This window comes from Prosopis cineraria, unplaced genomic scaffold, assembly GCF_029017545.1.
Source record: "Prosopis cineraria cultivar Desert tree isolate PC_DT_omini unplaced genomic scaffold, ASM2901754v1 PC5, whole genome shotgun sequence".
NCBI lineage: Eukaryota > Viridiplantae > Streptophyta > Magnoliopsida > Fabales > Fabaceae > Prosopis > Prosopis cineraria.
In genome coordinates, this window is record NW_026555336.1 from 36,474,635 (window position 1) to 36,617,190 (window position 142,556).

Sequence of the window (142,556 nt, forward strand, 5' to 3'; positions counted from 1 at the left end):
TGCATGCAAGACAGGTGTGTGAAAACCTGAAACTCCTGTTTTTCCCCCCTCCCTTCCCTCCCCACCAAAAATGCAAAATAATAATAATAATCCTTCCAGTCGTTACATTGGGCACCTTTTAAACGCACAGTTTAGTCCGCTTTATAAATTAAAAGCTAATGGAATAGTTTTATTTTACATTAAAATTTATAAACTATTCTTAAAAAAAATAAGTGAGAGTGAGAGAAAATAACCTCATATAATTTTTTTTTATTTTTTATTTTTTTAAAGAATTTATTTTTTATACTTTTATTATATTAATTAATATTGATGATGTTATTAAAAATAATTTATAAATAAAATTGAAGGGAGTATATTATTATATCATATAACACTTTATTTAAAATACCAAAGCACTGAGGGCAATTCGGTAAATTTGGGTACAACAAAAACGAACCCTAACAAATTCAATTCTCCGCCATCCCGGATCTTTCGTGACCCTGTTTCAGACAATTTTTCTTCCCCCAGACCCAAAAGTCGCTTCTATCCATTTTTTCCTCTCCAAACAGGAACATTTTTTTATTATTAATTTTCTAAATTAATTTTATTTTGCCATATTGGCCTCTCAATGTCCCTCTTTCTTGACCAAAACTCATCGCTCTGGTTTTACGCCGGTTGGCACCTGAAACCGCTCTTCTCTCCCATTATAACCCAACACCTGCTCTCTCTGTCTGTCTCTCTCTCTCTCTCCCTCTAAGTTTCCTCTTTCGTCTTCTCTTCCCCTAGATTCTCTCTCCATGACTTTCAACGATCATATTCATAGTACATTAATAGCTCTCAACTCAGCCTGCATGCATCTTGCTTCTGGAAACTTATCTTCCATATAAATTTACTCTTCCCGCTAAATGTGTACTCGTCCCGCTCCTTTAATCCCCAAGACATAAGAAACTGTCCTGTGTCCTAGCTAGCCAGCGACCCAGTCAGTCAGCCAGCTTCGCCATTCTCGTATCTCTTCCTTTGAAAATACTGTTCTGTTTATTTTCTTTCCTTGAGATACACCCAAACAGTGGACTGGATCACTGGCTCTTGGTAACGCTCAAGTCCGCTGGTGATTTCAGTTTCGAGCTTTTATTGTGTACATGTACAGAATACGGCTTATCTGTCTTGCTTATTTTGTTTGTTTCTCGAGATTATCTGTTTTTAAAACGGGGCGATCTGTGTGTGCTGCTCAGATTGAGAACTGCGAGGTCGCTGAAGGCTCCAGTGAAAGTTCAAAGCAAACAATGGCTCGGGCTACTAACTGGCTATCGTTTTCGTTGTCGCCGATGGAAATGCTGAGGTCTACCAACTCGCAGTACCTTCAATATGACGGCGCTTCTGCTGCTCCTCACTACTTCATCGATAACTTCTATGCCAATGGTAACGCCATCTGTGAACGACTCTGATATGTTACTGGCATTCAGTTCTATCTTCGTCGATTATTGGTTTCTCTGGTGTAGCGCGCTTTTCTGTGACTATGAGTACGATATGGTCTTGGTTTTGTTGGGGTCAGTATATTTCTCTCGCCGAGAGTAATGAACAACAAAATCTCTTCACCTCACGTGAGAGAAATCTCTGAAACTTTCTGGTTTCTATTCTTCTGTTTGTTTTGATTAGAGAACTGTGATTTCTACTCGGTAATAGGACATTTCATTCCTTGTATTTGTTTGTCCCGGTTTCCAAAGTTCTAATGATGACCTCAATCGTGGCTGACTACTCTGAACCAGAGGTCGCAGTGGGTGCAGTTCGGTGATGGAATGATGCTTCATTTCTGGTCCCGAATAGGGATGGATAAATCCAGTTACCGAACGGGACTAAACTAACTAATCGCTGCTCCATTTTCTTGTAAATCAAACGTTAATGAGCTGAGTTCAAAGTATGTTATCATGGTTCTTCAGAAACTTGTTTTAACAGGTTGTGTTTTCGATGTTGGGCAGGGTGGTCGAACCCCAAGCCCCAGGTGCTGTACAGCCAAGTAGAGCTAGACGAAGGCAAAGAAAGTCAAGCTGCACAGAACATGGTTGAATCATCATTTCACCCAGGTTTCATGGAACCCCAGAATCATGACCAGCCAGTGCCGAAACTCGAGGATTTTCTGGGCGATTCTTCCTCGTCTATCATGCGTTACTCTGATAGCCAAACGGATACTCAAGATTCGTCGACCCTTACCCATATTTACGACCAGGGCTCGACCTACTTCAGTGACCAGCAAGATCTGAAGGCGATCGCCGGGTTCCAAGCTTTCTCCACCAACTCGGGCTCCGAAGTGGATGACTCGGCATCCATCGGCAAAACTCAGGCCGCCTCCGGCGAGTTTGCGGCTCACTCGTTAGAGTCATCCAGGCACGAGCTGGCTTTCTCAAGCGGCACCACCACTGGCACCTTGTCCCTCGGCGTCACCACCCCACGATGTGCCGATCAGAAAACCATTGTTCCTGTGGATTCCGATAGCTCCAAGAAGATAGCCGATACTTTTGGCCAAAGAACTTCGATTTACAGAGGTGTCACCAGGTATAGTACTATTCCATTTCAAGAGTGCTGTGTTTTTCTGGTAAATTTCTGTTCTTTTTTTAGTACCGGTTATTTTTCTCGCTTGGGAGACCTTTTTCTTTTCCCACAAAAGCCCTTTTGGCGTGTTGGGGAATAACTGGTTCTCGCAAGTTGGTTTTTCTGATTTCTCTCCTTTGTATCTCAATACTTAGACTACGGTAACACTTTAAAGCGGGCAAAAGTCATAAATGGAGACTGCATTTTAGAAAATTTAATTTCTTTCTCTGTGATTCAGACACCGATGGACTGGTAGATATGAAGCGCATCTATGGGATAACAGCTGTAGGAGAGAAGGTCAGGCGAGAAAAGGGCGTCAAGGTGCAATACTTTCTGGACTCTCTCTCCCCCCCCCCCTTCCCCCTTGCTAATAATAATAAATTAACAGGGAAAAGAAATTAGAATGAGGGACTCTCAGAGTCTGAGACACTGAAAAGAGGCTTGCATGCATTGAATTGAAATGAAAGGGTATATTAAATTAAAATGGGTCGGCGATTGTAATAGCAGGACACCTGGGTTTTCTTTCTCCATCAGTCTTTTATGATTGACACTGATGGTATATACATGTACTATATTGATGGTGGTACTTATTCATTGTCCTGCAATTTCATTCAAGTGATTGATTTGATCGGATGTGCCGCCATTTTGCCTATATGCGGGTTGGCTTTCTTTGTCTTTTAGGCTACCTCTCTGTTTTCTGTTCAACTCATCTCGCTCACATCAGATGCACAGACACTTTAGAGGTAAAACACTGTTTGGGGGTGATAGATATCTCTTCAGAGTTGGGCCTTTAACTTTTGCCTTTGCTTTGCTTTCTCGTTCATCGGCCAGCAAAGGCTGGGTTTGACCACACCACCCAACATTGAATAGTGTACTTACAAGGATGGTGTGTTCACTGTTGCGTGAAAACTTGTTGACAGTAGTGCCTCTGTCCTCTCCCTCTGTTTCTGCAACATGCTCACGGGATTTCTTAGACCTTGTATGCCACTGGCTAACGAAACATACAAAAGTATTGCAAATCACTTTATTTTTTTAATATTAAGAAATAAATAAATCAATAAATTAACCAGTGAGAAAAGCGTTATGTATTGGACTATCGGCAATTCGGCGCTTCTTTTTTCCGCCGATTTTATGCGGATGTGACATGTCTTTGACTATGATCGTGTAGGAGTAGGATTATATTAATTGTTACTTTAATCACTTAATAAGTCATCAAGCCTCGCCTCCAAATTCCAAGAGTTAATTAGTGTTCTGCGCGAATAAAAGAGCGTGGAGTACACGGATGTTGCGGTTGTACAGTGGTATACGCTTCCTGTAGCTGAAAAAGGTGGAAAATTGAGAACGAAAAAAAGCGAAGGGTAAAGAAAGTTACTTGTGCGCATGCACCATTAGCGTTTGCATGCATCTCACTTTTCTTTTTTATCCATTTGTTGTTTTTAGATTTCTAAAGTAAATTTTTGGCAGAAAATTTTGACCATTCCTTGATCTCATATCTATATTCTTCTTTGGCTTTTCCTTTACATGTAACGTGGCTGGGTGCATTTCTGGCTGTCACTCGTCTTTTTGACTCTTTCTACAGTCTATTTGGGTAAGAAATGTTTGCAGTCATTTTCATTCCTGGTTACTTTTAAATCTATTTCAGTTTTTGAATTTTATTTATTTATTTATTTATGGCGTTTCAGGTGGTTACGACAAAGAAGACAAGGCCGCAAGAGCTTATGATTTGGCAGCTCTAAAGTACTGGGGCCCCACTGCCACCACCAACTTCCCTGTATGAATCTTCCAATAATCTATCTTGGTTTTTGATAGCTATCCAAGTGCATAAAATTACGTAGCTTTGCAATAGTAGGCTCCACGAAAAAGTTGAGATCCATATATACATTACTTGATCTGGAGATAACTATATGCATGACGATGTTCATTTTAGCGCGTCACGGTGTTGGTTTTTCATCTATGGAATAAGAGTTGATATTTTGCATGGACTGCGATGAGACATTGAAGTTTCTATTGCTTAGCAAATTTATCTCTATATTTCTAGGCTTCCAATTATGCAAAGGAAATGGAGGAGATGAAGCATGTAACAAAGCAGGAATTTATCGCGTCGCTGCGAAGGTTTACCTGAGTTAGCCCATTAAATTGTTTGTACTATGTTCTGTAATGCAGAAAGTTAAATTTGCCGGTTCGCATTCGTGCAGGAAAAGTAGCGGATTTTCCCGGGGAGCTTCTATATATAGGGGCGTAACAAGGTTTGGAATTTACATTTGGAACAGTATGATGATAATTTTTTTTTTCCTAGTTTTTTCTTTAGAGTTTTTCATTCCCTTTGCAGCTAAGGTGTGGCAAATGATTAAATCATATCTGTACTTTTTGATCCTGTAGGCATCACCAACAAGGTAGATGGCAAGCAAGAATTGGCCGTGTGGCAGGGAACAAGGATCTGTACCTTGGAACATTCGGTAAATTTTCAGCTATCAACTTCTTCCTGCGCTTTATAGTAACAAAATAACATTGTGATGGTTGATTGGATCTTGAGTAAGTCTCTAGTTTGAAATTATTATTCCTAATCTTACGCTTAGACAGGAGATGAACAAATGATGTTGAAGCACTGATCTATGCTCGGTTTAAGATTTTCTATGATGTCTAGAGTAAATATTGTATTCTGAGTCATCTCGTGCTTGTTGATGACAGCCACTGAAGAAGAAGCAGCTGAGGCGTATGATATCGCGGCCATTAAGTTCAGGGGTGCGAACGCTGTGACCAACTTTGAGATGAGTAGGTATGACGTTGAAGCCATCATGAACAGTTCTCTTCCAATTGGTGGGGCAGCGAAACGCTTGAAGCTTTCGCTTGAATCCGAGCAGAAAGCAACTCTGAACAATAATAGCCAGCAAATCCAAAGTAACAGCATCAACTTCTCACCAATTCAGGCTGTCCCCTCCGTCCCTTGTGGAATTCCATTTGATCCTGCTGCTGCGTACTATCATCACAACCTCTTGAACCATTTTCGTCCTTCCAATGCCGGCGCCGCAGAATCTGCTGTATCTAATCCTTCTGCAACTCCATTTCCTGCCATGCCTGCACCTTCTGAGTTCTTCATATGGCCTCCTCATCAGTCATATTGACTTGTGATGGAGGGGGGGTTATCTATGCTTTCTGTTGACAAAAGCAAAAGCTATAGCAAGTCTCTGGCACAATTCAGCTGACCCGCCTCTGAGCTCTCTGACACCATTTAATTCATCTTTTTACTGGGAAGAAAGGAAGTTTAGGAGGTTTTTGTGTTTCCCCTTGGAAGGCTAGAGTCTTAGTTACTGTCGGAAGCTGGATTATGTATTGTAAAGTAACTTCGCCAAGACGGAAAATTTAGTCGTGTAGTGTTGCACAGGTACTTCTGAATGCTTAACTTGCTGGTGCTGTAGTATGAATATGAACTTTCCGTTATTCCCAATTCCTATAATATTTTTATATATTAATATAGCAATTGCAGTCTTTATTTATCTCCGGATGAAATATCATCTATGCCTAGATATTCGGTTTGGGGTGGATTAAGCTTAAGCATGACCCAAATATCAAACACTATCGTTGAGATGTTACTGGACTGAGCCTTGGCCTGTTATTGTTCCTTATCTGCTTTCCTTGTGCCCAGCAGTTCATGATTCATTTTCATAGTGCAGTATTTTTAGGTTCGGTTAAAGAGATAGCAAGAGCTTGTTTGAAGTTGCGCTCCTCGGTTAAACAAATAAAACAAGCGAAGAACGAGAGAAAGAAATGCTTGTTAAATGCACGCGATTTACGCATTGCGTTTCGGCCCGAGAGGCCTCAATGCAGTAAACTAAATATACTGCTGCCTGCTTCTTTTTGGGTTACCTGGGAGAGGCCTGAGCCTAGTACATTAAACAAATTAACGACAGTATTACAAGAGGTGGACATGTCCTTCGATCATCTGCTTTCTACGGTGGACAATGTTCTTTAGAGCTGATGCATCCCAAATCTGGAGACTTGGTATGTGGTAAAACTGCTATATATTCGAGCTGAAGCGTCACCCCAGTTTGTTGCCGCCTCAACAGATGCTTGAATTCAACTTGCCAGACTCGGCAACTGCATCTTAGAGTTGTTCACAAAATTATTTTTGCACTCTTGGTAAAAAGACACTGTGCGACGTTGCATTGACCAGAAAGAAAAATTGTACAGCTTCGATCCCCTTACGAGGGGAAACTACGAGCATAATAAACACAAGAAGAAACATTGGACGTTTCACTCCATGATTAGTTGCCTGTGTCGATTGAGATCATTCAAATAATTGGAGCAAGTATAATCTTCAAGATCACAGGCATCCAACATGAGGGATCTTGGGGCCATGGATTTTTGTGGCTTCACTTCCACAGGTCCTTCCTCCCCCTTCAGCATCTGCACCACCTGTAATAATTTTCCAAACCTTCTTGTCAGCTTTTTGTATAGATACAATTTCCTCAGAAACTTTAAAGGCAATAGATTTAGTATCAATTACCCGATTCATGAAGGGACGCTTGGAAGCTGAGTGGTGTACACACATGGCAGCTGTGACCATGGCACACTCCATTTCTGTAGGATCATAATCATTCTCCAATCTAGGGTCTGCCAATTCCTTCATGTTTTTCGCGTCCAGTAGTGCCTTTGCCTTCAACAGACCAATGATACACAAGTTTAATACAATCTTATTACCTCAATTTTGTTTGAATTTCAAGCGATGGAGTCTTACCCAAATCACAAGACTTTGCCTACTGTCAGAATCAACAGCCTGACGACCTGTAATGATCTCAAGTAACAAAACCCCATATGCGAACACATCGGTCTTCTCATCCACAACTCCATGCATAAAATACTCTGGAGCTAGATACCTGTATGCATACTTACTTCCATCGCATTAGAAAAGGAATCCATGCATGGTTAAAAAGAAGAGCCAAGGGAAGCTGGAATTATAGTACCAACCCAAATGTGCCTTCTATGGGGAAAACTACATGGTGGTCCCACTTTTCTGGGAGCCACTTTGCCAATCCAAAATCTGAAATCTGCAGTTCATAACACGGGTAACAATGTTGAATGAATATTTGAAAGAAGTGGACAACTTATAAATTTATAATAGAGTCAAAGCGCATTTTTTTCCTCATATTTTTCTTTTCGAGGAGTGCTGGATATTTCATATTAATAAATAGAGTATTTCCTCCTAAATTATTTTCTAGAGGAGCAAAAGTTTCCCTCCATTAATAATTTATTAACTTTATTATTTTTTATTGATATGGCATGTTCTTTAGTGCTAATTTATTATTAAATTATTTTTTTAAGAGTGTTAAGCACTTTGAAATTTATTTCCTTGGAGAAGAGTTGGATGCCTTAAAGTAATAAGTGAGGTATTTTTTTTAACTATTTTTTAAATAAGCAAAAATTCCTTTCTGTTAATGAATCACTAACAAATGGAAACTTTTTATTATTTAAAAAAATAATTTAGGAAAAAAAATACTTTACTGAATAGTATAGGGTGTCTAGTACTCATCAAAAGAGAGTACATGAAAAAAATGGACTTTAACCCATCCATAATACAATATGAAAGCAGAGGCACCTCGGGTTCGAAGTTCTCGTTGAGCAATATGTTAGAAGCTTTGATGTCTCTGTGAATAATTCGCCTAGGGCATTCATGATGAAGATATTTCAGTCCCTCTGCTACTCCAATGGCTACTTGGAACCTCAACTTCCACTCCAGCTTTTTGGAACCTGAAACGAACGTCGATGAGAACCAAGAATATATATGTATAGTGAAAAGAGGGGTTTTGTACGTAAAGAATGAGTAGGAGAAGAGGGAAGCACCGAAGAGGAGTGAGGATAGGCTGCCATGAGCAGCATAGTGAAGGACGAAGAAGAGGCCCTTGTCAATTCCGAAGCCAATCAATTGGCAAGCATTTGGATGGTTGATGTGGGCGATGATTCCGAGCTCCGTCAAGAAATCACCAGTGTGATCTCCGTCATCCTTTTCCTCATTCACAAGCTTCTTCACTGCTACAATTTGGCCATCGGGTAAGCGTCCTTTGTACACTTCCGCATGCCCACCTTTCCCTATCAAGTTCTCTGTCCAAACTATCTTGTAAGAACGCTTTTGCATGATGCATCACGTACACGAGATTTATCGTATCACTTATATATAAGTATATATATATATTGGCACATGAATGAAGCAAGTATTGTAGCCCTACTTCCATGACGGCCTTGAAAAGCACTAGAACTTGTTAAACCCATTCACGTACGGCAGAGATTAAAGTAGGAGGGGAAGAGCTGGCTCGCAAATATGAGGGGCTTCATTTTGAAGCATATATTTGATTAAATATATAAAACCTTGGTTCTTTTTTTTATTAATTTGCGTTATCCTTTGAAGGATGTGGTATCGTACAGATTTTTGTGGTACATAAAAGCAAGGTAAATAAGAAATAAAATAAAAATAATTTTATAGACAAGAAATAAATGTCATGTTTTATGTTAAAAATAATGAAAAATGTAACTTGATGAGATCTCCAACTTCGTTTTTGGCCATGTGGGATCTATATTTAGTTGCCATTTTCCTCATGCATGCACGGCACTATTAAATATTAATTTTGCCCATCAATTTCATTGACGAGCAGCTTATTCCAATAGAATGTGGAAATTAAATTCACAATTCAAATTTAATTTTTGTAAATTTTTTCATTCATAAGTTTTAAATAATAAATTTATTTTTAAGAAAAGAAAATTAGATTTTGATTCTTGGTCAATTTTCCTGTAAAAATAAAATAACATTATATTTTTTCCAGTAAAAGTAACATTATATTAACATTGAAAATAATAGTAATAATAAATGTTATAGTTAAAAACAATTTTTTTTTTAAAATATAACTTTTAGTTTTTAACTTTCTTTTTATTATCCATTTTGTTCCGGAATTTAATTTTTAATAACTTAATCGCTGAGAAAAATTAGAAAGATTGAATTGTTATGAATAAAAAATTCGAAACACTGATTTATTGCAGTCAAGAATAAACAAGAAGTTCATACCGGGAGTGAAATCGTCCGTTGCAGCAGCAAGCTCGGAGTAATGGAAGCTCTTCCAAGAAGATTTGGTAGCTAAAGAAACCAGATCTATGGCGTCTTCTGCGCTCCTGATGCGCGCCAATTTTTTCAGGCTCTTCCGAGATATCATATACGTCGACGCGAACAACGGTATCGCCGACAGCCTTTTCACCGAGTTTATCCTCAACGCGTCCATCACTCCCTTCCACTGCGGCAATTGCCCCTCCCTTCCCGCCGGCGGCCTTTCCGCCCCCGCCCCCATCGTCTTCTCCGCCGAGCACGTGCTACATCCGATGCTCTCGGTGCTCCGATCTGATTCCCCCGTTATCTCCAGCACGCCTCTCGGAGATTCCTCCTCCTCGCATGTCTCTCCTCTCCCTGCCTTCCCTCTTGATTCCATTCTCTCTCTCTCTCGGTCGCTTAGTCACTCTCTTCCCACTCCGATGAAGGAAACAGGAAGAGATTATCGCAATGTTTCTCTTTTCATTTGAAATTTTCTGGTTTGTTTTTCACAACGACTCCTTTAATTCTTTTGCACTGCGGAATCTAAAACAATATATAAAGAACAAACATGAGAAACCATCAGAAACTAAGAACCATTTCCAATCTAAATCTATGGATTTATATACTTAGTTCAATCTGTGAACTTTGCCACGGGACACACGCACACAAATATCATATACTTAGTTCTTCAGAACTATCCAATGACAGACTTTAGGATTGTGCATTTTTATTTTACATAAACAAGTGAACATGAGAGGAAGTAAGATGAATTTCCAGATCAAAAAGAGGGGAAACAGGGGGTAGGAGAGATATGAAAAATGTTGACATTTCATTATGGATTGTGCATATTCCTGTAATGTACCTAAATGAACAAAACAGAGCAACTGAAATCATTCTTGTTGTTGGTTCTAAAACAGAGTCACTCAGAAAATTAAGGGAAAAAAAAGTAGGGAGATTGAAGCAGGGGGAAAAAAAAAAACTAACCATAAAAAGTCATAAGTGGTTTCCTGAATTCCTGGGAACTTAAAAGAAGTGGTGCCCAGACCTGCAATTTTAAAGAAGGATCACCGATCACCAATATGATAATTGAATGATGCCTTCTCTGAAATTGGTGATGGTCTGAGAGAGACAGCCAGACAGACAGAGAGAGTCAGAGGAGAGGACCCGGAATGGATAAGGAACGAGAAGGCTTTAAAAATAGGATCATACTTGAGCGGTGGTTATTCTTGGGACAAGGCCAAAGCCAGGACCTCCCCTAACTTCTTCCAGATTCTCGCTATATTTATACACTTCCTTCTTCCTTTCTGACTTCTCCTTTTTTTTAACTTTACCGCTTTTATTTATTTATTTATTTTCTGTTTGTTGTTTTTGCCGCAACTAACGCACAAAGCATACCAAGCCACATTCATGTTTTGGTTTAGTGTTTTGGAGGGGCTGAAACTACGTAAACTAGATTTGTTTTGCCCACATGTTGCTGGAAGTTTAAATTATAATTATAAACCTTTATTATTTATTAACAGTTAAACGTACATGTTACTTGAATTTGGGAAATACAATTATGGAATGGAAAATTCAGGATACCTGCTTCAACAAGCCTGCGTGGTGGGACGCCGTGTTAGCGAACAATGAACTCATGCAACAGGAGACCCGAGGATGATGGCGAGAGATCAAAAGAGGATTTGTTTTAATCAATAGGAGCAAAGGGACAAAGAAGATAAGCAGGTAATTAATTCCATTAATTAATTAATTAATTAATTAACCAATAGTACTGTGATTTTTATCATGAAAATGGTGTATACAAATTCAAACGCATACCGTTGCCTGGGCTTCTGTTGTTTGTGTCGATGGCTAAGCATCATATAGTACCCTGGGAAGCTGGGCACCTTCCACGTGTTTGATATATCGTTTCACTGAAGATGTTTATTATAAACAAGCAGATATAAGCTGGGTGTGTTTATTAAGTGTTCAGGAGAGCAGAAAGCTTGAGTTTTACCCATCTCAAGCTTTTTTCTTGTAGTTAACTCCTCATGTTAGGTCTTTGTTTCTCTTTACTGAATATATTTGTGAAGTTTAAAGAATGTATACAGCGGAAAGAATCAAGGATGCTTGAAATAAACGTAATAGCAGTATGCTATATAATATTCCATCTTTCAAATTATAAGACACACAAAATCACATATATCAATAAAATTTATTAAATAAACTTTACAATATTACCTTTTTAAGATAAAAATATAAACTTTTCTCTATTTAATATTTTATTTATAAAAGAATGTTCAAGAAAATGAATATATGAAAAGAATAATATTAAAAAATATCATTAGTAAAACTTTATTTTTATTCAAGTGTCTTATATTTTAAAACGTTGAGTCTCTGCTAAAAGTATTTTATAGTTTGAGACCAAAGGGGTAATATATTGCTCGAGAATTTAGAGGAAGAACAGGCAAGGGGCTCGTTAGCATTGACTCGCTGCAGGAAATAAAGAAGGGTTTGAAGAGAATAAGCAAAGCCGTGATCTTATTATTTTAATGCATGTATCTGCTGTGCAAGAGATTCTTGGCTTAAAATGCATCTAACAAAGTTGTCTTTCTCTCTGTGCAAGAGATTCTTTGCTTGACAGTGCATCAAAACAAGAGATTTTGACAGTAGTAGATGAAGGGGCCATTGAAGATGTTGGCCAACGTATCTGGTAATTTAGGAGGCTGTTTGGTTTTAGGTGATTCAACAGTACGTAGTTGGATATGTGTTTGTGTGGTTGGAGACTTGAAGTGAAGTGATTGAGGTCCCCACTGTGAAACACCACCCGCAAACATCGCGCCAAATATCAAACAATCAAAGCCTCAGTTTTGAACCTAAACCAGAAGGCAATGGTCTGATAGACTATTACTTACCTATCAATCCTATACCAACCAATGTATTTGCTTGTGGTCCTAGCCATATTTATATATATAACGTAGTAATGTCTCGAGCATTACATGTGGGGCTGCTATTCTGACAAGACAAACTCAATTCATACTACATTTATTCATATTAAAATTATCAATTGGAGTTAATTCTTAAAAAGATCATAACCTAAATGAACTGTCCTTTTTAATGTTAAATACATTTTATATAGCCTGGCTCTAGTCCTCATGATTAAAAGGTTGGCCTTAGGATCGTGGTTTTACTTTCCAATTTAAAAATAAAAATACATATTTAAAATTTAAAAAAATCATTTAAAATTTTTTAAAAAATATTACTCATGACATCAAGTTTAAAAACAAAAATTTAAGTTAATCTACTCAATAAGAAATTTAAGTCTAATGAAAAATAAAAATATTATAAAATTAATCTCGATAACAATTAGACTTTGTTAGCATTATCAACTAAGCCTTAATGGATAAGGGACTGAGGAAAAGGAGGGTGGCTAGCTATGTACTTGGTTAGTTGGTCAATCAATGAATGAGGTAGAAGGAATGAGAATGACCGAATGAGACTAGGGTTTACCTTTAGTGTATCATTGTATGTAGGGCTATTCATGATACCTAGTTGCCCGACATGTTTGACCCAACTTGGTGAATTTTGGCCTTGCCCAACCTAAAAAAATGAGCCCGGCATGATTTGGGTAGGGCTAGGCCAGGCAGAGGATAAGGTATGTTGCCCTGTCCAAGATTTATATATGTTATATAATATACTTTATATTTTTAGTTTAAGTCTTAAAATATGCAATTCGTATTTCATTTTTTTCTCAATAAAATATATTCTTGATTCATATTTTAAGTTAGAGATTTGTGTATTTATTATGTAGATATAAGATGTTGACACACCCCTAACAATAGCATTCCATCTCGTCCAAATTTATTTTCCAACTAACCACTGTGTGTATATTCACTTTTTAAATTATTAAGTTGCATTTATAAATTTTTTCATTCATAAATGTTTATATTAAGTGCTATGGCTAAGTCCTCAGTTGTTTCTTGTTTTGTTTAACTTCTTGTTACTTCTTCTATTTTCAATTGAAGCTTGTTATTATTGTTTGTTATTTGATAATAGATTTCTATCTTTTACAATGTGGATTCATGAAGTATGAATGTTATTTTGGATTGAATCATTAAATATATTTTCTTTTTAAAATGATGCCTATTAGGGTTGATTTAATGAAGTTTTTCTTACAAATGTTGGGTAGGGGACTATCACTTGGGCAGAGTAACTTGAAGGTGCTTAGTCCAAAAAGTTAGGGCTTTTAGTAGGTAGAGTTCCGTAGCAAGTTGCAAACCTTTGCGCTCGGCATTAGGTAGGGGCCTTGCCCTGCCTACATGTGTGTAGCTCTAACTAGATGTAGTATTTAATTTTTTATATTAAAATATAAAAATATAAAAGAATTTAAAAGGGTCGACTTTTTATTGTCAGGTTTAAAATGGCCAGCTCTTTTATGTTTGAATTATCATTTTATACCTTAAATCAGCGACTCAACCTTAAATATTTTCGAGCTTAAAAATGTCGGCTTGTGACAACTCTAATTGAAATCAAGTTTTAAAATACCTGAATATATAAAAAAGCTCATATAACTAAATCCGACTCTAAAACTTTAGACTTTTGAACTCATTTGAGCTTCCTAAATATCCAAATTATTAAATTTTATTTTATTTTATTTTTTAGCCAATTTCAACTTTTATCTTATTTTGTTAATTATAAAATAGAATTCAGGCATTTGGTTAAACTCATTTGAATTCCGGCCTAACCTGAATTTTTTCTAACTTATTCAGGTGGCCTAGGGCAAAGAAAAATTCCTAAACTCTCAAGCCCGAATTACTTACCTTAAGATTTTTTGAGTTTATTTGGGTTTGATTTGAATTATCGCATCTAATTATAAATGAGTTTAGTTTTAATGTGGGACCAAAAATTTCTAAATTTTAACCAAGAACCAATGGTTAGTAAATGATTGGATACGGGTATTTTACAATTTGATACTGATATTTCAAAATTTGATATGACACTACTATTTCCAGTAAAGGACCAAATATCATAAAGTAACTTAATATTGGTACTCCAAAATTTGGCATTAATACTCTCAAATATAATAATAAGATAAGATTTGAAAATTTGACAGTAATAAAACTTTGGAATATTATCGTCAAATCTTGAAATATCAGTGTCAAATTATTTAAAAATCTTTAATCTTTTACTGGAATTTCAAAACTTTGTGACCCTGATTTAAAACAATATTTTCCCTACTATATTCTTTCGTTTGCTTTGTAAGGGCCAAGCTGAGTGTCACATGCCTTGTCTCGCCTTCTCTCCTTAACCCTATCAAATTCACAACCCATGAAAAGGCTTTTAAAAACATATGCAAGCAAGGATGTAAAGTCGTTGCAGTGAACCAAACCCCTTAACATCAATTTTTGGAAGACACGTGTGTGTTCAACTTAATAGGAAAAATTTTAAATAAGAATAAGTGATATGACTTAATTATTAATGGGTCTCAAAAAATTTTAAAACTTTAGTTTAATTTAGGATGATAAAAATGAAAATAATTTCGACTATAAAAAGAATAAAGTACCTTTCACTTGTTATGCAAAATTACTAGTTGTTAATTTTATTATTTCACTTGCTAATATATTAATATAAGTTATAAATTACATGAGTTAACGTGTTAATAATTATATAAAACCTGACATCAGTTATACATTGAAGTATTGGTTGTTAAATTGTTAAATTTATTTATTAATTTACTAACATCAGTTGTAAATTATTGACAAGTTTTATAATTTAATAAAATCAATTGTAGATTACCAACAAGTCTTGTAATTTACAATTGATATTAATAAATTAACAAGTAAAGTTAGTAAATTAACAACTAATGTTACTACTTGTTTGACAACCGGATGCAATTTATAAGCAATATTAGTAAATTAACAAGTGAAGTACAAAAAAATTAACAATAGTGATTCTGTATGACAAGTGAAGGGCATTTTGATTTTTTTATAATTGAAGTTATTTTTACTTTTATCCCCTTAAATTAAATTAAAATTTTAAAATTTTTTAAGACTCACTAATAATTAAGTTATATTTTTGGTCCCTATTTGAAATTTCCCCGACTTAATACTCATGACAGCTTTAAGGTACATTGCGAATTAGTGAATTCAAGATTTATATTTATATATTTAAAAAATACCCAAAAACATAATTAAATACAATTTTTGCAATGTGCACGTTTATTTTATGTGAGCATAAAAAAAACTCAATCAAGACTATTTCATTCTTCCAGTGCATTTCTCTGCGTATGTGAGAGAGAGAGAGATAGGGACAGAGGAGGAAGAGATATTGAGGATGTGAAACTGATAAATGTGGGTTTGGTTTGATCCCAGATAGAAGAGAAAAATCTTTCAACAAAACCAACATTGAGAGATAATGCAAAATGTGCAAGCTGATCAACTGCTCTACGCTTCCTTAAGAAAGATCCCAGCAGGGTCATGTGTGTATGCATGTTTTTTTTTTTTTTTAAATAATCTATGAGTACTTTTTAATTGAAAGTAATTTTGTTTGAAATATTATCGTGCATTAAATGTAGGCTTCTTGCACTAGACCTAACCTGTCATATATGTTTATATAACCTTACGTAGGATATAATTAAAAAGAAGAAAGAGAAAAAAAGTTTATTATTATTGTTTTTTTTTTTTGCCAAAGGTGTCCCCACATATGGCAATCCTTCAATAAATTCAACCATACTTTAAGGGGCTAATACTTTTCCATACAAACATTTAAAAATTAAACCCTGAAATGTTATTTAATGAGCTCAAATTGCTGCCATCTATGGTACAACTATGTGGTCAATAGTTTATTATTAAACCGCTGCCATTGGGGCCTTGTCATAGCATTGAGGTCCAGTTTCATCATTTTGGGCACTCTTTGAGCTAGCGGGCCGTGTATACTTGTTCTATTGGGTTCTTTTATTTTGATGATGTGTGTATATTATATATATATATATATATATATACGTGTACATATATCTATATATTACCAGAAGTTTCTTTTTATGATTAAGGGACTATTTGGTCGCAAAATCATAGAATGGAAAAGAAAACACGAAAAATATTTATAAATCGAGTACCAATGTTGCGTAGCACTTTTTTACACTGAAAAAAATGAATGCTGGCTCATTCTATGTGCCAGACATTTAGAATTGGTACCAACTATATTAAAGGGATCAAATTAGTGACGAGTGAAAAATAGTTCTCTTCTCTAGAGCCATGACAATGGGAAGCAATATCAATTAATAATTCACCATGTTCTTTCGTCTCCACCCAAGATATAAGCAATGATTTTGGTCTCCATGCAACACTCAATCACTTGTCTCTTGAGAATGATAAAGTTCTTATAAGGTGGATCTTGTCTGAACCAAATTATGTAAACTTTATACCGGTGACTCAATCAACTTTAATGGACCTGTTACTTGTAAAGATCTAATTTGTGACGATCAAAAAAACTTGTTTAAGGATTTTTCTAAATACTTTGACTATTAACTCATTGTTACCTTTAAACTTTTGAGTACTCTTGAGGGGATCAACTCATATTGAAAGCATGGCTTCACTAAAGTCAATATTTACTTTGACTCTCTTAAAATTCTCTTACTCATTAAGAGCAATCTCATCACAAACCATTTTTCATTGATATAGTTAATAGAATCAAAGATTTTGTGATGAGAAGTTGAACGGTTACTTTTGAGTATATATTTATAAACGCTAATAAATATATGAATTAGCTTGCTCGTTAAGTTTTTAATAATAATTCTAATACTATGATTTTTAACATCTAACTACATAAATTATATGATTTCAGGCACAAGACATGACCTCATTCTTCCTTACATGGTTTCTATGGTTTTCTATTTAAAAAAAATGTCCACTGTGTGATTTTGGCCAAAAAGGGAAAAAAATCACTATATTAACCTTGCAGTTAAAAAATGTATTAAAGTAACCCAACTGTCATAAAATTACAAAGAAGTCGTGTATTGAAAGTTGTTTCACTGATTCTGATATCTAAGGAGTTACATGTTTCCTTGAGTTACATGAAGATAAGTTATAATACTTTGCAAAAGATTTTAGAGTCTATAAGCTTCAGAGTGACCAGCACGGCAGCACCATAATGTCATTTTATAATAAAAACTAATATCATTATATAATATTTTAAACCAAATTAATTATAATAAAAATGTTTTGATTTAATATGTTTTAATGTTTTATGTGTTGTGAAAATAGAAATAAAAAGGAAGAGAGATGAGAAAAGCCAGAAAAATAGAATAAGAGAATGAAAAAATTGGAAGCTTTCTTGGAATATAATAGGATATTTTTTTTATTTATAGGTATAAATATATCAATTAAATTTAAAAAATATATAAGACAATAATAATTAAAGAATATTATGATAATAAAAAGATATTACATAATTTAAAAGTTATGATAAAATAATGAATGTTCACATAACATTCTAATATTATTATATTATATTAATTTTTTTGTGGATATTTTGGGTTAATCTTAAACATTTAAACAGTTATTGTATACTCCCTCCGTTTTAATTGATAACATACTTTTAGAGAAATTTATACATAATAATAAAACATTAAATATAGTTTATAACTTTATTTTTTTAAAATAAAAATATAATTTTTTAAAAATATTTTTAATTTAATATATTACTTATAAAAAAATTAAAAAATAATATATGAGAAGGATAATTTAAAAAAATGTTTTTAATAAAACTTTATTTTTATTAATTTATTTTATATTTTGAAAAAATAATTTTTTTAAAAAAATATTTTGTAAATTGAGATTATGGAACGTTTGACATTTGTATCCTTGTTCCCTTCAAACCGCTCATGCCACAAGTCGTCATGAGCTCGGAAAGAGAAACAATTTCAAAGGCTAAGAATGGAGAATTTGGGCTGAACAAGCACAAAGAACAGGATGCTTCATACACATCGATCTGGAATAGAGAAGAAAACACCAGAGTTGAGACGACAGAGTTGTGATTTGTTATACTCGCACCGGTCGGGTCGTCTTTCTGATTTGATGTGATAATGGCCTTACTGGGCGACGATGGCCGCGGATACGAGCTCGCGCGCAAACTCGAGTCTTGTGGGGTGTGGCGGACTTGGCTCGGCGACTCCACCTACGCTAACTTCGTTCAGTTCCTAGCTTCCCCTTCCACCTGGGATTCCTTCATCAGACCCGACGACTCCAAATCTAGGTCTCATATTCAACTCCAACTCCGGGTCCGTGCCCTTCTGTTCGACAAAGCCACTGCTTCCCTCTTCTTCCGTTCCGCCAATTCCTCTTCATCTTCCCAATCTTTCTCTGTTTCAGACCTTAATCCTGCTTGTAAGTCTCTCTCTGGAGTAAAAAGTATTTATTTTTGGTGATTGGTGTTTAAATCGTGCCCTTCGACGCTGCACATTCTTGCAGATTTGCAGTTGCACGGTGATGACGTCTACTTCACTCTGGAAAATTCATTGCAAGATGGGGTTCAGCAGCGAGAAGGAGGAGCTTCATCTAAGGTTGTCACTGTGGCTTCTTGTCTAAATTGTGATTTTATTCTCTGTCCTCATTAGGAAATCAGGTCAATGGAGGTTCGTGTTATGCGCAGTGTAGAAATTTGCCATGTTATCAACTATGATCAATACTGTAGGTATTGCAATTGAATAACGTAAGCATATAATTCCGTTTCAATGTCTAGAGGCTTCCCCAATTAGTATTCTGGTTGAATGAACTTGTATATTAATTAGTTCCAATCATGTGATTCACGGGCCCAGGTGCTACTTTCAGAAAATGTCTGATAACAATTAGAACACAATGCAAGGTGATAGTTTATTTTGCTATTTCAATTAGCTTAACTAAACAAAGCTTTGTGCAACGTATTAGATTATGCAGGCTTATACATTGGGAAGAGAATAAAGTTATTTTGCGATTTGATAGAGGAAAGTATTGTAGCAACTAGCAACGTTGCTTCCATGAATTAGCTTAACCCTGCTTCTAATCTATCCTTTTATTTTAGTGCATTTTTAGATAATAAGCAAGATTGGTCGGAGTTATATGTTATGATGAGAAACCAAAGTACAATCGTACATTCTATTATATTACATGATCCTATTCCTCATCCGACATGAGTGCTTGTTTTTGCAGAATCAATCGAAATCAGGTTCTGCAACTGGATCCAGGTATGTTGATTCTGAGCTTGATAGCATGTCCCAGAGATACAGGAACGAGGAACTGCCTGAAACCTGGTATAACCAGTTCATTGAGAAGTATAAGGCTAACAAGCCATATAGGTTGATCTTAGGGGATAGGGAATCACAGAGACGCTCAGCAGAGGAGATGGCCTCTTATCTTGTATGTGCTAACAATCATAAGAAAATGCGTGCAGCATTTAAGGAAGATCAACATATGGGCTTTGTGAATTCAAGCATGGAGCATGCATCTAACATGCTGCCAAATGGTGGCAATTCTGTTGCCGATGACTCATCCTTTTTTCCAGAAATAACTTTTGCATTGAATTGTGTACCTGACAATGCACTGCCATCTATTATCAGGATGGAAAATAACCAGAAAGTCAGGGTAATTAGTGTTCTAGATACGTTACCTCCTATTACAACTAGGAGTCCTGTTATGATTGAGAGGTTGGGTATTAGGCCAGAGTACCTAAACATGGAACATGGAGGAAGCTTGTACCGTGGGAAAATTGGACCTGAGGGAAACAGGAAACTTTTTGGTCATGAGCAAGCTTCAAAAATGTCTCAAAAGGTTGTAGCACGCATGTTGACTGGTTTAGGGTTTGAGGCTGCAATGGAAGGTCCTATAGAAGTCTTCTCTCAATTAATGAGCGGTCGCATCAGTAAGTTAGGCAAAACTTTGAAAGTGCTTACTGATAATTACAGAAAACAGTGCACAGCCGTTGAACTTATAAAGATGTTGCTTAAAACAGCTGGTTATAGGTGAGTTACTATTATTGTTTATGAAGACAGGAATATTTTCTGCATTGTCTTAAGGTTTCTGAGATTAAGTTTTTTATCCCAAGTTTTCTTCCACATTTTCTTTATTGGATATGCCAATCTACGTTATCCAACATTGCTGTTGGAACTTAATCATGAAAAAAATGTGGACTGCAATTTAATAGTGCATATTTGTATGTTTAGATCATTCTTTTCATGAACATATTCCAAATGCAATTGGCGCATGACCAAAACATTTTTTGCGAGTAAGATGGTTCTAGTATTCTTTTAAAATATGTTATATAAGAAAAAATGAGTAAATTATTGTTGTTGAAGAAGTAGAGGAGCATATGACAAACTATTACTCTGAATACTTTTCCACGGAAAATTGTAGGATTTACCCCACCCTTGAGAAAAATAAAGTTCTAAAGAGGATAAAATTTCTAAGAGGGTATCCTTATGTCCTCTCTACGGAGTGTGATTGTTGTAAGCACTTTTTTTACGAATTTTTGCCCCAGTGGTCTTAAATGAAGATAGGATGAGTATGTCATGATTTTAACATTTTCTCCTCCTTGTTGTTAGTAATTTGGAGCCATTGGTGGATCTCGTGAAGGCTGGCTCCAAGAATATGCTACAACAAAGTCTACCACAAAATCATGGCGTTCAGTCACAAGTGCAGCCACAGCAGCAGAGTGCTCTTCGGATACCTCAGCAAGTACTTGCATCTGCATCTTTGTGCAATTTTTTGTTGTTAATGTTCTTGTTTTGAAGCATGGACAGAAATGTGGACACATGCATGGAGAGCACATGCTGTTCGAGGATGGTTTAACTAGTGCCCTCTTTAAAACATAACTACCCTGTGCCAGCATGTTTTTGATAAATAGTTTGCTAGGATTACTAGCATCCATTCAAAAAATGATTTGCCTCAAGTTGCAGGTGTGATCAATAATTTATCTAGTGAGCGGCAGCCCTAACTTTGTGTATGACACAGACAGCACGTAATACCCCCCTTTCTTGTTTTGACCAAAACGTAATACCCTTTCCCTGAGTTACTAAATTTTGGTATATCCTGTTAAGAAAAATGCAAAACATTTGAAATCCACCATTTTTTGCATCTTTTGAAGGAGAATTTATGCTGATTTGAATTGGGTTTCTGGAAACTTCTGGACCTCCGTCCTTTTTACTTAATTGTGCACTTAACGCAGATTGCACCAATGCATTACCATATATCTCTAGACATTTATCATAATATTCTTCTCTACAAGCACCTATCACTCATCATTTATGTACAGATGCCGAGACAGATGCAGGCGCAGGTACAGCAGATTATTCATTCGAATAATGTGGCTTTCCAGCAGCAGCAGCAGCAGCAAAACCAGCAGCAGCTAGAGAGAATGCGGAGGCGCCAAGCACCTACTGCCCGACCTGTTGGGGATATGGATAAGGACAGGCCACTGGTTCAAGTTAAGCTTGAGGCCCCATCAGACTTACCGATGGATGGTAATGCCTACAATGCCATTAATTCCAGGCATCCTCAAATGCAGCTCAGGCAGCAGCAACTGGCTGCACTGTCAAATTTCCATTCCCAATCTAGCAATCAGTTCAGACAAATGGGTTCCCCGCAGATTCCCGCAATGCAGTCACCGTAAGAAAACTTGTGTAGATGTGCTCAAAGATTTCTTCCATTTGGATAATATTTGACTCATGTTAATGCTAAGACTTATGTTGCTGTACCATTTGCTTGTAGGAACATGACCATAGTTAGAGCTCCACCAGTGAAGGTGGAAGCCTTCCAGGAGTTAATGGGAGGGGATTCTTCTTCAAAGCATGATTCAGAGGAAAGCAGACTGACTTCACCCAGTGGCAAATAGCTTGCATTATATTTAGTTGATCTATGTGACCAAATCCGTGGAGGCCCTCAAGTTGGGTTTTCTTTCCTGCTTATGTTTTCGGCCTGGCTTACTATAGCTTTTGCATCAGTTCATTTTGATTTTGTATATCATCCCGCAATGTATTAGTCAGTATGTTGAGATTTTGTTACTTCAGGTATTTCTCCTGTAACATCTACAAATTCTCTATCAGGTTGCCCTGTAATTATTTCAACTTGAGTGTAATACTGCTTTTCTTCGCTGTTGCCCTACATTTTCGCTTCACGTATGCCATGTAATTATTAATTTTTCAAGATAACGGCCGGAGAGTCATCGCTGTTGGCCAAGGCTATACGACCACCTATCATTAAAAATTTGTAAGCATGCACATCTATTATGACACGTGATGCATGTGAATCATGGATAAGATATGTATGATACCGTTTTAAGAGACGAAGTTGTGTGTACGCACATCTGCTACGAATTCTTGATGAAAGCATGAGCCATGCTCCCATAATAGTTGGAGGAGTGAGATGACGAATCTAGTATTTTAATACAGTGTTCATGTATAAAAATAAAACATGAATACTTAAAAAAAATGTAAATTGTTCATGCATGAAATGGGTCATATCAATGGTCATGCTAATATTGCACCAATGACGACTGGATCTTGGCATCAACCATGGTTCATATTGCTAGTGAAGGTGGCATTTAGTAATGTTACCTGCTTGTTTATCATATAACTAGACAGAAATTAATCATTTGTATTGAGTAGATACAAGTAACCCTCATGAATGTAACATAAATATGTATTTTTGCAATAATTTTGATAAACAGTACTGGTGAAAATAAATAAAAGAGACAATAGTAATACTATTGACCTTTTTTCAGTTTCAAGGTCAGAGTCTCAAGACCAATACTCTAATCCTTCTAACTATCTAAAAATTGAGTTTGGCTGCGTATATGAATAATAAGAATTCATTTAGATCACCAGCTTCTACACTAGTACATAAATTCACCCTAAGTTCACTTTGTGAGCTATTATACAATAGAAATGTTGATCTTATGTACTAACTTTAGAAAAATTAAATCTATTATAAAACTATATAATTCTAAATTAAATAGAATCTGGCTTAAAACTTGCAATGTCTATATCATACCATTAAACTTCCAAGTTGAGATAACACCTATAGAACTAGGTAATGCTATTACATCATCAGAGTCCAAAATAATAACAACAAAAATAAACCTTTCTTATGTTTGGTTTCTAAGTTGCAAGGTCATTTAAGAACCCTACCATCCTTATATTGTCATCAAGTTTAAGTTTGATAAGACCTCACTATATTGTCCAGTAACCGCCCAAATTTCATTTTTATAATCCCTCTTTCTAGCCACTCAATGTACCACTCTCGTATACAAGTCACCTTGCCTAACTTTTATGTACTGAAATTAATGTTTAAATTTATCTCAATTCCTTACCAATTACATGAAAATCATCTTTATATACCTCAAACCACCTTCAATTTAGCAAAACAACAGAACAATTATGGGCCCACACGCACCATAAACAAATTCATAATAATAGTTTATGTATGGCTTCTATATCCATGACTAACACAGAAATTAAATCAGGAAAAGAAACATCTAAAGGAAAAATAGCACCACAAAAGAGCAAAACAGAATTTGCACAACATATGTGTGCAACCGTTTTCCACCACAATTTTGACGCAAGAAGAATCAGAAGTTGATTTGGTTAAAAGCTTATATGACCATTCTGCAGAAGATGAAATCCTTCAAATTCCCAAATCAATTTGCAACATGACAGACAAGTTGACATGGTCTGCTGGAAATCATGGAACCTATACTGTCAAAGAAGGTTTTGAGTTATTCCACAAGAACCAAATGAACCTCTCTGTTCCAACACCAAGGATTTGGGATTTATTTTGTTTTTTTTTTTTTTGAAAATCAAATTACCTTTTAAGCAACTACTTTTAAATTTGGAAATTGATTCACTCTGCCATTCCAACAGGTGATATTCTTTTGTCAAACACAATCTCAACATCACATCTTTATATGTATTCGGATGTTAGGAAAAGGAATCACTTGACCATCTTTTTGGCTCATGCCCTTGCCCTTCACAAGTAATCCAGGAATTTCAAGGTGTTCAAACTTATTCATTTCAGGTTTACCAATGGTCTCTTCCATTGAACCGTGTTTCCAGCAACAAGGCCTCGAAAAATTATGCCGAACATGTTGCACTCCATACTCCTCAACGACAAGCACCATCTTAACGGACAACTTCCATGAAAAAAAAAAAAAACTGGTAAATTTTTCCTTGCATCCATTTCCTATAAGGGTGAACTGAAAGTTATCAGATGAAACTATTCAAAAAGTATTGATCCCCATCTATTTGTTCCTGAATGCTTACAGTTAATGTTGTGGTGGACCATGATCAACCACATTCAGATGTTTGTATCAATATTTATCACAAAAGGCACTATCTCTGCAACCTTCCCTAAACTCCCCAGTCTTTTGGTGTTATTGCTTATGATGTTTCAAAGCTTTCTCAACAGAATTTCTATCCCCACCCGCACACCAACTTTTAGTTTTATAGAACTGTTACTCTGTAACGTATCCTTTTTTTCTTGATTAATATATTGTTCCTCTTATGAAGAAAGAAAAACAAAGTTTATAATCAAACTCTCAGCTCCATACAATATTTAAACACTCAAATTCCTTCACTTCCTTGCCAACATCGAAAAGAAGAAAAATGCACAGACTTGCAAAATCCTCATAAAGCCTAAATCAAATATCCAATCGTTGGAATGTTAAAGAAAAGTGAGACAGTAGAATTTTCTAATACATACCTAAGGAGTTATTTTTCATGCCATGAAAAAAGAAGAAAAGAGAAATCATGGAATGGTCTTCATCTCCACCTCTGGTGGTTCGGTTCGATTTTTCCAGCGTTGGCAATGGGAGAGGCAATGAATTCTAGTTATTAAAAGGGAATGGGATAAGTTAATGGGATATATTTACGTTAACAGACCCAAAAGTTATTAGTTTATTCAAAATTTATTTCAATTGATGATTTAATTAAAGGATATACATTTACACACATAAATTAGCTAATTAAATTTTTTCTCGCCTATAATTATTTTTTTTATTTCCTTAATTACATAGCTTATTTAAGATGAATGTCTCATACAAGATCCAAATACAATAATAATTCCCAGCGTCTTGCATGTGCGTGCTGACTGCTGAATGATTTGCGGAGTTTTGCAAACCTAAGCACGCTGCTTCCCAAATTGAAATGATTTCGATCCCATTATATCCCAGCAGATTCACTAACCTCTGGGTGTTTTGCATGCCTTATCAATGTAGAATCTTGCTTGTCCAAGCTCTTAATCTTACTACTTTCAATTCATTCTTTAATTAATTATTGATGCTGTTCTTCTATCTTGTTCCTCCAACACTGCAAAACTAATTTTAACTTCTAAATCCATTGATATGAACCGACATTGCCCTGCCAACGGAAATCAGAGTGGCGTCATGGGCCTCCTCCATCCATGCAGCCGTCTTTCTCAATTCTCTGACACACTATCTTCTTATCCCTCCCAAACTTGATCCTCGTGGAATCATATTTCTTCATTTATAAAGCTCCAATTACATTTAGACTCCCATAACATAGCTAGATGCGGCGAGCTTGACTGTAGCAAATTATAAAAATGGGAAGCAAAACTTGAAAATAGAGGAGAGAGAAAATACTAAATCTTAACTTAAAATATATTCAAGACTCATGTATCTATGTTCTACTTTATTTTATATATATATATAGTCAAATTTTATTTAATGTGCACATTTTGTCATCAATTCAAATACACTCATTTGGATATACCTTGACAATCCTCCTTAAATGTAAGTCAATAAAATTTCTTATTTTTTATCTTGATATTAATGATGTTAGTAGGAAGGAATAATTTATAAAACTGATAAAGATATTTAATTATATTCTAACATATTTCAATGTAATTCTGCCGTTCATACAGTTTACCAGATTCATAGTACGGGAATGTGTTTTGAATTTGATCACTTTGTAAACCGTACTTTTTTACGGTAATTATAAACCAAAAAAACAAAATCGTGCCGCTTTGGCCGGGAAGAAGACGTGTCAAATCCATACAATGAACTAGTCAATACAATATTGATTTAATTATCAGCTCTTATTCTCGCTTCCCACATATTAAATGATTCACCAATAGCAATGGTACTATTCCCTTTAAAGTGTTTTTTAAAAATTTATTTTATTTTAAATATAAAGAATGACAATAATTTTTTTAAATAGTTAGATAATTTTTTTTAAAAAATAAAATAAATTATTAAATATATATTTTTTCTATCACCATCATAATATTAATTATAATATTATTAGAAATAAAATTAAAAAAATATTATACTTTTATATAAGTTTAACTAAATAATGAAATTTTATTGATATATAAAATTTAATTTAAAATATTTTATACACAGAGACAAAAGGAGTATATTAATGCAACTTAATCAGTTCCATCTTCACGCCGTTTACAAACAAGTCCTTCGTCTCTTTTACCTTTTCCCTGAAGATCCTTCCCTCTTCTTCCACCATAACCAGCCTCACCGACTCAGCCACATAGTCTCTCCTAAACCATCCGTCTCTCTCATCCCCCGGTATCCAATATCCCATGTTCTCCTCCTCCAACACTCTCGCGTTCAATACTTGATCTGCCAAAAAACATCAGAAGCACTAGCGGCTTCTCGTTCTGAATCTCCTCCACCACCGACGTCCAACTAGAATGGGTCAAGAAACCACCCACCGACTCGTGGCCCAATATCTTCAGCTGCGGAGCCCAACCGGTGCACACCACGCCACGACCTCGCACCCGATCCTCGAACCCTTCTGGCGGCAGCAAAACCTAAGGGTCGTTTGGCAGACATTGAGTCCTCAGGATCCAGAAAAATGGAAGCTCCGACTTCTCTAAACCTAGAGCTATCTCCCTCACTTCTTCTTGGCTCGGCTTCGCTTCGCACCCGAATGCCAAGTACACCACCGTGCCTCTGCTCTGCTTGTCCAGCCATTCTCTCATCCACTGCCACGTATGGTTTTCGTTACCGTCATCGCAGGCCGTGCTGGGAAGTTGGCCAACGAGTAGAACTGGTTTCTGGTAAAGGTTCTTGAGGAGTTGAATCCATTCGTATTCAAATTCGGAGCAACCTCTGATCATTACTATGTCGGAGTTTTGGGCAGACTCACCGATCCGGTATACATCTGAAGCGTCCGTGTTCTGGAAGGAGGAACTGTGAGAGAATATCCTCATGACCTCTTAGTGACGATACGCTACGATGGTGGGAAATGGGACCCTTGGCGGAGGAACAGTGAAGCCTTCGGGGCTTTTCCTGATAGGGGGTCGGAACTCATCAAATCGAAAGGAGGTCCCAGGAAACCCAAACCGGGGACGGAAATATGGAGAAGAAAGCAGACTTGATGCCCAGTTTGGAAGCAATGGATCCCACCCAGTAGGGAGCGAAGTCGTGAAAGATCCAATCCGAAGAGGAAGATTCAAAAAACTGGCTCATGGGTTGTCGAAGGCCGTCGTAGGATTTTTTGAGAAACGGCACGACGTCGTACGGGATATTGGTGGTCGCCTCGGCATGATCAGGAAGGCCATGGACTTTGGGTAAGGGAAGGCTGACGAATTTGATAAGAGGAGCCAAGTGAGGAGGTAGTTTTAGGAGGCGATCGATGTTTCTTTGAGTAGACAGGGAGCTCACAAAGTGACCCTTCTCAGCTATGAGCTTTGCGAGCTTCAGGTTGGGGATGAGATGACCAATGGCCAGCCATGGGAACATGACTACGTGAAGCTTGTCTTCTCCTGCTATGGCTAAACCAGGCCAGCTTGTCACTATTTACAAGACAATTCCATATATATGTATATATGGGAGGGATATTCGTCATGTATACCGAATTATTTAATGGAAATAATGTTTTTTTTATTATTTCCATTAAATAATTCTTTTTATATGTATGCATGTATGTATACATTGGAGGGATATACTTCAAAACATATGTTTCCATTAAATGGGAGATAATTCATATAAGTGGGAGAAAATCATATAATAAAAAAGAAATCACATTATTTCCATTAAATAATTCGCTTTATATGGATGTATTCTTTTTTATATAAATTGACTTGTTTTTGGCCAAAAAAGACATGTTACTTAAATTTATATAAAAAAAATTCATACATATAAAAATAACTATTTAATGGAAATAATAAAAAAGAAGTCTCACATTATTTCCATTAAATAATTCGGCATACATACATTTGTGTGGACCGTAGCTCCTGGGACAGTGCCATTGCCCCTTAATGCACATAAATGATCTTAATATTAAAGAACTAGTTTTAATCCCCCGATAAGTCACATATATTTGCCAACTGTCTCCACATAATAAGATTTTTAGATCCATCACTGGCTGGATGTGTCTGAAAAAGGAGGGAATCGGTATCAACGGTGAAGCCGAGGGCCTTTAGATGTTTGGGGCATTTTATTTTTTCATATGTTATCAATAAAATATTTTTATGATTTATTATTTAAATGAATTATTTTATTTTTATATTAAGTTTCATAAAATTAATTCACTATTAATGTTTTTATTTTCTCTTGAAAATTTATAAATACATTCAAATTTAAGTACAAAAAGTTCATATTGTTTTCATATTAACAATTCAATGCCACACAGTGAATAATAACTCAAAAGGGAAAATTTAGTACCACCGATAATTGAGTTGAATAAATTTATTCATGGACATATGTGCTTATAAAATTTAGGTAATTTGCCCGCCCTCGAGATGCTGTAGGTAATAAATACATTTGAGAGATAATTTTGCAGCATGTGCGGGGCATTAACGAGATATGGAAATTTGAGAGCAAGTGTTAAAGGGACCATTGGGATCACAGTCTAATGAAGCAGACAAAATTTAATTTTTTTGATAAAATATTGACAGAAAAATTCAAAATTCAAATTAAATTAAATTTCTTCCTAGCCATCACTGAAGTTATTGGTATCATTAAGGCTTTAACTTATGACAGGAAATTAATCTACTTACCAGGAATGATGTGAGTTACTCCCCGTTTAGATTAGGGATAGTTTGTTATTTTTAGCTTCAAAATTAATTGCACATAAAGCCTTTAGGTTTGCACAGCAATTTCATAATTTATTGAGCCTTACAAGAAATTATTTGTCTTCCGTGAGCCTTCTATGTCATTTTCCTTACTTTGAAATGGTTTCTTTTAAAAAGCACACCTTATAATTAATTGATTATGTTATTTTATTTGGACTGTATTGTGCCTTCTAACTTGATTGTTAGAGACATTGGTCAAGCTTCCAACCAAGGATGAATTCAGAAATCATTATATGAGGAACCATAATTAAAATTTTATCTAACTGCAGAGTGCTAACATTGATTTCTACATGTTTTGTAAATGAAAATTATACATATTATAAAAAAAAAATTGAAGTATGGGGCCACAGTCCCCTCATGCCCCACTAAATTCTGATTGTTTCCAAATCTGAGACCTAATTTTAATTTTCCATTTGGCGCGTTTAAGAGTTGGTCTAGAATGTCCAATTAGCTGATTCTGTAAACTAATCATTACACGATCTATCTATCTATCTAGAGCTCCAAATTAAATCTTATGAGATATATAAAAAGATGTTGTGACTTGACTTAATTTTGTGCAAGTATATATAATAAAAATTCCATTACTTAAAGATACGTATATTTGGTCCCGAAATATTTCAAGTAATTCAACGAATCTTCTCGAAATAGAATATCAGAGAGAAGTGTTTGATTTTTTTTTTTAAAATATTCTTACCCGTAAAATTCCATCCGGTATCCTTCATGTCAATAAGGTATTCGCCTTGCTATTCGTTTTTATATTTATATTTTTATAATTATATAATTGATAATTTCATGTATCAAATAAAGCATAATTGAGTGGAGAGCTTGTAGTTCAAATAGCATCCCGTTATCCCTGAAAGGATGAGCTTGTAGGATATATCCTCATTTTGTGTGTGCGTGTGTGTGGGGAGATATATTTTTAGTAATCATATATCAATAAGTGATTTTGATAAATAAAATTTAAACAGAACTAACATTTTTATAATCAATTACAAAAAAGTTTGTGTACCGTTTCGGTCACTTTCAAAAATCCAAATGATCTATACTATGTTTGGTAGGCTGAATATGTGCTGGGCTCGGCCTGAAGGTATTTTGCCCATCTCGAAGGACTGTCTAAATGTTTTTGGGCTTGCCCAAAGCTCGGGTCAGGCAAGATTTGGGACTAGTTTTCCCAACCATGCTCCCCAGCCTAGCGGAAGGTGAATTGTCTTTTTTTTTTAATGATTTTATATCTAAATGACGTCGTTTTAACTATAGGAGGGAGGGTCAAGTTTGATGAGGGAACCAAACCTAGTCACATACGCTCAGTTTAGTCACTCACTCCATTCCTTGCCTTTGCTTCGCCTTTGCCTTCACCGTCCTCAACCCTTCAATCTTCATCTTCGAATTCCCTTCTTTGTGTTCGCATTCATGTCTGCTAGTTCTGAAACAAAGTTTGCTGTCTTCATCTTCGAGGTCACGTGCTTGTGTTTCGTGTCCTTGTTTTCTCTTCACCGCTACTCTCAAGATGTTCGACTTCACCTGTGCTGTTTTTATTTTTTTTTATTTTGTTGATTTTTTTGCTGATTTCATGACTTCAACGAACTTAGATGCCATGTCTGCTATTCGAGTTCAAGTCTGTTATGATGTATTTGATTATGATTTGGACTTGTACCCGCCCAAGGTTGTTGCAATTTTTGATCTGGCTCTAATGAATATGGTTAGTATAATCAATCCCTTGATCGAGAAGCAATAAGCACATTCAAACTCGAATTTTTAATCTAAAAATCTCGACTTGAATGAGAAATTTGAATCCATCTACTGAGTTTGGTTTATAGTTATTTTAAATGATTTCCAGCTTTGATGAATTTGACTACCAACTGCATAAATTACTCTATTTTTATTTTTTAATTTTGTTTTGCCAACAATCTTGTAATTGTTGTATTAATTTTATGTTTAGGAGTTTGAAATGAAGGTCTCATTAGGCGAAAAAATTTACTTATATTAAAAATTTATTATTGTTTTTATTGTAATTAATTGTTATAATTTTAGATCTCTTTCATTCATTCTAGAAAAAATCATTTTAAGGGCTAAACTAAGGCATTTTTTGGGCATAGATGGGTATCAGATTCAACCATTGTATGAAAAATTGGACTGAACTGGCTGGGTCAACCCATGAACCAATGACCCGACCTCTCCACCGATTCAATTTTCATCCTAACCCAGTCAACGAGTGACCCAATATGACCTGGCCAACTCGATAGGTTAGTTAGGTCAACTAGGTCACCTATTTTGCCCTTCAAAATCTCCAACATATTACTTGGGGTTTCTTTAAAAAAGGAAAAATTAAAAAAGTAAAAAAGCAAAAAGGCTTCACTAATTTTGTTTTTGAATTCTAAAATCAATCAATCGAACCCTATCCCACCAGCTCTAAACACTTATCCTTAGCCCTAGTTTAAATCGAATCCCACTTGTCGGTCATCTACCATCATCACTGCTCATTCTATCGTTGTCTCTCTCCTAGGCTCCTGATTTTCCTAGTTCAAACTCTGTCTCTCTCACCATGTAACAGTGCAGAACTCACCGTGATCATGAAGCAGAACTCATTGTAACATTGCTATCCTCAATTTCTCTCAACAAATCTCCTCGTCATCTAGTCATTAGTTTTTTGATTGCTATGCCTCTTCCTTCTTTGCATTTTTAATTCAGAATAAGTGATTTCTACATTATTTGTTGTTATTAATTTGTCTATTGTTGCTTAATATTTTTTATTATTATTTTTTATTATTGTTAGACTTTTGAGTGGTTATATTTATATAATTATTATTGTATTGGTATCTTGTATTTGAGATTAACCTTGAATTTAGTTGAATATTTTTATAATTAATATCTTTTTATTTAAATTGTATTATTTTAATTATGATCATTTTAACCACCAGTTCAACCCTTGTTGAAACGCTAACCCATGATTTAGTGCCGCTCGACTTGAAGCCCAAAGGGGCTTTAGGTTTGGGCAACCGGTAGCTATCTTGCCCATGTACAACCTTAAATTGTTTGGATTTGGATCCTCCAGATGATTTAAATCCATTCACTTAATGAATCTCCCCATTACAATCATTGATTATATTATTCGGTGGGCAAGTAATATAGCTTTTTAAATTGAGTACAACTTTAAATGCTAAGGATGCATTTAAATTATTTAATACTAGGTACATTTGCAATCTTGTTGAGAATTATGTCAAAACATGCATAAGTTGAAATGTCTATTTTTTTTTATTAACATATTACTAAAACTTGTACTGATTCTTCCAATGTTAACAAGAACTATTAAACGAGCTCTTTCAACTTTGAAAATTATAAAAAACAAGGCTTTACTATAGAATGGAAGATAGATTTTTCACTCATTTAATAATAGTTTATTTTGAAATGAAAATTGTTGAAAAGTCTTCTGCAAGTATTATATTAAAGATTTTTATGTCATAAATGATAAGCAAAACTTGAAAGGTGAAAGGTTGTTTATTTTAGTGTTTGGTTATATATTTGTAAGATTGATTATGAATTTGTGAAATATTTACGTTTTCCACACACACACACACAATTTTTCTTCCTCGTCATATATGCTTTGTAATTCCTGCTTTCCTTAGCTTTTCATCAAATGAAGTTCAGTCTAGTGATTGATCAGTTAGGCTGTGCAGCGTTGAGAAGAGGATCGCTTAAGAATAGTCCAAACGGATTTTTTTTTTTTGGCCAAAAACCATATGGAACTTAACTAGTTAATTATATGGAATAAAAGTGTGTATTTGGATACATGTAAATTTAAATTTCGATTTGATTTTGTATCAAATCATTCACTCAAATATATAAAAGTCATTGAATACATAACATCTTTTTATTAGCTGAAATGCAACTATACATATTGTATTTGTGTGCTACTGTTGTTACTTACCTGCATGTTTTTCTTTGTTGCTCTTTACTTTCTTTTCTAATGTTGTTGGCCCAACTTGTTTTAGTTATCTTGGTAGCTTGAGCTTTTTTATGTACTTGTTTTATTTTCTTCTTAATGAAACTTTATTTTTTTATATAAAAAAATGCAATTATACATGGAAGTATAGAACAATTACAATGGAAATGAGAATCAAAGTGAACGGAGCTTCATCTATTCCCTAGTCATTATCATTATTAATGAAAGGGTTAAAAGGTAAATTTGTCTTGAAAGTTTTTCATCGGGTGTAACTAATATCTTAACTTTTGACTGGCATAAAATTATCTCAAAAGTTTAAAAATAATGCAATTTTGCAAAATAGTAACGTTTGATTAATATTGATTGTTAATTAGCTGATAATTCTATTTAGGGTTAAGGCCTAAAATACATTACATAGTTTAACAAACTCAGTGCAAGTAAGTCACAGCATGAACCAATCTTAGTTGGCAATATCACATGAAATATACACATAAATACTCAAAAGTAAAGGAGGCCTACTAATATAATCTTAATCACATGCCTTAGGTTGTTTTTCTTTGTCTTGTCCTCTTAAACTAGTTCTTATAATATTGAAGATAATGAGGTAAATATAACCACTCAGTAATTAAGATCTACTAACTCATACTAATACATGTCAATCAATTTAAATGCAAATGACAAAAATAATCAATTCCAAATCATATAACATGTTTAAAAGCATAATTCAAATTCTCATTTGTAATGCACATGCTCATGAGACAATGATTTAGTAATACATTTTCATATTAAAAAAAAGACTTAATACATGAATTGTTTCACTAAGGTCACAAAACATACAACTATGTGCCTTTTTTTATCACTATATGCATGATTACACTTCTCTTATATTCTCCTTATTATTCTAACATGAAATCATGGGTTACAACACATTGGGTCATCTATAAACTGAAACTACCCTAGCCAAAATACATGTGAGAGGTTAACCAATCAAGGTTTCTTAACACACTAGTGAGTCACATTTTTTTCCATTTCTCACACTATAAAGTGTCAACCTCTCTAGACTAGTTTTCTCATTGAACAAGTAGATAATTAGTTAGGTTCAAGTCCCTCATTGAATAAGTGAGATAGTCTCTCGTTGAACAAATGAGACAATATAAATAATAAATTCAGGCTAACCATCGAGCCCTGATGGAATCCTTACCACATGAATTTAATTTTTTACTCCTTTTCCTAAGTGAACTTCTGCCTCTCATAATCATGCAATGCATAGATATGGAATAACTCACAGCATGCAAGTGTTCACTACCCAAGTATATACCACATGATCATTGTACCCATCTCATACATGAAAATCACATAATACACATAATCATATCATTGAACTCCTCAACTACATATTTTGTTGAACTCTACATTATTGAACTTTATAAATTCTATTTCATTAAACCATTCACATATCAAGTCATTGAACTTCACTTAGCACATAATCATTAAACTCCCTACTAAATCATGTTATTAAACTCCAAAAACATCATATTATAGCACTCCATTACCAATGATTCATAGAATTTTGCATATAACAAGTCATTGAACTTTGCAAAAATCACTATAGTGGATCGTTAAGTAATTCACGCCACACTTACATTTTCATTCAATTTCACACATTTAAATTATTAAATATTAATCAATAAATCAATTAATATATAAAAATATAAAAATGAATTATCCCGATTACCTCTAACTTTTAAGAAGTTATAGATTCATTCTTCAAATACTCACTTCCAAAGTTTCCACGAAGCTTGAATGGGGCTAATATGATCACTCTACAATTAATCACAAGATACTTCATCAATAGTTCTTTTTGAATAATTTTTACTATTAACCCACACTTCACTTTTAAGATTTAATCTCTTTCCATACAAAGGTATCCATAGAAATTTTTAACTTACCTAATTCACATTAACTTTATTAAACTCGTCAGTGGAGTATACTTGTTGGAAGGCGATCAATGTTTCTTGAGGTAGAAACGAAGCTCACACAGTGACCTTTTTTTAGCTATGAGCTTTACAAGCTCAAGGGTGGGGATGACACGGCCAAAGGCCAACTGCGGAAACATGACTATGTGAAGATCGTCGCTCTTATCAGGGCATCAATAGTGTCCAATTTGTGACTAAGTTATACCTAATCGGCCAAAGAATTAGAGGGAGCATATGGATCACAAACATTTTGGAAAAGTCGAACACCGTCAGCAAAATTTAAAAACAAGGAGGAAAAGTCATACGATAATGATAAAAAGGAGTATTAATGTGAGTAATTAAATTTATAAAGAAAATCTTTGTATCCCGTAAAACTAACCCATTATCAATTAAACTTTACTTGATTTTAATATAGGATGACTCATAATAATGCACCTCATTTAAAAACAAGGTATTAAAAATTAAATCGATCATTGAAATAATTAAGATACTGGTTTACAAGTTAGCGATCTAATTAGAGTCAAATCGATCATAACTAAAATAATATAATTTAAATAAAAAGACATTAATTATCAAAATATTTATCCATATTTAAGACTAATGTCTCATTCAAGATACAATCACAATAATAATTCTAACAATAATAAAATATTCTAATTCAAAAAAAAAGTTTATAACTACTAAAACAAGATTTGAAAAAAAATACAAGGTTCAAAATTTCACTATTAAAAAGTTTTCTGCACTAGTAATAGTGAGCACAAGGAAGACCAAAGAAATCATCCAAATTCCAAAGCTTCTCTTATTCTCCATTATTTTCACTTCCACACCCCCCCCCCACTCACATAAAAGCTTTACCCCCGCCACACTCCATTTCCACTCTCTTAATGCGTTTACACTAGTGTAAACACTATCTTCTCCCTTCACCTTCCTTGTGAATCCCACTCCATGCTACTACCATAATCAAAAGCTACTAGCTTTAGCCGCAACTATGGTGAGACGAGCGACGGCAAGGTGGAGTTTAGCTTCAAAAGATGCCCATGGCGAGAAGAGATAGGTGAGCATTACTAGTCTTAGCAAAAATGAAAAATCTTCACAATGTAGCTAAGACAATCAAACTCCCACTTTGAGCAAAGACATTTGTTTGTCCAATCTTTTTACTAATGGACAAGCAGATGGCTCACTTTGGTAGGCCAATAACCCACCTTATCCCTTGAAAACAGTTTATACCCACCTTCTTGACCAAAACAGTTAATTGTGATGGATTCTGCGCTGATGATGAATGATTTGCTATTGATTAGGATTTATTGTGCATGATTAGGGAGATATGATTTTTTTGTTTTTTGTTTACTCTTTAAAATTCTACAATCATGAGCCATTATTATGTTGTCCTAGGCTCTTACCAAAGAAGAGGTTCACATAAGTCATAACTCACTAGCTAATTTCTTCCATTCTCTCTAGTTCTTGCTATCATATTCTACATCACTTCCTCAAACATCTCGCTCATATTCCATATATCCCTTAAAAAAAAAAAATAACTTTTCAGTCTGTTTATAACAAATTCATCCCATTTACGTCAAAGAAGGATCAATGTTCCGAGTAAGTGCATTCATTGACTAAAGGAAAGAGTCAGAAGCATTTCATATTAAATAGAAATCTGTAATACACATAAAGGTTAGCTCTAGCACAGCAGCCAGATAACATAAATGAAAGTGCAAAAGCAAGCGAAGATAATGTTTATCAAATATCTCCAATGAGGCGGAACTGCAAATAAAGGAATGAATGGAAGAAATTTGAGAATTCAAGTAGTCACTTGCCTCTCAATCCTTTGCAGGTTCATCTTAGTTTGAGTGGCTGCTGCAGTAACACTTGGCTGCGAACAGGCACATAATATTGTCACAACAACAACACCAACAACAAGCTTTATCCTATCAGATAGAGTAGACTACATAAATTGTATGATGCCAATGTCCTCTATCACTAACCAACCAAATAAAGTACAGCAATTTTCCATCTATACAAAATAATATGCATGGCAAAAATCAGGTGTTCCATTTATCCATATAACTTTAGCCAAATCACCAAGAAGGAAGGAAGATCATTGGAAAGCCTCCTTTCCTTTATTCCATTATGGTGCAAAAATGCACAAAGAATCACTAAATCAAATCCTGTCTAATCCCTGAGTTAGTTGACATTGAGTATGTCTCAGGATGTAACCAGCAACCATTCTTCATCATAAGGCTTAGCAGTTTTGAGCATTGATTAATATAACCCTTCTTACGTAACCCATCAATTAGAACTTTCCAAACAACTTCATCATAATTATACTGAAGGTGGAGCAAACTACAAAACACTGCCTCAGCCTTCTCTTCGTTTCCTTGTTCAAATAGCCCACAGATGAGACGCTTATAGGACTCTAGATATGCTAAATGACCACACTCAATCATAGAATCTAGCAAGTTCTCTGCTTCCCCATACATTTCTAACCTGCAACAACCACTTAGAAGAGTATTATGAATAATTTCAGTGGGAGAGATCCCACTTTCTCTCATATGATTCAATAACATGAGGGCTACAGCCAAGCACTCCACTTTGCAAAGTCCTTGAATAAGCTTGCTGTAAGTGTTTTCATTAGGTACACAACCACATCCCACCATTTTCTCAAAAAGCACAGATGTGATGTCAAAGTCAATTGTTTTCCATAAATCATCGCTCTCAACTAAGAAAGCATTAAAGCTTGAACCAAATGCCACAGTGTTGGCGCCTTCCTTGGTATCCTTCTCATTTATTAGAAGCTTCAAAAGATAAAAATATGTTCGACGAGAAGGCTCACAACCAGCATCAGACATGCACTTGAGAACATCAAATGCACTATCTAGTAGTCCCATGCATCCATATGCAGCAATTAATAAATTGTAAATAAAATAGTCAGGCATTATGCCTTCTTTTTTCATCTTAAGCACCACATCTTCAGCCTCTTTTATTCTTCCTTGGCTGCAATATGCCTTGATATATGCAGTATATGTGAACACATCAGGCTGGCATCCTGATGAAATCATTTGGCTCAAAATTCTATCAGCATTATCAAAGTCACCCTCCTTCAACATTTCCTCAATCAACATAGTGTACGTGTAAACAGTGGGCTGCAGATCAAACTTTACCATGTTATCTGCCAGACACAATATTTCTTCTGAAGTTCTCCTTTTGCGCAAACCATTTATGAGTGCATTGTAAGTGATTGAGTTTGGCTGACATTGCTGAACAAGCATCCTTTCAAACAACAAATGGGCATCATCAATGTTTCCAACCTTGCAGTAACCATCAATCAAAGCAGTATAAATTACTTGATTTGCTTTGACATCTTCATCCAGAGACTCAAAGATTTGACGAGCTTCTTCAACTCTTCCTATTTTGCAGAGACTATCAATAAAAGAACCGAATGTCCACTGATCGGGCCTGAAGCCATCTTTTATCATCAATTTATACAACCGAGAAGCACTGTCTACTACACCTGCCTTACATAGCCCATGAATCAATGAGTTATACGTAATAGCATCTGGGGACAGCTTCCTCTTAAACATTTTATTAAGCAGTGCCATTGCCCTGTCCATGTTTTTGTTCATAATAAATCCACAAATCAGTTCATTATATGTACGAGTATCTGGACTACAGTCATTTGATTCCATCCTGCTCAAGATACCCATTGCATCCTCCATCATCCCAAGTTTGCAATACCCATCGATTAAAGCATTAAATGTGACAATACTGGGCGCCAAACCTTTTTCCAACATCTTGTTCAAGAAATTCATGGCCTCTTCAAGCTTTCCTTCCTTACAGAAGTAATTGATTAACACAGTGTAAGTATGAACATTAGGCTTAATACCTCTTTCTGCCATGTCTTCAAAAAGCTTTAAAGCTTGCATTTCTTTACCTAATCCACACAAAGCATCTATGAGAATAGTGTATGTTTGAACTGTAGGAGCACAACCATCCTCCTTCATTTGTGAGAAAAGCTTGAAAGCCTCATCAATTTGACCAGCTTCACAAAGGCCGTGAATAAGATTACTGTACGCAACTTCATTCCGTCTACATCCCATTTGAGGCATAAGCTGAAAGACTCTATAAGCTTTATCTACTGCTTTGTTTCTACAATGGCCCAATATCAAGGAAGTGTAGGTGAATGTATCCGGACAGAAACCAGCACGCAGTAACTTGGCCAAATAAAGTTTCGCCGCAGTGATATTCCCCAACTTGCAATATGCATTTAGCATTGTATTTAACGTAATTGCATTCGGATAAATTTTATCTTCAAACATGTCTTTAAACAAAATTTTCATTTCATCAAGCATAACAAACTGCGATAAGCATATTAGAAGCCTATTATAGGAAGTAAGCGAAAGCTTGAATGAAAATTCTCCGCCGTCATTCGTATTCAATCTTCGTGATAAATCCAAAACTTGCCTTACATCATCAACGGAAGCACATGATTTAATCATCGAATTCCGAATATTCTCAGCAGCACGAAGTAACCCATGGCGGACAAGAGTTATAAGCAAAGATGAATAAGAGTGAAAATTGTGCTTGTACCCGGGTTTATTCTCGATCCATCTGAAGAAGACCAACGCAACATGTGGATTGAGGTTGAGGTTAACGACGGAAGAAACATGGGATGGAGTTATAAACGGGACTAACTTTTGAAAGGAGGAATCTCTTTCCCAATTCGGATGACAAAGGAGATTGAAGAGCTGGGAGGGAAGGTCAGGCGATTCGGGGTCTGAGGGAATCGGCTTGGGAAAAGAGGCGATCGAAGAAAATGGGATGCGGAGACGATGATGAAAAATGAACTTACCAAGACCAATAAAGGACGTTGCTTTGCTCATCTGGTATCCATGAAATAATGTGAGCTAAGCCTAACAACGCATCGGTGAGTGTTCGGACCGAGCGTGCTGAAGGCTATGCAGTGGTGAAGTCGCCGAGAAGCTGCAGGTAGGGAGGAAGGCGGACATGGCTTGACTGCTGAGATCGGCGCGTAGTCGCTTACGATTGAAATTGGGCCGTTTGGCCGGTTGGGTGCTTTAGACGGGGTTAGCGAACTGGGATTCACAAGGGTCGCGGGCTATTGCACCAAATTTTTGGGCCAAATTGGGCTACCAATTTAAAAGTCGGACAGATTTATTTCATAAATTGCATGGTCTCCGTGGGTTTAGTGTGATATTTTCTTTATTTAGTTTTTTATTTCTTGAAAAATATTTTTTAGAATCAATGTATAATATAAAATTCAAACTATTAGATATCATTTATTTATTATTTACATGCTATCATATAAAAATATTTAGTTACTTATTACTCAGGCATGTGAGATTGACATAATTGCCCCACTAGCTAACAAAATCTTATGCCTAAAAAATATGAATTAAATTTTTGAAAATTTAGAAGTGTGATTGGTTGATATATAATTAATTTATTATTGATATACAATAAGGTTTATTATTAATATATGATAGTATATCGTTAACAAATATAATAAATATGTCATGATTCAAAACATAATAAATATTGGGCTGTTTGTTTAATTTGATTTTATAACATACCTTATATCTACATAAACCCCTAAAATCAATATAATTCAACCATCATTAACCCAAAAGAGTATAATTAATCTATCCTATTATTTATTTTTTATGACCTATTAAAGTAATATATTTTTAGATACACAGATAATTTTTTACAGACTAAAATATATTTTTAATTCTTCAACTTTCTATAAGGTTCTAGTTTAATTTATTAATTTTATAAAATATTTCAGTCCCCTAACCTAGATATTGTTAATTTTAAATGATTATTTTTTATGTCAATTATTATTATTTAAAAAAATTAAATTTAATATGTTAACATCTAAGAATGTCTAGTTAATATTTAAAAGTTTAATATAAAAATTTTTTGTTGATGAAACTAAGATATGAGGGTTAAATGACTGAAAAGACATGTTATAAAATTAAGAGACTCAAATAAAATATTGTGTAAAGTTAAAAAATTAAAAGTATGATTTAACATTTTTATACGATATATTTATTTTTAAACATTTAATATTTTCATACAATTTACTATATACAAGAAAAATTAATTTTAGCATCCGTTCAAATTTTTAAATTAAGAAATTCATCTGTTAATTTTAATAAAAGTAAATAAAATATATGTGAGATTTTGTATAACAAAAAAATATTTGTGAGATTTATTTTACCAATAACCTATATATCATGCCTTTTGGTTTCACATACTTTTGTGATCCCTTTCTAAAATTAATATGATTTTCACATTTCCTTTTATATAATAATGTACGTGTAGCTGAGCAAGCAAGTTATTTGTTCTCGTAGTGTCAGAAGAATTAAGGATCAGCCTCACGCTGCATAAGACTGTGAGTTTGAGTCAGTCTATTAATAATTTTGTTGATAAATAATTTGAAGTTGTGTCACAATCATTCTCAAAATTGTAAAAGAATTGCAACCTTCTTATACATTAATTTCCAAATATTCAAGTAAACAAAGGCGTGCGCCTAAGAAATGAATGATGGGCTTAGGTCCGAAGCACATGCCTTGAAAATTCTTTTTTTTTTTTTTTTGAATCAAATGGAAACTTCATTCAATCGAATATAAACCAATAACATGCATTGAAAATTCTGGTGTTGTGCATTTCACAACCTCACAACGTTAGAACTCCGCAAGAAGACCCAAGAGAGAACGGTTGTGACTTTTGTGTGCTTACAGACAAACCTCGAGTCAAATGGTGTAAATTTTGGGTTGGTTAAAGAATGAATGATAGTGTTGCATGAAAAATGCATTGAAATTTGTGAGATTTTGAAATATGTTGAATAAAATGAATTAAAATAAAGTCAAAAATTGGTATGAAAATGAGAATGGTAAAGAGATCATAAAAGGTGTAGAGTAACAAAGATGTGGAAATGGTGATTGGACAGCAGCGGAGCCACATATACTTTGGAGCATAATGCACTTTCTCAATTTGAAAAAAATTATAAATAAATAGTATGGAATTTGTTATTTTATCCTCTTTAATCCTAAAATTTTGCACCCTTTAAAATCTAATTTTTTTGTGTGAATATTTTAACTTAAGTTCAGTTTTAAATCCATTAAATCCAAAAACTCTAATGTGATTTTTAGAAAAGAATATACTTATTTATTTTATATTTTTGACTTTCCGCTTAATGAATATATATTTATATTTTTTTATATAAATAATATTATAAGTTGGTGACTTATATAGAAGGAAATATTTTTAATAGCATTTGACAATAAGTAGGGCACACTTATAAATTATATGATTATTTTTTAAAAATACTAAACAATTATTTTTGAATTATTATTTTTAAAATTAACCTATACCTCCTGACACAGGATCTTAGCTCTGCCACTGTGATTGGATGAACTTATTCATGTCAATTCCTATGATCATTTCTCTTCTATCTTTCCATGGTTTAATTTTCCTCTATCTATCATTTGTTCTCTATCAACTTATTCAATTTCATTACATTTCTTTTCGGGCACTAAATTTCAAGTTACATTCAAAAATATATAGGCAGAGCTTGTGTTGTGGGTATCTTGAAGAAAAACCTTGAGTTGCTATATATGATTATTATTGTCACAAAAAATATGGTGTTTGGTGAGAAGACAGGAAGAGATCTCAAACTTGTGTTTTAACTAACCAGCTAAAAGAAGCAAATAAGATACTTTTAAATATGTCGTTGGAAGCTCTAATTTATCATTAAGTGATCCAACATGAGCTTATACGTCGTCGGAAATGAAACACTTTCACATGTTCAAGTGCGGACCTAGGTGCATGTATGCCTACCTCTGGATCCTTTAATAAATAATCCATGCATGAGAAGTTTTTTGTTTTTTTTTTTTTTGGGGGACAAGTAGAGAAATTTTAACCTCCTTTGTTATCGCTAATTTTTTTCCAGCAGCTCCCTTTACATTTTTCACATATAATTTAATATTAGGTTATTAGTAGATATTACCTGATATTTTATTTATTCATTATTAACATACTAAGTAAAATAATAAATATTGTTCATTCACTGAAAAATTATATTCTCTTCATCTTAAAATGTAACATTTTTAAATCGAATTTCAATCTTCAATAAATTAATTATTTATTTTTACAATAGCATTATCTTTTCATATTTATCTTTATTTAATAGCGTTTCATTTAAAAATAATACATATAAAATAATTTACCTATTAAGGCTTTTTTTAAAAAAAAAGACCTTCACTACAAATTTAAATATTCAACATATCAAAAAATATTTTATTTTTTTACAGAGAAAGTATTATTTTTTAAAATTTGGCCCCCACCTTCTAAGCTTTAGTTCCGCCATGCACATGTTTAAACATGTGTGCGGGATAGATGTTGAACTATTTCTAACATTGAAACATGGTTTTAAGTGATGATGGTGGATCACTATGCGCAAAAGATTATAGGTAATAGCAACAAATTGTAAGGTTTTGTTATGTGTGACTGTGGGGTCAGACTCAGACTTGAAGATGATGATGATGACAAGTCGGCCCGATAAGTCATTGTCTTCCACAAAACAAATTAAAATGGTGTTTAATTCGTTCATTCCACACAAGTCAATCATATCTTTCATCAAATGCTCCCTCACACCCCCTCCATGCACTGTGTCTTTTTACTGCCTTTTTGGAAGGCGATCCCTAACCTACTTCATTTGACATTTGGTTCTGACATTCTTCATTTACGTGTGCATTTCACATATATTCTCAAGAATGAATTGCATTCTTTATCACTGATAGCTATTACTTCCAAACTTCAATCCTCGCTCATGATACAGCATACTAAGGGGGAAGAAATGTAGTGTAGCTAGCAACTAATTAACTAAGAAGATTCTCAGAAACATACAATGATTGGTTTCCCCAGAAGGATCTAGTTTATAATTGTTTCGCTGATCTGTTGTATATGTACTTGAAGATTCACAAGCCAACGTTATAAACGTTACTCTAACTTCGATGGTCCTCGTATTTGGTGATACATCAATTTTTTTGATTAACACCAGAGTTGCATTAGCCCTTCTATGATTGAAACGAAAATTCAAAACAAAATTATGTTTAAGTAGAAATTAAGGGCATGCACAGCTTCGAGAGTTGATAACATAATAATCCACCAACTCTGATTTGGTGAGACCTACAATAAAAAATTTTCCATCGGTCCATTTATATATTTAACAAAGGGAAAAAAAATAATCAACTTTGTTAATGGGTATCTTTTCAAGTCTTTTTCATAACGCGAAGAGGCTTGTTTTCTTCGCCAGTACAAGAAATTTTAACAAAAGCGACGTGAATTTGCACTGATCGATAATCCACACACGCTGCTGAGAAGTATTTCAACACTAAAAGCTCCTCATTGGAATTATATACATACATACACACACACACACACATATATATATATAATATAAAGTAGCTAGCGAAGTTTGAAGAAAAGGACGCCACTATAAATACAGATAACAAAGTATATCCCATTGTGATTATAAGAAAAAGATATTGTGAGTTTGCGACAACAACCGATCGATGGATGAAGAATTTTGGAAATGACCGATGATTCGAACATGTTAGTTAACTTTGAAAACAATAATGCTTTAATTTTGGCTAATTTTAGGAAGAAGACGAGGAAGAGGAAATAAATATAACATTGCTGATACAGAATCTCAGCATATGAACCGGCTTGCTGATGCTTCTCCTATCAGACAAACTTTGAAAAAGTTGCCGTCCATGCATGGATGTGCCATTATTTTATGTACCATTTTACATCTTTAGTTCATTACACATCTAAAGGGTGTACATTTGTTTTAATATATTTATCTCATTGGATCAGATTTGAGTATTGTTGGGCTCAGTCAAAAATAACTCTTTTATAAGTGCTTTTTGCATTCACACTGATTCGAACCCAAAATTTTGTATTTAAAGGGCCATAACATCTTTCAATAAACCAACCAAGATGTACACTTTTTAAACATTTTATTTAATTATCTAAATTCAATTTTATCTTCTTCTTTTTTGCATCTTTTAATAGAGATTATTATTTTTTATGGTTATATTTTTTTAAGTAAAAATATTAAAGTTCAACAAAAGATCGATCGGATAATATAATGCTTGTTTGGATAGAGTTAAAATCAATTATATGAACAAAAGCATTGCTTTGCTGAAAAAAAAAAATCCAAACACCTTCACTTCCTTATAGTCAATTATTAGAAGCCAAACTCCATTATAATATGAGATTTGAAATGGCTGAGATTAGATGTGATATAAACAATCAGGGAAAAATATACATGATAAGTATACGTACGCACATAGCTATACAATGAATCAATCTGTTTGTCAATATTCCTCTTTAATTTATTCTATCTCTTCCATATATAATTGCAATAATTGGATGGGAAAAATAATTAATTCAAACTCTTCTCGCGTGTATTAGTTTCATGTGCATTATATCATTTCCGTGTAATAAAGATTGGGGGATAACATTCAAATATAAATTTGGTAACAAGTTATATAAGTTATTAATTAATATTACAACAACTTCAATTCCTTATCACTCCCTTCATCCCAAATTATAGGACAATTTTGAAGGAGAGTTTATCCGACTCAAAATATAAGACACTTTGGATATATTAAAATTTTATTAAATGCATTAATTTCAACATTATTCTTTCTCTCTCTATAATTAATTTCTATCACTTCTCTTTTCATGGATATTTTTGAAAACTTATATTTTTATTTTAAAAATATAATATTGTTAAGTGTACTTAATAAAATTTATTAGTATGTAAGCCTTTGTCTAAAAACATCTTATAATTTGGGACAGAAGAAGTATAATATACCAAAAAGCATGTTTAGTTAAATAAACAGAAAAAAATCTTGCTTAAGTCATTCACAATAAAAATCAGTATATATTGGTTTCGGACATTGCCCACAGTATATGAGAAATAAGTCACATTTACAACTTGTTATATTTATGAATGGTGAAAATATTTCACATGTATGTGGATCATTCTTACATTTTAATCTCAAGATTCAATGCTCAAAGTCAAAACCATGTGTTACTTGTTTTAATGCCTTCTTTATAATTATAATATCTTGGACCATCTTAATGTTGAAAAACTGAATCCAACGAATAAAAAATAATAAATTAGAAGGCAGAATAGAGTACTGAACTCATTAAACTTGTTTCATTATTCACTTTCTACCATTGAATATTTTTCTTTTTGCTTCTTTTTCCAAGAGAGATATAATCACGTTTCACGCATGCCTCTTTCTAACTTTTCGTTCTTTGTTTGCCCCAACATATGAAGAGTAAGGAGATGATATGTAAAGAAAAAATAACAATTGAGTCTTCATGTCCATAAGGGAAACAACAAATCTTAAATACAACATCCAATCAAAGACTGTGATTTATATAAAAAAAATTTACATAAAACACTCATCGCTTATATATACATATAACCATATATTTTCGCTAATCTTATTATAATTAAGGTCCAGTTTTGAACATATACTTAGTTTTTCAAATTCTAGTCTTATTTACTAATAAAGGTGGGTCTAATTTACAAGGATTTGGCTCGTAATTAATGCATGAGGTTGTGGGATTAAGTTCTATTTTTTTATATGAAGACTTTGTTGGCAGGTGATCAGTATTTTTGTAAGTGCTTTTTAAGCTTAAATGCATGACTTATGGCCTCAATGAGCTCCAAGGACTTAACTTAATTAAACTTTTTGTATAAAAAAATTCTAGGCTTATTTAAAATCTTTTCATATTAGGATTAATCCTTGAATTCCTGTTCTTATGTAATATTTTCATTCATAATATGTAAAATGTCGCCCTCAATTTTAAATGGCTAAGACAAATAACAATTTAGGCCCAAACAGAAATTACAATTTAACTCAATTAAGCATATTTTATAAAAATTTATCAATTTGAAATAATTATCGCAATTGAAATTAAAATATTAAATAACCTCTAATAACACTCTTCTCAAAAGATAAATCAAGTGTCTCTCATAGAATATATCATTTTGCTGGGCAGAAGATAGCTTCATTCACCCGAAGCCTTCCATTAACTAAAATCATCCATTTACACGAATATTAGCGATGCTTACATCTTTTTAATTTGAAACGCTGCTATTTATTTAATAATATCGTTCGGTTCTGATGAAAAAAATAATAATAATGTTCGATAACTGAGGGAAGCTATGGCAGCTTGCTAAGGAATTTTCTTAAGATATTTTCTATTAAAATATGGCGGCAGAGAAGTGTTAAATACAAAGAAATATTTATGGAAATATGGATTTTTAATCCATATATATATATATATATATTATTCAGATTTGTTACTACTTTAAAATACAGAGTACAAAGAATAATTGTACAAAGATAAAGAGGACCATACACAACGTATTAACTAAACCTAAAAGTTATAAAGAACAATTATGTTCTTTCTTTCACGTCCAAAAGTGCTAAAGCAGTATACATTTATATATTTGTATCCCATTGAAAACATGAATATTACTCATTATCACAATAAGAACCAGCTGGTTGTTAGCAAACTTTACAGTTTTGAATAATTTAAGCTCAATTTCATGCCTTTAAACAATATAAATTTCTACTCTTCACATAAAATAGTGTGATTGAATTTTTTTTTTTTTAGCTATTTCTCAGCACCAAGCTTAAGATTTTTTTGTCAATAATGTTACTATTTTGTTTTGAATTTAAATATTATTAAAATGTGTAAAAAATGAAGAATTGAGAAAGAATTGCATAAAACCCAACAAAATGTATAAGGATTAAAAGAATTAAAAAAAAGACATAATTCAATAAGAATCACCCTATTCATCATAACTCATGAATATTATATCACTTCTTCTAAATGCTATATTTTGTCAAGTTATATTGAATACTGAATATTGAAATAGGATAATTGAATAAATTATCCTATAAACTTTAAGTCCAGTAATATCATAAATTATGAACTTATTTATTATGCCAATTTTTTTTTCAACTTTTGAAAATGATGCAATTTGACATTTTCCATCAACAAAATTAATCTTGATAATTAGTTGATCAGAAAATAATAATTTAGTCCTTTTCTACTCCCTTCATTCAAAAATATAAAATAATTTTTAAAAATTTGATGTTAAAAAATATAAAATATTTTTAGTATTTTAAAATATAATCATTATGTAACACCCACAAATTTACAAACCGATTTTTCGCAAATTATTAATTCAACAAATTATTTTTTTTCATTGAACCCTTATCATACCCTTATCATGGTAGAAAAATTTCTACCATGATACATCCAAGACAATATACCACAGGTCTTAAAATATCTCAAAAAGCAATTAGAACCATGAGGGACAGACATGATCCTCATAGCATGTTATTCAAATTAGGTCATGAATCAAAAGGGACAGACATAATCCTCTTGGACATATAAATGCATTTAATAAAAAGGATTAGAGTTTACATGCTTCATAGACAAGATATGTCCTAAGTTGGCACAAGATACATTGTATAATTCAAAATAAGAGGCAACGTAAAAGATGGTGTCTCATACACCATAATTACACCTCTGGTGCTTTCTCGGCCGGATTCGCTCCTATAAAAATATTAACCACGGGGAATGAGACTTAAAAGTCCCAGTAACCAAAAATTAATATGTAATGATGCATGCGGATGTAACTAATCATGCGATTGCTAAGTGGGCACACAAAACATTTAACCGAACAATATTTTCAAACAAACCGAACAAGTATTTAATTGCATGACTGCACCTTATATCCTCCTTTCACCATGCTCGGACGCCAAATCACCCGGCCAAAGGTGAGTTGGACCAAGCGACACGCCACTCATTGGGTTCAATGAGGGCTTACCACGTGGTAATAATTAACCGAACAGAAACTTCCATTAACACCATACATTAAAATACCCTGACAAGTCATGCATCATTCAAATATCCAAACAGGAATATATCCGAACAATAATATCTCATCATGATAAACAAAAATAAATTTTTAACCCACTTGGCAATAATTTCAAACAAGTATATACAGTATTTATTTTTAATAATTCATAATTTTTCCAAACAACAAAACAACACATAACCATTCACAAACACACTCATCACAACACATTAATAATGGTTACCTTGTGTCTTGAATAACAAGTTCCCCTTCACAACTCCTTTTTCACCACTATCTTTGTCAATATAATCTACATAATTATTTCACAATACTATATATTAATTTTACATTAAAATAAATATCTCTAATTTAAAGAATTAGAAAGTTTTAGATCTATAATCCATATTAATACTAATTTAAGATTTATGCCTCATTTAACTTCCCAAATTCTTTTTCTAAAATTCTCGTACCCTAATAAACTATTTTTTTTATCCTCAAATCACTCCTAATATCACAATTTCATCCTTCTATATTCTAAAAATTCGTCCAAAAATAAATTAAAAATTTTAAAATTATCCTGAAGCCTCAAATCACCTTTCTATAACCTCAAAAATACCTATTCATACTTAAATAAATATTTAATAATCATAGATTTATCCCTACATCTCAGATTCCACATAAATTCAACCATATAGATCTAGATTTTAACTTAAAAATTCTTAAACATGAGTTTCAACCTCAAGAAAATATTCTATAATATTTATTATATCCCTAAGAGTTTTAACCTATATTTTTAGTCCATCATATCATCATATTAACTATCCTATAGAAAAAAAAATCCTAATCAGAATATTTACTCTATCCTATAAAATAATCATATCACTAGAAAGCTAATATTATTTAGAAAATAACTATAAAATTAATTTTGTAATTAAATAAATTTTTAAATGCTAATCTAAACAGGAAAGTTAGAACATACCTGAAGAAAAAGAAAATGATCCCCCCTTGCGAGAAAAACGCCGAGCAACGTGAGAGGAAGAGAGAAAAATAATATAAAAATGGGATTGTGGTCCCAAAATTATATTAAAAAAAACTATAGGTTCAAATTTAATTATTCAAACCTTTGGGCCAAAAGTTACAATTTCCTCTAAATTACATCTTAGCCTCTCATACTTCCTAATGCACACACCCCCTCCTTTTTATACATGAAGGCACCTCTTCTCTTCCCTCATCTAACCAATGTGGGACTTAGAAACAACAACCTTCCACCCCCTTTTTTTTTGTTCCTTCTATCTTCTCTTTTTTTTAACACACAATAAAAAATTATTTATGTATTATATCTTAACTAAATATTGCTTATGTGATTTTAAATTTAAATTTTTAAATTTATAATTAAATACCTAACCATAATATCATTTCTAAATAACCTAAAATAATATAAATTCCTATTATTATCATTTTTTTTCTCAAAACCTAAATTCCACAATTTCTTTATTATATAAAAATCAGGATGTTACACATTACATATTTTTTAAAAGTACCCCTAATGAAAAAAATCTCTTTATATTTATTTTAAAGTAAAACAACTTATTAAATAAGAATAAATATGAAAAGATAATATTAGTTTAACGACATGTAATTACTTTTTTAAGAGTAAAATTCAGTTAAAAATATCTTACATTTTTAAATGAAGAAAGTATAATTTTTAAGTCCTTTTCTATCATTTTCTTATTAATCAACAATTAAAATTAGCTTTTATTAATAATAGGTGTCAAATTATATCATTTTTGAAAGTTGAGATAACAATTTACATAATAAATGATTTCAATATTTATAATACTAATGAATCTAAAATTCAAAGGAATGGTTTGCTCATTAAAATATAACAACGATTGACCATGAACTATAATAGACACACAGAGATTTTCATGTAAAATGCACTAAATTGTGTTGAATGTGATACCGTTTTCGTCTGCATTGATCTTTCAGATCTTCTCAGCTTTACTATTTAAATATTCATAATTCAATTGACGTGCTGTACCCAATATATATATATATATCCAATCGACGTGGGTAGCTCTGCTCTGTGCTGTGTGCTGCACATCATATAAACACAGGCGGTTGTCTGCTCTCTTCCTATTTACAGCCATCTTCCCCATTTCTCTCACACCTTTGAAAAGGCAATGGCATTTTCCGTAACTTTCCTTAAGCCTGACCGGTGCTGTCTCTTTCCATGGCATCAGGTTCCAACTTCAGACCATGCTTGCAGAAAACAGGTAATCATCTCACTGTCTCCATCTTCCTTCTCTCTTATTCTCCGTTTTGCTTCTAATCATGGGTTCCTCTTACCTTGATGTTTCACTGACGGCGTAATGACGGTTGCTGTTGATTATATGTGATTCTACATGACAGTTCCGAGTGAGAGCTTCAACTAGTGGTTCAGAAGATGGGGAAAGGACGAGCATAAGGAAGACTAATGATGGGTGGAAGATCAATTATTCAGGCGAGAAGCCAGCAACGCCATTGCTGGATACAATCAATTACCCTGTCCATATGAAGGATCTATCGGCACAGGTGAAGACTATATTATATTCAACAACTGTGAATCTCATTCACAATGATCTTCATTTTTTGTTGATTTATCTTATGATTCCGTGGATGATATATGGCAGAATCTTGAACAACTAGCAGCAGAGGTAAGAGCAGATATTGTTCACACTATATCAGATACTGGTGGGCACCTTAGTTCAAGCTTAGGGGCGGTGGAGTTAGCGGTGGCCCTGCATCATGTTTTCAACACTCCAGAAGATAAGATAATATGGGATGTTGGTCACCAGGTCAGTCTTCTTTTTCTCTTGCTTTTGAATAGAATTTGAAGTTCAATTGTGTACAGAAATTAGCTCTTGGGGAAAGGGGAAAAAAGGGTTTATTCTTCTCCTTTTGGATCTAAGCAGAAATAAATTGCAGGCATATCCACACAAGATTCTCACAGGTCGAAGGTCCAGGATGCACACTATCAGGAAAACTTCTGGGCTAGCGGGGTTCCCTAAAAGGAATGAAAGTGTTCATGATGCTTTTGGGGCAGGGCACAGTTCCACAAGCATATCCGCCGGTCTTGGTGAGATTCTCATATTAAAATCAAAGCGTTTCATGGAACCAAAAAAAAAAAAAAAGATTGAACCATTCTCAATGCTCACGCTTTCTATTTGGCTACAAAAATTTGCAGGCATGGCGGTTGGGAGGGATCTGCTGGGAAAGAACAACAGCGTCATCTCAGTGATCGGAGATGGAGCAATGACTGCTGGTCAAGCTTATGAGGCCATGAACAACGCAGGATTTCTTGACGCTAACATGATAGTTATACTGAATGATAACAAGCAGGTCTCTTTACCAACTGCCACACTTGACGGCCCTGCAACTCCAGTTGGAGCACTAAGCAGTGCTTTAAGCAAAATTCAAGCAAGCACCCAATTCCGAAAACTCAGAGAAGCTGCAAAGGTAAGTATTCAAAACTCTTTTTATGCAAGACACCTTCATAATTTCGGCGCTTATGTCAAATTTCAATGTCATGTGGCACCGCACTCTTATTTGTTACAGAGCATCACAAAGCATATAGGGGGGCAAACACATGAACTTGCATCAAAAGTAGATGAGTATGCAAGAGGAATGATCAGCGCATCTGGGTCTACACTTTTTGAGGAGCTCGGCTTATATTACATTGGTCCCGTGGATGGCCATAACATTGAAGATCTAGTCAGCATTTTTCAAAAAGTGAAAGCGATGCCTGCGCCAGGTCCTGTTTTGATTCACGTTGTGACAGAGAAAGGGAAAGGATACCCCCCAGCAGAGGCAGCAGATGATAAAATGCATGGTGAGATTGGTATCTGTACGTCAGAGAGTTGTGAATTGAGATTGATGGTTATTGTTGTAGTTCATATTTCTCCTACTTTCAGGTGTTGTCAAGTTTGACCCAAAAACTGGCCAACAGTTTAAGCCAAAGTCCTCAACACTTTCATATACCCAATACTTTGCTGAATCCTTGATAAAGGAAGCTGAAATAGACAATAAGATAGTAGCCATTCACGCAGCCATGGGTGGGGGAACTGGTCTAAATTATTTCCAGAAAAGGTTTCCAGAACGCTGCTTTGATGTGGGGATAGCTGAACAGCATGCTGTTACATTTGCAGCAGGGTTAGCCACGGAAGGTCTCAAGCCATTCTGTGCTATCTATTCATCATTCCTGCAACGTGGCTATGATCAGGTGAGATAACAACAGTAGAAAGAAACAGGCAGCACTGAAATATTTCTTTTTCATGTGCTGGTTTAATGTTTGTAAACTATCATCAAATAATCTCACAGCTGTCATTTATAATGGAAATGAAGGTAGTCCACGATGTAGATCTTCAGAAACTACCTGTCCGCTTTGCTATGGACAGAGCTGGTTTGGTTGGTGCAGATGGACCAACCCATTGCGGAGCATTTGACATCACATACATGGCTTGCTTGCCCAATATGGTGGTCATGGCTCCATCTGATGAAGCTGAACTGATGCACATGGTTGCAACAGCAGCAACCATAGATGACAGACCAAGCTGCTTTAGATTCCCAAGGGGCAATGGAATTGGAGTCGCTTTGCCCCCCAATAACAAGGGAACCCCACTTAAGGTTAGCAAAACTAAGTAGCTAACATTTTTCTCAAAAGAATATTGGATAAGTAATCAAATCCAAACACTCACGGGTATGCAGATTGGGAAAGGCAGGATTCTACTAGAAGGAAGCAGGGTTGCTATTTTAGGATACGGTTCTATAGTTCAACAATGCCTGCAAGCCACAAAAATGCTCCAAAGAGAAGACGTTTCTGTGACTGTTGCTGATGCTAGGTTCTGCAAACCGTTGGATACTGATCTCATTAAGCTACTAGCTAAGGAGCATGAAATTCTCATCACGGTGGAAGAAGGATCTATTGGAGGTTTTGGATCTCACGTGTCACAATTCCTAAGCTTAGCTGGTATCTTGGATGGACCTTTAAAGGTAAATCCTCCCATACGTGGATGGGCTATCTCTTCAATGGTTTTCATTCAAAGTTGCCATTCCTTCATCTCCCACATTCTTCCTGTTCTCATTTTCATTTGTGCTTTGCCCGCAGTGGAGGTCAATGATGCTTCCTGATAGATACATCGACCACGGATCACCCAAAGATCAGATTGAAGAAGCAGGGCTATCATCAGAGCATATTGCTGCAACAGTCTTGTCTCTTATGGAGAGGCCAAAAGAAGCTCTTCTGTTCAAGTAAAATCACAGATGGAACAAAATTCCCATCCTCAAACTTCAATCCTTAAGACTTCACCTGGCTGTGCAGAGTGGAACCTGCAAAAAGCTGCCTTAGCGAGCCATTTTTAAGAGTACCTCTGATCTGAATTAACATTCCTTGAACCCACATCTTAATGCCCCTATAACATGTAACTAAAGAACTGGTATCGTACTTTTTTTACATTAATTGAATGCATGCAATTACAAATTAAGAGACCAATATACATTACATGGGATAGGTCATCAAAATTATGATGGCAAATCAAGCAACAGTAGGCTATTCTCTAATAACAAGCAAGAATGCAAAAATATTTCATCGTCATCTGAAATTTGCGACATGTCAGTCCTTGTCTTGATGTCAAGTTTTATTCATATTGCAGTGATTTTATCATCAATATTGAAACAAATATTGAAGGATACTGACTTTTGATTAACAAAACTTGCCATTAATATAGTCATTTAAAAAAAAATACACTTCAATTACAGTTAGAATCAAGAGAATTCACAACTCAGTTCTCTTATCATTTCTCTGCCAAGTCTGCAGGGACAAGTTCAACCAGTACAAGCTTATATCCTCCAGGGAGAAGTCCATTCACGTCTTTAATGATTGCATTGCTTAATGAAACTAATTCTACCAAAAGTTGGCTTAAAATTTAAATGTGTGTGAGGTTGTCTTGCTAATCCACAAGAAAGGGTAAAAATCATAAACCTAGGTGACCCGCAATATATCAAATTCCAATTCCAATTCCAATATCTCATACAGTTTTCAAATTGATTATAAAAGAAAGCATATGCATCTACATGTTTTTTTTTTCACTTTATAGGCTAGCATTTACTAAGCATAATCAAAATTGACCAAAAAGAAGGGATGCTTATAACAAATCTTCGTCTCTTAAAATTTAGAACGGAACATACGAAGGAATCAGATTAAGTTCATTCCACGCTTTTCTGATAAAAATAGATTGAATTTGCAATCCATTAAGTACCAGACTCAGGACTTCCAAAAAAAAAAAAACGAAAATAAATGGGAATCTGAAGGGAAACAGAGATATAACAAATGTAATTCACCAATAATCTCCACAGGAACAAATCCCTCCTTTAAAATGATGAAACCTCTTGGCATCTCTGGCAATAATCTCTCTCCCAGTTAGTAAAGAAACAAATTTTATCCAACTGTGACAGTCGCCACAAACTCTAAGATTCTTAAATATCCTGATACTACTAGTCCTACCATTAGTCTTCCACAAACTAAAAGCTATGGCTAGTTTTTCACTATGATAATATAAAGAACTTATCTTCTTCTCTTCTTCTATATCCTGCAGCACAAATTTTGTATCAGGATTGTAACCCAGAATTTTAACCTTCTCATTTAATTCAAGCAACGTTTCACAAATTTCATGAGCTCTTGGGTGAGACAAATCTCCAGCCATAAAAGAATGAACCTCTCTGTCAACATCAACCCAACTAATTGCAGGATTTTTCTTCACTTTTAAGTCCCTTATTGTGCTTTTCATCTGAATAACCTGGTTCCATTTTCCCGCTGAAGCATAAAGATTTGACAGGAGGATATGAGTACCCTCATCCCCAGGAGCAAGCTCAAGTACTTTTCTCATAACTCTCTCCGCCATCTCCACCTCCCCGTGATTCCTACATGCACTTAGTAATGTCCTCCATAGGACCACGTCTGGATTTCTCACTTCCTCTATTAACATTGCAGCCTCTTTGAATCTCCTACATCGTCCCAGCAAATCAACCATAACGGTGTAGTGATCTCTTGTTAACTCAATTTTCTGGTTTTCCTTGAAGGAGGCAAATATTTGGCAACCTTCTCCGACTAATCCCGCATTGTTGCATGCCAAGAGAATGCTTAAAAATGTTACATCATTTGGCTCAAGTCCCAAATATTTCATCCTTTCGTGTAGCTGAAGTGCCTCACGTCCAAAACCATTCTGGGCATAAGCATATATCATTGAATTAATAGACACTACATCTGCCTCAGTTAACGTGTCAAAAACAGACCTTGCCATGCCCGTACTTCCACATTTTCCATACATATTAATCAGTGCAGCACCAACATACTTATCATCATAGAATCCTTTCTTCATGGTTAGGGCATGAATCTGTTTCCCTACCTCAAGCAGTGCAAGGCTTGAACAAGCCTGAAGAACACTAGACAATGTGAATGAATTTGGATTTATCGAACAACAAATCATTTCTTTAAATAATGATAAAGCGACCTCTTCTCGCCCATTTTGCACAAGACCCACTATCAGAGAGGTCCATGTCACCTGGTTTGCATTCGGCACCCGATTAAAAACGTTCATGGCATCATCAACCATGCTGCACCTTGAATACATAGTAAGGAGTGATGTCTGTGAAGCAACTGCAGATTCAAGACCAGACTTAATGACGAGGCTGTGAATCAACTTACCTTTAACTAAACTCCCCAGACTACCACAACTTATCAAGATACTTGCAAGAGTATACTCATTAGCTTTAATTCCCTTATTGACCATGTCCTCGAAAGCTACTAAAGCCTCGATATGATGGCCATGCTGCGCATAACCAACAATTAATGCCGTAAACAAGACAACATCCTTCTCCAAAACACGACCAAACACCATAAGGGCATCCCTTATTTTACCAAACTTTGCATACATATCAACTAGAGCACTAGCAACAAATCCATTAAAAATTTCAAAACCCAATACCACCGATAACCCGTGAGCCCTCTGGCCTTCACGCAGAAGAACTAAATCTGGAAATACCTTGAAAATATTTGAAAAAGTGAACTCATCAGGTAAAACTCCATCGACCAGCATTCTCACAAATAACTTAAGGGCTTCTTTACTCCTACCATGGCTAACATGAGAAGAAATCATTAAATTCCATATTACTATATGTCGGCTAGGCAATTCATCGAACAGCCTGCGTGCTTCAGAAAGCCCGTTGCACTTAATGTAGCCATCAATGAGCTTATTGCCTAAGGATAGGTATGAAACACCGGATTTAATAATGTGGGTCTGAACACCGCTGATGCCTCTTAAAGATTTTGTGTCTCTGCAATGTCCAATCAGAGAAGAATAGAACTCTGTGGCCTCAGTGATACTGGGAGAATTAGTGTTCAAGAAGGCGTTAAAACAGTGATGAGCAATATGAAACGTTGAAGGATAAAAGAGACTAATAAGTTGTTTCGATGTTCCTCCTGCCCCACCTGCTCGAAGTATCAAGTTCAAACTCATTCGTACAGAAAATAGAGTAGCTTCTTTCCCATCAACTGCTAAGAAAAAATGATTTTTTTTTTTCAAGTACAGGGAAAAAAATCGACCATTTGAAAGGAAAACTAAATAACAAAAGAAAATATCAGAGCATCATGGAGTATTAAGCATACATGTACCGGCTCCTTAGTCCATATTGACCATTTGAAGCCCTGAGGTCTACGATGGAGTATGCATATCACTAAATGAAAATCTGTAGATATCAAGTTCACGCCCATTGACTTGAGAAGGGAATTGCCATATTTTTTTTCCGTAACTTCGTCCGCTCTCAATTCTGTGACATGGTTTTACATATGATGAATCTGGCAGTCTTAACAGATGCAAGGCTTCCAAGTTATGGCATCACTTTCTGTCCTCCACAGGAAAAGGAATGTCAAAAATCACTTGAAGCTCCTACGTGCATGCGTTAGGCTCCGTTTCTCAGAGTTAATGGACTATTAGGCTTATAAACATTGAGCCCGTAGACCATATATTGACAGTTCCCAATCCGAATTTGAAACAAGATTTGGTAAAACAGGAAAAATTAAGTAATTAACACAGCATATGGAAGAAAAGCATCTGACGGAGGTCGAACACGCACAAGTTTCCAGGCGGCGAACCACGGTCACAAAGATGACGGTGGGCTAGGTAGCGAGAAGTTATTTTATTTTTAGGCTAGACTATTTTAATTATTTAACTACCTTTTCTACATGATTTTAACGAAGGTTGCAGTAGTAGTGGTAGTAATAATAATTAATTGTACCTTACAATTAAGATTGAGAAGTAAGCATTGTAATAATAAGCTGGACGGATTCTAATCGAAAGCTAAAAACTCCATACAAATTCCAATAGCATTTAGCAATTCTAATCTTAATATAAAAAATTACGATTTTATGCTAAAATAAATATGATTAAATAGTTTTATATGTACTGTATGCAGAATTGATTTCATTAGAGAAAGTAGAGAAAATTCAAATTATCAATATAATTTAAATGAACTGAATAATTGATATAGCTGAGTGTAATCTTTAAACTTGACAGCTTTTTCAGATTCGTTCGTATTTCTCTCGACAAATGAACGAATTAATAATAATAAAAAATACGCCGATATTTAAGGCATCCCATCTTTTTTTTTTTATTGTTCTTTTTTTGGCCAGATAAGGCATCCCACTTAGATCTTACCAAATCTGTGAAGGAACTCATCAAAATCGTAGACACAGCACAAAAGAATTAGAACGTGTAATGAACAATAAACCTCATAAAATAACCATCAATCTTTATCCTTATCTTTCTTGTATAACTTTAAAAGAGAAGGGGGAAAAGTTAAACCAAAACTATTTAGCAGAGTGACAAAACTATTTAGCAGAGTGACACTTTACAACAGAGCAATATCTATGTCAGAAATACTGAATAATTCGGTACTCAACAAGGTATTGGTGTGATATAATTAAAAACACACGCTACTTGTGTCACCTACAACCCTGAAACCCTAGAACTGATGATCAACTAGCAGCCTTATCTTCCATGAGCTGCTCCGAGAGGGAAAGGCTAACTCCTCGGCGTTCTTTCTCCGGCTTGGATAAAGGCTTGAAGCAAGCTCTGTGCTGCAAAGGTTTGATCAGGTGTCCCAGATATGACGACCTTTCCTCCACTTTCACAAGCACAAGGATCATAGACTGTAACATTTGCACCAGAAATCTGGTCCCACTCGTAGAAAAAGAAAAAAATGGAGCAACTGGTTAACCGTAAAAGGGACATTTTAAGGATGTGGTTGAACCAAAACATGAATATGTTCAAGGTACATATCTATGTATATGCATGCACTTTCAACTTTCCAAGTCAAATATTTGATTATCATATGGTTCTTAGGTTGACCGATATTTCTTGCTGAAGCAAAGTCAGGGGATTCCAGCTTGCATTGTTCCATAATGCCGCTGAAGTCCTTGTATATCGTGGCCTTAATTTTTCAACGTGAGCTCTTTTCTAATAAAAGTATGGACATAGCAATATCAAATGATGATAGTATTCGTAAAACTTTCGTTATTAAATAAACCACAATCCGGAATTTGCATGGTCAAAGAAATAATTAATGGCATGGGCGTTTCTTTTTTTTTTATTTTCTTTTTTGGGACAAATATCTTTGTAAGAACAGTTTTATAGATAATTTGGAGTTCACCGCCCTACTATTTCTTATTTTCTAAAGAATAATCTTAAGAAGTTCAAGCCTTTAAGGAGTCCCTGGTATCTAGCCTCAAATGATTCAGAAGCTTAACGTTCTATAGCAGCAAAGATTATATATTTATATTATAACTGCAAAACAAGAGCAAGGAGATATAGAGGGAAAATAGTATGTTTTATTGATGTTGGTGGATGCATATAAATAAGTATGATAACAACTTTCTAAATTTAAATTAGGACGCATTACGTGATAAGACAAGATATTTGATTATGTAAATCCTTATTAAACAACTAATTTGATGAGATGATAACTAGTTTGAATAGCTCAGTGAATATCTACCAAACATTGTAACAATAGCACACATGAGACCAAGCTTCTCTGAAATAGCACTAGTTACATGCAACATAATGGCATGCAAGTTTTAATTCCCTCTCTCACTTGAAAGATTCCTCTTCTTTATTATCCAATTCACATTAATAAATATCACATTTTCTTCAATTATCAAATTGACCAAATTACAACAGTTAATACATGTTTGCCTTCACCTTTTTTTTTTTTTTTGACCAATTTGCCTTCACCTTAAAAACCACCAAAACCATGATTTTGGGGGAAAAAGGTCTTGGTTTTCAATGTAAAACCTAACAGCACTTAATCAGAGGACAGCATAACTAAACCACACATTAACATAAAAAAACAATTAAATATCATTGGGACTAATCAAGTACCTGTCTAATTCGATCTACATTACCACCATCTTCACCATAAACAGAGCCAAAAACATGTTCAGAAACCGCAATCTCCACTGTAGTATTTGTTACAGTAGCAAGTTCGTTCCCTCTGCTAAAATATTTCATCAAGAAAAAGTTCAAAGGGTACAAAATCAGAAGCTTGCGGCTGCATCATCAAATAAATATATTTGTTTATTTCGTAGCAGGTAAACAAATTTGAATGAATTAAAAATTATGCAGAAAATCAGGGTAAGTTGAGCTTAGCATCAATTAGTTTGGGATAAAAAAGTACTGATCCAATTTTTAATTTAAGCTATTTCAAAATTACTTTTCTTATTTCACTTTAAAATATGAACCACTTTATTTATCATGTAGTCACCATCATTCCATTTCTAAGGAAAATTATTGCTGACAACCTTCAAACTCGTCCCTAGTTACATACTTCACGATATTGACTCCAATATCAGAGTCACTTAGAAAGCAAGCTCTCCGTAGCAATATTTAAGCAAAAAGCAAAGTGATAACATAGTGGAGATGAGCAAAATCTCAAATGCTCAGCTTCACTTAGATAAAAGAAAAAGGACAGGATCACATGTGCACTCTGTTTGCATTCTACTGACCTCCCAAATTCCAAATCGTCATATGAATGCATGCGGGTTTTCCCATTCTTTGAGATTGACCCAGCCTTTGCATTCTGCATCAAATAATAATACTGCTAAACATTCTGGTCTTATAGCCTTGGAGGGACAACGAAAAGTGGTAATGAAATAATGGAATTTGGATTTGAGAGTAACTACAAAGGAGGTAGAGAAAACCTGTGGCAGCAACGTCCCTGATGGAGAAGACGGTTTCCCTTTGGCAAAAAGATCATCTCTAATTATACCAGTTACTTTATATAGCGCATTTTTTACACATCTGTACTCACCAGTAATCTGTATAAAATTCAGCATAAACTTCAGTAGGAGACAGCAACAAAAGATTGTTGTGGTCATAATAAGAAATTCAGCATTTCCTGGATGCCTCAGTAGTTAAACAAGCACAAAAAATAACATATGGGTTACCGAATAAGGTCAAACCTACCCTGAAAGGAAAGACGCAGATATACACCAATCAAAAAACTGATAAAACAGGAATGGAAAGTCACTATATGTTAGATATATAAGCATATTCATAAGGATTCCTTGATACACACTTTATACACATTTGGTCTTAATTATACGTAAGCTTTTACTTATTTTGCACAATAATCTAAGATCATTTTGTTTAATTATTTGAAACATCTGCATATGTTTTTGAGATTATAGCGTCCATTTTCTTTCCTGGTTAGATGGTTTAATATATAATTTGTCAACACAATTATCTATTCATCATGAACTCACACCTAGCAGTTTCCATTTTCCCTCTCATGGAAAACCCTTCTTTTCCCAATTACCCTTATCTTATCCCTCTCTGTAAGAAATCAAGCACTGGACCTCAACTTGCGCTTGATAACCATATCATCATTTGCAAGCATAGCAATGTGAATTGGATAAGTAATTGTACCTCTACAACCATGTCATTATCCAAAGCAACACATGAAACCTCCTCTCCTTGCATTATTTGTATCTCTGCACCAGTTAATTCTCTCAATTCTGAAATTACCTGACCCTCATTGCCATTCAAGCAAGTAACCATGCATGGCGCAATTAAAAGCCTCACAGTTACAGGTGATTTCATAGTAGCAACTGAGAGAAATCCCTTTCCAATATGATCTTCAATCATTCTAGCAAAGACAAGAATAACAGCCTCTTGTGCAGGAGAGTTACTAGATTCAAGATTCTAGATTAAAAAAATAAAAATTCATATCAGTAATCAAGAATAGAGATCACAGCAGTCAAAGTGAATTTGTATGTAAATCTGTAAACGCATGCATAATAGATCCTCTAGAAATACTGTGAGCACAAAACCATTATTGTCTTTCTTATATAACTAACCTCTACAGCAGAAATGGTGACAATGCGATCAGCAAACTTGCTTAAAGGAGGTGCAAAGATAATGGAAGCACCTGTTCTGCTTTCAAGTGCTCTTACTATGGCCCCTTTTTTGCCAATTATACTTCCAGCTATTCTATTAGAGCAGAGTAGTCGGAATACAACTTCGAGTTCTTTATCTTTTGGACCAGGTCGAGACTCTCCATTAGTGTTTGCTGTTTGATCCAATGCGTCATACTGTGATTTCCCTTGCACGGGAAGTAACCATGAATTAAGGTGAGGAAAATTTTCAGCCTCTAGATCATTGGGTGCCCTATCGGGAGGGCTACTAGTCAGCATCCTGGAAGATGTTGGCGCTTTGTCTAGGGGTGGACAATCTTGAAGACAGTGTGACACAGCAATTAGTGCCTTCTTTACAGCCAAAGTTCTACCAGTTATCTGCCAAATGAGAAATATCCCAAATGGGGAAAATTTTCTATAGTCATTTTCCGCCAATCACTGGCACTATTTCTAATGTTCCTAAAGGGGACATGTGAAATTCAATCTACACAGAAAGTTCTCAAAACTTAATACTTAGTCTTTCTTTTTATTTCAAAATCTTCACTTGCCAACAAGCTTGAATCAAATTTAGCTTTTAAAAATGTTGCATATACCAACGTCAAACTTTTCTCCGATCTATCACAACAAGAGTTCATAAAAATTTATGAAGGACGGAATACTGAGGCATATAATACAAAATGGAGAGGATCATGGAGTACCTAAGCATAAGCACACGCATCTGAAGAAAAAAATACAAATTTAAAGCTTTTTCTCCGTGTTGATATATGCACTATCAGAAGCTCGACCTATTCGTTTCCTTTTCAAATTTCATAAATAAAAAAACAAATAAACTCACTTGAATCATTTCCTCGTTTATAGCCGCACATTGTGGAGGAGGCAAAATCCTTATTTTAGCGCCGCTATTATTTCTCATCGTCGTTATGTGTTTCCCCCCTTTCCCCACAACCGCACCAATCTGAGATGTGTGTGCCAGCAGCTTACACCATACCTCCTCATTCACAGCCTTGCTAACACCAACAGAACCTTTCCCTGCCTCCAATTCACATACCCTCTCAAAAACCCTAAGAATAGCTTCTTGAGCATTCGAAACCTCAAGTTCTGTTTCACAGCCATCATCGTCGCCCGCAATTCCGACCAATTTGATAACTTTACGTGGCGAAACCGAGCCGATTACGAGAATGACCCGATCATCCGTAGAGGAAATCGGGTCCATGCAATGTATTTTACAGGAAGTTTCACGCCGGAGCTGGGAAACGATGGTGCCGGAATTGCCGATCAAACCGCCAACAACGGAGGTGTGGCAAACAAGGCGAAAGGCGATCTGCCCTGGTTGGACTTTGAATACAGGTCGTCTCCTATGGGTATTGCGCTTCGATGTTGGTGACTTGAAATGGGTTTGATGGTCTTGATCGCCACCGGAATTGGGGTTTTGCATTGTGTAAACGGCGTGGGTGAATATCGGCGAAAACGGCGGAGTGGCAGCTCGCAATTCTCATCAGTATCAGGGACCAAGCGGGACGAAACTTCGAGTCAAAGAAAAGGGGAATGGAGACAAGCTCGCACCTGTCATGTGTACAGGTATTTATTTGAGCTGAAATGGAATTCGGTTAGCGAATATCAGAGGCGTGAGCATCGCAGCGATGTAAAATTCATCAGAAACAGCGTAAACCACAACAACGGTACTGTGACTGTGAGAAGCGACCAGGCGGAGTGAGTGAGAGTGAGAGAGTGCGAGAGAGAGAGAGAGAGCGGACGAAGAAACGAAGTCGGAATTGAAATTAAGTGCTTTGCTTCTTGGCGAAGATGCTACCTGCTTGTAAAGCGCGCGAGTGGGTATAGGTGATGCGACGATACGACAAAAACCCGCCAATTGTTCATTAGCGGGTTTAATGTTATTAATTAATGTTAATATTAATGCTAATGTTGATGTTAATGGCTGTTATGTATCATTAAGGTAGTAGTATTCATTAGAAATGGGGAAAAAAAAAAAACAGCTCGGCGTTCGTGGTGAGCGCCATCGTCCTCATCGATTGTTGACTGTTGAGCGTATGAACCATTCAAAATTTCAAATAACCAAATTTTTATTTTTATTTTTTTATTTTACATTTTATATTTATTATAAAAAATTATAAAATTTTAATAAATCTATCTTATCATTAATCTAAACAATACAAATTTAATTTAAATAATTTAATTTAATATTAATTTTTTAAATTTAATACAATGCTGATTTGATTTTGACAATTTGAATAATCAATTTATAAAAATTTAAAAAAATTAATATTAAATTTGACCATTCAAATCAAATATATATTACCTAGATTGATAAAAAATAAATTTATCAAAATTTTTATTTTGAATTTTAATAAATAAAAAATAAAACTTGTAAGTCTAGACCATCCAACAACGATGAGCACTGAAATTAAACGTAATCTTTTGGTAGGAACAAACAGTGTTTTTACAATTTAGTTGGGCAATTAATCAGTTTTTTTTATAGTTGACCAAGAAATTGTTTTAGTCATTGCGTACTATTATTTATTCTTTTCATTTAAAAATATAAAATATTTTTAATTAAATCTTTTCTTTTAATAAAATAATTACTTACTTTCAAATTAATCCTATTTTTTTAAATTTATCTCTATTAAATACCTTATAATAAATATAAAGTCATTATTAATAGAGACACTTTTGAAAAAAATACAATAATTATACCTCAAAAGATTAAAAATGCTTTACATTTTTTAACATTCAACTCCTTAAAAAATGTCTTATATTTTTGAATGAAGGGAGTATTTGATAGCTTCATTAATTTATTTACTGATTAATTCAATTTTAACATTATTGGGATTTCAAAAATATATGAAATAAATTTCCAGTATGAACTTGTTGGCATAATTTGCTTACTGCTACTAGCTAGCCTTTTGGACTCGCCTTGAATCAGAGTTTACTAAAAACATTCACAATTCATTAGTTTAATTTTCACAAGTACATTTAAGTTTTGATAAGTTTATCGCAACCCAAAGTCTTCGTGAGTTTGACGGATGATTAATGTTTTCAAGCCTGAAGTCTTGTTTGATCGTTAGAAAAAAAAATAAATTAAAAAACTAAATATAAAAATAAGATGATCAAAATGTGAAAAAAATATGTAAACTATATTTATAAAAAAAGAGTAATTTAATTCATAAAATTAAAAATTATTATTTATAAAATTTTTAAAGAGTGTAATAACTCTTATATTTATGATCTATATTATTGATTTTTATCGTGTTATCATGAGAATGAGAAGTGATTTAATTCATTGTTATTTTAATTTTTTTTCAATGTGTTTCGTCCCTATCCTTTTTAGTAACTAACCAAAGCATAAAATTATGAGCTTTTACTCCTGGTTCTAACTAGAGAAAATATAAAATTCCACCAATATTTGCTCTAGGAGAAGTGTCTCTTGGGATCAAGAGGAAGTACTTGAAGTTGATGGTTTTGAATTAGAAGGAGCAAGACTTTTGATTTGTAATGCAGTGATGGATTCTTGATGATTTCTCCTTCCTTGCTTCATACGCTTTGACTGATTATTTTTTTGGAAAAAAAAAATTGTAGACAGTGATTACTATAATAGCTAGATGGAGTGGATGTTTGTTTGTGATCTGTATTCAAATCTAAAATTTAATCATTGGACGGGCCAAATAAAATATGGAATGGGGATAATCAAACTCCACTATAATTTTTTTCTTCTTACAGCCAAGAAATATAATATGATTTTCTACCAACCCCCTTGGCTTGTTGAATGGAAATAGACCTGCCAAGAACTAGTTGATTCAGTAAAATAAAGATGGTGAATTCGATTCCCAAATAACTAGAGGGAATATTATTGGATGCACGCACGCACGCACTTGAGTGCTTGCGTGTAGTATGGGTGTGTGGTTGCATGTACGTGGACTTTCCCGTAGAGAAAGGTTGATTAGAATAGTTGAAAAAACAAAAAACAAAAGAATGGATATAAACCCTTCTTGTATAAGATCCTAATTTTTAAATAAAAAATAAATTATAGAATTGAGATTTTAATGGAAGAATTGAAATGGATATTAATACAATTAGAGGATTTATTAGGGAGATAAATGTATATTCGAGATGAATTGAAATTAATTGAGTGTTTAGGCAATTAATTAGGACTCTACTTGGGCTTGAAAGTATGTATTAAGAAACTAAATAAAATCCAAAATAAGTAATTAAGCTAAATTATGGCTCAAAAAAGTATGTTTGGGCCAACTAAATCTTGATTGCATGTAGATGAGCACAACATGGTGCTTGACCACAAGTAGACTAATGTTCTACTTGAAGATCATCCACAAACAAATGAGTGTGTAAGTGCCACAATCACAATTAAATTGGGCTTTTAGAAGCCGTCCTTGGTGAATTTTATTGAATAGAAACAAAAGGGAGGGAGAGAGTTTAGGAAGAGCTTTGAGATGGTGCTATTAGGGCATGATTTTCTAGCAACCTAAGGCGGTTCTTGAGTTGTGCAACCACTTGAGGTAAATTCCTAGTCATATAATCTCCCATTCTATCTAGTTTTCTTTTTGATTTTGAATGATTTTCATATTAAGGTTTTCCTATGCGATAGATAATTTGAACATGTGATAATTTATTATGTCTATTAAGATTGTTGGGAGTGTGATAAATGTCATAGAACATTTATTTGAGGTTGGAATGCAAATTTAAGAATTTTAGGTGAAACCCTTAACTTTTGAGGTTGAGTCTAAGGATTCATCCAAATTATTGAAATGTTTTATGATGCCTAGTTGTTTATTTGAGCATAAATACATTTTCCTAAGGTGTTGGAATGGTGATTTAATACTTGAGGATGATTTTTTATTTTTGGACAAATTTGTAAATATGTGGTGATGGAATATTGATGTAGGGAGTGGTTTAAGAATTTATTTAAAGTCTAGAAGTGTAAGAAGATTTTAGAAAGAACCTTTGGGAGGGTTAAGATGGATCCCAACCTTAATTTGATAATAAGTATGAATTAAGCCTAAACTTCTAGCTCTATAATTAGAGTTAATTATTGAATTCAATTGTAAAGTTAATGCTGTATACATTATTAAATGGTTGTGTAGATTGTATTGATAAAAAAAAGTAGTGAGAAATCACATGTCCAAGAGACTATGATTTGCTTGGAGAAAATGTAACATTTACTAATTTGTTACAAAAGGTGCTCTATGATTCAAAGTGTATAATTTGATGAAATGATACATTGTTTGAAAAATATTATATTTGATAAATGTATATTTGTTTTTTGAACAATTAATTGCCAAGTAGGTTATTAAATATGCAAGTAAATATATAGTGGTATGAATGAAATATTTTTGTCTGGAGATGTATTTTGTCTAGATTAAATTTTAAATATGATTTTACCTAAATTCACAATGCAAGACTTGTCGAATTATTTTGAAATTGTTCAGTTGGGACTTTGTTTAATTAAGATTTACCACGTGGTAAACTTTTATTAGATTCAATGAATGGCTAGTTGCTTAGACTGAGCCAACTTTGACCAGGTAACTCGATGCGAAGCATGGAGTACAAAGGGATATAAGATACAGTCGTGCACATATGTTTTTATCTGATTGTATATATATATCATAGTATGGAAATTGATTTTTACATCCATACTTAACAATCGCATGATTAATTGCTTTGCAAATACTATGACATTTTAGTATTGGTTATTAGGACTTTTGTATTTCATTCCTCATTGTTAACATTTTTACAAAACTAATTGTAGTTAAAGGAGTACCAAAGGCATAGATTGGTGTACAAGACACGATCTTTTTGTATTGCCTCCTAATTTGGCTGATGTAATGTATATTGTGTCGATTTATGATGATTATGACTTTTATCGAGCATGTAAACTTTATTATTCATTAACTGCACATATATTGCTATGAGGATTCTACGTATCTCTTATAACTATTTTACTCAAGACATTGATGCTATGATCAATATTTGAAAATCTTAAACAATAAGTTATTACATGTTTATTGAAATGTCGCTAAATATGAATGTGTGGTGAATATGTAAATCTTTGGAAATAGACTTTGGTTGGATGATATTGTTAAGTTGTGAAAATTGCTGTTTAAACCCATTTTTGATATTAATTATCAAAATTTGTTGTTTGGAAAGTATGACTATCTAACCAAAGTTCGGTATTTAATTTATGGGTGTACTAGAGTCACTTTTATGAGTCATTGATTGTATTGGATATCATTTGAAATTATGCCATCCTAAGAAGCTTCTATGCTTGTTTATGAATGTAAAACAATTTTTGGATTTCAAATATTGATTTTTCAAATGGGATTCCACTAAGTTCATTTGAGGTAACTATTATTTTGATAACTATGGTAGGCTAATTTATTTTGTTTAATTCTATCTACCATAATAGAAAGGATCTACCATGATAGGATTTGTGAAAGTATGATGTCCCTATTTTATGACCATGATAGACCTTTTCCTACTATGGTAAGTGTTTAATATTATTAAATTGATTCAATACTTATTAGTTTGTGAAAATTAAGTTCAAAAATTCAAAAAGTTAAATCTTGTCCCTAAGTAACATCACAAATTTTAGATATAAAAGATCAAGAATATACTTGAATTCAACTAGCTACCAAACTTAAGTGATCAGAAGTTCCAAAATTGCCCTAAAAAAATAATGGTTCTCATGGACCAAAATGTAATTTATAGGCTTTTTTGGGGACAAGCGTAATATTTTCAAAAGCTTCTAGGAAGGTTGTCGGAACTAAAAAAGGAGCAAGTTAAAGTACATAAGTTTATAAAATAGGCTAAAAAGGAATAAATAAGGCCTAAGAAAGTAATAGATATATCTAATATCATTCTTGAAGAATAATCAATGAAGTTGCTGGATTAACATAGATATAATTATTTAACAACTTTATTCTTATATCATAAGCCTCCTAGAAAAGAATTATGGATAGATTCTAAGGATCATAGTAGATTCAAAAAGGGCTCAGTGAGATTGCATTTAAATCTCAAGATCATAGTAAACCTAATAGAAAATTATTTACGCATAAAGTATACAACAATTTTTTAAAAAAAATGATAATCTACGATGAGTTTAGTATATAAAAATTTCTTAAATTTGACTAATTATTATAAAAAAAGTATCCTTAATTTTTTTTAAGATATCTCAAATACTGTCAAGGTTAGGGAAGGAAAGAGAAGAAAAAAGAATCAGACTAAAAGCCTTTCTAGAATTAAATAATCATTATTAAAGGGCAAGGGGCCAGTATTTAATTATAGATCAATATTATAAAATTATGAGAAAGTAACCTAAATTAAAATAAACAAAAGTGAATGTTAACCTAAGAATGTCAAGCTCAATTGAATTCAAAATATAATTTTTAAAAGTTTTGAATCTTAAAGTGTAATTACAAAAAATTAAGCAAAATTTAGGAAGAATAAATGAAAATTAATATATTAAAGGAAGAAATATTTTGAAATTTTAATGCCAACTTTACTGGCAAAGAATTTTTCAAGAAATTAAATCATTTTGGTCATGAAAATTTTTATAAGCAAACTTGATACACAAAACTTTTCAGCAAGGCATAAACCAAGTTATTTGAATGTGTAAATCTTGAATTATAAATTTTTAAAGTTATAGAACAGAATCAGTTCTAGAAACAGAGTGGGGTTGCGAAGCGAATTAAAGGTACCGTTGGGAACAAACAAATGTTATAAATATATTTTTTATCATGCAAAGGGCTCTGAGAGCTTTTAAGAGAATTCTAGAGCATCTTCATACAATTTTTTTTTTTAGATTTAATATTAATTTTTTAAATTTTGATAAAAATTCTAGACTTAGCAATAAACAACAATTCGATGATTAATTTGTTTTAATTCATGGATTTGACACCCTCTGCATCCACGGGAATTGTTAAAAGTGAGGAGGATTTGACATCGTCTGCATCCGCCACTATCTCTTGTTAACACTTGTCGTCCTTTTTAATGCTATTTATCAACTTGCGCGTGATATAAAGTTAGATATTATATATCAGTCATATTACATGTTCACACAGTATCAATCTTTTCCATAGATATATCTCCATGACATTAAATGTTTGAATTCCGCATATTCTCCCTTAACTTGCTTCATTAGTGGACTGAAGTCGATGGAAACAAATGATCACAAAATCGCATTGAATATCGATTTATTGGAGATATCAGATAATAAATTAAAAATTCATTGTTGAGATCATCAAAATCTAAGCTTTGAGTTACCCCTACATGATACGGAGTTTGTTTGTTTGTTTTTTTTTTATATGTCATTTACTTTATTCAATTGCTGTTTTATTGAGAGAAGCGCTGCATAAAGGACTGAATGACACTGAATTTTAGCTTAACTCAAAGTCTAGTCTCTTTTATGAAAAGAATTGAGTTAGGTAACCCGTAATCCAGTCTTATTCAGTGATAAGTTGAAGATTAACAGGACAAAACTTGATCCATAAGACTGAAAGACCGGTTATATTAGTCCAATACTCACTTAGTTTTTTTCTATGAGAGGCAATAATCCATTTCAACTTAATATAATAAGAACACTTATAATAATAGTAAATTCATAATAATTTCTAACAATAAAAAAATAGTTATGTCATAATTCAAATGATTTAAATTTATAATTTCAATAAAAACAACACTGAATAAACTTTAATAATACTATATTATAACAACGATTTAGAAATAAATTCAATAAATTTTCATATAATCATCTCCTTAACATCAATTACATTTGAAACATTTATCCAAAATAAATTAATTATAATTATATTAAATAAATTAATAGGATCAGACTGGATCAAGTGGTTTAGATACTCAATCTTTTGTTCAGTCCAACCTAAAAAAAAATAATTTATTTTTTTATTCATTCTAGTCCTAAAAGATTTGTGTTTATATAAACTAAACAAGATTGAACTATATTAAATTGGATTGGATTAGATAAGATTAAAAGATTTTTGTAAAGGCCTGAGTGAGAGGTTGTCTTTTTAATAGCAAGGCAAATTAAAAATGCATTGTATAATAATACTGAGTGAACTGCCGCTAGGAAAGCACATCACAGCAATCATGCATACCAGTTAAAAGCAAATTCTAACACCCAAGAGGGATTATCAATGATGATAAACTTGGGTTAAAAACATGCTTAAAGATGACAAACCACAGCTAGCATGTGTCAAATCTTCAAATCACATTATTATGAATTTAGGTTCATTTGAGGAAAATACAAGCCCGCTTGTACGTTCATATATTCAAACGAAGGAGAGAGAGGTAATCATATGGATTTAAAAAAAAAAAAAAAATCCTTTCTCTGTTTCTCTTTCCACTTCTAAGAATCTTTTCTCCGGAGTATAGTCAATCAATGTTATTAAATAAAACAAATATTCTTTTAACAACACTCAAATGAATCTTTTTTAATTTTTTTATGGTAGTTCCAATCATTTTTTTTTTCAAGAAAAAGAGCTAACTTATGCTGTTAGTTATTTAATTTTATACAAAATTTTATTTTAATCTTTTAATTTTATAAAATATTTTTTCAATCCTTTAACTCTAAAACTATTAATTTCATCACAAATAAATTAAATTAAATTTTTAATTATTAACAAAATATTCTCAAATGTTGAAATATAAAATTTATTTGTTTCAAAAAATAATGATTAATATAAAAATAACTATATGAAATTAATAATATTAAGATTGAAAAAATATTTTATAAAATTAAAAAATTATATTAAAAATTTTTATAAAATTAAAATTAAAAAAAAAATTATTTAAAAATATAAGACATTTTTTAAAAAATTAGATATTTAAAAATATAAAAAAATTTAATCTTTTAATATATAATTATCATTTTTTATTTTTTAAAAGTGTTTCTATTAAGTAAATTATTTTATATTTATTTTAAAATAAAATATTTTATTAAATAAAAATAAATATAAAAAATATAATTAATTTTAAAAAATAAATATTATATTATAATATAAAATTTAATTAAAAATATTTTATATTTTTAAATGAAAAGAATACACTTGTCAGGAAAGAAGGGGGGGAGACTAAAGAGAGAGAGAGAAAGAAAGACGTATGAGGCGGGTAGGACCGATTGATTGAAGTGAACGTCAATAATAGGGGTACTCCCCTCTTCTTATTGGCCAATCTTATTTTTGTTCATTTAAATCCACCTTTCTCGTCATCCAAACGTCAATTACAGCAAATACTGTCTTTCTTTAGCCCCCCTTGCTCCTAGCTCTCGTCAGTTTTATAGAATTTCCAATCACATGTCCTTTAATTTACGTTCTCTTAAACCTTAGAAGGTGGTGCAAACAAATGTCAAATTTAAAATAATTTCATCATATTAATTCTATGCAAAAAATCGGCATAATTGACGTAATTGGCATCACCTAATGGGTAGACAAAGTATCAATCAAGAAACACTTAATTAAATTTATATTAACCAGAAGATTAATTAATTTTAAAATGACATTACAGTTCCTTAATTTTTTACTGATATTAAAATTTTATGTAAAATTACTAAATTGCATCTAAGGTTTAAAATGAAAAAAGCTACCCCTACGGATGTCAATGTCAGCCACTAGATTGCTTCCGAAGCCCCTATCATCAATGGAGTCGCTGATGGCTTGTTATTGAAACTGTAACGCCAATAACACTTTCAATGAAGGATGATAATTGATAATTTAACCATCGAGCTTCTAAATTACTTTCACTTTATAATATAACAGTGTGTTATTAATTCCTAAACAATATTTATTATTTTACTAATATTTTTTGTTAATTTGACATGAATAATGGTAAATTTTAAGTTTTAAAACTTTATGTATTTTATTAAAAATCTAAATGTATTGTTGTTAATCATAAACGAATTGTTGTCAAAATCTGAATGAATATTTATTAATAAAAGACTAACATGCACAATTAAATTCATTATATCAATTTTTCTCACTTGTAAGAACCTGAATAGATTATTTTTTATTTCAAATGAATTATTATTAAAATATAAATGGATACTTATTGATGAAAAATAAATACTTATACAATTATACCCATCATGCTTGTTTTTATAACTTGTTAAAAATTAAATTGATACTTATTAATGAAAAATTAATATGTATAATTATACATATTATATTTACTTTTTTAACTTATTAAAACTTAAATAAATTATTATTAATTTTAAATGTATTGTTGTCAAAATTTACACCCTCACTATTGACATGGGCTCTAGCATTGGTCCAGCAGCCAATGCCAGCCGGAACCGAGAAAATAGGTTCCGCCAAACAGGGTAGCCTGCTAACCGCCAAAATTAACAGATTGTTGGCAAAAAAAAGTTTTTTTTTTTTTTTAAAAAAATGAGTTGGGTTGTGGGCGAGCTAAACGTTCCAGCCTACTTTTTAAAACAAAAAACAAAAAAATCACCAAATATTCTCCTCTACCTCTTCTTTTCTCACCTTCGCCCACGTGTTCACATCACCTCCCATCTTTATTATTACTTTATGACTTTCTCCATCTCTCTCTTTCAATTTCACTTTTACTTGCATGTTGCCGGCTTGCCACATACCTCAAAAAGCTTTTACTCTCACCTTCCCTCTCTCCCAATTTCACTTGCCCTAAGCCGTTCCTCCTTCGATTTCTCTTCTCGGTTCTCACTTTTCAGTCGTGTACTCGTGCATCTCTTCCACCACTTAAGAACTTCTCCACTCAGTCTCGCATAGCTCCATGCCGTCATATTTAATCGTCTCAACCCTCAAGCGCTCAACTTCAACTGTTCAAACTCGACATCAACTCCAAATACGACTTTGCATCCTAAATCCAGACTCGTGCCATCACTACCAAGCGCCGACTACTGTGCGCCTCTTGCTCTGACTGCGTTGTTCGAAGTGTCGGCGTTCCTATGGTGTGGTTGAGCCATCTCACATTCTCACTAAATCGATTTTTAGATCTTTTTTTTTTTCCTATTAATTTTTCAGATCTGTGTGTTGCCTTCTTCAATGATCTAATTTTTGGTTCATGACTTTATGCTGATAGTTCTTTTATACTTAGGCTGACTTAACTTGATAATCTTCTTCAACTTTGTTCTTGTTCTTCGATATCAAATACTTATGGAATACATTCGAAAATCATCAAGTTTTTTTGTTTTTTAAAAAAATTAAACAGCATTTTTATGGGCTGACCCGCCAACCCGCACCTATGTGATTGCAAATTAACCCAACTCAACCTGTAAAATGATCAACCCGCTAGTCTGCAGCCTGTCCCAATGCTACGTGCCAAGTGTTGACTGCTGTGCGTCTCTTGCTCTAACCAATGACAGTAGGGCTAGTTTATTTTAAACTTTTAGAGGCAATTTGATTATTCCACATAAAAATTTAATATTAATCAAGAGTTAAAGGATTGCTTTGCAAATTAAAAATTTATAGATCCTTTATTGATGTAACTTTTTTTCATCGGTCCTTGATTAATATTTTTTTTAATAAGTATTTAAATTATCCAGATTTTTAATTTAAATAGTCAAAATTTTATATTTATTAAAATAAAAGTTATAAAGGTTTGATAAATGTATCTTATTATTAAAAATGCATATTTAATTTAGATGATCTAATTTAATATTAATTTTTTTAAATGTATTTTTGAAAGTTTAGATTTAAAATTTTTAAGTTGCAATTTTTTCTTAATTTTTTAATATTATCATTATTTTTGTTTTTTAATATTATATTTACAAAAATAAAAATTTATATAAATTCTAAAAAAACTAATATTAAATTTAGATTGTCGTGCATACATTTGGATAATCAATTTATAAAAATTTTTAAAAAGTTAATGTTAAATTGGATCATTCAAGTTAACTATGCATTATCCAGGTTGATGCTACCATAGATTTATTACAATTTTATAATTTTCTTGATAGAAGTAAAATAAAAATATAAAAAAATTAAATTCAGATCATTCAAATTTTTAATCTAGATGGCCCAAATGCTCATTGTAATATCCTAGAATTTAAAAGGAGAATTAATTAAATAATTAAGGACTTTAACTAGTTAATTATGGTTATTTGGAGTCAATTAAAGTGGTTGAATGACCATTGGGTTTAATAGACCTTATATAGGGACTTAAATCTGACTCAAATTGTGATTGGACCATCTCGAGTCTAATTAATTAGGCTCGAGCAAGGTTCACCATCTATGTGTCATCTATAATGGAAGATACGATGAAAAATTAAATTTTTAAAGTTGTGAATTCTGCTCTAAAAATAGAAAGAAATGTGAGACCGGGCAAGAGAAAAGGTAAAGCTCTGTTAGGGTTCAACTTTAAAGGCATTTGAAGGTTTTTTGGCCTATCTAATCATTGGGTAAGCTTCTCCACTCATTATTTTATCCCCTTTATGCATTTCTTGTAGTTTTATGGACCTAAAAGAGTTGTGTCTAAATCTTAAACCAAGCGTTACACATTCCTCTGACATTAATGGAGTCTTAGGATGTTTATTTTTGTTTCTACACTAAGGGTTAAGCTAATGGCAGCATTTAATGTTATTAACAATAGGTTAAGAGTTAATCCTAATGCTAATCAAACTAAATAAGTTAGTGGAAGTGAAAGTTGGGGTTGTTTTTAGTTATGACCGTTAATGAAAGTTTTAAACTTTAATCATGATTAAGGATTAATTAATGACACATAGTAATTAATGATGTCTAATGACTTTAATTGTAGATTGATTGCCTTTAGAGCTATTAGTATGTTTAAAAAGCTCTCTCAGAATTCAAATTGTGCTTTTGGAAAGGTACATTAAGGATTAAGGTAACTAGAAGTTAAGTTCTTTTATATAATTATTGTTTGCAATTTTAAGCTTGTGTATTGATTACATCATATGGGTTTGGATGGTATAAGCATATGTATATATAAGTTGGTCTTGATGGTTAAAATTCATATGAAATGCTTATGAGTATGGTATTAATTAAATGATCATGTGAAATGATGCTAAGCACAAGCATATGAAATATGATTTATAACGTTGAGGAATTGAGTATGCGATGAAGTGATTGTATTATGGCTATGTATTTCATCGAGCATTAGTGAACTTACATGATTATGGATGGATGCGAGTTCACTCGAGTAAAAGTAAGGAGATGTGGACAAATCAACATGGTAAGGCTCCATTGAGAGTTGCGCACAATAGTTGACATGTGGATAATGAAAAGTAGTACTTAGTATTATCATTATCCTATACAAAATTGCATGGGTTGGACATAATGCTCAATATTACTAGATTCATACAAGAGACAGTATGAGTTAGACAATTATGACACTTTGATAATTCAAGGAGGAATTCATAGTTCAAGAGTAAGTGCAGAAACCTTTGGTTAGATAACATCTCACAATTAAAAAGTAGGGATAATCTGGTCACATAGTTGGTCCTATATGAGTTAGTAGCCCATGCACTTAGTCAAAAGATATAAGGATAATTATACACATGTGCATGAGAATATGAATTGAAAAGTACGAATCAATATTTTAATTGCTTATACCTACCACATGTTTATGGGATTAAACTTATTTGTTTGGTCACTGAGGTTGTATAATCCCACATTCATTTGTTGTTACATTTCCAAGTGATGATAAAAGTAAGGGTAAGGGGAAAGCTTAGAAAGTTAGAGACTCGAGTTTCAAATTGTAAAGTCTCCATATCTTCTTATGTGTAATTGAATATATACACTTGCCAATATTAGGGGTTGTTGTGTTGAACTCATTTATCACTTGCATGTAATCCTATTTATAGACTTGGCCATTTTTTTAAAGGCATTTATGTGTTTTATTAGTTGAGGCCAATTGTGAAAATGGGTGTTTAATTTATTATTATTGAACTATTGATGCTTGAAGAGTTTAAGCATGCTTAATGATGTTTCTGAAGGCTACTAGCTTAAGAGTTAGGATATTAGGCACCTGGTTGAAGTGAAGGCATGTTGGCCACGGTGAAAGGTTCTGTTAGCCTTGACAGATGACACGGTGTGTATTGGTTGCAATAGATAGTGTGTTTGGTTGCAGCAAGTAGTCTTTCAAATTATTTCCATACTTTCTAACCTAAAATTACTCTAACCTTAATATGATTAACAAGCTATTCCTTTTGGTTTCAAATTTAATTGATTCTTGGGGAGCTTGCGAGCTATAAACCAAGGTTAATCCTTATCTATTTGTTTTTATCTCGCATTCAATTAGATGAATTTTATTTATCGCAGTTACTCTTTTTGTTATAGCGAATTGTGGTTACTTGGATGGTAAATGTCAAGGATATTACACTTATCGAGTAATGAGCACTGTACCACGATAGTGCTCATTACCTGATCAACATGGAAACCAAATGTCTGCATATGGATAACAAATTGGGATTCCCTTGTATAACTTGTTAACAAATTAAAGTAAAAATCCAAAAAAAAAAACAGAGAAGAGAAAAAATAAGAGTAAAGTCCATTAAAGTTCTACCACTTTCTTTCATTTTCTTTTCAGTTCTGAGAGAAAGGGGGAAAAATTTTTGTTGATACTTTGGAGAAGATAATCTTTATTGTTGGTAGACTTTACTTCTTATACTATCAAAAAAAAAAAGAGAAAGAAAAATATAACAAATTTGTAATTGTTTTATAAAGATATTTAAATTCACAATCTTATAAGTCAAATTTTTATTATTGAACTAACCTTTTGTCTGCTAGAGCTGTAGTTATTCGTAAGCATAACTTTCACATTGACCTGGCTTGAGACCTCGGCTGAGTTGGATTATTCATTTTTTTACATTCAAGTGTAGCATGGCCCAACGTTTCAATCGTTAGCCCCTAAATTTTCAGGAAAAAAAAATTGTGAAAAATCAGAAAATCACATTGGAGCGTTGAGAAGGAAACTCCAAAACGCACAATCTCCATAAAATATAGCCCCAAAATTCGAGAGCACATCGGAGTAACGTCAGAAAAACATGAGAGGGCGTATGAAACTCATATTGGGCCACTGAGATGCAGGCAGTGGGCCCAATCACCACTGTGGGCTTCGCACAAGGCCCATGAATGCACCCTGTCACTAAGCTACGCAGGGAAACGGCTTCAAAAATCGCTATGCTTGGAGGTTCCATGAATTAAGCTTCAAAATATGCATTTTCAACGAAGATTAAGTTAGCAACATTAGGCCACTATAAATGAAATGGGAAACAAGATCCATGTAAAAATTGATCACAGGTAAAAATACATTATGATTTCCAAATGTGATTGAATTTAAATTAATTAACGTGAGAAGTTTTATAGCAAAATAACCATATCTAATAAAGTAGAGGAACTCTTAAAAATGAATCTTGAGATTTTGAGGTAACATGTAACATTAAGGGTGTTTAATTTATACCCGCCTTAATTGGCTCGGTATCATCTCAATCATATCAAAACGGGTTTCATCCCGACCCGAAAACAATCGGGATGGAGCTTTGCGGGATGGGACAAGATACGAGATTTTCATTGGGACATCCCATCCCGTCTCGAATATTATATATATATATAATTGTTTATTTTAAAAATATACATTAAATACATTAATATAATTTATACTAATATTAATTATAATTTCAGTACTTGCAATTCTTATATAAAATTAAAGTTTTTTATATTAATAATTTTAATGACATAGAGTAAATATGATAATATTTTTTTACAATATATTAATTATATTAATATAATTTATTCTTATGTCTATTTATTTAATAACTTTTATTTATATCGTATTTCTTACTTTATTTTTAAAAGAATAATTAGCTTAGCATATCTCAACTAAAGTAAAAGAATAATGACTTGATGTTGTTCTTGGCTTGCTTATTATTGCTACTTTTATAGCTTAAAGATCACTTGTAATTGTTATCATAATGTATAGTTGTGATTAATATAATTCAATAAATAAATTTAAATTATTGTGATTTATATACTTGTGTTGTTTTAATTTTAAACTTAATAAATTATATGATTTAAAATTTTAATAAATGTTATTATTCAAATTTTTCTTCGACATTATTAGATTTATTAGAACAGTGAGACATCCCGATCCTATCCCAACTCCTAATAAGACAAGACGGGACACGGGATAAAAATTCATTTTTAGCCATTTTTTTGAGACAGGACATGAGATAGGGGTGTCTCGGTCCAGTCCAGTCCCATCTTATGAACACCTCTATATAATACCCTCCACTTTCCTTCGCTCCATTTGTTCTCCTACTGTGTTTTGTGTAGTGACCTCTAATTTTTAAGGTATTGTTTGGGATTTTTTTTTAATGGAATGAAATGAAGTGGGGTGGCTACAAGTTATGTATCTTTGTGTGGGGGAGTTTTTTTTAAAGGGAATGAAAATGTTTGACGTAGCTTTTCAAGTCATCCTTAGCTATCCTGAGTTCATTTTTTTCTAACCCCAATTTAGGAATAAAAAATGAATTGACTTGATATAAATAATATTGCTGTAAAATTACTTTCACACGTCCTTCTCAACTCCTCTCACTCTATTATTTCTTTTTACCCTAATACTAAAAAACACAATTATATCCAACTTAACCTATTAATTTTATAATAATTTTTTAAATAATTATGAAATAAAATTTTCAAACAATGTAATGTTTTGTTCCATTTCATTTCATCCCAACCCATTCCATTTCATTCTATTAATAATTTTTACTTTTCCGTTCTGTCGTATGCTCATACATGCCCTAACAGAATACTCCAGGACTCCAGGTATAATCAATCAAGAGGTCTGGATCGAAGCCCCAAAACAAAAGTTGAAAAACGAAACTTTCTTCTTTTCGATCTGTTAACAAATTAAACAGCATTTTTTTCTGCAATATTAAGACATGGAGCATAGCAGATAGATATGGCTAGGAAATGAAATCAACTTATATTCCTACAGAAATCATGCATAAAAGCAACACATATTTTGATATTGCGATGGAAAGAAAATTTTTCTCGAAACAACGCCACGCTGTGAATAATTATCGGCGATCTGATATCAATAAAACTGATTCGATCGAGACAGGAAATGATGGTACACTTGTGGATATGTATGTATGTATGTATGTATGTATGAGATCAATTTTAACTCGTGCCACATGCATTACATCATTTACAAGAGAATTGACGAATCCTGCTGCACCCGGTCTTCTAGTGATATTTTTAAAATTCATCAAAATACTATTGCATTTTAAAGTTTTCAAAAAATAAAACTTTTACATGTTTTAAAAGTTTGGTTATTTAATAGAGTTACTATTATATTATCACAATTATAACATTTTAGAATTTAGAAATAATTTTCTTATCAACCTATGAAGTAGAAAGTCCTGTATGTTGAACTTGACAAAATTCTGATACTTCAATATAAAATTTTCAATATTTAGATACTTAAATATATATATTCTTTTTAACTTGTAAATTAAAGAAATTACATATTTAAAATTACTTTAGGATAACTTAAAAAGGCAAGCATTACACAGAAAAAAACATGATTTTGATCCTCTCATATATAAAGTTTCCAATACTATCAAAACTCATAATTATTATATAAACATAAACTTGATTAATTAGTCTCATTCATTGCTACATATATTAATCACATTTAACTTTAGAAATGGGACCAATAGATGAGAGATAGGTTATTAATAATCACAACAAAAATTTTATCCACTAAATGCGATGAGCTTCATGAATTGCATCGGTTATCATAAATTAAAAACAAAAATGAATGGGACATGAATAATTAACAATCTATGTTCTTTACTTATAGAGAACACTGAAACTCCATGCATAAAATATTATCAGATGATGATGAACGTTTGAAATTAGGGGCTTTATGAATATGGTATTGTTTCACACACATCATTACTAGAGATGATAGTGGAGGGAGCTATCGAGTGGCGAAGAAGATGGTGGCTGGTGGGTCCGGACGTTTCGGTGCAGGGTAAGAAGGGAATAATGAGAAGTAGAGAATCGAGAGAGTCTCAGAATGTCATGAGCTTCTCGCTGTGTTAGCCGCAAAATGACAGTTTGACGCCAACAACACCCCACCCCACCCCACCTTCAACTAAAAGACAATTAAGTTTCCCTTTCACACTCTTTCACGTTCATCCCGCATCCTCATCGATCTTCTTCGTATATACCTCTCAATATTATAACTTGTATCTTAAGCCTGTTCTCCCTATATACACAGCCTCTCAGAAACTCAGAGAAAAAAACTGATCAACTTTATCCTTGGACAGAAGTTACTTTATCTAATATACTCACACGTTTTAAGTACGTAATATTTTACATGGAAAGCGCTCTCAGAGCTTTTCATTATGAGAAAAGGATCAGTGTTTTGCACGTACAGAAAGAAGAGAAGGAAAGGAGAAAATGTTGCTTAATCTACAAAGTTTTTTAGAGCGGTAAAGGCAGAGCTCCTAAAAAGCTTGTTTTGATGAGGCATAGTGTAAGGAAATAAAGTTGGCCCTTAATGTTCTACTTGATTAATTGCGAACCAAACAGGGCTGGTATTTATAACATAACATATGGATAGAGGAAAAGAACTGCAGCCTCGCAGATTTTTGTTGCTTTGTAGAATGTGTTAGTGATTATTGAAACAAAGCTTTTTACATTACTTTGGTATATATATAATAATTAATGAGATAAATTAAGTATACATTACGTAAGATTGCAAATTTAAATGTTTTCCTTTTTTTACATGCAAAAAAATTAAACATACTACTCATTGCCTACACATAAATATTTCGTTCTTTGTTTATGCGAGACAAATCAAGCATGAGTTTAATGCTAATCATTTCATGATTGTGGGGTCAGTGTCTTTCTTACAAATAGTGAAAGTGAAGGACAATATAAAGATGGCCAAAGCAAAGCAAGCAAGGAAAAGCAAAGCCTCCAGCTTTCCTCTCTCTCTCTCTCTCTCACTGTACACTTCGCAGAAATGCCATGAGAGTCGATGATTCTCAGTGGGAAATTAGCACGGATGTAAGGGCTCACTCTCCAACACTTTAAAAAGCTAAACGTAACATATTTTTGGCTACACAAAAATCGAACCCTAAGCAAGCTTTAGATGCCATGTCACTCTCCCTCATTCAAGTGATGACAGTGTCTCATTCAATTCACTTTCAAACCACCACTTTTTCAGACACCACCAAATCACACCTCACTGCAACTAATTATTACGAAGAGCCTTATAGCATTACCATCACACAGAGAGAGAAGAGAGGGTCTATGATGTAGGGCTGCTAGGCCTTAATCATGCAGGGCTAAGGAGAGGCCGAACAGCAAAAGCTACGCCCAGTGGTGTGTGTTTTGTGTATTGCATCGATCAGTACCTCAAGAGCCTGATGCTCAGTGTTCTGATAGATCACAGAGCGACATGTTGAGTCTGATAACACTAGCGTCTATGTATCTATGACTTCCAGATATCAACTGAACATAAAACAAATCAAAGATATGGGCGTTGAAAAAGTTTCTCATTCCAAATAACAATTCTCCTGAAATCGCCCCCTCGCAGATCCCGATGATACAATGAAAGAGATGGCCAAGATTTCCACCAATCCCTTTCAACTTACGACTTACTACCAGTAATGGAGCCTGAGATTGATTGCAGTCGAGAATACAGACAAAATAAAATTGCCCCAGTGATGATCAGATCCTGACTCATGAACATTTATAAACAATTTGAAGTCAACCCATTTTCTACAGTTACCTCGTCGCATACATTCATTGATTTGAAGGAGCCATGTTCAACATTGAGAATTTACGCAATCGATTAACATCTAGCTAGCTGAAGTTCATGAGAAAACCACCTGCTACATATATATGTTCACTTGAACCAACATGAAAGAGCGAAGACTAAATATACTAGCATATTCCTCAAACTGAAAGGACTACTTTTTTTTGATAATTATAAGAGAAATAATTTTGGCTATTTCTTCCTACCTCCTCTAGCTAGCTAGGGCAAAGCATTATATTGCTGCTGCACGTCACCCCAAGCATGAACGGAACCCCAGTTATTGGTTGCATTATCATGGCCATTATTCCCACCACTACTGGTACTTGCAGGCGTTGGAGTCACAGAAGCAAAAGAATTCCCAAAGAACCACTCTGTAGGCGGATCACCAGAAGCTGGGCCTTCTTTTCTGGAATTACCAGCAGCAACGCAATTGATCTCCGGCTTTGAAATCTCAAGATTCTGAAACAAAATTGGTTGTGGTCTCTGGATTTGGTTCTCAAGAGTAACCGCCGAAACACCATCGTCTTTCTGGCCATTATCATCACCGCCAAACAGCACCGCCAACCTCTGCTGCTGTAGCTTCCAGTGCAAGTCTTGATTAACCGAACTCAATGATTCAATTGAAGAAGCAAGGCTGCTGTTAACGTTCATAGAGCTCATACCCTGAATTACGCTGCTGAATCCTCCTCCTGGAGATGGGTAATTGAAATTCATCATAGAATTTGAGCTTCCGGACGGATCAAAGGTGGCTGCTTGAACATCCCCGAAGGAAGAGACCTGGTTATATATGGCTGGAGGATGAAGATGGTTAAGTTTAGGGAAGGGTAATAAGGATCCTCCAAGATGAAAATCCAGTGAGGGTGAAAGCCCATGGAAAAACTTGAAGCCACCAAGCTCCCCCGGGAATCCGGCGTCCTTGGGGTCGCCGGGGAGCCTTGAAGACGAAGACTTCACCTTCTTGTTCTTCCTGCAGCCGCCACCAATCGGAACGTTGCGCAGGGCTCCACCCTTCGTCCAGTACCTACGGCACGTCTTGCAGAAATGCCTTGGCTGCGTCAGACTGTAATTGTTGTAGTAACAGAATTTGGTGTTGGGCGAGTCACACCTTGGACACTTCAGGGCTTGTTCTGGTGGCCTAGAGGAGGCGTTTTTCCTGCCGCCGGAGCTCTGGCTGCCATCTTCTTTGGCTGCTTCTGGCTTCGAAGGAGGATTATTTTCTTCCTTTGACATCATAGACAGAAAGAGAGAGAGAGAGAGAGAGAAGGGAAAGGGAAGCCTAATGGGGTATATCAGTTTCCTTTCGCAGAGGCAAAGATACTCATGAATTGAATGATTTCATGCATGAAAGAGGGAAGGGACGGTCTAGTCAAGAAGAGTGCCTGTGAGGTTCATCAAGGAGGGTGATTGAGAACGATGGAAGATGATACAGAAGAAGTGGGGGTTCCAGGTCTTTTCAGATCTAGTGGGATAAAGAAAGCTGTATGGAAGTGTTGAAAGAGAAAGACAGAGGAGTAGGTTTTATATAAGACTAGAGAGAGAAGATGATGGACCAAGAAAAGCAAGCGATCCAAAAACTGTGATGGCAGAATAAGAATCTAGATCCATCCACGGCTACTACTACAACAAAACTATTAGACAGAGAGCAAAAGTAAAAAAAAAAAAAATGGGGTTGATAATGATGGGAGATGAGTATTGGAGTTTGATGAAGGACAATTATAATTAAGTCATGTACTGCTGTTGAACTGCGATGAATATTAGATTACGTAATTAGGAATCCCATCTTTCTTTTCTCAGCTGAAGCATGTTCAACAAACTTTTTCGTCACCGTGCAGGCCTTTGTTTTTTCCCCTTATAAGTCTATGTAATTTCGTGGATGTTGACACTTATGTCTGTATATAAATAGGAAATTCTCGCCTAGCTCCAACTGGTATTTTTTCTCTCAAACCCTCCCCCCGCTCAAAAAGAAAATAAATAAATAAAAAGTGAGGCTTCACCATATATGCCAGCTTATCAAATCAGCAGAGCTTTAATCAATTGTCAATTTTTTTATGATTATATTGATCATAATATACAACATAATTTATTTATATTTCATAAAGTTGTGCGCCTAAACTGTGATTCTTTTGAAAATACTATCAATTCATTTATTAATACTTATCTTTCATTTTACATAAATTTTTTTAATTTACTTTCTCTCAAATTGAATTACTTAAAAAATCTCAAGTTTAAAATTTATGGATTAAAAACAACTTCCTTCCGTTTGAAACCCAACGACACATTCTGGATATATACAAACCAATCGATTGTATTGAATGTGGGATAATTTAGAAAATGAAATTAAAATCTCATTTGCTTATCAGCTTAATATTACCTTTTAAACTGTATATTTTGATTATCATCATTAACAACAACAACAAAAATTTAAATTAAAGTCAAACGTCAATGCAAGTTATGGAAAATTAATTAATTTACTGTAAAAAATAAACAATAAGAGAAGGTTTTGCAATGGTCTGTGAAATGTGAGAAAAAATCATATAACATCAAGATCGGAATCACTTAAAAGTTTAAATGTGTAAAAATTAAAGCCAGGTTCAGAGCTTGCTGACCCTCCATTTGTATTTTGCTGTATAATAACAGGTGAAGTACAGTAGAGGAGGTAATAGAGTAATATGCAAGGATAGATGCAAGGCTGCGTATGTATCTCCCCTAAATGGCACGGCACACATACACATAGCAAAAGAATATAGGCTGCAAGCAGAGGAAGGAGAGCAAGAAATGATAGAGAGGATAGTACGTATAGTTTGTAGGCCCAGAGAGCTTAGTGAGAGAAGATGTGAGTCAGTAAAGGGAACAACACACAGCACTGGCTGCTCACTCCCTCTGTCACTGCCAACACCTTGTCTCTTTCTTTCCTTGATACGTCCCTTTTGAATCCAATGCTTAACAGCACCACATAGATTTCTCTATATATTTTACATGTACTTCACACCTTTACTTTCTTGTGTGTGTGTCTATATATTTTCATTTCGAACACCCCATGTATATATAATCTCTCACGTGTTATATATATATATATATTATATTATTCCTTCTATCATATATCTAATGTGCCAGCTTATTATTGGTATCATTAACTTTTAGTTCATTGCAGTGAACTGCTGGTGGTTTCTTTTGGGCGCTGATGCGCTCCATTATTATGGCCATGTATGGCCCCTATCTATCTCAGACCGTTTTTTTTTTTTTAACCTTGCCACCAAGTTAATTGAAGCATCATTTTGAGAAGCATCGTACAGGTCCTTCGCATGCACAGAAAGGTTATTATAATAATAAGTTCGTTAAGTAGTCAATCATTCATGCAAGTTAGCATAATACAGTTGGGGCGGTCTCGAGAGAGATCAGATAATTTGACCTAACCTAACACGTATCCGAAAAATAACTCCTTTTCTACCTCATTTTTCAATCTGCCTTCGTTCTTCCTGACCTCGGTGTCTATATTTGAGTCTGACAATATAGAAGAAAGTACAATATGGTGAAGACCCCTCAAAACTGCGAGGCTATAATATATATATATATATATATATGTATGTATGTATGTATGTATACGTACCTCATTTCATAACAGGAGGCACTTTAACGGTCATGATGAGCTATTTACACATTGTTTGTCTGGTAGTGACTTGGATAACGGGTAAGATCGGAAAAAGAGATTTACTGGGAGGGACTACTGTGCATGATATCAAGATATGCAATGCAGAAGCGAAAACAATATACCCAGAGAGAGAAAGGCCATATTTTTAGGGGCGATTCCTAAACAAGCAAGTATTAGTTATAATTAAACGTTATTAGGGAATGGGATCTGAATGGAGCACCGACCAAGGGTGGGTGAATGGTCGAGGAGAAACGTGGGAGCGCCGTAAAATTGCAGGATCCGGGGCTGAAAACAAGAGAGGAGGGAAGGAACACGTGAGAGTGGGGAGGCTGGGGATTCCCGTGAGACCGAACACTAAACCACAACCATACAAACATTACATAACACAGAGGTTTGCTATTCAACGTTACATCTCACGGGCTACCACGTCTCTCTCTCTCTCTCTCTCTCTCTCTCTCTCTCTCTGTGGAACAACTTTTATCGGTTACTTCTGATCTTCTTCAACCTCCCCATGGCGAGCCAGTTGTATCGTAACGTAACTGGGCAAGGGACTTTCCGCAATTTTTTTCCTTATTCTAAGGAGGTAAGCAAACCTTAGTTAATCCATAGGGTTTAATTTGTTTGTTGCAGAACTACTCGAGTTACATCTTTTATTTGGATTTTAATTTCAAAAGTTTTTAACACACACACACACACACACACACACCCACACACAAGGTTTTTCAATTTTGGTTCCTGCTTTTAAATGTTCGGTCCCAAAAAAATCTATTGGACAATGCTTGTTGCACAAAAAGTATTTTTTTAAAACGGAAATAAGAAATATACCTAGAAATTAAATAGAATAAGTGACTTTCACATTTCCTTTCCATAAAATATTTTTTATCTATCAAAGATTGCATTATTAAATCTTGTTCTTGTTGAATTATTGACATGATGACATCTCCGGACTGTTATTATTAGGGCTGTGCAAAAGTTCTTTGATCTAGTCTAACTCAATTTAATTTGAGACAATTCAGTTCACTTTGATTCAAATAAATTAAAAGCTAATCTTTCAAGATCAAAAGATCAAAATCTTTATATTGGATTAGACAAGAGACCGTACATCTGGACTACTTGGTCGATCTAGTCCTATAAATTTATTCAATATGAGTATAATTAATTTATTAATTATTACAATAATAAGTTAATTTATAATAATAATTAATAATTTTTTATATTTTATACTTGTGAAGCTATGGATATTGAGTAAAATTTCTAACCAATCTCATCAATCTTCTCCTTTTATTAGTGAAATTTGTTTGGAGGTTGTTCACTTTGAATCTCTTGTGCTATAACTGAAATACTTTTTGTTGTTGTTAGAGAGTGTTATGGATTTATACTTGGTGTTGTGATAAATTTTATATAACTACAATTAATTTTATTATCTTAATTGAATTTACTAGATCAAATAATTTGCTGCCTCTCATAGAGGACCAAAAAAATAATAATAAAGTGAGACATTGGATAAAACTATGACTAGCCTCCTAGTCCCATTGGATCAGTTCAATCCTATTCAACTTCTATTCTAGGACTAGATCGGATCACAGGTTGCTTAGCTTAATCCTTTTGATAAAAAAGACTAGATTTTGGGTTAGGCTGAAGTCTTATTCTGGACAAAATTTTAAAAAAATAAAATATATACTATATCAATTTAAACGTAATATATAGTTACAAAAAGAATCTCGTATACAATTTAAGAGTTACATTATTTGAAACATTTAAATATATAATTGTCTAAATTGATATTAATTAGCAACTTATTTTTTAAAAAAAATTATTGAGAACATAACTATCGTTAATTGAAACTTTTGAAACTTGACTATCATTATCCCCATTTTAATTATTTGTAATCTCATTTGCCCTTTTTTTTTTTTGAAAAAAAGGTCCTCTATTGCACCGCAGCTATATGTCCCCCCAACAAAGATGGTTGGAAGCTTAACAAATTATTCATATCCATATGAAATCCTACAAAGTTTTACATTAACTGTCCATGGTCTAGCATGACCGTTCTCTTTTGGCTTTACATTATAGGTAGAGATAGAAGCTTAAAAAAAAAAATTAAAAGATGAGAAAACATTGAACTGGTATGAAATATAAAGAAACAGAATAAAAGAGAAGAATAATTTTGGGAAAATGTTGGATTTTAAAAAAAGTGCTATGAAGAGAAATTGAGTTGAACATGCCATATGAAGAGACGGGGACATATCCAACAACTTGGGTGCGTGTATAACACGGATCCAGTGGGTAAATTGATTATTTGGTTAACAGAATAAAAAGAAAGAAGAAGAAAGGGTGGACACTGGACAGTAGGGCTCAGAAGTACGGGGAGGGAGCAGAGGCAGGGAGGCTTGGATTTGAGGCAACGAATGGAAGGAGCAATGAAGGCACCCATGAATATGAGCCGACGACATGTTAGCCAACCACTCGACCAACTGACCACTTCCATTATGCTCCTCGCTATTAATGCTCCCTCTAATTTAATGCTCCCATGTTCTTCTTTCATCTGTTTTTTTTTTTAATAATATTATTATTATAACATACCTTTCACTACCTCCTGCTGTATCCTCTACGTATTATTTTCAATCCATTCATGTTAATTACTCATGACCTACTGTTTCTTAAATCTTATCTCCCTTGCATTGATAATACCATCCTTTTTAATTTTAGCAGTGCAGTTTCTTAAAATGTAAAATATTCTCTTTTTTATTTTAAACAAGGGCAAGCTTCGCACAAATTTATTATGCTTAATTTTAGAGGATTTAAATCCATGAATAGATGGTAAGCATATACATGTTATGAAGTTAACATAATTAAAGGAGGATTAGTGAACACAATATTTATAGCAATTCTGTTGAGATGAAACGAAGTCCTGAACGAAGAGGTCAATATAAAACTTATTGGAGCAGCTTTTTGTAATTATTTTCCATATTCTTGTAGGCATGCAGATCAGGGTTGACTTAGAATTTAGAATAAGAAATAGAAAAGTATCAAAAAAAAAAGAATAAGAAATAGAAAGTAAAGTAAAATAAGTAAATAACCGCGTAAAAAAAAATTTGGTGGTGCAAATTTGATTCTGTTTACATGGCAAGGCAATCAAATTCTGTTAACAACAGGCTAGTATTGTGATTTGAGTCGTACGTGAAGCAACGAGGATCGATGGAGGGGGTCGAATGAAGAGTCACTTTCATGAGTGAAGGCAGGTGACTGCATGCCCCAGAATGAGTGGAAAGAGTTAATTAAAAGAATTAATAGTATTAAAGAAGAGGAAGAAGAGGAAGAAGAAGAAGAAGAATGGATATGATGAATAAATGGGAGATGAGTGTTAAGAAAGGGAGTGAATTAAGAATGGAGAAGATGAGAGATGGATGGAGAGATAGGGAGGGAGGCATGAGCAGCAGCATGAAGGACGAGGAGGAGGACAGAGACAGAGACAGTAGAGGGACTGATCTGATGGTCTTCGACCTGATGAAGCTGAGCCCTCTGTCTCTCTGTACGCCTCCTCTTTTACGCTTCTCCCCCATCTCTCTCTCTAATAATCTACCAACATTCTCATGTTCCTTCCTTTATAATTTTATGGTTCGCTTCCAAATTTAAGATATAACGGTCATTCCTGTAATCACAAAAACTGGACTTCCCATGCCCCCGTGTATGGGGGTCAAATTCAAAGTTCCTTTTTTTTTTTTAGAGTTGTGATGTTAATGGATTTCAGTCAAATGCGTTGGAACTATGGTGCCGTTGGGTTATAAAAAAGAAATGAAATGAAATGAAACTGATTAAAAAAATAAAAATAAAAATGAGGTGATAAAAAAAATGATGAACTGTATTTATAAAGAGAATAAGTAATTTTATTTATAAAATTGAGAATCATAATTTATAAAATTTTTAGAGGATAGTGATGATTCTTATATTTTTAACATATATTAATAAGTTTAATCATATTTATCATGAGGAGAAAATGTAATTTAATTTATTTTTGTATTAATTTTTTTAATTTATTTCATTCCCTTTTAGTAATTAAATAGGACCTATATTTTTCTAATTTTAAATTTTTTTTGTTAATTTTTAGATATTTATAAGACTACGAGTAAATTTCTTTACTTTTAACTCTTTTTGCCTTGATGCATGATAACTTGGTAAGAGGATATAAAACTAACATTACTTTAAAGTTAACATAGTGTATAACTAGCATGTTTTCATTACATGCATATTCTCTCTAATTTTATTTATAAGTTACTTTCAATATATTTTATTAAAAATAAAAAAATTTAAATTTCATTAACTTTATTTTAAAATTGAACAAGTTTTCACATTCACCCTTAATAAATGTTCTTAAATTTTATTATTAATATTTTCATTCAAAGCATTTAATATGAACAAAAATATAAAGAAAAATATTAAAAATTAATAAATGCTTTATAAATAAGATAAAAAAAAATTTTTCTCTATATTTTATAAAAAAAATTAGAGGAGTATTTAACTAATGATAGTACTTCGCATAAAAGTCATGGACGTGCGAAACGGTGATTTGGTTTTCTTTCCTTCGCTCCCTTTACTCGAACCAATAAAAACATCACATTTTGACTCTTTAAAAACCATGGCTGAGATTAACTGAAGTTCCAACATCATCAAAATTGAATGAAAAAAATCACAATCAAGGATCTTTGAAGTATTTTATATCCAGAAAAGGACTAAAAAATTTGAAAATCGCCCTGCAAGATCAAGGGGTTAAGATGTAACTAAAATTTAATGTGAAAAAATAAAATTACCCTTCATTTATTTTTTAAAAAGATTCCTCCACCGTTACTTGCTAGGCAGAGGTGCCAAATTATTATTATTTTTTTTAAGGTGGCAAGAAGGGTTTGAACCCATGACTTTTTAACGTGCCAAAAAGATTACTAGTTACTAAATTAACAATGCTTTTTAGAATGCAATAATGCAAACCTTTTATATGTATATATGTATGTATGAATGTATGTTATAAACTTTCTTTTCACATTCCAAGTCAAATACTAGTCATTTCACAAATAATTATTTATTAAATTATTAATGAGACTTGTTAAAAAATTTAATGTATACTGATTTTTATAAATATTCACTTGTTTTAATTATTAAAATTTTACATGTTAAAAGTTTAATTATGTAAGGGTGAACTTGTTGTTTTACTAAAATTTACTTGTTAAATTATAAAAAAAAATAAAGTTAGTCACGAGACTTATCATTTCATGAATTAGTACTTTTTAAATTACTAGTGAGAACTCATTAAAAAAAATCATGTACACTAATTTTTATAAATATTTATTTATTTTTATCATCAAAAGTTCACTTGTCAAAAGTTTTATGTGAATTTTTTATTTTACAAAAATTTATTTGTTAAATTATCAAAAAAAAATTAAAGCTAGTAACAAGATATATTATTTCACAAATGGTTACTTATTAAATTACTAGCTAATTGAGACTTATTAAAAACATTTAATTTCCACCTGTTTTTATAAATATTTGCTAAAATAATTTGACAAATAAATTTTAATAAACTAACAAGTTCACATAAATTTTTAACAAGTAAACTTTCAGTAATAAAAAAGTAAACATTTACAAAAACTAGTAGAAATTAAAATACTTTAACAAATTAATGTTAGTAATTTAATAAGTAATCATTCATGAAATAATAAATTTTGTTACTAACTTTGAAATTTTTTTTTGATAACTTGATTAGTGAAATTTAATAAAATAACAAGTTCAAAGCTTTGGACATATAAACTTTTATGTTTTGTAAATTTTGTATGTGAAGTCATTATTCAATACTTTTGCATTGGCATTTCCTTTCTCAGTAGAGCTAGTAATTCAAACTTATTCGAGTAGAGCTTAATTCAGGCCGAGCTTGTTCGGATCGTACTTAAAATATCTTATCTTTTATAAAAAGTCTAAGCCAGGCATAACTTTTGTCGGCCAGGTTCGAACTAACTTATTGAGCTTGACTAAAATTATCAACTCTTCATATATATAGAGCTGAAAATTTTAACAGTCGGACTTATTCAAGTTGAGCTCGATTGGGGCCCAACTTATTTAGATCGAACTTAAAGTATTTTATCCTCTTAAAAAAGTTTATATAACTAAATTCGACCCTAATATTTTTCAAATGAATTCAAGTTTCACCTGAATTATTGATTATTTCCTAGACATCATGTTTCACAGTGAAGGAATAAATGTTGAATTTATTTAATTTGTTTGCAGTCAATAAGTATGATGCTCATTACTGGAACGATTACAAATGGCAAGCATAATTTAAATTCCTTTAATACAATAGGCATGATTTTCATAAAAAGCTAGTTTTAGTAAAATAATAAATTTGCATGAGCTTTTGACATATATATAAACTTTTGACAATAAAAACAAGTGCATGTTAGATTTTTTAATAAATTTCATTAATAACTTAATAAATAATCATTTGTGAATGATAAATATTTGGCTTGGAATGTGAAAAGAAAATTTGCAATATACATCTAAATGAGGAATAGTTTTATCTTTTTATATTAAATTTTAATTACATTTTTATCCTTTGATCTTTCAAAACAATTTTAAAATCTTGTGATCCTTCTCTGCAAACCAGGCTTCAGAGCTTTTTGGTTGTGATTTTCCCAAATTGAATTCACCGTACACTGCTTTATTTCACCCCAAACAATTTTTCCCCAAGCGCTGCCTCAGTAGTGCTGAAATTTTTCAACTTTTGAAGTTAAATTATCATCTTTTAGTAATAATGAAAATACTTGAATTTATAATAATATTCCATTTCTCTCAAATAAGAATTAAGACTGAAAATAATAATATATTTTTTTCTCCTTGAGCAATCACTTAAAAAAAATTATAGCTGAGAGCATATAGAGTTATAAGGTCTATTTGATAATATATTATGAAAACAGTTTTTCAAAATAAAAAAATAAAAAATATGTTTAGTAACGTGTTTTTAAAAAATATTTTAAAAATAAAAAATAAAATATTTTTATAAAAATAAAAAAATAAAAAAACTTTTAAATGTTCTGAAATTATTATTTTAAAAATAAAAAATAAAATAAATATTTATTTTTATTATTTTTTATAAAATATTAACCTTTAAAATAATAAAATAAAAATAGATTCAAATGCTCCACATTCGGACTTCCCTTTGATGACTAACTGATCTCTCCGTGAAACTCCGCAATCAATAAATTACTTGGCAAGAAGTAAACAGAATCTCTGAAATTCGAATCATGACAGGAGCATAACCACCGTATGATAAAATTAAATTAAGTTAAGCATTTATTTTGTTTACCTTCAAAATTAAATATATAATTAAAACCTCATTTTCTGTTATAAACATAAAATATAACTAGTGTAAAGTAAGAGGAAATACACCTTTTATATTTCCCCCAGACTTCTTTATAAGAAATAAGTATATTTTTTAATGTTCTTTCTTAAAATATGAGGAAGAGCCACTTATTATATAACCCTTGCTTTGATTTAAAATTTCCTATTTTTACGTTCTCTGAGTTAACAACGTTAAACAGACAACCACCATGCCAAATATCAAACATATTTATGAATCTTAATTGATCCATATAAAATGATTATTTATATATCAAAATCATAAATAACGTGAACATTCGAAGTTGAAACCCTGTACATATCACAAGAAAAATTGGGTAATTTAATCCGCTTTAAGATTTGTTTTGGTTGAACAGTGTTTTCCCTGTAGGAATAGTTAAAATTTAATTTAATTTGGTACGGGCAAGTAGCTCGCTAGCCCATTCAAGGCCCAGCCTAGTTTCATGCCCTGGTGCGCTCTCTGCCTCATGCAGGCCTGTAGCCTAATTCTCTGACATCAAAATCATGACAATATCAGTCTTCAGCTATATATACGCTTTCACGCGCTATAAATATAAAATTAATGTTTTTATTATTTTTTTAAATTATCATTAATTATATTTCTCTTGTTTTAAATTATAAAAATAATTTTTAAAAAAATTATTTTAAAATATAACATAATTTAAAAAAATTCAAATTTTATTGATATTTTTAATATTATCTAAAAAAATTAAAATAATATTATAATATAATGATTAAGTGTGTGAGAATATTTTTAAAAATTTATAATTTTATTATAAAAATAATTTTTTAAAATATCATATTATATTTTATTGGTATATATGATGTTTTGTCAAATTATTTTATAATTTAAGGAGAAAAAAGGTACCCCTTCTGTTTAAAAATATAAAATTTTTTGAGAAGTTAAATTTTAAAAAATGTAAGGTATTTTTAGTTTTTTACTGTGTAATCATTACCTTCTTTTTAAAAATATTAATAATTTTATATTTATTGTAGAGTGTTTAATAAAATAAATATAAAAAGATATGATTAGTTTTAAACATAAATAACTACTTTATTAAAGAGTGAGATTTAATTAAAAATATTCTATAGCACTTGCGGCTCTTGTATTCTGATATTCTCTCCCTTGCTCCCTCGTCTATTATGGACAATGATTTCCACATTGATCTAATGGTATTCTTATTTGTCTTAATAATATTGTTATTATTATTTTTAATAAAATTATTCTGATAATAGTTAAAAAAACATATTTCCGATAATCTTACGTGATTTTTTTTGTTATGGGTCTACTTGTATTATTTGGGAAGAAGTTGGATCGATACAGGAATCCAGGGCTAGAGTTGAAGATACAATATGGGCAAAACAAGGGGAAGTTATACAATGAAGAATGTGATAGTTTTTCTAGGTAAAGATGATAAAGATATGTTCTTGTTTTTTGAATAAATGATATAGATATGTTTTTATTCAGACAATTAAGTAAAATATTTTTGATTAAGAAGAATATGGCTCCTTTTAATTAGTGACATTTTCAACTTTTTTGCCATAGATTAGTGGGGGAGGATTCTCTCATCTTTCATGCCGTCATCTTCCTTTTTATCCCTTTTCTAGTTGTCGAGTCAAGATTCAGGGGCAAAAAAAAAAAAAAAGGTTATTGAATCAAGATTTAGAGGAATAAGATTTAATATCCTACAAAATTATTTTTTTTATCAACAATATACTACAAAGTTATTATTAAAATGTTAAATTAAAAAACATATAAATATTAAAATTCAAACTGCTAAAATTTAACATTAACAATTGAAAAATACGATAAAAACAAAACAAAATAAAATAGTTGATACGAGGTTAAATTTATAATGTTGATGGAACGATTAGAAATTAGGAGGAGGAGGAGGAGGAGGGGAAGTTAGCAATGATTGCGGAAACGGAGGAATCTTTTCACATTGGAGGAAGTGAAGATAATAAATGATTCTGTTGATGGCAAGTGCCCAGGTGATGGTAAGCAGTATGAGAGAAGCTCAGGTGAGATTGACGAAGGGACCGAGGGATAACTCGATGCATCATGGAGTAGCCTTCTTGACTGGTTTTACATGCAGAACGGAGGAGGGAGATAGCCTTACAGCCGAGCTGTGGGCTTGTATCCATGGGCTAAAACTGGCTTGAAACTGATTCAATTGAGGTCGTGGATGTGATTTCTAGTGGCCGTAATGAGGAACACGCACATCATGGGTTAGTGACGGAGTTGAAATTGTATTTGCAGAAGGATCAATAATGCTGCTCACTGTCTCGCCAAACTTGGTCTTAACTTTAATTTGCTTGCTTTTATGGCTAGAGACCCCATTGTTTGTAATGAGGGTGTAGGTTAACTTACACTTTGTTTCCTCCCTTTTCATCCGAAAAAAGGAGGAGGAGGGGAGGAGGATGAGAAAATTGAGAGAAATCTCTTATAATTTTCAGACAATATTAAAGAATATTGAGAAAATTAATTATTTAATATTTATAATTATGATTTAGTTGTATTCAGTAAAGTTTGACTTGTTGTAATTTAATTTTTAAAATTTTAACTTGATTATAATTCAATTCTAAAATTTTAATTCTTACAACTTAATTCTTATATTTTTAGTTATTTAAATATTTTTTATATATCTTGTAAAATAAAACTATAAATATTAAAATTATGTTAAAATTTATTAGTAATATTTTAAATTACAAAACCCTTATAATCTTTACAAATATTAAAATTTTAAAATATTTTTAATTTTTATGATTTTATTTTTTAAAATATAGGATCAATATCTAAATGATTAAAATTATGAAGATTAAATTACAAGAGTCAAATAAATGAATTATAAATGAATTAAAATTATAAATATTAAATTATAAATTAAAATTTAAAGATTGAAATGATTCATTTTTCCCAAAAATTTATTTATTGAGAAGTTTCCGTCTCCATCGTGTCATGGGGACTGGAGCCCACGTGGCAAAGGGCCATGAGGTAGGAAGTTCACTAAAATTCAACTTCCCATTCTATGGGCCTAATCTCTTGGGTCATTACTCAGTAGTTTTGTCAGCCTTGTTGTTTGCAATTGGAACAAGATCTACATTAATATAATCATCAATAATTCAATTTACATATATAATTTACATTAAAACTCAAATATTTTTTCTGATGAAATAAAAACCAGATATCTATAAATCATCAACATTAATACAATTGACTTGAAAAAAAAAAATCAACGTTACTGTGCCTATAAATAGCTTGACTCGGTGTACCAGTATTTTGCCCATTCGGATTGTTTTTATTTTGTTGGTACAATTATATTAAAATCCTCCAACGCACAACTTAAATATCACAAAGTCATTTTATTATTCTTAGTTGTCAATGAATATTATGTTGTTTAATAACTAGCAAGCACCCAACTAACTCGAGACTAGTAATCTCTGATTTTTGGTGATAGTAACTTAATTTCACTATTTGAATAAAATTTAATTCTAAATCAAAAATTTAATTTTTTGAATCACTGCTTAGCTTTTACGCATCAACTACATAAATTTCCCTGTAAATCAGCAAAGTCTAAAAAATATAGTGTTTATAAGTTGTAAATAACATGATATGTATTAGTTAAAAGAAAGTAAATTTTTTTTTTTTTTTGCACATGTATAACGGCGCAGGCAGCTTCCATTGTGCTCGTACTGAGAAAAAGGGTCGTAGAAACAAAATATCTAAGGACACAAAATCGTAGGAAGCTTTATTTGCACGTGCAACCACATTATTTATAACATCACCAAATGCAGTAATGATTATGGATAAAAATAGGAGTAATGGGCAAATCTACGTGAGGAATATTTTTGAAGGTGTAATTGATATCCTTAAATATTTTCATAAAAACGATATTACTCCCGATATTTTTAAAATGGTGCAATTTTATCCTCTCTAGGGATTTGAAAATGTTGACCATTTATTTTCACAAGAAATGCTGATGGGGACATCCACATTGCATCCTCTCAACTCATCTTCATGTATCCTTTTGTTTCCCTTCTACATCTCTGGCGCTCTCCTTCTCCTCAATGATGGCCATTTACCATGTCTACCGGATTTGCAGCCATTGCCTTCGAACCTTCAAACCCCACAGAACCTTCGGACCACGTCGACAGTGACCTTCAGACCTCCTCGCAATCTAAACGAAGCTTGCTGTTTCATATCTGCGTCAGACGTCATCAATGGAAATCTTGGGCACCTGCGAAGGAAGAGAAAATGCATTTCGAGCATGAGATCCTCGCCGACTCACTCTGTCGTGCTTTCTCGACGCGGCATGATCGGAGGAATGTACTGCGGCAGCTACAATTCGCCGATCTGGTGGAGGCAATTGATGGTCAGCAATTGACGGTCAAAAGTAATTTTTTAACAGTCGATATCCTTCTTATGTTAATTCGGACAATATTGCACCATTTTAAAAACATCAGGGGCAATGTTGCTCCTGAAAATACTAGAGACATCAATTGTATTTTTATAAATACTTTAGAAGCAGATTTGCATATTAACCCATACAAACATGCAATGACACTCAACACAGAATAAAGCAGAAGTTTAAACATCTGATCCTCCCCAACCGTAGAATAAGTAAAATCAAAAAGAAATATATAATAGATATAATATTTATCCCTTTCCGGCCTATCAAATGAAATTCATTGTCGGAATCGGGTTTTCTTCAAATGATGAAGCGTTTGGTTAGAGAGGAATTTCTCCCTTCTGGTCAAGAAGAGAGAACTTATGGAGGGTGTTGGCCGCTTCAATCACAAAACGATACTTGATGTCGTTTTTGGCGACTCGCTCTAAAGCAGTGTTCACGTAATCCATCGGATCACTTCAACATCTGCTGTTATATTGTGCTTCTAAATCAATCATCTCCTGGCTCTCTCCTGTTCCTCCACCCACACTTCCAGCAATCATTTCCTCCCTGTATACACACAATATATATATATATATATTTCATGAATCACATTGTACAGGAATCAACTAAGCTGATGTATGAAAATAAACTTACCCCTCATCAAAGGCATGCGGCTAACTCGGGAGGAGTGCTTGATACACCGACTATAGGCAATTTTCCTCCTGTCTTCAACAAGCCAATTAATGGGTGAAGAGAATGAGGTCCTGCAACCGTATCAATAATTCGGTACAACGTATCCTTCCCCTCCTATATATATATATATGTATATATTCATTTACAAACTATGAAAAATGTGACCGACATGGAAATAATAACTACATAAAAAGTTACGAACTATGATTACCTGCAATTGTTGTGGGTCGTTGCTGAGCAAGAAGACGCCAGCTCTAAACCTCTCCAAGGCTTCCTTCTTCTTTCCAGGAGAAGTACTTATCACTGTCACCTTCATCTTCAGAGCCTTGGCAAACTTGACAGCCACGTGGCCAAGTAAACCTAAGCCTACAATACCAACATGCTGAACTGGCTGACACAATCCATGGAACTTCATGGTGCTGCACCGTCGTGCGGCAAGCCTTTTGGAATTTTGATGGCAAAATGCTCATCAACCACAGTTATATCAGAGTATCCACCTGGGTCCTTGAGTTATAGATCCATCATAGTCATAGGAGTTATAGGTGGAAATCGCTTTGGGGCAGTAATTTTCCGAGCCTTGATTGCAGTTAAAGCAAGATCGACATGAACCACACACCCATGCCAGCAATGTCACCAGTTTTGAATTTAGTGACGCTACGGCCCACCTTTATCACTTCTCCGACGATCTCGTGCCTAAGGTCGACCCATCCATAAAAGAAGAAATACTAATTGGCATGAGTTATATATGAACCTACTCATAATTGAAATGGTTTATTACTTGAAGGATAAAGACTGTTCAGAGGGGGTCCCCCGGCGACCATGGGGTAGATGCTGTATCCCAATTCGTTCCTGAGATAATGAACATCACCCTGGCAAATCCCACAATATAAGATTTTTAAGGTGATATCGACGTCACCATTTGCCCTGTATATAAAGAAATAATGATAGCTGTGAGGGTTGGGTATACACAAACTAGCTGGACGTTGACTTGCAGTAATTAGAAGCAAGTATACATAGATGAGGAAAACTATATGTGTGTGTGTGTTAAGAAGAATAAGAAGAAGAAGAAACCTTCTGGAGAAGTGAAAAGGGGAAACGATGCCGGAGGAATCTGCAGCAGCTAACCCAAAGGCAGGTGTTTTGTGCAGTTCTTGTGCTGAGATAGGGTTGGCCATATTGCTTCGAAGGTGTATGGAGATTTATGATCAGCAGAGACGAGAGCTGAGTTGAGGATGCCTTTATATGTGTGATTGTGTGTTTGTATTTATAGAGTGTTCAATTCCGCTAGAATTCAAAAATTCAACCACCTCACTTTTTTTTTTTTTTTTGGTTGATAACAACCACCTCAGTTATTAAATCCGTAAATGGTAATCTCCCACAGCCTGCATCACCATAAATAAATTGACAGCAAATTTTTTCAATTGAGATTTATAAAATGTTTTTAAATTTTTTTGATATTTTTTATTTTATTTTTTTAAAACACAAATTTCATGTCATTCACAAATTGACAATTTTAAAATTATTTTTTCAGATAACTTTAACGAAGGTGAAAAAATTTTTAACAACTCCAGTAATGGGAGTTGATAGGCCCACGTACGTCTTTTAGGGATGACTAATGAACAGCGGAAACCAAGTGCTCCTTGACTAGACCAGTTCACAGACGCGCGCGAGTCTTCACTTCTTCGTCCAGGATTGGATGCTTTGTTTAAAATAAGAAATTCTCCAAAACTTGTCCATTGATTAATAAACTGAGAAGATTGTCGTGGCTTTACTTTCGTGATAATTGTGTATTAGTGTATTACTAAAGTATTTTACGATACTTTTTACAAAAACTAATAAATGAGCCAGCTTCGTTTATTTCAAAGCTGTATGTCCAAAGAAACAAAAACGAAGATATGTAACATATCTTCTGTAAATTATCATGTTGAAGATGGCGTTTAATCCCCAATCAACTAGATTTAAAATGCATGTGTTCTGGATTTATGTTGAAAAGTGGTTTATTTACGGTTTGCGCTGTCATTTTATTAATCTTAAAGTAATGTTTGGATTGTTGGATTTGGATTTAAATTTTATATTTAAAATCTCCATTTCAAAAATCACATTTAAGATACATGAAATTAAACTTTTTATTTGGGTAATTTAAAAAATTTTAAATGAAAAGGATATATCAGTTGAGAATCAAAACCAAAATGAAAAATTGAGAGTGATGAATTTACTTCTCTATTTTGTGATGATAAGATATGAGAACGAGGGATAAAAAAAATATAAGAGTCATGAAGGCATCAAAAGTGAAAACACAAAGAGAATAAAAGGCTTGAAATGACTGTAATTTTAATTGACTTACAATAAATTTAAAATTATAAAAAAATATAATAAGAAAAGGATTTAAATTTAATTCCGCCTATATTTTATAGCCGGTCTCAAGCTCAGGTAAAGAAGGAGGGTTGTGTTAAGCTCTCAACAGTCAATGTAAAACTTTGTTGAATCTCACATAGATATAGACAATAGACGTTTTTGTGCTAATGCTAAGTTGTTGCTTGTAAGTAATGTACTGCATGGCTCGAGTGTAGTGACAAGTAAATTAGGGTCGCTACATCGACTCTCGAATATAATGTTAAATGAGCAAGAGCTATTATGTTATTCTGGATGAGTGTGGCTAAAGAAGTTAGTCCATTTGAGACAGTCTTAAAGAATTATTTTGGGAAGACTTGGAGGGGTTGATCCAAAGCATACCACGTGATAAAAAGATCTTCATTGGAGGAGACTTTAATAGTCATGTTGAGAGGCAGGCAGGTTATTATGCGAGGGTGCATAGTGGTTTGGGTTTCAGGGAGCTAAATATAAAGGATAATCTATTCTTGATTTCTTTTTGGCATATGATTTTAAGATTGCTAATACTTATTTCAAGAAGAGAGATGGGCATCCCATCATTTATAAAAGTGAAGCTTAAAGGTCACGGGTTATTTTTTTTTTGGATAAGGAACGTAGATAGAAGACTTTGTAAAAATTGTAAGATGATTTTTAGAAATGCTGTAACGATACAACACAGGGTCTCTGTCTTTAATGTGTGTATTGTGAGTAAAAACTTAAAGCATTGACAAGTTATAAAAGATAAAAAGCGAGAAATTTTCAAGAGAAATCTCTTGGCTGAAGGAATTTGGGAGTCTCGAGAAAGTGCTAGCATCTTATGGGAGGATATAATTGTGAAGGTAAGGAAGGTTGTAAAAGAAGTTTTAGGAAAATCAAAAGGTTTTAGTCCAGGAGATAAGGAGCCTTGATAGTGGAATAATAGTATATAAGAAAAAATCAATTATAAGAAGGAGTGTTTTAAAGCCATCCATTTGTACAATCATGATAAAAATTGGAAAATACATAGTATGATTAAAAGGAAAACTAATAAGGCAGTGAGTAAAACTCGTTCTAAAGTATTTGAAGAGTTTTATAATGATCTTGGGACAAAGGATGGAGAATGAAAAATTTATAAGATTTCTAAGAGTAAGGAAAGAAAATCAAGAGATTTGGAACAAGTATGATGTATAAAGGATAAGTCACAGATGGTGATATTAAAGACAAATGGGAGATAAATTTTTCTAAACTTTTCAATGATGGCGGGGGTTCGTCAATTAACTTGGAAAATTTAGTAACTCCTAAAAGAGAACAAAATTTATCATTTTATCAAATGATACAAGCTTGGAAAGTAAATGAAGCTCTTAAGAAAATGTCAAATGCTAGAGCCATGGACTTGATTAAATCTCTATTGAAATGTGAAAATGTTTGGATGAAGAAGGGGTGCGGTGGTTTAACGAGATCTTACAATCTAAGAGAATACTTGACGATTGGAAGAGAAACAGCTCAATTCCTATTTATAAAAATAAAGGAGATATTTAAAATTGTGCTAACTCTAGGGGGATTAAACTTATGAGTCATACAATGAAATTATGGAAACAAGTGATTAAGTATAGATTGAGATTGAAAGTTGGTATTTCTGAGAATTAGTTTGACTTCATGCCAAGTAAGGTGACTATAGAAGTGATTTATCTATTAAGAGAATTAATGAAAAAGTATCGATGCAAAGGTAAAGATTTACATATGATTTTTATTGATTTGAAAAAAGTTTATAATCATGCATCAAGAGAAATACTTTAGAAGACATTAGAAAAGAAGGGTGTTTGGGTTGCCTATATTCGAGCTATATAAGACATGTAAGACATGTATGAGAAGGTAACAACTAGTATAAGAATGTTTAGTGGCAAAACAAAAGACTTTCCTGTAAATATTGGATTGCATCAGGGATGATCTTTGAGTCTTTATTTATTTGATCTAGTCTTAGATGTTTTGACTAAGCATATTCAAGAGGAATCCCTAAATGCATGTTTTTCGTAGATGATATAATTCTTATTTATAAACTTGAGTTATGGATGAGGACATTAAAATTAAAAGGTTTTCGTTTGAGTAGGAATAAAATGAAATATCTACATTATAATTTTGATAAAAGGTTAGTGAGTATTAATTTAGAATTGAAATTGGGTGATTAGATCATACCTAAAGTGAAAATGTTTGGATATTTGGGAGCGACTATTCAACATAATTGAAAAATTAATGAAAATATTAGATATAGGATGCAGGCTGTGTGGTTTAATTAGAGAAAAGCTAAAAAAGTTATCTGCAATTGTAAGGTACCTAATAAACTTAAATAGAAGTTCTATTGAACCGCTATAAGACTAGTAATATTATATGATAGTGAATGTTGGGCTTTAACAGGAGAACAAGATCATAAAGTTGGAGTGATAGAGATGAAAATGTTGAGATAAATGTGTGGATATACACATAAATACAAAATTCAAAATGAGAGCATATGGGAAAAGGTGTACATTGCATTTATTGAAGAAAAAATGGTAGAAAATTATTTAAAGTGGTTTGAACATGAACAAAGAAGACTATGGGATGTATTTGTAAAGAAAGTGAAATATATAACTTTGAGCCCTGTTAAAAAAGATAGAGAAAAGTCAAAGAAAACACTTTTAAAAGTTGTTGATAAAAACCCTTTAATTAACTATATTTTTAAAAACTTAATAAATAATATAACACAATGATGTCATATAATTCATATGGTTGACCCCATTTCATAAGATAAGGCTTGTTATTATTGTTGTAAATAAAAAAAATTGATCTAAATTTAAATCTGAATTTTCATTAAATCAGACTCACCATAAGATATTTCTTGGATGGCGGTGGGTTTTTTTTTTTTCTTTTTAATTTCTGGAGTCAGTTGAACAAAATTCAATGAATTGCTTGGACTTTTATTTTCATTTAAAAATTTCTTAAATGTATCAGGCCAAGGAACCTTGCATTTACTAGTTTTAGTTATGAAGTTCTGATCCGGAGAAATTTTTTTTTGGGGTTATGGCGATCCAGAAATCTTTCTCCCTAATTGACATGCCTCCTCATGCAATCGTCTGGGATGATATGTGGGCAAAGCAAAAGCCCACCACTACAATCGTGAAATCCATGTGTACCCATGTCGCTCCAGCATTAAGGTCTCAGGCCCACACAGTTTGATTTTCTGTTATTGCCTCTCGCTCTCTCTCTCTCTCTCTCTCTCTCTCTCTGTTTTTTTTTTTTTTAACTCCCTCCAGTGGGAAATTTTGGAATTTCCAAGAGTACTTTTTGTTCTCTGTTTTAAGCATGAATTCTTCTACAAGTTTATGCTATCTATACCTAATTAGTTACTTCTTGTATCTTTTTAAGTTCTACAATAAACTTTGATAAAGACGGTATGGACTGGGTTCATAAAGGCACGCCCAACATTCACCCTAAAATATCCTTTAAATTGCATAAAAGAACCTCCTCGATCAAGGATTTGACAATTTTAGTCTTTCTCACACATGGTTTATTATTTATTGTATCTTGGATCAGTTCGACCAAAAAAAAAAAATCACATCTTCCATGAGTAATAAGGATAGATATGATGGTGGTCTTTATCACTTGACAAATACAATGAAATTCATCACCCAATCGATTTTTTTTTTTCCTCCATCCGAAAGACTTGGACTGGTGATCAGAGAGACGACTTTATATGTATGTCAGATTAATTCTAACTATCTGGAGAGACCTTATGGATGGTGTTGGCCACATCAATCACAAAACGATACTTGACATCGTTTTTGGCGACTCGGTCTAAAGCAGTGTTCACGTAATCCATTGGAATTACTTCAATATCTGCCGTGATATTATGCTTTGCTGCCAAATCAATCATCTCCTGCGTCTCTCCCATTCCTCCCGCAGCACTTCCTGCAATCATCCTCCTCCCTGTATATACAAAACCTTTTTCATCAGTCATCTATATTTTCAATCTTCTTCAAAGTCTTCACAAATTTAAAAGGAATTGAATTAACTAAGCTGTATGAAATATATCCTTACCCATCATCATAGGCCTAATAGGTAGCTCAGGAGGAGGGAATAATGCACCAACTATAATCAGTTTTCCTCCTGTCTTCAACAAGTCAGCTAATGGCTCAAGAGAGTGAGGCCCTGCAACTGTATCAATAATTCCGTCCAACGTATCCTTCCCCTCCTATATATATTCAGCAACCAATCATTTGATGACTGTGAGTGTGATTCACATTTACAAACTATATATTAAAAGGTGACCAACGTAGCTTAGAAATTATAACTACATATTAAGTTACGAACTATGATTACCTGCAATTGTTGTGGGTCGTTGCTGAGCAAGAAGACGTCAGCTCCAAGCCTCTCCAAGGCTTCCTTCTTCTTTCCAGGAGAAGTACTTATCACTGTCACCTTCATCTCCAGAGCCTTGGCAAACTTGACAGCCACGTGGCCAAGTCCTCCCAAGCCCACCACTCCCAAATGCTGACCGGGCTGACAGAGTCCGTGGAACTTCATGGGGCTGTATACAGTGATTCCAGCGCACAACAACGGTGCTGCACTGTCGAGTGGCATGCCTTGCGGAATTTTGATGGCGAAATGCTCATCAACCACAGTTTTATCAGAGTATCCACCTTGAGTTCTGGATCCATCGTAATCATAACCACTGTAGGTGAAAATCTTTTCGGGGCAATAACTTTCCCAGCCTTGACTGCAGTTAGAGCAAGAGCGGCATGAACCACAAATCGGCCCCACGCCAACAATATCACCAATTTTGAATTTGGTGACGCTACGGCCCACCTTGATGACTTCTCCGACGATCTCGTGCCTAAAGTCATGTCATTCATAAAAGAAGAAATACTGTTAAGCAAGAAGTTATATATGCACTACTCATCATTATATTGAAAATTGAAATGGTTTGTTATTTGAAGGATAGAATTTTTAAAAAGAGAAAGTTACCCGGCGACCATGGGATAGGTGGTGTGTCCCATTTCGTTGCGGAGAAAATGAACATCACCGTGGCAAATCCCACAATACAGGATTTTTAAGGTGATATCATGATCACCGTTCGCCCTGTATATAAATTAGAAAAACAATAGCTGTGAGGCTTGGGCATGCATAAACTAATCACGAAGACTTGCAGTAATTAGAAGCATAGATGAGGCAAACTATATGTGCGCGGGTGTGTGTAAGAAGAAGAAGAAACCTTCTGGAGAAGTGAAAAGGGGAAACGATGCCGGAGGAATCTGTAGCTGCTAACCCAAAGGCAGGTGTTTTGTGCACTTCTTGTGCTGGGATTGAGATTGGGTTGGCCATATTGTTTCGAACAGGTATATAGAGAGATGTATATGATGAGCAGAGACAGGAATTGAGTGGAGGATGTGTGTAAGTGTGTGATTGCGTCTTTGTATTTATAGGAGGGATAAAGAGAAGTTGAGAACTTGAGAAGAATATTCAATTTCGCAGCTTGAATTGACGACGAACTCCTTCTGAGTGAGGAGTGAAGACGAACTCCTCTCCGAGTAGACCGGGTCGCAGACGCCAAGAGGAAGAACGGGTTGGATGCTTCACTTGTTTGTCTAGGATTGAATGCTTTGTTGAAAATGAGAAGCATTCCGAAACTAAACCATGTTTTTGGCCAAAAAACCAAATCCATCTTTCAACGTTATAAAGTCGGTAGTTGGCCGAAAAAGATATAATTTAAAGCCGATCCACAAACATCATGTATCGAACAACAGTGTTTGCGGGCCAGATTCACCTAAGATTTTTTATTTTTAATTTAGCATTAAAAAATTAGGTCCACGGATGGGCGGAGACTCAGAAGAGATGGGAATGGCTGCAAAAAAAGCGTAGAACTACAGTTGGGGACTTGGGGGACCAAATTTTAATATTTTTAATTTACGATAAAAAAAAATAAAGCTTTTATAGAAATAACTAATGTTATGAGACTAAATGAAATAAACAACACAATATTTATTATGTTTTACATCATAATTAATTTATTATATTTATTAATGATATATCATTGTATATTAATAATAAACACTTTATAAATATTTAAATTTTTTAATAAATTTATTATATATTAATATGAACAAGCCATATTTTTAAATTTTTTAAAATTTGATCCATATTTTTTAAATATAATATTTTTTTGATTAATGACTTAATTTATCCTTAAAAAATGTACGTTCAGGTAAAAAGTTTTACGATCACAAATTATAAAATACCTTGGTAATGGTATGCGGATGCAAAAGGCCGATAGAAAAGTCAGTCAAACGAACAATCCATGGGCCATGGCCACATGGCCTTGATGATGTAGACCAAGAAAAGTATACGCAGGGCTGGGAAAAGAGCCAGGATTAAAAATATATGTGCTACGAAATTTTCATAAATTTTGAGAGCACTAGAAATATGTAACCTCTGTATAATAATTAAAAAAATAAATAAAAACTTTAGGGGATATGGCCTCTGCTGATTCCCCTCCCTCCACCCTTGAGTATTCAGATCCGAAAGCCCAACAGACAAAGCGGAATCATGGTGATCGTTGGAACCAATAATAGGGAGAAACATGCAAAAGATTGACAGCGTATGCTCCAGCTCTGCGATAGAGATGCATGTTACGTCAGTATGGAAATTCCTGGTGAACTTACCTGAGTAAACTAGTGAATTATTAAACAATTTTTTTTGACCAATTTAATAAAAATATTTTTTTTATAATTAGTCTGATCACAATTTAACTACATTTCATTTTGTGCTTTGACTAATTTAACTACGGCCCAATTTTCAATTGGGTCTCGATCGGGTCTTGTCAGAACATCAAAGGAACTTGGCATAACTTGATGCTACAAGGGCATGTTTGGATTAAGAAGACGACAACTGAGGCTAGGAATTAATCGAGGTAAGCAAACTAATGTTAGAAAAAATTATATGGCTGTAACATAATTCATGTTTAGATATCTTTTTTCAGAAATCGGTTGGACAAACTAATATTCATTTAGATGATTCAATTTAGAAGCCAGTTGAGATATATAATAATTCAATAGCTAATTAGTTATTTTCCTATAATTTTTTTTAAAATGATGATAAAATCTATTTAAATTATGTAAATGATAATATGATCCCTCAAAATATTATAATTTTACTGAAATTCTCAGAGATTTTGTGTCGATAAATTTTAAATTGAAAAGATTATTTTACTCTTACTGACAAGTTATAATTTTTTATTCAATTCTTATAATTTTTTGAATGAAATTTATTATTCTTTAAATAAAATTGTGATTAAAACTTGTTATTTTGAGAACTTATTTTTTAATAACCAAAATTACACTGAACAAGTTGTAATTTTTTATTTAACTCTTGTGATTCACATAATAAAATTTGTTATTCCTTAAGTAAATTATGATTGGAGCTTATTATTTTGAGACAAAAAAATTATACTTGATAAGTTGTAATTTTTTGTCCAATTCTTATGATTCATAGAACAAAAATTGTTAACCTTTAAGAAAAAATTGTGCTTGGGGTTTTTTATTTTTGATAAGAATAAAATAATTTTTTTTATTTTAAAATTTATTAACTCAGACATCTTTAAGAATTTCAGTGAAATTATAATATTTTAAAAGATCAAATTGTTAATTATATAATTTGGAGGGGTTTTCTTTTCCTTCAAAACTTCATCCACTAACGCTTAATAAATATAAAAAGATATACTTATTCATCTAATGTGATATTCTGCCACCATATTATCCATGGATGTGTACTCCGTTATTTTATAATATTCTTCATCTTTCTTTTTTAATTTAGATATGTTATTAGTAAGAATGTTTTATAGCTAGTGCTCCATCAATCTTACATTAATTTCTTTATAGACAAAACATAACATATGGATACAATACATAGAGTTCCTTTATGCCATTCTTTTCTAGTTATTTATAGCATCACAAATACGATAATGATCATGGATAAAAATACAACGTAACAATGAAGTTTAAAATGAAATACAACGGCCATGCAATGACACTCAACACACAATAAGCAAAAGTTGAAACATCTGAGCCTCCCTAACCCTAGAATTAATTAATCAGTATAATTATAAAAAAAAAAGAAATAATAGATATAATATTTGTCTCTCTATTGTTGGAATCAATTTTTCTTCGTATGAAGTGCTCTGGATTGGATCTCTCCACGTCGTTCCCTCCTCGCTTTCTCTTGCCCTCACATGAAATGGGCCCCGCCCACAGGAGGGAGGGCCAGTCGGTTGGAGATGACACTTTCGTTGTCAATTTCTAGTCAAGAAGAGAGACCTTATGGAGGGTGTTGGCCACGTCAATCACAAAACGATACTTGACATCGTTCTTGGCGACTCGCTCTAAAGCAGTGTTCACGTAATCCATCGGAATCACTTCAATGTCTGCTGTTATATTGTGCTTCGCTGCCAAATCAATCATCTCTTGTGTCTCTCCCATTCCTCCAGCAGCACTTCCAGCAATCATCTTTCTCCCTGTATGCACAGCACATACATACATACATATTCTATCACCTTCATCGAAGCCTACAAATATTTAAAAGGAATTAACTAAGCTGTACGAAGTATAAACTTACCCATCATCAAAGGCATAGTGGGTAATTCTGGAGGAGTAATTGATGCACCAACTGTAATTAACTTTCCTCCTGTCTTCAACAAGTCAACTAATGGGTAAAGAGAGTGAGGCCCTGCAACCGTATCAATAATCCCGTCCAACGTATCCTTCCCCGCCTATATATATATATATATATATATATTCAACAACCAATCAGTTGATGACTGTGATTCATTCACAAGCTATGAAAAAAGGTGACCAACGTAACTATTTATAATTACATATGAAGTTACGGACTGTGATTACCTGCAATTGTTGTGGGTCGTTACTTAGCAAGAAAGCGTCGGCTCCAAGGCTTTCCAAGGCTTCCTTCTTCTTTCCAGGAGAAGTACTTATCACTGTCACCTTCATCTTCAAAGCCTTGGCAAACTTGACAGCCACGTGGCCGAGTCCGCCTAAGCCCACCACACCCAGATGCTGACCTGGCTGACACAGTCCATGGAACTTCATGGGGCTGTATACTGTGATTCCAGCGCACAACAACGGGGCTGCACCGTCGAGCGGCAAGCCTTTTGGAATTTTGATGGCGAAATGCTCATCGACCACAGTTTTATCAGAGTATCCACCTTGAGTTAAAGATCCATCGTGGTCATATGCATTATAGGTGAAAATCTTTTTGGGGCAGTAACTTTCCCAGCCTTGATTGCAGTTAGAGCAAGATCGACATGAACCACAAATCGGCCCCACGCCAGCAATATCACCAGCTTTGAATTTGGTGACACCGTGACCCACCTTGATCACTTCTCCGACAATCTCGTGCCTAAAGTCGTCCCATTCATAAAAGAAGAAATAGTAGTAGTTAGCATGAATAGAAGTAATTACATGCGGACTAACTCAACTTTTGAAATGGTTTATTATTTGAAGGATAGAGATTTGTTAAAGGGAAAGTTACCCGGCGACCATGGGGTAGGTGCTGTGTCCCAATTCGTTCCTGAGAAAATGAACATCACCGTGGCAAATCCCACAATACAGGATTTTTAAGGTTATATCGTGATCACCATTTGCCCTGTGTATAAATTAGAGAAATAATGATAGCTGTGAGGCTTGGGCATGCATAAACTAGCTAAACGTTGACTTGCAGTAATTAAAAGCATGTATACATAGATGAGGCAAACTATTTGTGTGCGTGTGTGTGTTAAGAAGAAGAAGAAACCTTCTGGAGAAGTGAAAAGGGGAAACGATGCCGGAGGAATCTGTAGCGGCTAACCCAAAGGCAGGTGTTTTGTCCATTTCTTGTGCTGAGATTGGGATTGGGTTGTCGTTGATGTAAACAATGAGCAGAGTCAGGAATTGAGTGGAGGATGTGTGTGTGTAATTGCGTGTTTTGTATTTATAGGAGTAATAAAGGGAACTTGAGAAGAATATTCAATTCAATTACGTCATTGAATTCGAAACAAGAATGTAAAGGTTGAATGCATCGCAAAGTCGCAGTGCAGTCACGAGACTAACCACGTTTCATTAGATAAGAAACAAGAGAATATTCAATTTAGCAGTTTAATTTGACAATCACCGAGCTCGTCATTAAATCCGTAAATCGCAATGCATGACGACACCCACCACAAAAAAGGGCTGACCGAAAAAAAGGGCTGTATTATGAATATAACCTTTTCATCTAATTCTCCCTATGCCCAACGTGCTAATTATCTCTTTATTTATCATTATCATTTATGCAATCATTAATATAAGATCATATTTATAAATAAGGCATGTTATTTATATTGAAAGGTACAACAATCCATAAAAAATTCTCTTATTCACAGGCAGTGATTTTTGCTCATATTTATAGGAATTAAGAAAAAAAATTAATACTTTAATTCTGTCTAAAAAATAAAGATGTTCCTTATTTTGTCCATTTTAAATACATCTTTTAAAAAAGTTTCCTATTTTTATGCATTAATATTGAATGGGGGTAAAAATGCAAAAAATATACAGCAAGAACAGGAGTAGCAATAGGAGGAAGAGGAGGAGTAGCAACAGTCATAGTAGTAGCAACAGCAGCGGCTGCGGCGGAAGAAAAAGATGGCTGTTATGTATAATATTAATTTTACAAAATTCATAGTGCAGAAGCCTTTCAAGGAGTTAAATTCTTCATATTTGTTTGCTTCTTTGCTCTGAGCTACAATTCCTTATTATATTTAGGGAGAATTAAACTGTAGGTTTTTTATTTTGAATTTGGTTATTGTAATTTATTTTGTTTTAATCAAGTCCTTATGATCTCATTTATTAAATATGCTGATATCTAAATATTAACATTATTAATAAATAATTAAATTTTTTGAAATAAAAACTCTTTTTATGAAAAAATTGATCTATATTTTGACCAAAAAAGGAAAAGTAAAATTTAATTTAATTTAGTATAATACAATTTTTATATTTTTATTAATTTTTTATGTAAAAATTCTATATGTATTAAAATAATTTAGAAGATATAACTTAATTGTATGGTTTATTAAAATTGTATAACTAAATCATAAAATTATATAATATTTTAAGAAAAATATAAGTTCTTAATTTTATTTTTTAAAGGAAAACATTGAAGAAATTTAACTTTCAGAAATTAATATATTTAATCGATCAAATTATAAGGGTTTAATTAAAATAAAATAAATTATAAAAACTTAAATTTAAATTAAGAAAAAATTATAAGAACCCACAAGTTAATTTTTAGTTATATTTATTATCCGGAATCCACCTTCTTTTTGATAGTCATAGCATATGGTAAGGATGGTGGCGCCATCAATTATTGAAACAATAGAAAAATGTTTAATGTCTTTTTTGTTTGAACTTTGAAATATGAAACTAAAATTGGGAGAATGACACATAAGTACCATGAAAGGAAATTAATCATTTTAAAGGACAATAAAATTTTGAAATTGCATAGACGGACCAACGTTAAAAAGTAAATTGATGAAAATGCCAACGTAGAATTGACACATAATCCAATTGCAAATTGTGGAATTAATATCAGTTGTAAATGAGTTATGAATTGGAAAATTTTCAACTGAAGATTAAGAATGTGACTTAATTATTAGTGAATCTTAAAATAATTTAAAACTTCAGTTTAGTCTAGAAGGATTAAAGTAAAAATAATTTTAATAATAAAAATATCAAAGTACTCTTCACTTGTTAATTTTATTTAAGATGTAGAATTATTAATTGTTAATATTCTTACTTCACTTGTTAATTTATTAATATGAGACAAGACTTGACATCAATTGTTAAATTTCAAGTAGCAACATTAGTTGTTAAATTGCTAACTTTACTTGTAAATTATTGACAGGTTTTATAATTTACAACTGATATTAGTGAATTAATAAATAAAGTTAATAAATTAATAACTGATGTTGTTACTAAGTAAAATAAAAAAATTAACAATTAATAATTCTACATGTCGGATAAAATTAATAAGTGAAAGGTATTTTAATTTTTTGATTATTAAAATTATTTTCATTTCAATCTTCCTAAATTGAACTAAAATTTTAGCATTTTTTTGAGAGCCATTAGTAATTAAGTCATATCCTAGTCAGTTATAATTAACTGTGAAAGTTTGGCAAATAATATAATATTAGAAGTGAAATATAAATTGAAAATTATGAATTCAATCTAAACACTTGAAGAATTTTGATTTTCATAACTAAACTTTTAAAATTTACATGTGATTTGTAATTAATCATCCGCTATTTATAGCTGTGCTTCTAACGTTTACAATTAAAGTTTTAGGATTTACAAAGCATTCACGATTATTTATAACTTATGTGCAACAGATTTTTCAACATTCGCGACTAATTAGTTTTTATCAATTATATAATTACTATTTACTAGTACGTTCTTGTGCATTTATATATATATATTTTAAAAGTCTTATTCGCTCTTTATAATTTTAAATTCATGATCCTTTATAATAGTTAATCTTTTTGTTCTTCGCGCGCTCATTCTCCTAATATAATTTGGCTGTCACAAAATTAAAGTCGCAGCCTGATCCCCTGAGTCGCTACTTTTAGTTTCACCTGCTCCTCGACCGCGAAGCAGGCAGGGCTCAATCAATTAGGGCCACATTCGTTTATTTAATTTTGAGTCAATTTATTTTCATTATTTTTTGTCAACTTTAACTCTAAATCATTTTTAAAAAAATTATATCATCGCTTAGTTTTTTGACCGAACCTAAATACATTTTTGATTTTCCATCACATCACACAATGCAAAAAATACATTATTTATGACATATAAATAGGGATATTATATCTGGATGGACGGGGAATACAGTCAAGGCTTGAAATTTCAATGTTTCTTTTGAATAAAGGTAGCAAGCCGAAGCCCGAGGAGGGTTCAGAAATTTCAATGTTTCAAAAGTGTTTTTGGAAAATAATGACAAACTCGTTGCTTGATTGCTACTCAACCCAACTTTCAAGTTGGCCCAATAAGTTGCAGTTTGAAAGTGAGGTCCTCAATATTATTCAGTCAAAGCGCCAAGCACCATCAAATAATTTCCTCTTCGCGCCTTTCTACCCGAAAACTGATTACTGTTTATAGTTTTGACTTTATAGCCAATTGATAAAGCTGTTATTTATAAGCCAGAGAAGGAGAAGAAGAGTTCTTATTTTGCTTATATTATAATATCTATTTTTATTTTTTAATTCTTATTAAATATTACAATGGTTACTGGTATTTTATTTTAAAGTATGATTATTTAATAGGAATAAAGTTAAAAATTTATAAAATTTTTAGAAAAAATTAAAGAAATTTAAGATTTTTAAGGATCAGGTTAAAATATTAAAAGCCATTTATAAATGGAAAGAGATTCCAGTGGATTTCACACCTTATTTAGAAACTAAATCTTAATTCCTTCGTTTTTTTTAATAGATGTCAACACTTAACACTTTCAAACAGTAGTTAATGGAAAGAAAAGAATCTGCAGATATATTTCCCAATATTAAAGTATAAATATTTTAATAAAATATTTTTTTTAAATTTTTTTGACGGTGGGAATGACAGGAGAAAAATTTACAACTTGCGGGAAAGTGATAATTCCAAATCTTTGTTAATTTGTTATGTCGTTCACTCATTCTTGTGCAATCTGCAAACTGAAAAGTATGAGAGGAGAAAAATCTGTAACTCCAAAAAGGAAGTGATCATTCAACAAGTTGCCTATTTTGTTCTTTTGAAAGCTGAAAAGTATGAGAGGAGAAAAATCTATAACTTGCGGGAAAGGTCAACACATATGTATATATAGGGTCCCCTCATCAATTCGATCCAACACGAATAGCTGATCCGTTTTTTCAAACTATATATTCTAATTCACTCCGATAACACAGAAGAGCACATCCATGTCCAACGTTATGGCAGCAGAACAACAGGGATCTTATAAAGTGGATGCCTTTGGCTGGGCAGCTAGAGACGCTTCAGGAATTCTCTCACCCTTCCACTTTACCAGAAGGTAAATAATATGTTCTTCGAATAATTTGATCATCATCTTTATCCCCGTCAAAGCCCTGCCTCGTCACTACTGATAAATTTTTCTGCTGTTGAACGAACAGGACAAATGGCGAACACGATATCACCGTCAAGATTCTCTATTGTGGGATTTGCCATAGCGACCTTCACTTTCTCAAGGATGACATCGGCATCACCATTTATCCTGTTGTTCCTGGGTACTTCCTTCCCTCAGCCTCAGCCTCATATTTTCACAACTATCGTTGGGTTTTATAACTATCTCAATTTCTAATATATATTCTCTCTCTCTGGTTCAAGTTCAGGCACGAGATTGTAGGCGAAGTGATAGAAGTGGGTCGTGGTGTCTCAAAATTTAAGGTCGGTGACATAGCTGGCGTGACTGGCCTTTGGGGTTCGTGTGGCTCGTGCTCTGAGTGCACACTGGGTCTTGAAGTCTATTGTCCAAAATTAATCTTAACCTACAGTGCACGAGACCATGACGGATCGGTAACCCAAGGTGGCTACTCCGATAAGATTGTGGTGGACCAACACTTCGCTATTGCAATTCCAAGAACTTTGCCACTAGAAGGCACGGCCCCCTTGCTCTGTGCCGGAATCACAGTATACAGCCCCATGAAGAGTCATGGACTGGATCGTCCTGGTTTGCATTTGGGAGTGGTGGGGCTCGGTGGACTTGGCCACGTCGCAGTGAAGTTCGCCAAGCTTTTGACATGAAAGTTACAGTGATAAGCACTTCTCCTAACAAGAAGAAGGAAGCATTGGAACGTCTCGGCGCTGATGCCTTCTTGATCAGCAAGGAGCAACAACAATTGCAGGCGACTAACTAATTAAATATCAAATAAACTAGCCGTTTCCATTACTTGATCTCTGTGTAATAATCTTTGTGGGGCTGCTGTTTAGGATGCTACGGGCACAATGGACGGAATAATCGACACGGTTTCAGGGCCTCACTCGATCTTGCCATTAATTGGTTTGCTGAAGACACATGGGAAGCTTATTCTGGTGGGCGCACCGTCCACGCCACTTGAGTTCTCGGCCATGCCTTTACTTATGGGTAAGTAAGATAGTTTTGATTTAGATGCAGTAATTAAGTGGATCAGTGATGCTGCTTCTGTATGTAGTTACTTGGAAGCTTTAGGAAGGACTTTGATTCATTGAATGATGTGGTTGGTGACAGGGGGGAAGACAATAAGTGGGAGTGCAGGAGGAGGGATGAAAGAGGTGCAAGAGATGGTGGATTTAGCAGCAAAGCACAATATTAGTGCCGACGTGGAGGTGATTCCAATGGAATATGTCAACACCGCCTTACAGCGACTCGCAAACAATGATGTTAAGTACCGATTCGTCATCGACGTTGGAAACACCATTAACTCTCCGATTACAGATTGATGTTCTGCTAAAATTTTGTATTGTCGCGTATTTGATTTCTCATAGTGGACTTTTGTTTTTTTCTCTTGTGTTCCAATAAACAAAGCCATCCTCTGTACATGCACGTACGTGGGATATGCAAAAATTGCCAAACGAGCTTTCGCATTATATATTCATTTGCACCAAACAACCACCTCTTGCATCACTCCCTTTCCTAACAACACCGCCAATCAGTTCCCATCAGATGTCAATTATTTGTATTAACCTCCAGTTCACTTACTTCCGAGCCCCTTTTTTTTTAAAAAAAAAAATAATGGCCAAGTTTTTAATGTCACGAAAAAGTTTTTAAATTAGATCAGCTCCTTAAGGTTAGAGTATACTCAAAAAATATTATAAAATACTTATAAATAACTCATCAACAAAATTTTTATATTGACAATAAAATTTTTAATTCTATAAGTTTTGAGTTATGATCACATTCTTAACAATCGAACTAACATTTATTAGTAAAAAGGGCTAAGTTGAATCTCAAGGACATTTCGGCCGACGAAGATGCTGGCACTTTGTTGTTAGGCCGATCCATTTGATGGCCCATCGTGATCATTGGATTACTGCCATGTCTCCGTCAGATTCCCAGCTTGGGCAACAAGACATGCATTCAAAGGAAAAAATATTAAAAAAACAAAAAAAAAAAAGCGCGCATCCAAAAGGGCTAGCCCACTTTGTGGATCGTCTCTAATAGAGTCCATTTCATTTTCTAAAAAAAAAAATATGAAAAAGTACAATAAAGAAAATCAATATGTCATTACAAAAAATCAGAGCAAGCCGTGATATTAATGATTAATAAATCAAGAACAATATAACTTAGTTATCATACTCTGTGCATTGCACAAGGCTTGCATCTGGTTCCAATCTAAACTTAAGCTAGATTGTTCAAGACTTAAGCTACTTGAATGATAAAAATGTAAGTTCAAAACTTTAAGCTATCGATATACAATAATAGCATAAATCAATGTAAAATATACATTTGTAACTGGATACACTATTTACAAATAATAGGACTGTTTTTCAAAGTTTGTATAAAATGCAGGACAGTGGGATCTTGAATAAAAGAAATTCCAATCAATTTTTTCTGCCACTAATTTATACATATTTGTATCGGCGTTTTCATGAATTGCAAAACATCTATTTAAAGAAAGAAAACTCTAACAAAATCAAATCCTAGTATCCCAGTATTTGGCTCTTTGGCTCCGAGTGCTACTGCTCGATCGGCAACAAGACTCGCCTGGGTCAAGAAGTGCAAATGACTGCATCGAAGCTATCCCTTTTACTAGGTTACTTTCCCATTAATTATTTGTTCATTCTTTGTTCCCAAATAATAATCAATAATTTTCATTTCTCAATTTTTTTAAATGATCCTTTTTTACTGCTTCAAAAGAGTTTGAATTCATAGGATGTGTTTGGATTTCAATTGAGAAAATTGATCATGAAAAAAATTAATTAGCAAAATGTGATGTTATTTGAATAAAATTTTGTAAAATTGATTTTGAGAAATCAATTTACCAAATAGAATAAAAATTAACTTTCACAAAATGGAGTTTTAGAGCCTGTTTGTTTAAGATTAAACAATAAATAATTTTTAGATAGTTTAAAAATTTCTTAAAAAATAGATATTATTCTGTTTGATTACAACAATAAAAAGTGATTATTAGTTAGTTATCTTTAAATTTTATGATATTTTTTTAATTTTTATTTTACAAAAATAATTTATTATTACATTATTTTAACATGTTATAATATCTTTGCATATTTTGTATTTTTAAAATATTCTCTTTCATTTACTGTATTAGATTATTTTCAGAAGTTAATCAAAGTAACTTCTTAAAATAATTAAAAATCTATTTTTTTTAGATTCTGATTGTTTTCAAAAATTTAAACAGACATAATAAAAACTTGTAAAATAATTTTTTAAAAAAATAAGCATTTTTTATGAAATAAACTAAAATAAACAGCCTTTAGTAATTAAATGAAGTTTTAAAAAATTGTGAATGTTTGGTTAGCTTCTACAAAGCTAATTTCCAGAAGCCAAATAAAGTCTGAAAAAATCGACAGTGTCTGGATAGCCATAATTCTAAACCTCATAACTGATTCCAGAAGTATCCAAACAGGCACATGGTATAATCTAAATTAGCCCATCAACAGCCGCCATTTTCAATGACCTCTCTTTAGAGTTCGGCAACCTTCAAGTGGTTTACAGAAAATGATTGGAGCATAAAGCGACTAGAAACTAGAGTCGTTTAGCATCTCATTTCTTGGATTTTCTTCTTCTGACTCCAGAAAGTTTTTCCTTTCTTTCCTATTCAAAGAAAGGTCCTTTTCCGCCGAGAAAATATAGAATTTTTTGGCCAGCCAAAGACTATAGAATGAATACTTGCTTTTCCCATTATACGATTAATTACGATTTTCTTAAATTTTTTTTATAGATTTTGTATTTAAAACGTTCACTATTTTATTTTAAGTGAACCTAGACAGCCCGGTCTCTTTCAATTTTTTTCGCCCTCTTCGAAATTTAAGTTTTTTTAAGTATGAACTTTAAGTTCTTATCATTCAAATAGAACGTAGCTTTAATATTTTGCATAGAACTTGAATCGAGTAATATACTATTTATAAGGTATAAATAATAGCCTACAAGTTTTTTTGTTGTAATATATATAGATTCCACTTGATTAATTATATCAACGATTAACAACATAAAATATCCTGTTTACACCAAAAAAAATAAAAAGTACCCGATATATATCTATTACGGTTATGCTCCCATTGACATTTTCAACAACCAGATCTGCATGGCTAGCAGCCTAGCATGCAAGTCTGGTTTTCCAATATACTGACAAACTCTGAAACACAGCTATCCCCAAATCCAGAATCACTCTAAATCATCCTAGCTAAACCAAACAATCCAACGGGGTGATATAATAATGTTTCACCCCAAAAGTAACCGACCCTAAATTGCCAACTCAAACTCCCCTGCCTTTATAACCAGAAATCCGAATATAGTGCGAAATTAAGAGCTTGGTTTCAATGTGTTCCCAATGTCGATGACAAATCGATGCTTCACATCTGCTTTCGCGAGACGCTCCATTGCCTTGTTCACGTAATCAATTGGAACAACCTCAATGTCAGGCTTAACATTGTGCTTCGCAGCAAAATCAATCATTTCTTGCGTCTCCTTCATCCCTCCAATGCAACTCCCAGCAACTAACTTTCTCCCTGCAAAAATTGAGGAGTGCTGGCTAGCATCATTTTTCTATTTCAATCATAAAAAGACTAATCGGTGATGCTCACGAAAACAATCTAGTGCACCATAAAGTGAGGGTCCTCTCAGGTTCAGTTATAAAGCACGCAAGAGGTTATTATTAAATATAAGCCGTGACAACTAGAGAAGATGGACTTTTTATGTGCTTTGCTTACCCAGAAGTAAAGAAAAGACTGGGAGTTCCAGAGGCTTCTCTGGGGCACCGACCATAACAAGTTTCCCATGAGATTTCAACAGGCCAATCAGAGGCATGAGAGGATGGACAGCAGACACAGTGTCAATTATACCATCAAAGGTACCCATTACAGCCTACATTAATTAGAAGAACATTAGAAGCTGATCGTATGGTTCTCAGATGCAGGCACAATAAATTCAAGCTAAAGAAACAGATTTCTGACAGGTACCTGCATCTGATCTTGCTCCCGGCTGACCACAAAGGAGTCGGCTCCGAGGTTTTTTATTGCTTCCTCCTTCTTATTTGGTGATGTACTGATAACTGTCACCTTAGCACCAAAGGTTTTGGCAAACTTCACAGCCATGTGGCCTAAACCACCGAGACCAACCACACCAACATGTAAACCAGGCCTGTCTAGTCCAAAATATCTCAAAGGACTATACACAGTGATCCCAGCACAAAGGAGAGGAGCAGCAGCATCAAGAGGAAGGCTGTCTGGAATGCGGACTACAAAGTGCTCATCTGCCACCATCAAGTCAGAGTAGCCTCCATATGTGATGGTACCGTCCACATGCTTGGCACCATATGTGAGAATTATTTTTGGGCAGTAATTTTCAAGATTGTCAACACAGTTTGGGCATGAGAGACATGAACCAACCATGCATCCCACACCTACCCTGTCTCCAACCTTGAAATTTTCAACCTTGCTTCCCACCTCTGTTACTTCACCAACAATTTCATGCCTGAATTTGACATACCAGTAAGAATCATATGTATTTAGTATCAATCAGTACACTTCGCATGGAGATCGCACGAAACAGCGGTGAAGAGTAAAACAACCGTGTTTGCCGATCTAGTTTTACATAATATGTTGATTGATCATTAACCTTATGTCCCAATAACCCATCCCTAACAAGTTTATATTGACAGATAAAGCACAACTTTGACTAAACTATAGGAAATAATAAGGTATTCAGATCATCGTTGAGATACCATTTTCCAGTGAGAAATAAGAATGTTTTGAGAAACAGAGGTGTTCTGATTCTCTGTTAGCATCGAAACAGTGATAGAAAAATTTAACCCCAAAACGAAATATTATCAAGACTGACTCTACCACAGACTCACAGTGTCAGTCATGTTCGTGGATGGAAGATTCTAGCAAGAGCGTACACAGTGAGCCTTGTGTATTATGTACGCTGGTTCCTTCGTTTTCAATAAAGGGAGTGGAAGACACAGGGAGTTCCTTCCTGACTTTTCCGGTCAAATCGGCTTCCAAATTATTATTATTTTATTGGCAACGAGACAATATCACAGTAATGACATTTAAATATAGTCCGTCATTTCTTTAGCCATTAAACTAATCAAACATGCACGGAAAGCGTATGATAACTATCGTCTATCCAGGATCACAATCATAAGCAGCCACACAATTAAAATAATGCCGATTTAGGCCAAAATATACCCGGGTACAAGAGGATAGATGGAATTTCCCCACTCATTCTTAATCATGTGGAGGTCTGAGTGGCAAATCCCGCAGTATAACACTTTGAACGTCACATCTTTCTCTCCCGTTTCCCTGCAAAAACAGTTCAGCACCGGTTTTAAATTCGGATGAGCAGCGAGCTACATTTTACATTTAACATCCACGACAACAACGAAAGATCCCTAATCATTAAAGGATCTAGCTCATCTTGATCTTTTAGCATCCAAAAGGAGGGGGAAGATGAAACATCCGAAGAATCCTTGAGAGAGAACTCATATTCTACAGAAACTAAAAGAGTCAAGCCGAACGCGGTATCGAATCACGAGAAGGCAAATACAGGAAAGCAAGGTATGAATGAAGGAAGCTAGGAACCTTCGAGAAAACTTGAAGGGAGAGAGAACCCCAGAAGTATCCCTAGCAGCCCATCCGAAAGCCTTCCTGGGATGCTCCATCTCTGGTTGTGAAGCCATTTGAATCTGATTGAAATGACTCGCAAAGAAACGGAAAGCAAGAATGCAGAGACTGAGTACAAATGATAAAGAGAGTCCAGTACGTTTCGCAATGGAACCGCGACGACGCAGAGAGGACGTGGGCGCATGCGCACCCTCCTTTTACAGCGTTTTCGCCTTCTAGATGATTCCGGCACCCGAAAGTAGTAGAAATCACGCGCCAGTGCGTGCTCTAATTTACCGTCACATTGCCTAAAAAACAGAATTACTCTCTCCATCTTTATTTATAAATCACTTTTGATATATTTTATCAAAATCTAAAAAAAATAATAAAAATTCGTATTTTTAATTTTTAATAAATATTTTTAAATTTTATTATTAATATTTTTATTTAAAATATTTAATAAAAGTAAAAATATAAAGAGAAACATTAAAAATTAATAAGTATTCTATAAATAAAATTAATTTTTTTTCTCTTTTATATAAATAGGACTAGATGAGTATATATATATTTAAAATGAAATTGTGAGAACACAAGTAAATTCTCAATTTTTGCATATATTAATAAGAAAATTTCGCTAAAAACCCTCTGACTACATTTAATAAAAAAGAAGACTCTAAAAATATTGATATATCACTGCATGATAGAGGCATTGACTTGAGATTAAATTTTATAGTCAAATGATAATATTAGCCCTCATTGTAAAGAACGAAAAAAAAAAGTTTTGTTAGCTCAACCACAATGCATATGTGTTGTAAATATGTCAAAAATCAGCAACACCTCTATTTTAGATTTGAATTAACACCTCCATTTCAGACCTGAATTAATAGAATTTTCTTTAAACGAGTACTCAAGGAAATTCTCGTCTCACTCATCATCGTCTGCATATTTGATAAGCACGAATGACACACTTAAGCTTCCTAAACTCTCAAGTCTAAAGATTAGCGACACCTCCATCATTGGAATTCCTATCTAAGAATATCCCTTGACTGAGTCACCAACCATTGGGTGCTACCTCTGACGTTGTAACTTCTTTTGGTCGGCGTTGTTCTTCCTTTAATTAAATATTAAATGAATACTTGAAAAGCAATCAATATTGTAACGAACAAATGTGGTAAGGAAATTAACAATTGTTGTAAGGTAATTAACCACACATACTAAGACAATGAACAAGTCATTCAAATATGAAACCATACCGGTATAACCATATTTTATTAGTATGTTTTACTTGGAATTCTTTCAAAAACATACCGGTGTATTAGAGAAATATCGGTATATTATAGACATATCGATATATTTTTCTTAAAATTCTTTCGTGTTGTAACTCGTAACGAACAAGTTCAGTAAGAAAATGAACAACTATTGTAAGGTAATTAACCACACGCATTAAGGCAACGAACAAGTTATCAAAATATGAAACCATACCGGCATATTAGAGGCACACCATTATGTTTTACTTGGAATTCTTTCAAAAACATACAGGTATATTATAGATTTACCAATATATTCCTTGAAATTCTTCCGTGTCGTAACTTATAACGAACAAGTTCAATAAGAAAATAAACAACTATTATAAGGTAACTAACCACATACATTAAGGTAACGAACAAATCATCCAAACATGAAATTATGTTAGTATATTAGAGACATACTGGTATGTTTTATTTGAAATTCTTTCAAAAACATACCGGTATGTTTTCATTGGAATTCTTTTATGTCGTAACTCGTAACAAACAAGTTTAGTAAGGAAATGAATAATTGTTATAGGGTAATTAACTACACATATTAAGGCAACAAATAAGTTATCCAAAAATGAAATAATACTGATATATCATAGACATACCTGCATGACATGTATGTTTTCTCTATCATTTTTTCACACATTACCTACAATATTTTTCCATCAAATAATTCTCGTGCAAGAACTCCGACGATAGAGATGTCACTTTCAAATGCCGTAGTTTGAGTCCTAAAGAGATTCAAATCTCTATTCATATTTTTTGTATTTTAAGATTTGTGATTATGATAAATAATCATCACTTGTAATTAAATATATATGATAGTTGATCATTTAGTTTAAGTCTTGAAAGTCGACAGAGGTCTCGCTGATCTTTAAATGCCCTAGTTCATGTCTTGAAGAGATTCATCTCCGGCAACAAAGGTGTTTGTCATCTTCAGTATCACTACAAGCGTCGTCAGTTTTCTTGATCTACATTCATCTTTTTTTCTTTCAACGAGAGGCAATATTGACATTTAGTCATGAAATTTAATCTCAAATTAGTGCCTTGCTTGTAGTGATATATTAGTATTCTTGATGTCTTCTTTTTTATTCAGTGCTGTCAAAGGGTTTTTAGCAAAATTTTCCCCATATTAATTGATTTTTGGGAGGCAGGCAAGTGGGTGGATTAAAATTCGAGAGAAATTATTTTCAATTAAATTTTTCCCATGTTAATTGATTTTTGGGAGGCAGGCAAGTGGGTGGATTAAAATTCGAGAGAAATCATTTTCAATTAAATTTTTTCCATATTAATTGATTTTTGGGAGGTAGGCAAGTGGGTGGATTAAAATTCGAGAGAAATCATTTTTAATTAAATTTTTTTCATATTAATTGATTTTTGAGAGGCAGGCAAGTGGGTGGATTAAAATTCAAGAGAAATCATTTTCAATTAAATTTTTTTCATATTAATTGATTTTTGGGAGGCAGGAGTGGGTGGATTAAAATTCGAGAGCAATCATTTTCAATGCAAATGTTTGAAAGCGTACCCTCCTATTCCATAAAGACTAGAGAAATTTCTTCGGCCCTCTTGCTCTTATTCCTGTTCATCATATTCGTACTTACTCACCAAAGAAGCCCAGTACCAGAATTAAAACGTGGGTAATTTTAATCATTGAACATCAAGAGCTTGTTCGTATGGGGTAAAAAATAATTACGTTTGAAAAATATTTTTAATCATTGAAATAGCTTTAAGATTAATCGGTTTCAAAGTAACTGTTAGAATATTATATTTTAATCATATCTTGCTGCTGCTGCTGCGGGGTCATCAGCGCTGCGCCGCTGCGTTTGTGGCTATGGCTTTTATGATTTGCGTTATTTCTTTGTTTTGTTCGTGCAATAGTGCTGTCCGGATTGTCAGGTTTGTTTGGTGGAGTGTCATCTTTTTGTCTAAAGATGAGAAGCAAGTACCAAGAATTTGTCAGCTTTCGCAAATTTGTATCCGGATTGGATTCGCAACATCAGCTGATTGATCACTGTCCAGTGACATTATTTCACGTCTTTGATCGAAGAATTTAAATCCTCGATGAATAAAAATATGAAAATAATATAATAAAATTAGCACTGTGATTATTGATTGATTATGTCAATCATTCCATTTTCATTTCACAACTCGTGTTAAATGTGCCGGCTCTTCAACTACGTTTTAATTGCATTTCATTCGGGGGGAAGGGCGGGACTTTCCGGCCGTTTGGCCCATCTAGTATGTTGAGCACATTAATATTAAAAATATGTTCTAATTATTATTTAAAAAAAAATAAATTGGCTCATTGATTTAAAAAATCTTATATCAAAAAAATATGGATCAAATTTTTTAAAATTTGAAAATATAATCAGTTTACATTGATATATAAGAGATTTATTATTAATATATATAATAGGTTTATTATTAAAAATTTACAAAGAATTTATTATTATTATACAATGAAATACAATAAATTGGCTGCAATACAAAATATAATAAATATTAAATTATTTGCTTGATTTGATCATATGATATAAGTTATATTTATAAAAGCTCATAAAAAAAAACATGTTAGGGGCTTTTTTATGGTACAAACAGCAAGTTAATGCTTGCGCCTAATTTAGACCAAGTCTATCAATTAAGAGCATATCCACACACAAAGCAGCACAATCATGTCGAATCTACAAGTCATTTCCTCGCCTGTAAGCTTGTCTTGTGTTTAAGTCCATACATCTATTGAGTTAGGGTCAGGGGCTTCTAATATACTTTTCTCTAATATCTCTTATAATGTCCCAACATTTTAATTTTATTTTTTATTTTTCTTTGGATCATTGGCTTTTATATAAAATAAAAAACATTTGGATATCTTGATATTTTAAAATGGTGAAGATTTATATTTTTTATGATTTTTCAAAAATAAAAGGGTGTATTTATGATATTTTTCTTTAAAAAATCATAAAAAATATGAATCTTCACTATTTTAAGACATCAAAATATTCAAATGTCTCTTATTTTATATAGAAGCTAATGATTTAAAAAAAATAAAAAATAAAATTGAGAAGTTGGGACATTACAAGAGGCATTAGAGAAGGGCACGTTAGAGGCCCTTAGCCTATTGAGTTGGGCTAGGGGCCTCTAATGTGCCCTTCTCTAATGCCCCTTGTAATGTCCCAACATCTCAATTTTGTTCTTAATTCACTGAAGTTCTTAAAAATTTTTCTGTCAATAAATTTTAAAGTGAAAAGATCATTTTACTCTTATTAAAATTGAGATTGTGGTTTGTTACTTTGAGAACTTATTTTTCAAAAACAAATATTATATTTGACAAGTTGTGATTTCTTATTCAACTCTTGTAATTTGCAAAATAAAAATTATTATTTCTCAAGTAAAAGTTGATTGGGGCTTGTTTTTCAATAACAAAAATTACACTTGATAAGTTGTGATTTCTTGTTTAACTCTTGTGATTCATAGAATGAAAATTATTATTCTTTAAACAAAAGTTGTGATTAGAGTTTATAATTTTTGATAAGGGTAAAAATGATCTTTTTACTTTAAAAATTATTGACAGAGAAGTCCTTAGAAACTTCAGTTAAATTATGGCATTTGAAGAATTAGATTGTCATTTATATAATTTTGAGGGATTTTATTGTCATTTTTCCTTATCATAATAAGAATAATAATAATAATTATTATTATTACTATTATAATAATAATAATAATAATAATAATAATAATAATAATGTTCTACCATTGAATTTATTTTCAAAAATCTAGTTTTGCCTTTGTGACTGTAACCTCTTTCCATATGTCATATATTACACAGGAAAATTTAAGAACCCGCGTTTTGAATATTAGATAATCCTTTGCACACACAAAGCTACAGTCCAAATTTAATTGCATCAACTCAGCTTTTGTAATTGATCTCCTATCAAAGCTTTATTGAAAACCAACAATCTAGTCACCATGGACATTTCTTGCCAGGCCTCCGCCTGTGGCTTACTTATGTTGGGAAATTGATGCCTCAACGTCTAGATGAATAGTGCCCTCCAATGTTGGCATCCATCTGTCCCTTGTTAATGTAGAACTTTCGAACACTCCATGCTTATATTTGTCACCATTTGAGTCTTCATGTAAAAAGTAAGAGCATTGTTGGAACTTGGAAGACATCTTGTGGATTGATTATTGACTCTTTGAAGAGTTTGCTACATCAAGCTTTCCAGAGCGACGGACAGCAAAAACCAAACACTTTGATCCATGGCCATCTTTGAACTCTATTTTTCCTGAGGCTATTTCTGATATTCCAGTGAATCCAATCTTGCAAGTCATAAGAAGAAAATGCAGATAATTTGTTAGGCAAAATGAGTTTTTCCCACACACTCTTAGCAAAACTCACAATCTCTTGAAGGGACATTTGTCATCGATGGTAAGACCACGATTGGCTCTAAGTGAGTTAGTTAAGATTCTCTCATGGAACACTTACCAAAGGAACATTTTAATTTTTTTCAAGTACCAGCCATTTCCACAACTTAAGCCATAACGGCTCCGCAAGACACTAACTCTGATCCAACAAAAAATCATAAGTAGATTTGACAATAAACATACCATCATTTGTCCTTCTCCAGCAAAAAGTGTCATCCACATTTGCATTTGGGAGCCTGATTTGCTTAAGCTTAGCAATCACCCAAGAAGGAAGAATATTTCTCCACAAGTGAGTATCCCATTGCCTATTAGACAAGGTAATTGATTCACAGTCTCCTTGGGATTAATTCTAAAATTAGTCCTCTCTGCATAAAATATCAATGGATACTCAAGATTGGTCCAATTTTCAATCCAAAATTTAGTATTTGCGCCACTATTTAACTTCTTTCCATGACCTTTTTGGAATTTCTCCCAGACTGAGGTAATAGCTTTCCAAGTTGAAGATGAATTTTGCTTCCTATTAACAATCGGATATTCACCTTCTCCACAACTATACTTAAATCTTAAACATTTAACCCACTGTGCCTCTTTTTGAATGGTAATTCTGCAACATAGTTTCATGATAAAGCAAGGTTTTGAGTTTGAAGATCTTTAACCCCCAAGCCACCAAGGGCTTCGGCTTCTTCACATTCTCCTAAAATATAAGATGCATCTTTTTTGTTGAATTGGATTAGTTCCACAAAAAACTCCTACTAATTTTCTCAAGCTCTTGCAGGATGCTTTAAGGAAACAAGGTGGTTGCATGAAATAAGTAGGGATAGCTGATAAAACAACTTTAATTAGCATTATTCTGCCAGCCATAATGGATATTTTTTTTTCCTACCAATCTGAGTTTTGTACCAACCTTGGTAATGAGTGGAAAATATGTTAGCTTGGCTACACGGGCGTGTAAAATGGGACACCTAAATATTTCTCCAAATCAGTAGTCAAACTAATACCCAAAGTTTGGCTTAGCTCAAAAGCTTTGTCAAAGTGTACATTTTTCAAACAGAACATTTTGCATTAAGCGAGCAACTTTTAGTGGTAAATGATTTAAATAAAAAATAAAAATTGTAAAGTAGGCAACTAAAATTTTGAAGCACTCTAAAGTCAAGAAACGGTTAAGAAAACACTCTAGAGTTCTAATATCTTATTTGCTCAATTGCATTCAACTTACAGATTAAATTAATTTTAATTTTAATTTTAAGGATTGGGACATTAGAATTAATCTTAAATATCTTCTGATTATTCAAAATCCTTCTTAATTCTAACCCAACAATTTCTTACCAAAATTAAATTAAGAGTATTAAGTTCAAATCTCTTCTAATCACTTAGGTCTTTTAGGTATATCTTTGTCTTAGAGGCAAATTAATTATAGTTAATTCTAAGCATTTAATTCCAATGGTCCAAATAGAAATTTCTTTTTCAAGTTCATTCTATTCCTCCAAATTATCACTTAGTGGTGGCCAATTATCAAGCAACACAAATATATAGAAATTTCTTTTTCAAGTTCATTCTATTCCTCCAAATTATCACTTAGTGGTGGCCAATTATCAAGCAACACAAATATAAACTGAAATTAAAACATAAAACATCCATTAATTTCAAAGTAATTAGTAAATCAAGATACAACTAGAGTAAATGAGTTTATAAGACTTTAGAGCATCAAGATTCAACCACACGTAACTAAATATAGTCTCAAAATAGCAGAGTAATGGGACAAAATTAGATTCATAAGAGAAATAAATAGAAAAGTGAAGAAAAACTTAATGAAAATGTTGCTCCCAAGCTCCAAAATTGTCCCAAGCTCTCCAAAATGGCTTTTAGATCTTCAAAGAATGTAAAAAATAAAGCCTCTCTCAAAAAATCTTAATTTTCCTCTTTTATCAGATAGAAAAAATGAAACTGTGCATTCTGGTGTGAAATTCGTTGTAACGCCCGCTATAATGGACTTTGTTTTTTATTTATAATTTGCCTTATAAAATTGATTCGTTGTAGTGGTTGTTGTAGTGGGTTATCATCAAAATCCAATTTCTTCATTAAAATCATTATATTTTCCTTCCTTAACCTCTTTCAAGCTTTTACAAGGGTTCCTAAAATTAAAATGACTCAAATTAAAAGTAAAAATTATTTTAAAATAAATCAAAACACATTATTTATAAGACAAGCTAACTGATACTAAAACAAATACTAAACACAAGATAATTAAACAAAAATGATTAGTTAACTCTTCAATTAAACCATATAGAGAGTCATCACCTTGCCTAACTCCTCTTGAAGGAGAGAATTTTTGAGAGCTTTCACCATTCCATAAAATCTTCATAGTAGTCAAACTAATACAGCACATAACGAATTTAATAAAGGAGAGATCCAATTGCAAGTTTTTGAGAGTGTCTTCAACAAATCCCCAATCCAGTCTACCATACGTTTTTTTCATGTCAATTTTAAGTGCCATAAAGCCTCCACCATTTATCTTGTTCCTCATCGTGTGGATGGCTTCCTGGGCAATAATAACATTGTCACATCATTGTTTGCTTGTGAGAAAACTACATTGCTAAGGTTCGATCTCATTTAACAGGGGCGCCATCTATTTGTAAGAATTTTTGTGATAATCTTGAAGCTGGCACTACAAAAGGAAATGGGCCTCAACTCTTTGAGAGAAGAAGGGATTGATCAACCTTAGGTATCAACATAGTATATTAGTCTGATCACCAATCAAGTTTCACTAGTGGGATTGAAAAAAAAAAAAAAGAGCTCAAATGTCATCTGGCCCCAGGGCTTTAAAGGCCTCTATGGAAAATGCAGCATTTTTAATCTCAATTCTCTTTTTTGATTATGTGCAAATTACCTTCATTGATAGTAGGAAAAGCAACCAGCCATTCAAGTTCAGGGACAGCATTAGAATCTTTTGTCTAGAGTTGTTGGTAGAAATCACAAGCCATACTCTTTAGAGCGTTCTGATCGTCCACCCACTCGTTATTATCATTCTTAAGTGCTTCAATAAGTTGAGAGCTCAGAGCTGAGACTAATTATTAAATTATATAGTTGCCACACTAGTTTTCGTTAATTCATAAATAATTTTTTAACAATATTGAATGTTTTTAATTTTGTAATTTTGTAATTTTAAAATTTTATTTCTTGAAGAGGTATAAAAGTCTATAGATATACATAAATACACACACATATTTATAAAACTCGTCCATTGGTTTCACTCATTTCATATTTAAACATGCTTTCGAATTATATAATTCAAACAAGTTTTAACATATCAAATTAAAATATTCAATCATAAATCATGTTACAAACTGATTTTAGGCCAGAGGATCCAAACACACAAACTTTAATCTCAGAATAATATCCAGTTTGGTTGGCTCAAAGCTTAGTAGCAGCCAAGCTGTTGCCGATGTCAATTACAAACCGATATCTAACGTCCGCTCTGGCAAGACGTTCCATGGCAGTGTTGACATAATCCATTGGGATTACTTCAACATCTGCAGTGACGTTGTGCTTTGCTGCGAAATCAATCATTTCTTGAGTCTCCTTCATTCCTCCTATGGCACTCCCTCCTACCATCTTCCTCCCTGTTCAATTAGTTCTTCACCAATTCATCAAACACATCACTTATTTATAAATACCCGTATATTTATCTATAGTTTCATAATATACCCATTGCGAGATCAGGAAAGACCAGTAGCTCAAAAGGTTTCTCTGGTGCGCCCACCATTACCAGCTTTCCGTGCGACTTTAGTAACTTTATCAATGGCGATAAACTGTGCACAGCAGACACCGTGTCGATGATACCATCCATCGTTCCCGTGGCTTCCTGCGTAAGTACTCGATCAAGCAAATTATTGAGCAATTACATCAGCGAAGAAGATAAAGTTATCTCAAATAAGACCAATAAAAAATATATAATTGATTGCAGGTACCTGCATTTGATGCTGATCACTGCTAAGCAGAAACGAATGAGCTCCAAGGCGGTGAAGTGCTTCGTCTTGTTTACTGTGAGAGGTACTAATGACAGTAACTTTGGCGCCAAGAGCCCTGGCAAATTTGACAGCAAGATGGCCGAGACCACCGAGGCCGACCACACCGACGTGTTTGCCGGGCTCCGCGAGTCCATAATATTTCAAGGGACTGTAGACAGTGATGCCGGCGCAGAGCAGAGGAGCTCCGGCGTGGAGGGGCATGGTGTCTGGGAAGAGGACAACGTAGCGGTGGTGGGCGACCATGTGGTCGGAGTAGCCTCCGTGAGTGACGGTTCCGTCGTGGTAGGTGGAACTGTAGGTGAGGATCATGCCGGGACAGTAATTCTCAAGGTCATTGTTACAGTCGTCGCAGGCATGGCAGGCACCGATCATGCATCCCACACCTACTTTGTCTCCGACCTTCACCTTCTTCACTTCCTTCCCTACCTCTGTAACTTCACCCACAACCTCGTGCCTGCATAAGGCACAGTGATGAGACATGCATGTTCTGTGCTTGACTATAATTAATAAAAATGAGGAAATGAAAGTAATAAAAATAGATACCCAGGAACAATAGGGTAGAGGGAGAGACCCCAATCGTTGTTGACAGCGTGAAGGTCAGAGTGACATATTCCACAATACAATACCTTAAACCTCACGTCATGATCGCCGGTTGCTCTACGTACAAAAAGAAAAGCATCATCACCATAGAGAGAAAGGAGAGAGAGTGTATTTTCAGAAATACCTTCGGGAGAAGTTGAAAGGGGAGAGAAGGCCTTTAGGCTGTGTAGCTGCCCATCCAAATGCCTCAACTGGGTGTTCTTGATCTTCTGCTGAATTTGCCATCTCAGACTCCAGATTTTGTGAGTGTCGCAGACAGTGAGACAGACGCAGCGGGACGTACCGGCGAGTTGATTTGTATTTGTAGCCTCATGACACCTTCGTTGGGGTGTTATTGTTACATTTTAAAAAGCAAAGAGCATAGTTAATGGATTAGTTGGAGCAATCATTCCACTTTTTTATTCTGCAGAGAAACGCCAAAATCATTTGACTTCTTTGGCAGTAAGTTGTTACTTTGATGCAGTATCAGTTATATGATTGTATCAGCTGATCTCTGCGGATTTTTTTTTTTAATCTGATTAATTAGGACTGCTTTCATCTTTTTTTGGTGCAAGCCCGTATGTGATTTATTCAATGCAACCCATTAAACGTTTACATAAATTAGATAGCAAATCAGAGTCTATGATGCCAAGTTCAGTAATTCAAATCTAATTAATTACTTTCATTTTGCCGACTTCATTAAATGCATTATTAACTCGTTCGAATGTTCTGCGCTCGCGTGTCAGTTACAACTTGCATATAAATAATAGACAAAACGTCTTTCGACGACAAGATTCCGGCTGCTCTATTGTTCACAGCTAGATTATCAAGACCACTCCATAAATGCTTATTTATAATAATAAATCATGATTAATTAATATATTAGTGAATGAATTATTAACACTAGTTTCCAAAGCAAGAATTAGGACAAATGGGCAACGACGTATATAATTTTATTTAAAGAAACTATTCTTCTGCCGACCATGTGCCCAGATTTAAAAAGAAAAAGATTGTCGCTAAATCCATTAAACTATTCCTATTAAGATGATTGACATAATTAGGTTTGTTTGAGGTAAATGGAGGTGACGAACTACATGTTCCTGATATATCGTAATCAGCAGTTTTCCTTTGTTTAATTAATTATATGCAATAGTACGGTTTTTCGGTTTGCCACGATATTATTCATAAGCAATGTAATTTCTTTATAAATTTTATTTTAACGATATATTGAAGAAATTTAATTTGAATTTTGCTGAAAATTATTGACATGGTATAGTGTTGTTGTCTCGAAGCAAGGACCACTTTGGGGGAAGAAAAACTATTGTATATGCTGGACCCGGTTTGGGTGTTTATCACTGTGATAAGATCTAGATTATCCAGATTTTGATCTGAATAGTTCAGATTTAATCTATTATTATATATTATATTTTTTAAAATAAAAATTATAAAAATTATAAAATAATTTTAATAAATTTTTTATTTTTAATATGATCTAGATTTAATTTAAAAGGTCTAATTAAATATTAAAATTTTTATAATTGATATATATGGACTATCCAAATATATTCTACACAATTCAAATTAACACTAGATTAAATCTAGACAATGCAGAATACATTTAGATAGTTAATATAAATTAATTATAAAAATTTTAATATTAAATTAGATTTTTCAAATTAAATTTAAATTATATTAAAATTTAAAAATTTATTAAAATTATTTTATAATTTTTATAAATTTTTATTTTAAAAAATATAATATATAATAATGGGTTAAATCTGGATCATCCAGATCAAAATCTAGATAGTTTAGATCTCATCACATTGATGAACACCATGGTACCAAACCAAACTCGGTATTTGCCTGCTCTATGATTTGTCCAATGAAGATTTTGCATAAATCTATCATATAAAAATTATAAGCAATGTTCATGAGCCATGAACAATGCAACATTTCTCACGGTCAGTGCACCACGGGACTTACAAACTGCTTCGGAATCATGCAAGGCCAGAAGTTACAAACATCAAAGCTTTTGGCCAAAAAAAGAACACACAAATCACACAGAGACACGCATCCTATTATAAGTAATTCTAGAAACTAGAAATTAATTAATTATTATTACCAGACCCAAAAAGCGAGGGACTCTCAAAGCGGATATAGTCATACATAATTCCTTCAAAAGGCGATTTAGCTTTGGGTTGTGTGAGGTAAATGGTGTTGGTTCCTCTCACGAGCAAATAGCTTGGTACTTGCATGCTGTACCTCCAACACAATCCATGAATCCCGTGCCTTGCTACCGCATTGTCCTCCCCTCTTAATCCTGTGTTGAACCGCTGGTGATGATTCGCACCTTTATTGAACGAAACCTAATTAATCCCACCAAACAACAATATTAATACCTCAAAATCATCGACTTGAATCTCCGGCAGCTACTTCAAAGGTTGAAGTAGAAAGAGATAGAGAGAGGAAGTAATGAAGAAAGACGACCGATATGGATGGTGACATATATATAGGCCTCCCAGTATACTTACAATCAAGCGAGAATTTGTGGCTGACGCTAAGGAAATATGTAGTGCGTAACTTCCTCTGACTACAAATGGGAGTTCAAATCTTATCTCCCATGTTGTTGAAATGTACGTGCCATTTCCCAGGTCCCTGCACGGGTAACAAATTAAAATCACATTTTTAAATTAAAAATAAAACAATTACTTCCTCATTTTCAAAATAATTGTCGCTAGTGGTTATTCCCTTCGCTCGTATTTATAAGTCATTTCTATCAATTTTATCAATATCAATACAATAAATGTACAAAGGATAAAATTTTATAAAATTACAAATATAACCCTCAAAAAGTAAATAAATTATATAATATTATTTTTTTGTTTCTCTCTCTCATACTTTTTAAGGGTAGTTTAGGCATTTTATTTAAAATAAAATATCACTGTCAATTCAATGATTTATAAAGTGAAACATTTTACCCTTTTAAAATGTGACCTATAAAGTAGACCAGAGGGAGTATGTCTCAATTCAAGAAGGATATATTAATACATAAGAATAGTAATTAAACTTTTATATAATTTGACTAATGTGCCATCGAGTAATGAAAAAAAGATATAGTATTTGAGATTATTTGACTTGAATTGTTTATTCTTAAGGAAGGACAAAATTGTACAAAAATAATACTCTTTGATATTCTGAAGTGATAAATATTTTGAAAAAGGGATAAACCCGAAAGTGAATGATTTTATAATGGAGGGAGTAAAAAGCAAGTGACCACTTACCTGGGAACTTGAGCATAGAACCAATCTTTGGAATAATCACTAACACCAACAGTGTAAACGAGGTCATTGGTTGGATATAATTCAACGTAACGTTTCCACAAGCCGTATTGTCTAAACCTATGTTCAGGCTTCCCTAAGTATAACTTGTTAACAAGGTTAGGATATGGGTCTGGCACATAAAACTCTTGGGCTGATCGATCAGGAATCCCAATTTCCCAAACGGTAGGACCATTTCTTGGAGGCCAATAATATAATGGACCTAACTGGATGTCATCTCCTGCAACACCAACAGTTGCATTAACAGTATCTAAAGCAATACTTATACTTACATCATACTGAATATTTTGAAAATTGTATCAAGTTCATAGAGAATATATACATACCTGGAGTGACGGTAATGACAAATTGATATTTGTAATCTCCAAGAATGCCAGGGACCCAGGCATAGAGGTTGTAGTTCCCAGGCACAACATTTTGTACAGTGAAGAAGCCGCTGTTATCAGGTTGGGTCCAAAATTGATAACCCTGCAAATAGATTTAAATACATATATTATCTTAATTTCTTATTGACTCACTATAGAGTTGTTGAAAAACAAAATTTCAATCGCAGGAGCAGAGATATACACCTTGCTCTCTGTTTGCCATGATCCTTCATCTCCTGGCAGGGCCAGGCCAACGTAAGCATTGCTAATGCTAAATGACGCATCACCTGTAGTAGCGTACCTAGATAATCAAGGAAATTAAATTCATTAATTATTAATTAATGATTTAATAAAAAGAAACTGCAGCTTGATAATGGGCCGGACAACACATAAATACCATCTGATGAGTAATTGTCCAGACACTTTTCCCCGTTGATTTGGTGGAACGAAATCTTTTGATTGAGGAAAATCATACGGCCAGCTGTCAGCTTCCTTTTGCATCTAATTGACATAAAGAAAGGTCGTTAATTAATAAGAGAATAATCAAAGAAGGACGTTAACAATTAATTATGAATTGATTAATTAATTAATTACCTGGTTTTTAGCATCCTGCCAGAGAGTTTGAGAATCACGGGGGTTGGGAGCAGTGTTGAGGTACAGAAAAGTGGGGCCGAACACCTTCGTGTAGGACTCGCCTTGTTTGAATATCATGGACATGTCCTTCCCAGCATAGTGCGGGCTAAGGAAAGACTGCAAATAATGAATCAAATTCAGAAAATTGTCCACATGACTTATGACCTACCATACCAGTGGATATATACCACGCACCATCGCATTTTTCAATCTAGTGATTATTTCCTTCAGGAAAAGACAACACAGTCCTTATATCTAGTTCTAGATGAATATGCTAAACTCCATATGAATAGTGGGACTTGTGGAATTACGCACGTTGAGGGTGACAGGGCCAACATGACAGGTGAGACTTTGCTTGGTAGGTCCACCGTTACGGAATTCGTTGGAAGGTGTAATCATCCAGAACCCAACTGATGATGAATTGGTACTGTTAAAAGTGACCCATCCGCTCACTTTGTTGTCTCTGTTCTCCACCGAGTACATGTATTTGTCATCCACCTGATCCGTCACCACCACCATATTACCAACACAGAATTATAATATGGCTGCGTGATTGTAGAGTATTAACTGAATGAAGCGTTAATTACCTCTCCTAAGAAATCAGAGTTGCTGGGATGGGTTAAGAGGACAGCTTCCGGATAATCAAGGGTTTGGCCGTTGGATCTATCTTTAGCGGTGGGCATTTCTCTTTGCCTTTCGTCTGATATAGCCATGTAGTGGAACCTGCAGGGTTATTGTAGACATTCACTGTGAATGGTAAATATTTTACTTACCCTTGTTTGATTGAAGGCAAAAATTTAGCTCTAACAAGAAGATAATTATTTAATAAAATAAAACAGAAGCAAAATGAATGCTGTTCTACTTACAGGTCTTGGCTGAGCTTGTAAACGAGCCGAAAGACATCCACCCGAATTGCTGGAAAATCTTCTGAACGCTCCAATATGGCATATGAATATAATCCTGAACTGCCTCTGCGTAAAATATACCTGCAAACATTGAATTTATCTTAGAAAAATTACTCAAATCTATTTTCCGTCTTCAGCTATTATTAATTTCAAAACTGAATTATGAAACAGACCCACCTTATATCTACATTCATTGGGATGTTTCCTGCAGGCAAGGAAGAATTCCATGTGTATAAGAAAGAAACTTCAGCTTGATCTTGGTTCTCCATTATAACGGAAAACGTTGTCCCTTTGAATCTGCATAACAAATATAAATTAATTCAACAAAATAATAATGGACGTCTTCACAGTTCACATGCATAATATCAATATCATTACTATAGAATACAAAATTTATAGCAAAAAAATCCAATACCTGTAGTAGCTACTGCGGTCACCCAGTGGGTTCCAAGAAAAGTCCCAATACCTGCAAATATTATTACTTTTATGTCAATGAATTTTATTTACGGCTATATTTGGGATTGTCAGACGGGTTAAAAAGAAGAATCAAATAAAAATAATGAAAATTTTTTTCCCTTATTTTCATATTTGCATTTGAAATATGTAAAATTAATAAGTTCATGAATTGGATTTATTAATAAATATTGTTTGTAATGTATAATTGTGTATGTTTCATGATTTATTTTATTTATTTTGTAATTTTACCCAACAATTAATGAATAGTACTAATATGTAAAGATGAGTTTATCTTGACTGATTCTGGCTAATTAAGGTAGTACATATTATATGGGGTAGGGGTTAAATAGCGTCTCAGAAAGAATTAAAAGTTAAATTGAATGCAGAAAGTGTGGAAACATATATGGGGCAGGGGTTAAGTAGGCCACTAAAACTCTCTCATGCACCTATAAAAAAGGTTATGCTCAATAAAAATGTATCCTTAGGAAACATATTTTAATAGTTTTATTAATTATATAAACTTTTATAGTTTCAAAATAAATAAAACATGCATTCAAATTATTTTAAAAAATTATATCAAAATTTTGGATATTTATTTATATTTGAAATTTTTTCAAATAAAAATATTTTTATAATTAACATATACACAGAATTATTTTAAAATTTACAAAGAAACCTGTGTATTAAGGCAGCTGTAATTTTCCTTTGCTTTTTGGGTGACACGGGACTACAATCCCTAAAACGAAAAGAAAAGAGGTACACTTTTCTATTAGAGATTCAGATTTATATTGATTTTATTTTTTTTAAAATAACAATTTCAGAAAAAACCCGTACATTTGTTTTTTAAAAATGTGTATGCAGTTTTAAAATTAAATAAGATATTATTCATGTAATTTCAACAAAATTTAAGGGGTAAGGTACTTTTGAAATTCTCAAAAGAATATACAAAGTTTATTCAAACGTGACTATCGAATCAAGAAAGTGATTGTAATCTTTTTCAAGATTCAGGAACACGCTAAATTAAAAATTTATGAAAGATCATTCATTGAATCTTCCCGAATAATAATATTGAACAATGGAGGGAAAAATTGAAAATGAAAATGAAAAATAGAAAGTGAAAAACTAATTAGATTACCCTCTATTATCAGGACGATTGCGAGGTTCAAGAAGATTATCAATCCCATTATATGATACTCCAATCAAGTTACCATCTGGCCGTGTCAGCGTAACGCTAACAATCCCATTATCCATCACCACCTGTAAATTCCATCATTTCCATTTTTTTATCCAAAGCTCAACTCTCACCATTTTTTTTTCTTAATATGTAAAATGAAATGAATTTTTCAAATAAAATAAATCAATTAAATATGGGAGAAGCCAAAATATAGAGATCACCTTGTCATCACTTTGTTGCAGCGTAACAGATTGATGAGAGCCTTCAACCTTACGTACAACACTTTTGTACCCGAACGATGGAAATGTTCATGGGACAAAAATATAGTAGTTATAAAAAAAATTTGATAAATGTACTAGCTAATAAATCTCAAACCTGAACAAAGAAAACGAGATGAAGAAATACGCAATACGCACCTGGATTTGGTGATGTCAGAACATCCCGCAAGCAAGAAGAAGAAGAAGAAGAACAGTTGAACACCCATCAATACACGACAGTGAAGGAAGAAACAAGGTGGTTTTGGCACCTGAACACCTATTGTTTTCATCATTAAATTTCACGAATGTGTAAATCTTCAGATCAATAAATGAATCATCAGATATACATTAACACGAGAAAGACCAACTCAAAAGCCCCCCAAGGCATGCAGGTAGGTCTACTGACTATCACTTGGGTCGTACATATATATAAGATCAGAGAGGTGTGAAGGAGCAGTGTAGTTTTCTTAAAGTTCATATAAACAAACTGAGATTTTCTTCAAAAGTTTCAAATTTAAGAGTTTCATATAAATTGTTGTTAAGATGTATATTATCAAAAGTTTTAATTTTAAAAAATGTAGGAGAAAGTTAAAGTGGTTGATTATCTCAATTTGAATGTAAGTATTGCCGCGCCATAAGTCAAGTTAAAAATCGTGATTTTATAATCACAATATATGGATATTTTGTCGGGCTCAATTTCAAACCGAAAAGGTTCATACGTATAATCAAAATCATGATCTTACTGACCAACCAAAAAATATGTTACGATCTTCAGCATTTGGCCTTAATTTCTTCTTGAGTGATGTTTAATAAATTGAATCTCATTTTGATAGTAATGCTAGATTTGTGTTTCATTTCATATAAAATATATATTTATATATAAATGGTAAAAATAACTTACAATATTTTTAGAAGACTACTTTTTTAACATTTTAAACTGATAAAATGTGTATAAAAATATCAAGTTAAGGAATAAAAAAGTTGCATGGAGCCTGTATATAGATTTTATATTTTGTGTTGAGTACTGAAAAAGTACACGCTTCCCGGCATTATATATTCAACTTGAAAAATTATATATGTGTGTGCATGTATTAAAAATAATTATTAATATATTTAAAAAACAATTAACTAGTCCTTTGCTTGATAAAAAAAATTAAACCAGTGACTGCATCAATTCATTTACGTACTATTTTTTATTCAAATTGTTTTTTTTGAGATAAAATTACAAAAAGTTGGTGAAAAGACTGGGAAGATTTCCTGATAGGGAGATGATTGATTATATAGTTACAGATTTGTATTCTCTCTTAATATATCTCTCCATACTTAATATATCATCCATCCATTTTAATTACTTATTTCATTTAATGCTATAATATTATTAAATATCACATTAAAATAAATATATTACTTATTATTATTATTTAAATATTTTTGAAAATAAGATTATAATTCTCTTTTATAGTAGTTATTAAATGAAAAATATATTTATTTGAAAAAATTGGACCACTGGCTGGAATATAGTTGTTACCCAAGAAATGTAGATTAAATTTTTAAAAATTTAAAAATATAACTGATTCACATACATTGATATACATTCATATATATATATATATTATTGATATACATCGGTATATCGTTGATAAACAATATTAATAACAAGATTTTAACAAAATTTATAAAAGTTTTTATTGTTGATATACAACGGCATGTCAATGACAATTATTAAACCGGCCATAATGTAAAATATAAAAAATGTTGAGTCATTATTTTGATTTAATCCTATAACATGAGTTATATTTATAAAAGCTCTTATTTATTTTCATGCCATAATTAACAATTTTACATGATCAAATCAAA

At 33.2% G+C, this 142,556-nt stretch overlaps 14 protein-coding genes, 1 long non-coding RNA gene and 2 pseudogenes across 27 annotated transcripts; 5 read left to right on the top strand and 12 right to left on the bottom strand.

Annotated features, from left to right (window-relative positions):
* Positions 1 to 637: 637 nt before the first annotated feature.
* On the top strand, positions 638 to 6,031 carry LOC129311252 (AP2-like ethylene-responsive transcription factor AIL6). Of its 3 annotated transcripts, none has more exons than XM_054953406.1 (10): positions 638 to 1,120; positions 1,212 to 1,398; positions 1,956 to 2,529; positions 2,804 to 2,886; positions 4,145 to 4,153; positions 4,248 to 4,336; positions 4,604 to 4,677; positions 4,761 to 4,811; positions 4,945 to 5,021; positions 5,254 to 6,031. In XM_054953406.1, exons 2-10 carry the CDS (start codon positions 1,263 to 1,265, stop codon positions 5,685 to 5,687), a joined length of 1,527 nt encoding a protein of 508 aa, XP_054809381.1. In that variant the 5' UTR covers positions 638 to 1,120; positions 1,212 to 1,262; the 3' UTR covers positions 5,688 to 6,031. The 3 variants fall into 3 exon arrangements, with proteins under 3 accessions (XP_054809381.1, XP_054809383.1, XP_054809382.1); XM_054953408.1 differs by having other exon boundaries at positions 638 to 1,087; XM_054953407.1 differs by having other exon boundaries at positions 638 to 1,068.
* A 285-nt stretch (positions 6,032 to 6,316) lies between these two features.
* LOC129311254 (receptor-like cytosolic serine/threonine-protein kinase RBK1) lies at positions 6,317 to 10,903 on the bottom strand. 2 transcript variants are annotated; one of them, XM_054953410.1, is made up of 8 exons: positions 10,680 to 10,903; positions 9,617 to 10,177; positions 8,404 to 8,661; positions 8,159 to 8,310; positions 7,531 to 7,610; positions 7,301 to 7,439; positions 7,070 to 7,219; positions 6,317 to 6,978 (listed from the first exon to the last, which is right to left on the bottom strand). In XM_054953410.1, the coding sequence occupies exons 2-8, from the start codon at positions 10,029 to 10,031 to the stop codon at positions 6,817 to 6,819; spliced, it is 1,356 nt and encodes a 451-aa protein (XP_054809385.1). In that variant the 5' UTR covers positions 10,032 to 10,177; positions 10,680 to 10,903; the 3' UTR covers positions 6,317 to 6,816. The 2 variants fall into 2 exon arrangements, with proteins under 2 accessions (XP_054809385.1, XP_054809384.1); XM_054953409.1 differs by having other exon boundaries at positions 10,619 to 10,903.
* Positions 10,904 to 11,166: 263 nt separating this feature from the next.
* Positions 11,167 to 12,608, top strand: LOC129310692 (uncharacterized). The gene is made up of 2 exons (XR_008593169.1): positions 11,167 to 11,356; positions 12,237 to 12,608. It is a non-coding gene; the product is annotated as an uncharacterized LOC129310692 (long non-coding RNA).
* Positions 12,609 to 18,498: 5,890 nt separating this feature from the next.
* On the top strand, positions 18,499 to 22,740 carry LOC129311768 (uncharacterized). Its single transcript, XM_054954221.1, has 6 exons — positions 18,499 to 18,993; positions 19,078 to 19,169; positions 19,795 to 20,603; positions 21,183 to 21,315; positions 21,893 to 22,245; positions 22,348 to 22,740. The coding sequence occupies exons 1-6, from the start codon at positions 18,693 to 18,695 to the stop codon at positions 22,469 to 22,471; spliced, it is 1,812 nt and encodes a 603-aa protein (XP_054810196.1). The 5' UTR covers positions 18,499 to 18,692; the 3' UTR covers positions 22,472 to 22,740.
* A 4,271-nt stretch (positions 22,741 to 27,011) lies between these two features.
* LOC129310874 (UDP-glycosyltransferase 91C1) lies at positions 27,012 to 31,065 on the bottom strand. The gene is given in 4 exon segments (XM_054952777.1): positions 27,012 to 27,239; positions 27,241 to 27,955; positions 27,957 to 28,397; positions 31,007 to 31,065. Coding segments are annotated over 4 exon segments (1,443 nt in total).
* A 6,159-nt stretch (positions 31,066 to 37,224) lies between these two features.
* On the bottom strand, positions 37,225 to 40,638 carry LOC129310429 (pentatricopeptide repeat-containing protein At5g65560). Its single transcript, XM_054952268.1, has one exon. It carries the CDS (start codon positions 40,476 to 40,478, stop codon positions 37,755 to 37,757), a length of 2,724 nt encoding a protein of 907 aa, XP_054808243.1. The 5' UTR covers positions 40,479 to 40,638; the 3' UTR covers positions 37,225 to 37,754.
* Positions 40,639 to 51,686: 11,048 nt separating this feature from the next.
* LOC129311282 (probable 1-deoxy-D-xylulose-5-phosphate synthase 2, chloroplastic) lies at positions 51,687 to 55,238 on the top strand. 2 transcript variants are annotated; one of them, XM_054953487.1, is made up of 10 exons: positions 51,687 to 51,861; positions 51,998 to 52,159; positions 52,258 to 52,422; positions 52,553 to 52,703; positions 52,812 to 53,083; positions 53,183 to 53,456; positions 53,539 to 53,846; positions 53,969 to 54,250; positions 54,332 to 54,616; positions 54,732 to 55,238. In XM_054953487.1, the coding sequence occupies exons 1-10, from the start codon at positions 51,769 to 51,771 to the stop codon at positions 54,876 to 54,878; spliced, it is 2,139 nt and encodes a 712-aa protein (XP_054809462.1). In that variant the 5' UTR covers positions 51,687 to 51,768; the 3' UTR covers positions 54,879 to 55,238. The 2 variants fall into 2 exon arrangements, with proteins under 2 accessions (XP_054809462.1, XP_054809461.1); XM_054953486.1 differs by having other exon boundaries at positions 52,812 to 53,456.
* LOC129311284 (pentatricopeptide repeat-containing protein At5g65570) lies at positions 54,853 to 58,794 on the bottom strand. 4 transcript variants are annotated; one of them, XM_054953489.1, is made up of 3 exons: positions 58,287 to 58,794; positions 55,964 to 58,172; positions 54,853 to 54,952 (listed from the first exon to the last, which is right to left on the bottom strand). In XM_054953489.1, the coding sequence occupies exons 2-3, from the start codon at positions 58,135 to 58,137 to the stop codon at positions 54,907 to 54,909; spliced, it is 2,220 nt and encodes a 739-aa protein (XP_054809464.1). In that variant the 5' UTR covers positions 58,138 to 58,172; positions 58,287 to 58,794; the 3' UTR covers positions 54,853 to 54,906. The 4 variants fall into 4 exon arrangements, with proteins under 4 accessions (XP_054809464.1, XP_054809465.1, XP_054809463.1 ...); XM_054953490.1 differs by having other exon boundaries at positions 55,964 to 58,175; XM_054953488.1 differs by lacking the exon at positions 58,287 to 58,794 and having other exon boundaries at positions 55,964 to 58,276.
* Positions 58,795 to 59,408: 614 nt separating this feature from the next.
* Positions 59,409 to 64,887, bottom strand: LOC129311365 (KH domain-containing protein HEN4-like). Of its 3 annotated transcripts, none has more exons than XM_054953641.1 (7): positions 63,925 to 64,886; positions 63,033 to 63,467; positions 62,602 to 62,877; positions 61,875 to 61,991; positions 61,680 to 61,753; positions 61,057 to 61,168; positions 59,409 to 59,850 (listed from the first exon to the last, which is right to left on the bottom strand). In XM_054953641.1, exons 1-7 carry the CDS (start codon positions 64,522 to 64,524, stop codon positions 59,701 to 59,703), a joined length of 1,764 nt encoding a protein of 587 aa, XP_054809616.1. In that variant the 5' UTR covers positions 64,525 to 64,886; the 3' UTR covers positions 59,409 to 59,700. The 3 variants fall into 3 exon arrangements, with proteins under 3 accessions (XP_054809616.1, XP_054809615.1, XP_054809617.1); XM_054953640.1 differs by having other exon boundaries at positions 61,057 to 61,171; XM_054953642.1 differs by lacking the exon at positions 62,602 to 62,877 and having other exon boundaries at positions 61,057 to 61,171; positions 63,925 to 64,887.
* Positions 64,888 to 83,675: 18,788 nt separating this feature from the next.
* Positions 83,676 to 85,429, bottom strand: LOC129312069 (dof zinc finger protein DOF5.7-like). The gene has a single exon (XM_054954636.1). The coding sequence runs from the start codon at positions 85,137 to 85,139 to the stop codon at positions 84,126 to 84,128; it is 1,014 nt and encodes a 337-aa protein (XP_054810611.1). The 5' UTR covers positions 85,140 to 85,429; the 3' UTR covers positions 83,676 to 84,125.
* A 13,248-nt stretch (positions 85,430 to 98,677) lies between these two features.
* On the bottom strand, positions 98,678 to 101,234 carry LOC129310331 (probable mannitol dehydrogenase; annotated as a pseudogene).
* Positions 101,235 to 105,814: 4,580 nt separating this feature from the next.
* On the bottom strand, positions 105,815 to 108,029 carry LOC129311484 (probable mannitol dehydrogenase). Of its 2 annotated transcripts, none has more exons than XM_054953813.1 (5): positions 107,686 to 108,029; positions 107,385 to 107,498; positions 106,740 to 107,253; positions 106,458 to 106,611; positions 105,815 to 106,346 (listed from the first exon to the last, which is right to left on the bottom strand). In XM_054953813.1, the coding sequence occupies exons 1-5, from the start codon at positions 107,739 to 107,741 to the stop codon at positions 106,132 to 106,134; spliced, it is 1,053 nt and encodes a 350-aa protein (XP_054809788.1). In that variant the 5' UTR covers positions 107,742 to 108,029; the 3' UTR covers positions 105,815 to 106,131. The 2 variants fall into 2 exon arrangements, with proteins under 2 accessions (XP_054809788.1, XP_054809787.1); XM_054953812.1 differs by having other exon boundaries at positions 107,632 to 108,028.
* A 2,297-nt stretch (positions 108,030 to 110,326) lies between these two features.
* LOC129311485 (probable mannitol dehydrogenase) lies at positions 110,327 to 112,361 on the bottom strand. Of its 2 annotated transcripts, none has more exons than XM_054953814.1 (5): positions 112,218 to 112,361; positions 111,957 to 112,070; positions 111,311 to 111,824; positions 111,027 to 111,180; positions 110,327 to 110,925 (listed from the first exon to the last, which is right to left on the bottom strand). In XM_054953814.1, the coding sequence occupies exons 1-5, from the start codon at positions 112,292 to 112,294 to the stop codon at positions 110,711 to 110,713; spliced, it is 1,074 nt and encodes a 357-aa protein (XP_054809789.1). In that variant the 5' UTR covers positions 112,295 to 112,361; the 3' UTR covers positions 110,327 to 110,710. The 2 variants fall into 2 exon arrangements, with proteins under 2 accessions (XP_054809789.1, XP_054809790.1); XM_054953815.1 differs by having other exon boundaries at positions 111,957 to 111,995; positions 112,218 to 112,344.
* Positions 112,362 to 116,293: 3,932 nt separating this feature from the next.
* On the top strand, positions 116,294 to 118,141 carry LOC129311800 (probable mannitol dehydrogenase; annotated as a pseudogene).
* A 2,517-nt stretch (positions 118,142 to 120,658) lies between these two features.
* On the bottom strand, positions 120,659 to 123,465 carry LOC129311340 (probable mannitol dehydrogenase). The gene is made up of 5 exons (XM_054953578.1): positions 123,230 to 123,465; positions 122,837 to 122,950; positions 121,604 to 122,117; positions 121,355 to 121,508; positions 120,659 to 121,153 (listed from the first exon to the last, which is right to left on the bottom strand). The coding sequence occupies exons 1-5, from the start codon at positions 123,325 to 123,327 to the stop codon at positions 120,948 to 120,950; spliced, it is 1,086 nt and encodes a 361-aa protein (XP_054809553.1). The 5' UTR covers positions 123,328 to 123,465; the 3' UTR covers positions 120,659 to 120,947.
* Positions 123,466 to 132,188: 8,723 nt separating this feature from the next.
* LOC129311339 (probable mannitol dehydrogenase) lies at positions 132,189 to 133,891 on the bottom strand. Of its 2 annotated transcripts, XM_054953574.1 has the most exons (5): positions 133,717 to 133,889; positions 133,536 to 133,649; positions 132,933 to 133,446; positions 132,670 to 132,826; positions 132,189 to 132,584 (listed from the first exon to the last, which is right to left on the bottom strand). In XM_054953574.1, the coding sequence occupies exons 1-5, from the start codon at positions 133,815 to 133,817 to the stop codon at positions 132,376 to 132,378; spliced, it is 1,095 nt and encodes a 364-aa protein (XP_054809549.1). In that variant the 5' UTR covers positions 133,818 to 133,889; the 3' UTR covers positions 132,189 to 132,375. The 2 variants fall into 2 exon arrangements, with proteins under 2 accessions (XP_054809549.1, XP_054809550.1); XM_054953575.1 differs by lacking the exon at positions 133,536 to 133,649 and having other exon boundaries at positions 133,717 to 133,891.
* A 1,569-nt stretch (positions 133,892 to 135,460) lies between these two features.
* On the bottom strand, positions 135,461 to 141,079 carry LOC129311683 (probable rhamnogalacturonate lyase B). The gene is made up of 15 exons (XM_054954084.1): positions 140,859 to 141,079; positions 140,664 to 140,724; positions 140,404 to 140,525; positions 139,228 to 139,278; positions 138,990 to 139,109; positions 138,774 to 138,893; positions 138,495 to 138,630; positions 138,223 to 138,405; positions 137,869 to 138,024; positions 137,672 to 137,775; positions 137,479 to 137,575; positions 137,236 to 137,377; positions 136,853 to 137,129; positions 136,103 to 136,226; positions 135,461 to 135,937 (listed from the first exon to the last, which is right to left on the bottom strand). The coding sequence occupies exons 1-15, from the start codon at positions 140,990 to 140,992 to the stop codon at positions 135,680 to 135,682; spliced, it is 2,085 nt and encodes a 694-aa protein (XP_054810059.1). The 5' UTR covers positions 140,993 to 141,079; the 3' UTR covers positions 135,461 to 135,679.
* Positions 141,080 to 142,556: the final 1,477 nt, after the last annotated feature.

Bases quoted from the DNA above. Each gene is read 5' to 3' on its own strand.
- LOC129311252 (XM_054953406.1), top strand. From the start codon at position 1,263: ATGGCTCGGGCTACTAACTGGCTATCGTTTTCGTTGTCGCCGATGGAA. The intron at 1,399-1,955 runs GTAACGCCATCT...GATGTTGGGCAG, and splicing joins CGATAACTTCTATGCCAATG to GGTGGTCGAACCCCAAGCCC. The intron at 4,678-4,760 runs GTTTACCTGAGT...GCATTCGTGCAG, and splicing joins TTTATCGCGTCGCTGCGAAG to GAAAAGTAGCGGATTTTCCC.
- LOC129311254 (XM_054953410.1), bottom strand. From the start codon at position 10,031: ATGGAATCAAGAGGGAAGGCAGGGAGAGGAGAGACATGCGAGGAGGAG. The intron at 8,662-9,616 runs GTATGAACTTCT...TAGTTTGGACAG, and splicing joins AACGGACGATTTCACTCCCG to AGAACTTGATAGGGAAAGGT. The intron at 6,979-7,069 runs GTAATTGATACT...AAATTATTACAG, and splicing joins AGCGTCCCTTCATGAATCGG to GTGGTGCAGATGCTGAAGGG.
- LOC129311768 (XM_054954221.1), top strand. From the start codon at position 18,693: ATGGCCTTACTGGGCGACGATGGCCGCGGATACGAGCTCGCGCGCAAA. The intron at 18,994-19,077 runs GTAAGTCTCTCT...ACATTCTTGCAG, and splicing joins TTCAGACCTTAATCCTGCTT to ATTTGCAGTTGCACGGTGAT. The intron at 19,170-19,794 runs GTTGTCACTGTG...TTGTTTTTGCAG, and splicing joins AAGGAGGAGCTTCATCTAAG to AATCAATCGAAATCAGGTTC.
- LOC129310429 (XM_054952268.1), bottom strand. From the start codon at position 40,478: ATGAGCAAAGCAACGTCCTTTATTGGTCTTGGTAAGTTCATTTTTCAT.
- LOC129311282 (XM_054953486.1), top strand. From the start codon at position 51,769: ATGGCATTTTCCGTAACTTTCCTTAAGCCTGACCGGTGCTGTCTCTTT. The intron at 52,160-52,257 runs GTGAAGACTATA...GATATATGGCAG, and splicing joins TGAAGGATCTATCGGCACAG to AATCTTGAACAACTAGCAGC. The intron at 53,847-53,968 runs GTGAGATAACAA...ATGGAAATGAAG, and splicing joins TGCAACGTGGCTATGATCAG to GTAGTCCACGATGTAGATCT.
- LOC129311284 (XM_054953489.1), bottom strand. From the start codon at position 58,137: ATGAGTTTGAACTTGATACTTCGAGCAGGTGGGGCAGGAGGAACATCG. The intron at 54,953-55,963 runs GTGAATTACATT...AGCTTTTTGCAG, and splicing joins TGTTCCTGTGGAGATTATTG to GTTCCACTCTGCACAGCCAG.
- LOC129311365 (XM_054953640.1), bottom strand. From the start codon at position 64,524: ATGCAAAACCCCAATTCCGGTGGCGATCAAGACCATCAAACCCATTTC. The intron at 62,878-63,032 runs GTTAGTTATATA...TTTTTAATCTAG, and splicing joins TCACCATTTCTGCTGTAGAG to AATCTTGAATCTAGTAACTC. The intron at 59,851-61,056 runs GTACTTGATTAG...GAGTGGGACCAG, and splicing joins ATGTAGATCGAATTAGACAG to ATTTCTGGTGCAAATGTTAC.
- LOC129312069 (XM_054954636.1), bottom strand. From the start codon at position 85,139: ATGATGTCAAAGGAAGAAAATAATCCTCCTTCGAAGCCAGAAGCAGCC.
- LOC129311484 (XM_054953812.1), bottom strand. From the start codon at position 107,741: ATGGCCAACCCAATCTCAATCCCAGCACAAGAAGTGCACAAAACACCT. The intron at 107,499-107,631 runs GTTTCTTCTTCT...ATTTATATACAG, and splicing joins CCTTTTCACTTCTCCAGAAG to GGCGAACGGTGATCATGATA. The intron at 106,347-106,457 runs GTAAGGATATAT...TTGTATATACAG, and splicing joins TATTAGGCCTATGATGATGG to GGAGGAGGATGATTGCAGGA.
- LOC129311485 (XM_054953814.1), bottom strand. From the start codon at position 112,294: ATGGACAAAACACCTGCCTTTGGGTTAGCCGCTACAGATTCCTCCGGC. The intron at 111,825-111,956 runs GTAACTTTCCCT...GGACGACTTTAG, and splicing joins ACCTACCCCATGGTCGCCGG to GCACGAGATTGTCGGAGAAG. The intron at 110,926-111,026 runs GTAAGTTTATAC...CTGTGCATACAG, and splicing joins CACTATGCCTTTGATGATGG to GGAGAAAGATGATTGCTGGA.
- LOC129311340 (XM_054953578.1), bottom strand. From the start codon at position 123,327: ATGGCTTCACAACCAGAGATGGAGCATCCCAGGAAGGCTTTCGGATGG. The intron at 122,951-123,229 runs GTTCCTAGCTTC...CTGTTTTTGCAG, and splicing joins CCCTTCAAGTTTTCTCGAAG to GGAAACGGGAGAGAAAGATG. The intron at 121,509-121,603 runs GTACCTGTCAGA...TAATTAATGTAG, and splicing joins GGGAGCAAGATCAGATGCAG to GCTGTAATGGGTACCTTTGA.
- LOC129311339 (XM_054953574.1), bottom strand. From the start codon at position 133,817: ATGGCAAATTCAGCAGAAGATCAAGAACACCCAGTTGAGGCATTTGGA. The intron at 133,447-133,535 runs GTATCTATTTTT...TGCCTTATGCAG, and splicing joins CTCTACCCTATTGTTCCTGG to GCACGAGGTTGTGGGTGAAG. The intron at 132,827-132,932 runs GTACCTGCAATC...GTACTTACGCAG, and splicing joins GTGATCAGCATCAAATGCAG to GAAGCCACGGGAACGATGGA.
- LOC129311683 (XM_054954084.1), bottom strand. From the start codon at position 140,992: ATGATGAAAACAATAGGTGTTCAGGTGCCAAAACCACCTTGTTTCTTC. The intron at 140,725-140,858 runs GTGCGTATTGCG...CGGGTACAAAAG, and splicing joins TCTGACATCACCAAATCCAG to TGTTGTACGTAAGGTTGAAG. The intron at 136,227-136,852 runs GTAAGTGGTCAC...TTACCCGTGCAG, and splicing joins TTCTATGCTCAAGTTCCCAG to GGACCTGGGAAATGGCACGT.